This window comes from Oncorhynchus mykiss, chromosome 1, assembly GCF_013265735.2.
Source record: "Oncorhynchus mykiss isolate Arlee chromosome 1, USDA_OmykA_1.1, whole genome shotgun sequence".
Taxonomy (NCBI): Eukaryota; Metazoa; Chordata; class Actinopteri; order Salmoniformes; family Salmonidae; genus Oncorhynchus; species Oncorhynchus mykiss.
Genome location: NC_048565.1, coordinates 52,691,932 through 52,836,110, shown reverse-complemented (window position 1 = coordinate 52,836,110; position 144,179 = coordinate 52,691,932). Strand labels below are relative to the sequence as shown.

The 144,179-nt window shown below is 42.5% G+C and overlaps 5 protein-coding genes and 1 long non-coding RNA gene across 19 annotated transcripts; 4 read left to right on the top strand and 2 right to left on the bottom strand.

Moving 5' to 3' along the window:
* The first annotated feature begins 17,168 nt into the window (after positions 1-17,168).
* Positions 17,169-19,950, top strand: LOC110521107 (parathyroid hormone-related protein). The gene is made up of 2 exons (XM_021598564.2): positions 17,169-17,284; positions 18,381-19,950. The coding sequence occupies exons 1-2, from the start codon at positions 17,178-17,180 to the stop codon at positions 18,859-18,861; spliced, it is 588 nt and encodes a 195-aa protein (XP_021454239.2). The 5' UTR covers positions 17,169-17,177; the 3' UTR covers positions 18,862-19,950.
* An 875-nt stretch (positions 19,951-20,825) lies between these two features.
* Positions 20,826-25,262, top strand: LOC110532414 (galanin receptor 2b). Its single transcript, XM_036989674.1, has 5 exons — positions 20,826-20,894; positions 22,803-23,011; positions 23,803-24,097; positions 24,369-24,556; positions 24,677-25,262. Exons 1-5 carry the CDS (start codon positions 20,826-20,828, stop codon positions 24,903-24,905), a joined length of 990 nt encoding a protein of 329 aa, XP_036845569.1. The 3' UTR covers positions 24,906-25,262.
* Positions 25,263-66,946: 41,684 nt separating this feature from the next.
* On the top strand, positions 66,947-69,629 carry LOC110524843 (shaker-related potassium channel tsha2-like). Of its 11 annotated transcripts, none has more exons than XM_036979879.1 (4): positions 66,947-68,759; positions 69,106-69,168; positions 69,354-69,407; positions 69,543-69,629. In XM_036979879.1, exon 1 carries the CDS (start codon positions 67,265-67,267, stop codon positions 68,714-68,716), a length of 1,452 nt encoding a protein of 483 aa, XP_036835774.1. In that variant the 5' UTR covers positions 66,947-67,264; the 3' UTR covers positions 68,717-68,759; positions 69,106-69,168; positions 69,354-69,407; positions 69,543-69,629. The 11 variants fall into 11 exon arrangements, with proteins under 11 accessions (XP_036835774.1, XP_036835781.1, XP_036835779.1 ...); XM_036979886.1 differs by having other exon boundaries at positions 69,106-69,221; XM_036979884.1 differs by having other exon boundaries at positions 69,097-69,168.
* Positions 69,630-82,805: 13,176 nt separating this feature from the next.
* Positions 82,806-91,794, top strand: LOC110524838 (potassium voltage-gated channel subfamily A member 1). The gene is made up of 2 exons (XM_021604761.2): positions 82,806-83,367; positions 83,804-91,794. Exon 2 carries the CDS (start codon positions 84,038-84,040, stop codon positions 85,514-85,516), a length of 1,479 nt encoding a protein of 492 aa, XP_021460436.1. The 5' UTR covers positions 82,806-83,367; positions 83,804-84,037; the 3' UTR covers positions 85,517-91,794.
* Positions 91,795-113,272: 21,478 nt separating this feature from the next.
* LOC110524813 (CCR4-NOT transcription complex subunit 4) lies at positions 113,273-128,561 on the bottom strand. 3 transcript variants are annotated; one of them, XM_021604727.2, is made up of 14 exons: positions 128,321-128,561; positions 127,222-127,273; positions 126,866-127,084; positions 123,432-123,629; positions 122,102-122,188; positions 120,830-120,931; positions 120,424-120,549; positions 119,851-119,978; positions 119,222-119,446; positions 118,611-118,668; positions 117,620-117,881; positions 116,844-117,401; positions 116,245-116,490; positions 115,604-116,047 (listed from the first exon to the last, which is right to left on the bottom strand). In XM_021604727.2, the coding sequence occupies exons 3-14, from the start codon at positions 127,037-127,039 to the stop codon at positions 115,665-115,667; spliced, it is 2,547 nt and encodes an 848-aa protein (XP_021460402.2). In that variant the 5' UTR covers positions 127,040-127,084; positions 127,222-127,273; positions 128,321-128,561; the 3' UTR covers positions 115,604-115,664. The 3 variants fall into 3 exon arrangements, with proteins under 3 accessions (XP_021460409.2, XP_021460402.2, XP_021460418.2); XM_021604734.2 differs by lacking the exon at positions 127,222-127,273 and having other exon boundaries at positions 113,273-116,047; XM_021604743.2 differs by lacking the exon at positions 127,222-127,273 and having other exon boundaries at positions 115,665-116,047; positions 116,248-116,490.
* Positions 128,562-133,463: 4,902 nt separating this feature from the next.
* Positions 133,464-137,431, bottom strand: LOC110524804. Of its 2 annotated transcripts, XR_005052056.1 has the most exons (5): positions 137,322-137,431; positions 136,486-136,905; positions 135,901-135,995; positions 135,593-135,721; positions 133,464-133,801 (listed from the first exon to the last, which is right to left on the bottom strand). It is a non-coding gene; the product is annotated as an uncharacterized LOC110524804 (long non-coding RNA). The 2 variants fall into 2 exon arrangements; XR_005052055.1 differs by having other exon boundaries at positions 135,901-136,905.
* Positions 137,432-144,179: the final 6,748 nt, after the last annotated feature.

Below are 144,179 nucleotides of genomic sequence, written 5' to 3'. Positions count from 1 at the left end.
GAGCAGTTGAAACACCTTCTCTGGAGTGATGAATATTGCTTCATCACCTGGTAGTCTGACGGACAAATATGGGTTTTGCGGATGCCAGGAGAACGCTACCTGGCTGAAATCATAGTGCCAACTTTAAAGTGTGGTGGAGGAGTTATAATGGCACTGTTGCGCCTTTTTCACGTCACTGTCTGTGTGAAGGTACCATTTGAGGTCGTCAAAGATGTGCACGCAGAGGTGCTTGAAGCTTTTGACTCTTACCACTGCAGGGTGAGAGTCCTGTCTATGTGGATGGGGGCGTGCTGTCTCTGCTTTCTCCTGTAGGCCATGTCAAGTCCTTAATTTTGTCGACGTTGAGGGAGAGGCATGGAGACCTACGTGGCCATAGAGTCATGGGTGAACAGTACGGGGGGGGGGGGGGGGGGGGGCCGTGTTGAGGATCAGCATGGCAGAGGCGTTGTTGCCTACCTTCACCACTTGTGGTCGGCCCGTCAGGAATTCCAGGACCCAGTTGCACATGGAAGGGTTCAGATCCGGGGTCCTGAGCTTAGTAGTCAATGGCTGAGCTTTAGTCGATGAACAGCATTCTTACATAGATATTTATATTGTTCAGATAGGATAGGGTAGTGTACAATGTAATGGTGATTGCATTATCCCATGGATCTGTTGGTGCGATATGCGTATTGAAGTGGGTTTAGGTTGTTGGGTAAGGTGGAGGTGATATGGTCCTTAACTAGCCTCTCGAAGCACTTCATGATGCTATGGGGCGATATTCTTTTAGTTCAGTTACCTTCACTTTCTTGGGTACAGGAACAATGGTGGACATCTTGAAGCAAGTGGGGATGACAGACTGAAATTTGGAGCGATTGAATATGTCCGTAAACACGCCTTGCAAGGGGGAACATGCTTAAATTGCTAACTCACGTCTGCGACAGGGGATGAGAGCACACTGCCCTCGTTATTTTCAGAGGCGACCCGGAACATTTCCCAGTCAGTGTGATCAAAACAATGTTGAAGCATAGATTACAATTGGTCAGACCAACATTGAACAGTCCTTACCATGGGTGCTTCTAGTTTAAGTTTCTATCTAAGTGGAGCAGAATGGAGGTGTGATCAGATTTGCTGAAGGGAGGGTGGGAGAGGGCCTTGTAGCCATCCCATAAGGGAGAGTAGCAATGATCAAGAGTGTGTGTCGCACAGGACATGTGTTGATATAATTTCAGTAGTGTTTTCTTCAGATTTCCTTTATTCAAGTCCCCAGTTACAATACCTGTAAATGTGGCTTCAGGAAATGAGGTTTCCAGTTTGCACATAGTCCAATGTAGTTCCTTGAGAGCTGTTGCAGTGTTGGCTTGCGGGGGAATGTACACGGCAATGACAGAAGAACATTATTTCGGGAGGTTATGTGGTCGGTATTTGATGGTTAAGTGTTCTAGATCAGAAGAAAAAATGGACTTGAGTTCCTGTACGTTACCACAATCACACTATGAGTTGTTAATGATGAAACATAACCCTCCGCCTTTCTTTTTCCTGGAGAGTTCTTTCTTCCTGTCTGGGTGCTAGGCGGAGAACCCCGCTGGCTGAATCGACAGGAAGAATATATTCGGAGAGAGACATAATTCCATAAAACAGAGTATGTTACAGTCCTTGATGTCTCTTTGGAAGGAGATCCTCAACCTGAGCTCATCTACTTTATTGTCCAGGGACTGAACGTTAGAGAGTAATATACACGGAAGCGATGGATGGTATGCAGTGCCCCACTTCTTCTTCCTCTTCTCCGGCATCAGCGTTTTGGTGCAGCCCCGGAAAGTTCAGAGCTGCCTCGGAATAGAGCTAGAATAGAGCTGCCTCGGAAAGTTCAGACCAAAGGACCCAGGTCAGGGAAGTCAAATTTCTGCTTGAATTTCTGGCGAGTGACCGTCGATCTAATGTTCAAAGATGGCTAAGAGTTAGAAACATGGTGGTCATGTCTGTCGGTGCCATCTTGTATTCAACATTATCTGACTTTTGTCTGTGTAAGAGTTGTTTGTGGCTAGGCGGGCCTATGCACTGATTTGGTTTTTCACTGATTCATGTTTCATACTGAAGAAAACCTAATGGAGTAAAACATAAAGCAAGTTTTGTAAATAGCCAATAAATTGCTAGTCTGCTTGTGTAGAGAGTAGGGGTTTCCCAAGTCAGCACAGAGCGAGGTCGTGTTTCATTCCGACTGAGCTCAGAGATGTAGAGATACAGTACACTGACGCAGCTGCTTTGAATGCAAGAAGGTAGAGATGGGGGAGAAGAGGTGGCAGGGAGAAAAGGTGGGAGGAAAGGAGGATGGATAAGGAAAGCCAGAGTAACATACTGTAGGGAGAAAGGGTGGTTGTCCAGTCTTCACATCTATTTTCAGACACCTTCACAGCTTTAAATACTGTACCAGTTCCCAAGCACCCCTTTTCCTGTAACAGCACACCTTGGATTACACCCTCTTACAGTAATGAACCACAGCGAGTCCCTGCCTGCTGCTGTTTGGATCTGAATTTATGTGTGTGTGTATGAGAGAGAGTGTGTGTGCGTGAACATTTGTGTGCGTGTGTGTGTATGTGTGTGTGTGTGTGTGTGTGTGGGGGGGCAGGCATGCCTGAGGTAGCTGAGACTCTGCCTTCTGTCTCAGCATTAATAAGAACTTCCTTCCTACCAGACAGAGTCAAACACCTGATCACTTACTGGACTGAGGTGGACATGCCCACGCATCCCTCACAGTGGAGCTCAGACCTGGCAGGCTCACACAGTGTCTAATAAGGACATTGTGACCTCTAACAGTGAGCAGTGTTAATGGGGCAATCTGTGAATGGTACATCCATATTTGTACTTTTCAATTAATTATATACTGTATGTCCATTGTCCAACGGTCGTACCCCATCAGAACTCAAAATAGATAACTTTGTTTTACTCCAATGTTTGTAAACAATGTAAATGTAAACAAACACTGTATAGCCTCAACATGGTTAAAATTATAATGTTGATATCATGAATGGTCATGGATGGTTATATTTCTCCAGCCCCATCCCTCAGCTTTTTACCAACACAGTGCCGTTAGTGTCGTTATTGTTCGAACTGCATATTACCCCTTAAAAGATATCACATTCATGAACATGGTATTAGTATGTTTGATATCTGGGTGTTAGTGTCAGTGTCAGTTTAGACATTGTGGGTGTCCATGCTGAATCTAAAGAGGGGAGCAACATGAGAAGCAGTACACCAATACCTTCTACATAAAGGGCATTTTAGAAATCGTAACTATTTATCCAATAGCAATAACTTCTGGCCTCTTGTTTAAAACGTCCGGCCAAAATACACCAGTGGAAATGTACATTTTTATGATGTGCATAATCTCCTTATTTTTCCTTATTAAATATCAGGTTTTGAAATGTTTTTTCCATAATTGAATTAAAGTGGTTAGTCACAACTGCCTCGAAAATACATCCACAGAGACTTTCCAGCCCAAATGCTGCCAAGCAGAGAGTTGGTTGAGAGTTATTAGGGCTGGCCAGGACATGACAGGGCAGAGAGTTGGTTGAGAGTTGTTAGGGCTGGCCAGGACATGACAGGGCAGAGAGTTGGTTGGCCAGGCCAGAACAGGACAGGGCAGAGAGTTGGTTGGGCACTGTTACTGTGCAGGCAGATGGACAAGTTCATGGTTGTTCAAGAAGATTGCCCCATTCACTGACCAAGAACCTTGTGGGATCATAAAGCTGTGAAATACTAGGAGAAATAACTGGAGTAATCACCTTCTGTATAAGATCAGGGGATACGATATCTTTCCTGTCCAGGCTGAGGGGCCTGTTTCTGCAGCCTATAAGATGTGTTGTCTATATATATTTTTTAAGTACAGCAGGGAAGCATGAACTGAATATTATCTTTACACTCACTGGAAAAGGAAGTGTTTAAGGGGCCAATTTGCAGTTCAAGTTATATTCTTCATTGGATATATATTAAATGGATGTAGCAATCACAGATTGCCTCTGTAAGGGTTGGCACTAGAAGCTACCTGGGATGGTTGCAGTAAGGGAGGGTGTGATTGATATGAACAGTAATGTGGGTCTGGTCAGAGGACAAAAGTCTCCCAACGCAGGACCTAGGCAGTTAGCCAAGGAGTTTGTCCTTAGATCGCTGGTTCAAATACATCTCGAAATGACGATGAAAAAGAGCGCTTTTTCACATAGAAGGTCATTCAACCCACAGTGGCTCCAGTATAGCTTTACAGACCAGCCGGAAATTGCTGTAGATACAGAATCATCTGAGTTAATATCAAGATCAGTGGACAAAGTTCTTTCATAAGTAGTGACTGACTGGTCTAATGCAATAAGATTTTGTCATTCTATCAGCGCTACACAAAAGAGCACTACAAATTAATTACACAATGTGACATCACATGGGAAATGATATAGCCTACTGGTGGTTTACATTTACAGGAATGGCTAAGGCTGGAATTCAGTCAAACCCACAGTGTAGGAAACCTTCACTGTGCCACATAAAGTCAATTTTAAATAATATGATTACTCAAACAATGTTTACTGGATGAGACAAGACAAGACAAGCTTTGATTTGAATGAATGGGTGTTTGTTTTGCAGTGCAGGAGCTCGTATAGGGTAGGGCAGTATCCAGATTTCCTTACCTTCATACCATGTCTGTGCCATTACCGTCATTGGCAGTGCGCACACAAGGGGCATTTATTTTTCAAATGTAAAAAAGCCAAAAAAGTCAGTTACCAGAATGCTAAAAGAATGCTAACAAGTATTAAGGAATTCCCATAGTGGAATCTAGGTAAATGCTAATGAGCGAGCTAAGACAGACAACCCAGTTCAATTTATGCAAGTATCTCAAAACACAAAACAAATATTAGACAGCAAGGATCTTAATCCAGGAGGGAATTGCCTCCGCTTCTTTCAGCTAGAAGATCTTTTGCATGCTAACGTTAGCCACTTAGCTAACGTTAGCAAGTTAGCGAAACCCAGCTGACGAGAATTTATTTGGCACATCTTAGATAGTTACCTTAATAGTCATATGATATATAGCTGGCAAACATTAGTAGTGAATTTCATACAAGTGTAACTCTCCTCAGGGATGTGTTTTGTCCCAACTCCTGTACACTAATAGTTGTTGTACTAGTTCCCATCCTGACAGACACCTCGTTACTGACTCTGTTTTACAAATCTTTCATTGCGAGTATGTCAACTTTTTGTATTGTTTGTTGGTTTGGCAATGTCACTGTCAGCAAGAGAAATATGATGAGAAGGATTATCACCGCAAGCAAGGTACTTGGAGTCAAACAGACAGGCCTGGATGAAATCTTTAAGGTTGGAGCCCTCTGCAAGGCTCACAAAATAATTTTAGACCCAAGCCATCCCCTGTACCCGGACTTTGAACTACTCCCCTCTAGGCGCAAGTATAGGGCACACCTCTGGAGGAAAAACAGAACTAGACAATAATTTGTGCAAGGTGTGATATCCCTCCTAAATAGCTCGGGCTAATGTTCCTATCGACCCAGGAAGGCCAGCTGGCTAGCCTCTTTTTATTGGTATGTAATTGTTATGAAAGTTTTGTATTTAAATGCCATTTTAAACGTGTACATGACACTGCAACAAAAACTCTGCATGGGGACAATAAAGTCAGTAAAGGAAAGTAAGTTGCGCTGCAGGAGTGACTTACCTCACGAAGCTCCCGTTTAGCTCAATTGTGCTTCTTTGTAAACAAACACCTGTGACTGGCTCAAACAGCTGTTTTGGGAAACTAGTACCGGTAAACTTCATTATAAAAAATAATCTAACAGGCGAAATTATGATTGGGATCTGCTTTATCTATTACCTTGTGCACAAGTTGACTGCAGGTATTTATTAACAAGCACAAATATAAAAATGTATTTCAAAAATTATACTGACGGTAATATAAAATCATATCCAGGGTATTTCAAACAGTGGAGGCTGCTGAGGGGAAGAATGGCGCTGGATGGGATGGCTGCCGTTTAACGGGCTCCTAACCAGCTGTGCTATTTTGTATGTTTTTTCACATTGTTTGTAACTTATTTTGTACATAATGTTGCTGCTACCATCTCTTATGACCGAAAAGATCTTCTGGATATCAGAACAGCTGTTATTCACCTTGAACGCGAAGGATATACTGCTTCTCTGTGACCAGGCCCAGATCCCCGTAATTCGCGTGAAGAAAAGACAGAAATACAGGGGGTGGAGATCAGGGTGCCTTGTGAGAATTCATTGGTGAGTGGGTAACCCGCCTCTACCATCCGTTCTATTGGCCAACGTGCAATCACTGTAGAATAAACTGGAGGATCTCCGTTCGAGACTATCCTACCAACGGGACATTAAATACTGTAATATCTTATGTTTCACCGAGTCGTGGCTGAACAACGACATGAATATTATCCAGCTGGCTGGGTTTTCCGTGCATCGACAGGACAGAACAGCTATGTCTGGTAAGACAATAACAGCTGGTGCTCGATGTCTAATATTAAGGAAGTCTCGAGATATTGCTCGCCTAAGGTAGAGTACCTCATGATAAGTTGTAAACCACACTATCTACCAAGAGAGTTTCATCTATATTTTTTGTAGCCGTCTTATTTACCACCACAAACCGAATCTGGCACTAAGACCACACTCAACGAGCTGTAGAAGGCCATAAGCAAACCAAAAAAAATGCTCATCCAGAAGTGGCGCTCCTAGTGGCCGTGGAGTTTATTGCAGGCAGAATTACATTTGTTTTACCTCATTTCTACCAGCATGTCACATGTGCAATCAGAGGGGGAAAAAAATCTAGACCACCTTTACTCCACACACAGAGACTCATACAAAGCTCTCCCTCGCCCTCTATTTGGAAAATCTGACCATATTTCTATCCTCTTGATTTCTGCTTACAAGCAAAAACTAAAGCAGGAAGAACCAGTGACTCGCTCAATATAGAAGTAGTCAGATGATGCGGATGCTACGCTACAGGACTGTTTTGCTAGCACATGTGTTCCGGGATTCGTCCAATGGCATTGAGGAGTATATCACTTCAGTTGCTAGCTTCATCAATAAGTGCATCGACGATGATGTCCCCACAGTGACCGTATGTACATATCCCAACCAGAAGCAATGGATTACAAGTACCATCCGCACTGAGCTAAAGGCTAGAGCTGCCGCGTTCAAGGAGCGGGACACTAATCAGGACCCTTATAAGAAATCACGCTATGCCCTCAGACAAACCATCAAACAGGCAATGCATCAATACATTACTAAGATTGAATCCTACTACACCGGCTCTGATGCTCGTCGGTTGTGGCAGGGCTTGCAAACTATTACGGACTAAGAAAGGTAAACTCAGCCGGGAGCTGCACAGAGCCTACCAGACGAGCTAAATGCCTTTTATGCTTGCTTCGAGGCAAGCAAAATTGAAGCATGCATGAGAGCATCAGCTGTTCTGGACAACTGTGTAATCACGCTCTCCATAGCTGATGTGATCAAGACCTTTAAACAGGTCAGCATTCACAAGGTGGCGGGGCCAGACGGATTACAAGGACGTGTACTCAGAGCATGCACGGACCAACTGGAAAGTGTCTTCACTGACATTTTCAACCTCTCCCTGTCCGGGTCTGTAATACCTACATGTTTCAAGCAGACCACCATAGTCCCTGTGCCCAAGAAAGCTAAGGTAACCTGACTAAATGACTACCGCCCCGTCCTGAAGTGATTTGAAAGGCTGGTCATGACTCACATCAACAACATAATCCTGGAAACCCTAGACCCACTCCAATTTGCATACCGCCGCAACAGATCCATCCATAGATGACGCAATCTCAATCACACTCCACACGGCCCTTTGCCACCTGGACAAAAGGAACACCTATGTGAGACTACTGTTCATTGACTACAGCTCAGCATTCAACACCATAGTGACCTCAAAGCTCATCACTAAGCTAAGGACCCTGGGACTAAACACTAAACACCCTCTGTAACTGGATCCTGGACTTCCCGATGGGCCGCCCCCGGGGAGTAAAGGTAAGCAACAACACATCTGCCACGCTGATCCTCAACACGGGGGCCCCTCTGGGAGGGTGCTTAGTCCCCTACTGTACTCCCTGTTCACACACCACTACGTGGCCAAGCATGACTCCAACGTCATCATTAAGTTTGCTGATGACACAACAGTGGTAGGCCTGATCACCGACAACGATGAGACAGTCTATAGGGAGGTGGCCAGTACATCACTGGGGCCAAGCTTCCTGCCATCCAGGACCTATATACAAGGTGTTGTCAGAGGAAGGCCAAAAAAAATTGTCAAAGACTCTAGTCACCCAAGTCATAGACTGTTTTCTCTGCTACCGCATGCTAAGCGGTACCAGAGTGCCGAGTCTAGGTCCAAAAGGCTCCTTAAGGTGCCACCAAACTCATGTGATTTCAAAATACCCAGGGATGCGGTATACTTCCCAACCCTGTGGAATAAAATGCTCTGAATTTGTGAATTGCAGGTTTGCTTAACTCTGGCCCTAAAGTTTCATACAGCTATTCTATCAGGTTCTCCCACCCTGTTTGATTAGGGCCTAACACACAGGAGGTCCTGCAACCACACTGTTTTCTTTCCCTGGGCCCATAACTCTTAAAAACACACAAACACTTGGGTTGTAAATGACCTGTTCATCAGGCAGTGACAGGGGAGGTGATTCTGGACTCTAGGTGGGCCAGGTGTGCAGATCAGGACGGGCGAGTGGCTTGCCAAAGCCCTGTTGGCATGGCGACGCAGTACCATGGAAAGTTCTGGAATCTGTCACTGCTGGCAGGGCGCTCACATAGTGGGACTGGTGTTGGCTTTGCCTCCAGCTGTTTCTTTACAGACAAGCTGAATGCCAAGCAACAGCCAGGGGCCAAGATCAGCCTAGAGAGGGCTGCTGAGTCCAGCCAACCGGCCACACACAGGCCACTTATACACACATATACACCCACTCTGTCTCTCACACAACACGCACTCTCTGACTCTAAATCTCACAGGCACACATACAATTTGCTGTATAAAATTGTAGCCCACAATCAATTGGTCACAAAAAGTCACAATCATCCCCATCTCTGTGTAAAACCCATTTCACCAGCACCACATCACCCATGGTGCTATTGATTGCGTTGAGCTTTACATTTTGCAGATTGGTAAAAGGGAAATCAAAAAATTATTCTGCAAACTGCAGATTTCTTAAGAAAATAATCTTATAATTTATTTTCTGTAATCAATGCTTGATTGAAGCAGACTTGACGGTGGTGTCAGTGAATAACCCCAATTAAAGGCCCAATGCAGCCTTTTTTATATCAATATCAAATCATTTCTGGGTAAAAAATGAAGTACCTTACTGTAAAGGCACTGACAGACAGACTGACAGTGCATGGTGGACGGGGTTGACCATTCATCTTCAACGAAGCCTAGGCGGGGTGTGAAATTCTATCCAAGCGGTGAGGTCAGCAAAGCCGCTCAGCCGAGGTGGAGAAAATAGGATTCTGCTCTATTTTGAAGCGAGCAAACGATCAGGAAACAACACTGACCAAGTTGTTTCACACTTTTACAGTTTAGTTTCATCAGCCGTTGTACAATATGATTCACAACACAGGAAACACAGAATTTTGACTGCACTTGTCCTTTAAGAAAATGGATAAACCACACAAAAATAAACTAGGCCCCTTTGTTTTCCTTGTGTGGTTGATGGTATTTCATTGAAGAAAGAAAAACTGAAGAGAATTCCCATTTTCTTTTTGAGGCTTTTGTTTGCTAATTCATTACCATTATGGAATATGGGGGACAGTAGCTGTGGAAATAAAAATGTATTGAAATCTTTTTCAGTGGTAAAGTTGTCTTTGTCTCTTGGAGCCCAGTGCCGTTTTTCTAAAACCTTTACAGTGTGTTTTGATAAAGAAGAGGTTGAGCTCCTTTTGTGGCTTGACTCTGAGGTAAGAGTGTTTAGGGAGTGTTTAGGTTTGTGGCCTGTGGAGCCCTGCGGCTGGAATAATTGGTGGACTTGGGGATGGAGGACCAAGAATAGCGCAGGGCAGGAAAGCATAGTACATTATAACAATGCAATACCGTACAACATTCTACGGTAGAATGAATGAAAGACCAGCTGGAAGAGTGTACTGGAAGAATGGATGGATCGTGGATTGGCAATTGGGTTAGGGTTACATCTATACAGTGAGTGAGCGAATTGCTATAAAATAAATATACTATGCCCATGTATTTCACTTCAGCTGAGAGAGAGAGATTGGATTGAGAAGGAAAGAGAATGGCCAGAAGAAACACCAGTCATTTTACTGTGCTCCATAAAAGCAGCAGGAAGGGTTTCAGCTCCTGTGCTGTCCATCCTCCAGTGGCAAAAGCCTGATAGCCTGCTGAGATGAGCTATAGAACCTGACTGACTCACTGCAAGACGTCTTTCCTCTCTCTGCCCTGTCCCAGTCCACTTACTGGGTGGAGGCTACATTCAACAGCAGTCAAAACAGAGAATATTTCATCTGAGCTTGGTCTGATGACAAGCTTGGACGCATTAAATAGCAGACATCATTTTCCAATCCAAGCCATGTTGTTGGTGCTTTTACCAACTACAAAGAGGTTTCTTTGCAAAAATGCATGGGTGGATCAGTGCTTTTTGAAGACATGATAGGGTGAACAATACAATTTTAGCCTACAATCTCAGTCTATTGATACTACTTAATTTAAGGTGAAACCAAAAATATTTTAAGCCTATGAATCATAGGAGAAGAGAGAAAAAGTATTCCAGGCAGGAATAATTGTATCTTAACTACAGTAAATAGCCTACTCTTTCTTAACCAAACATTTTACAGGTGAAATGTCCCATGGCAGATATGGATATAATGTACCTGTCTGTGCTGCCTGGGCTCTACACCGGTCTGATTCTGAACAACATGCTTTTGTCCCACTAAGACCTCCTCGGCTTACTGTCTCCAATAGCCTGACATTTACGACAGCGTGAAAACAAATTCACATAGAAGCTAGAAATGAGAAATCGGCCTCAGAGTATTGCCTTACATACAACTGATAATGTATACATCAAATAGCAAAGACATAAAGGAGAAACCACAAAACCCATGCCCAGCTACTGCAGATCAGTAGAATGAGTTATAGAGGAGTGTATGGCTGCAAACCAAATGGCACCCTATTCCCTAACAGTGCATTTGTAAAGTATTCAGACCCCTTCCCTTTTTCCACATTTTGTTATGTTACAGCTTTATTATGAAATTGATTACATGATTTTTTTCCCCGCATCAATCTACACACAATACCCCATAAGGACAAAGCGAAAATACGTTTTTACAAATGTTTGCTAGTTTATAAAAAAAAACAAAAAAAAACAGATGCCTTATTTCTATTAAGTATTCAGACCGTTTGCTATGAGATTCGAAATTGAGTTCAGGTGCATCCTGTGTCCTCCATCATTCTTAAATGGAAGAAGTTTGTAACCACCAAGACTCTTCCAAGAGCTAGCCGCCTGGCCAAACTGAGCAATCAGGGGAGAAGGGCCTTGGTCAGGGAGGTGACCAAGAGCCCCGATGGTCACTCTGACAGAGCTCCAGAGTTCCTCTGTGGAGATGGAAAAACATTCCAGAAGGACAACCATTTCTCAGCACTTGACCAATCAGGCCTTTATGATGGAGTGGGCAGATGGAAGCCACTCCTCAGTAAAAGGCACATGACAGCCTGCTTGGAGTTTGCCAAAGGCACCTCAAGACTCTCAGACCATGAGAAACAAGATTCTCTGGTCTGATGAAACCAAGATTGAACTCGTTGGCCTGAATGCCAAACGTCACGTCTGGAGGAAACCTGGCACCATCCCTACGGTGAAGCATGGTGGTGGCAGCATCATGCTGTGAGAATGCTTTTCAGTGGTAGGGACTGTGAGACTAGTCAGGATCAAGGGAAAGATGAACGAAGCAAAGTACAGAGAGATCTTTGATGAGAACCTGCTCCAGAGTGCTCGGGACCTCAGACTGGGGTGAAGGTTCACATTCCAACAGGACAACAACCCTTCGCACACAACCAAGACAACGCAGGAGTGGCTTCGGGACAAGTCTCTGAATGTCCTTGAGTGGCCCAGACAGAGCCCGGACTTGAACCTGATCTCTGGAGAGACCTGAAAGTAGCTGTGCAGCGATGCTCCCCATCCAACCTAATAGAGCCTGAGAGGATCTGCAGAGAAGAATGGAAGAAACTCCCCAAACACAGGTGTGCCAAGTAATCGCTGCTAAAGGTGCTTCAACAAAGTACTGAGTAAAGGGTCTGAATACTTATGTAAATGTGATATTTCCATTTTTTATTCGTAATAAATTTGTACAAATGTCTAAAAACCTATTTTTGCTTTGTCATTATGGGGTATTGTGTGTAGATTGATGAGGGGGGAAAACTATTTAATCCATTTTAGAATAAGGCTTTAACGTAACAAAATGTGGAAAAAGTCAAAGAGTCTGAATACTTTTGAATGCACCGTATATGTGTAGTCCAGACATGTACAGTGCATGTATAGAACATTATAAAGTATAGGGAACATGGTGCCATTTGGGACGTAGCTCATGTTATGGTAACCCTGAACAGGCATTACGTAATGTTCAGGATGTAAGGCTTTCAGAGCTTCAGAGTGAGACTAGAAGAGTGACCTGCTTTTGACATCCTGGACTGCCAAGCCAGCCCATTGTGTATTGTAACCTGTTGTAATTTTAGGTAAAACACACCGAAATGAATGACATTCTGTGAATGTTATATCGATCGTACCAAAAGTAATTAATTAAGAGTGTGTGTGTGTGTGTGTGTGTGTGTGTGTGTGTGTGTGTGTGTGTGTGTGTGTGTGTGTGTGTGTGTGTGTGTGTGTGTGTGTGTGTGAGAGATCGAGAAAGAATTGTCAAAGTGCTACAGTATCTTGGAATATGTTCAAATATTCTTTCCCTAAAAGGTAAACTCTTGTCATGTAATAGCGAAAGTATGGACAGAATAAGTTGTTCCTATTACAGTACATAAAGTTCATTGTCTGCTAGATTATTTTGAGTTGGTTTTGTCAGAAGAGGAAGAGAAAGAACATAAAGAAAGACATTGCTGTCCCCACTGAAATGCTGTCAGGGAACATTGAAACATGTCAAAGTACCATTTTTATGGTAGAGTTAAATCCATGCGTTAGAAAGTACACTATAGATTAGGTACCACAATGCCACTGTCTCAGGATAAACATGTTGGAGATATAATTACAAAGTTGTTGAAGGGTTGGAATAGAGGGCAGTTGCAAGAGGCCAAGGGGGAACACAGTACAGACATTTCTTTTAGATAAAAAAAAAGAAATTTTGCCAGTTGAAAGCTAAGAGTGATGGGTGTGAATGATTTGTAGAGCAGGAGCAGCAAAACGTTATTCTTACTGCCATAGTGAGACATTGTACAGTACAGCAGCTTACCTCAAATGAACTAAGTTATAGTTGCCTATAATTTATTTCTGAGAGACCACTGAGAGGGAAAGTAAAGTAAAAGTCCTCTGCAAAACCCATTTTTCACATTAAGCTTTTCCAAACTAACAAACCAGGAGTTAATATGCATATAAATGGCAAGCCATTGAAGCACAGACGAAACCATAAATGAACCTTAATCAAACACACCATAACCTCTATGTACACAGTGGTTATATTAAACATGAATTAAACATTGCGAATGAGTGTAATCGTTGGCTTTTTTTAAAAGACAAACTGACATGCAAACCAACTGTATATGTGAAGAAGAAGAAGAAGAAGAAGAAGAACCGCTTGGTACTTCAGTCAGTCAGACGAGGAGACACAATAAAAAGATATGGAGCTCGCAAATGTATCTTTTTAAAGTTCAACAGCAGAAGGTGGACTATAGAACGCATACAATGAGCAAAGCTAGGATTTAGGATACCAATGTGTGCTCCAGATATAGGACAGTGCAGAGAAAGTATACAAGTATACAAATATATTCCAGATTAGAGCAGGTCCCAAAATAAAAATGACGACTGGATTAAGTGCTGAATAAAATGAGGGTGTTACTTTGGCTTCAACATGGGGTATGAGCTGTTTTGGAAAAGCACAGAAGTAAAATGAATATCATTATTTTGAATAGGGTGAGAGAAGTGTGTTTGTGTGTGTGTTCCCGTCTGAACTGTACGTGGGTGAGTGTAAAAATGGGAAGGAAAAGTGTTGTTCAAGAACTGTAGGATGAAGAACGTACAGCTACCTAATGATGTTCTGTGTTGAGCGAGCAATTTAGCCTGAATCAAAAGCAGCTTTCCTGGCTCGGATTTTGCATGCTGGTCTGAGTCTGCCAGGAAATGGCAAGATTTTTTTCATATTTTTTGCAGGTAAAAGTTGGACTTTACAGAATGGAATCAAATGAGGTATTTTTTCCTACCGAATGTGAAAGTGTTATTAGTTAGGGTTGGGGAGGCAGACCAGTTGGAAACTATAGCAAGTTGATTTTTGGGGAGGATGGGAGTGGAGTCCTACTTTAACATAATTCTGTTCTGTCCCCAATTTAACTTACTTTATAGTAGGACCCCTTGCTGAATTGGTTGCTTGTAAAATGTATTAAGTAATCCACCACCCACCGGGTACATAGCCTCGTGTGTTTCTTTTTACTAATGTTCACTTAGCTAAAGCACTTACAAAATTCAGGTTTATGAGTTTTATACATGAAGAGATGCATGTTATAAAATCCAGATTTTGGGCAATATCAGGCTGCATGTTGACATATTTGATGCTATGTTTTATATGTGCGACTAGCAATATATTTGGAACTTGCTGAGCTCGAATGTATACCCTTCTATTTTCATCTGGTAAAATATTCTACACCGATTTATACCGCCTCTATATTTTATCTATATAATATTTTTATATACTTGTGTTCATGCCGTAATAAAACTGATTGAATGATTGCAATATTTGGATGCTGAGGTCACTGAGCCTTTACAAGTTTCTGATCAATGCTGCCTTTGTAGCAGACCTGACATCTAGCAAAAACCTGTAATAGATTTCAACAAATTTCTGACTGAGAAATACCTGGATTTTTACAGTTAAGGTTTATTCTGTTTTTCTCATAAGAGAACCTTTTGACTAACCGCTTTTGGTTCCAGGTAGAACCTTTTTGGTTCCAGGTAGAACACTTTTGGGTTCCATGTAAAACCCTTTCCACGGAGGGTCTAGAGTTCTACCTAGAACCAAAAATGGTTATTCTATGGGGATAGCCACAGAACCCATTTGGAACCCTTTTTTCTAAGAGTGTAGTCCTAGGATCTTGAGTCTTGGTTTGGGGTCAATTCCAGTTCAACTCAGTCGATTCAGGACACAAAATGAAACTCTCTGAATTGAAATGGAATTGACCCCAACCTTGTGGTCTACTCTACGGAATAAAGACAAGATACCTCCCTGGCCACTGTGACCATTATGTGGCAGTCTGGTTTACTGACATGAAGGCCTGTAGTCAGATGTAGCGTGTGGTTGGGTTTCTCTGAGGTTACGGTCATGTTCCCAGGGGACGGTGGTGAGGGCCCGAGGCCTGTTTGTTTACCTCGGAAGCAAAGGGGGGCTCCCGCATGGGGGCTTCTGTTGTTGCACCTGATACCTTGCTTTTTTAACCACATCATGAGATGACATGTCACTATGAACAAATGCAGCAGTGTCATCATAATCCATTATATTACATACTGGTTACCAACTATTTAGCCAACAATTTAGATATTAAGGGACAGAGATGACAAGAGTTTTGAAGTCCACCTTTTTAAAATGCCATAAGGCTGTCATATAGCACAATTACACCAATGAACTCTTCTGCTGTTAATATCTTCTATTCTTTGTTACGAGTGTTGCATGATCGCCACCTTCTTGTCAAGGTGTGTGTGTGTGTGTGTGTGTGTGTGTGTGTGTGTGTGTGTGTGTGTGTGTAGTGTGTGTGTGTGTGTGTGTGTGTGTGTGGTAGAGTGTGCGTATGTGAGTGAGAGTGAGTGTGTGTCTGTGTACGGGGGTGTCAGGAGGTCTGGACCGAGGTGGGCAGGGGCAAGGGCAGCGTTTGCAGCTTTACACACTGAGGAGCACTCTCCCCTCACTCACATACACACGCTCACACACACGGTCACTTGGAGTGGTCAGGCAATGCAGCAGCATGCTTCACACTTTCTCACCTCCCCTGCTCCTGCTCGAGCCATACAGACATGATGCTGCAGGAGAGCACTTCACAAGATTGTTACAGGAGCTATCAGCCTGAGAGAAGCTGATGTGCTGCAGTCTGTGCCTCACATTTAGCTTCATATTCCCTCTCCTTTTTCATTGGGATTTGAGAGAAATAAATGACTAAATATACATGCGGTATCGGGAGATCTCTGGCTGGACCTGTCTCAAGGGGGTTTCCCCATGTTATTCTCCTGTCTCTCGCTAACGGACAGACAGATTTCTTTTTAAGTCTGACTCTGAACCAAATAGCATTTGGCAGAATAAATGTGAGTTTGTTCTTTTTTATATTGTAGAGATCTCATTTTGGGATCTTGGAAAGATTGAAAGATATCTCTTTTGGGGAATTTGTGGACTTAAACCAAAACTTTTGGTGGATAACTTGTTTTGGGAATATACTCCATGTAAGTATTTTTGTATTGTGTATTTGATGTGTATTTGGAAGTACCAGAAAAGCCCATCTCTGTGCTTCGATGGATTCTTTACTTGCATGATATTTCTGTTGTTGATATTTCAGTATTTTTCTTGGTATTTCAGTATTACCAGGTGGTCTTGTTCAGTAGATACACATTATGTCAGGCGAAGGAATCAAGGGGGGGCTCAGAAAGTAGTCGAGTTTGTCAGCAACTGTATCTATGCTGCCAAGTAAAACCACTAGATAAGTAGCAGTAAGGTAAGCTGCAACTCTCTGAGGACCTACTGTACCACCTACAGTACCTCATTTAACCTTGTTCTGCAATGTGTGTATCTTCAATGTATTAGATCTCAATGAAATAGGCATTGCATCTTCCATTTCAATGTTTTTGTTGTTGTTTTCAACGTACGTTTGCAGGTGGTCATTTTCAAGTAAATCATCATTAATGTACTATGTACATATGGTTCCTGGCGAATGGCGATACAATGAATGACAGAACGTTGTCTGTTGGGTGTTCCAGAGTTACTGTTCCAGAATGCTGTGTCCCAGAGGCATGTTCCAGCAGTTGAGTCTAGTTGTGTTCCTGCTGTGTTCCCCAGTGCCACTCTATGGGAGACCCATCGATGCTCTCACTAACAGAATGTAAGTCTATGTTCTGGAAGAAAATGGTTTTACGCACCAACTAAGAAACCCTTTGGGTTAGCATCATGGTTTTCCATTGTTGAATGTTGCATAGCACCGGAAAAGGCTGGTAATAATGGCAGTGTATCAATCAATGGTCACGTGTAAACCATGATCACTTGAATCACATCTAAGGTTGATGTACTGCTGTTTGATGATTTGGGAAAAGAGGTCTCGATATTCTGAAAAGTATACCGTGGTATCGATGTAGAAACAGATGCCAATGGTATAAATAATGAAAAAACTAAAAAAAAAACTAAAAAAAGTAACCACAGATAAAACGACATACAGTACTACGTTTTGTAGTTCTGTTACATTTAGTTTTATGCTGAAATTATATAGAATAAACCAAGCAGAAATGGGTCAATTGTACATATTTTTGACCAGCATGGTAAAACATTGTTAGCCTTTAATAAAGAACATAGATTTGCATTACACCTACAAAACATCTGTCAAACTCAGCCCTGTGCATGGCAAGGTTTTGATTGACTTTTGTGGCCCAGGTGACATGCTTTGTGGTTGAATATGTGGCTTGTTAGCTTATGTTTCTCTTGTACATTTTGTGGTGGTCAGATGGCTTCACACAGCATTCATGCAGTAACATGGATAGCCTTGAGCTCTCCCAGGCACTACATGGCTTTGTTTATGCTGCCACCTATTGAGATCTACTGGAACATGACCTTGGCTGTCATTCAATTATCAACACCTCACAAGTAGGTTTAGTCAGTCACTATACTGTCAGGTTTATACTGTACTAGACTATACTGTAGGTGCCACAAAATAATAGCTATAAGAGAAAATGATAGGTTGTTTAGAGATAGATCAGGAGAGGGTAGTGGGAAAGGTGGATTACTCTCTTAAAGAGTAGTTAAAAGTAGTTTTTTTTATTTTATGAAAAGAGCCTGTGTTACCGCTTGGCCACAGGCTCTGCACCACTATGGAGCTTCTGATGTGGTGTGGCACAAAGATACTATTTTTCTTTACCATCTACTCTTACAAAGAGAGTGAGTCCAGTTTAAACGCTCATTGACAATCTCCTTCTCCTCTCCCCCTTCAGGAGGAGGTCAGTGAGTCACGCCCAGTTGATGCACGACAAGGGCCGGTCTCTGGAGGAGTTCAAGAGACGGCTCTGGCTCCAAGGGCTACTAGATAAAGTCCACACAGCCGACAGCGAGCGAGCCCCGCCTCCCCAGAGTAGGAACAACGCCAACGGGGGCCACATCACCTTCAGCGGGAGCGCCCTACGCCCCCCCAAACCCCCCGGAGGGACCAAGAACCTCCCTCTGAGTTTCCAGCAGGGAGGGGAGGTGGGCAACCTCCCCCAGGAGACCAACAAGTCTGTGGCCTACAAGGACCAGCCGCTGAAGGTGTCCACCAAGAGGAAAAAGAAGGTGAAGGGAGAGAGAGGGAGACGGAGGGAGAGCGAGAAGAGGAGGCGGCGGGCTCGCGACACAACCCTTGTCATGACATGGGAGACACATAGGGAGTCACAGAGGACGCTAGACAGACCACATCATGTAGCCTTTGGGTGGCGCTGAACTAATAACTCTGACAGGCAGAGAAGTTCCAGCATGACTGATTGAGATCTCAACGACTCTCAAGCAAATAACTGAAACAGTCTCCCCATACCATAGTGGACATTGTTCTTTGCCTTTCTTGTTTTAATCAGCTGCTTTTTCTAATTTTTTTTTGCCTTGATATAAAGTACTTTTATATATCCAGAGATCAGAGGTGTTTTCATACTTTATAACAACACATATTACTTTTGTATTCGTATTTATTAGGTGAATAATATGCAGATCTTGAGATATGTCAAATGACAAACTATGCTTTACTCCTTCTCCTTTATAATTTGTGAGAAAACGATGTACGACAGGTGCCTTCCAGGGGCTGATCACACACTCATCCAACCAGATGCCCATATGTAAAGTAGAGCATAGGCTACGCGGTAAACGTTACGCATAAAATATTTGTTAACTATACATACTTAAATTCACAAAATTAGGGAGGACTATTCTTTTTAATGCTTGGTGGCTCTTGTGAATATTTTTTTTTAAATCTGTAGTTAGCATCCATAACAAATATTTCTCCCATAATTTATTTCCTTTGAACTGTGTATTTATTTTGTGAATGTATTACGGTGCTGCTGACTTTCGGTCATTTTATCATAACAATATAATGCACTTTAGATATAATGATGATATCCTTATGTTTTTGTTAAGTTACACAAGTGTTCTCCTTTGTGGTTGATTTTTTTTGTTTTTTGAAAAATGTTCCTTCCTTCCTGTTGATAAATGCTTCATTTTTATTTGTATTTATTTTTGTTTTCTTCCATGTATAGTACTGCCCATTATCATCTCATTGACTTGTATGTTATTGGATTGTTCCATCAAACTCCCTCTCTCCAGTTTTAGAAACTATTTTTTGATCAAAGAAGACAGAGTTTAAACTGCTGGTATAATCACAGACTTATTTCAAGTTTAAGCACTTGCACTGAGAGCACCATCATTTCAACAACAACAACAAAAATCAAACAATTAAAGCTTCATGAATACATTGTGTTCTCTCTACAGACAATGTAGTCTAATCAAATACTGTACCATACCATTTTATTTTATAAATTCAATTATTGCGCCAATGAGTTACATTGAGTTACCGTAGCCTATCACCAATGAGAAAGTCATCAATATAGCCTATTTGTTGACTATTCAGCATGAACAAGGGACCTTATACGGTTGTTAATGTCACACTAGAGAACCATGTGGTGTGTTTTAACCCGTCTCTGACTGAATGGACACGCCCCAAATGGCACCCTATTCCCTATATAGTGCACTACTTTTGACCAGCGCGAGCCCGTCAACATTAGTGCACTATGTAGGGAATAGGGTGCCATTTGGGTCACACGCTCTATGGACCTGCTGGGAGGGGAGAGAGTAAATGCACCAGGCAGCAGCGTTAGTACTGCAGCTACATCCTGTCCTAAGAGCCGGTACTGAGGCCATTAGCCAGAGCCAGAGTCATAAACACAGTGGAATGGTCTGATAAAGACCCCATCAGAAGACTGGCGTTCCACACTACTGTGCTGAAGAAATCAATGTAACAATGGAAAAGGCATTAATAACTCACTGAGAGAAGAGAGGGGAGGGAGAGGGTGGGAGACAATCAACAGGAAAACAATACACGGAAAGGAAAGTGGAACGTTTTCTTTTGCGAGTAGGGTCTGTTTGCATGGGGGTTAAATATGCTGAACATAACACATACTGTATGGAAACCCCCACAGAACACACATCAATTAAATATAGATTATCTCTCTCTAATGTCTACGTTTTACTCATGTAAAAGGTCAGAAAAGGTCTGTGACAGGTTTTTCACTTCTTGTGATAAACCCACGCACTTCCATTCAGAAGCTACTGTGTGTACATTACATAATAATAATAATCATTGGAATTGCCAAAAACATATTCTCTGGAAAACTATAAGATACAACAACAACACAGACAACATGAATGAACATAGACATACACCCCAGTCCTTCAAAAACGGTAACTGTGCTAAATTCAGAGAGTCAGATGTGAGTACTCTCCCTTTAAACTCATCCAACCAGAATCAATTTGACCTGAGTGAGTGATGTTTGCCATTCTCCATAGTCAGCAAACAAAAACTAAGAGTCATAGACTTCACATGCAAGCCACTTTTAACAGTTTTCATTATGGGGATACTCTAAAATTCAAAGAATGGCTAACGGATTTACCCATGACGGAGAATACTGCTGTTTATCTTGGTACACATGAGGATACTTCACTCAATAACCCAAGAGTATGGTAAGTAACACACAGGGCTAAACAGGGTCATCCAAATAATTATTTCAGGTACAGAGCAAGTCAGTTGTAGTCCAGTAGTAGGTAAACTTTTTAAATACAATAATAACACTAATTATAATTTTGTTAGCTATTTGTAGTTATAAAATCTAGATCAAGCTTGATGTATATGTATGTAATGTATATAAAACTCAGTGGCGGTAATGCCGTTTAAGATTGGGGGGGGGGGGGGGGGGGGGGAGTATGGCCTTATTTCTATTACTGTCAATCATATTCCATTCACCCAGCTCAATTTAACATCAACCTAGCCTACAAATGAAAGTTTATAATGCACAGGCCGAAGACAAATTGAAGTAATCAACGTGATTCAATACCGCCTTGCACACTCTTGCCTGCATCTAGCTGATCTGGGGTGTAGTAATTTGTCCAAAAAGAAAAACAAGAGTTTCTATTGGACAAATTTAGGTAATTCCCTCCGCGTTTCATTCTGTTTGCTTCTGTTAAAGAAACGTTTTGCAACAGAATCGGCTAAATATATACAACCCTGACCACCCGCACACACAGTTCACTTTCATAAACAGCATCATCACTTTGCTCGTAGTATAATTCCTTTCTCGCATCTACGCGCTGTCCACCTCTCACCTTTTCCCTTCGCTTGTAGGCTTCAGAGCAAAACACAACAGCAGTCTGTGACCAGGCGCAAAAAAACTCTAAGCCAAACCTTCATATCATAACCTCTAACCACTACACAGCCTACTTCATTGTCACCGTATTAACGTTATAGTCAACAAACTAGAACTAATGAGTTAGTAAACCCACAATCCAATCCATGTGTACAATCACAGAGTACAGTGTACAGCAAGCAGTTTAACAGTTGGAAGAGTTGCAGTGTTGGATAGCCTTAGCCAGTTAGCTAACTAGCTAACATAAATAGCATTCCTCTCTGAGTCAGGTTGTTGAGTAGGCTAATTTAGCTGCATTAGCTAAGTGAAAGGTAAACTAAGACAATAATTAGCTCTTTCTCTCTCGCTCTCTCTGCTGGTTCTCCTTCATTTTTCAAGAAATTAATTTGTTCAAAAGGGTTCAACTATTGTCTTTCTCTCTCTTTGAGTCAGCTACTCACCACACATCATGCACTGCAGTGCTAGCTAGCTGTGGCTTATGCTTTCAGTACAAGATTCAGTCTCTGATTCTTTTATTGGATGTGCTCAGTTCATATTGCAAGAGTTTTGAGGACGTTCTCCGGAGGTCACCATAAATACTGTGCAAGTCTATGGAAGGGGTGAAAACCATGAGCCTCCTAGGTTTTGTATCGAAGTCAATGTACCCAGAGGAGGATGGAAAATAGCTGTCCTCCGGCTACACCATGGTGCTACCCTAGAGGGTGTTGTTGAGGCTACTGTAGACCTTCATTGCAAAACAGTGTGTTTTAATCAGTTATTTGGTGACATTTGAATATATTTTATGTTTCACTATTTGTATTTTTATGAAATTCCCTGAGTAGGACGGTCCTCCCCTTCCTCCCCTAAAAAGCCTCCACTGATAAAAAGTGGATTGGCAATTTTGATATAAATTAAACTATATTGAAACGTTTCCAAGAACTGAGATTATCTAACCGTTTTGAGATTGAGATTATATCTAAATCTTTGATCACACAACAGGCTGTCCCCAACATGTTTTCCCTGATCTTTGCCTGTACCTGCGGGGTGATCCTGGGCATCGGTTTCTGTGCCAACCTACTGGTGTTCTCTCTGTTCGCCAAGTACAACACCCTGAGGAAGAACTGTCTGGACATCCTGCTGCTCAGCATGGCTCTGGCAGACTTCCTCACCCTGCTGCTCATCCCCTTCACCCTGCACTCCGCCATCAGGTAGGTTAGAGGTTAGAGATCAGATATCCTGGCTCTGGCAGACTTCCTCACCCTGCTGCTCATCCCCTTCACTCTGCACTCTGCCGTCAGGTAGGTTAGAGGTTAGAGATCAGAGATCCTGGCTCTGGCAGACTTCCTCACCCTGCTGCTCATCCCCTTCACCCTGCACTCCGCCATCAGGTAGGTTAGAGGTTAGAAATTAGAGATCATGGCCCTGGCAGACTTCCTCACCCTGCTGCTCATCCCCTTCACTCTGCTGTCAGTTAGGTTAGAGGTTAGAGATCAGAGATCCTGGCTCTGGCAGACTTCCTCATCCTGCTGGTCATCCCCTTCACCTTGCACTCTGCTGTCAGGTAGGTTAGAGGTTAGAGCCATGGCCCTGGAAGACTTCCTCACCCTGTTGCTGATACCATTCACCTTGCACTCCATTGTCAGGTAGCAAACCTCTTCTCGGGGACCCCTATCTGTGCCATGTATTTTATCTAAGTTATTAAAGACCTAGCACATCTGATTCACCTTGTAGGCGAATGATCACGCCCTTGACTAGTTGATTCAGTTGTGCTAGTTTACTCAACTGTCAGGTAGCCTAGCCAATAGCCATAGAGGTTAGAGGGGCCACTGGACCTGGAGGGTTGCCAGCAGATCAAACCCCATGTTTGGCAAACAGAAGAATCTTGTGGGATATGAGCGCTGTGTTTGTCTCTGAGTATTTAGTATAAAAGCAGAAGTAGGATTACCATCTCTCTGTGACAATCTTATAATCTTTCATCATCTCCTATCGTCTTCTTCAGCTACTCGTGGCCGCTGGGGGACACCTCCTGCAAGGTGTACCAGTTCTTTCTGGCCTTCTCCCTGGCAGCCAGCACCTACAGCCTGTGTGCCGTGTCCATGACACGCGCCATGATCATCACCAACCCCTACCACCCTCCTACCATGGACCTGGTGGTCCTGATGTTCGTCTTGGTCTGGGCATCAGCCTTCTTCATCAGCTTGCCTCTGAGGATCTTCGCCACCAAGGAGAGCCTGAGCCCCGGCTTGGGTAATTTTTCATTCTGCCTGCCCACCATACAGGAACACCACTATCAGGTAACAATGGCTTGGTCTGAAATTGTACTCTGTTTGCTATATAGTGCACATCTTTTGACCTGGTGTACTAGAGGGAATAGGGTGCCATTTGAGATGCACACAATGTGTAACAAAAGCTATTATGTTTAGTTAAAATAATGTCACTGGAAGTAACCAGGTCTGTAAAAAAATAAAATAAAAGACAGTTACTTTCATTCGCTGAAAGAAAATGGTGTCCAATTGATGTGAGAAAACACAACATTTTGAATCCATTCATCCATCCCTCCATCAGGTGGTCCTCAGCCAGTTCATGCTCTACTACTTCGTCCCTATGCTGGTGATCGCCTTCAACTACGTCCGGTTGGCCTGCTTCCTCCACAAGAGCCCAGTCATGTCTGTGGCCAGTGCCCGCAACACACGCCGAGCCTCCTTTATGGTGTTCCTGGCGGCCGGGACCTTCTCCATCTGCTGGCTTCCCGGGTATGATGACGATGATGAAGAGGATGAGGAAGATGATGACGACTTTATTGTATACGTTAGGGGAAATTATAACACTTGTTCTTGTTTATACCTCTTCTCCTGACTCGTCTTCATTATTAGGTACATCCTGGAGCTGTGTGTGTACCTTGGGCTCTACCGCCACGGCCAGTCCTGGGAGATGTTCTACTTCATCTGCACCGTGCTCCAGTACCTCCATCCCTGTGTTAACCCCGTGCTCTATGTGCTGCTGTCCAAGAGGTACCGCCACCGCAGGAGTGCCTGGTTGTTTAACTGCAACAGGAATAGGGTGCAGCCGCAGGTTGTCAGCATCACTACAGAGACTATGTAGACACACTGGTCACGAGGGGAGCTGGCTTTGCTTTGAGATGGTGGAAAGCCTAATCTCGCCACCCAGGACGAAATATGGTGTGCGTATTATTGGGTGATGTTGATACAGTCTGAATATGAATACAGCACATTACATTGCAGTGCAGTACATTAGCTCACACTCATCGGTGAGGTTCCTGATGCAGTCTTTTTGTGTTGGTGTTTAACCGATCTGTTTATTTTAGTTTGTACAGTTACTTTCCACTTCTTCTTTTTGTGTTTCATTCTTGCAGGAACAGATTGACATGTACTGTATGAAGGATAAAAAGCGAGTAAAATGTTATTGTTTTAATGTTAAAATTGTTTTATTGTCTGTTGTCTGATATTCTGTACTTTGTCATTTAGGACATAAAAAAATAGAATTGAAATTCCATTGAGTTCAAACAATCAGGGATTAAAAAAAAAACATTATTTCAATTAATGAATTAAAACTTTTCCCCCAAAAAAACATTTCAATGATTTATGATTGATTTTCAGATGTTTTTTATGAACACAACGAGATCTGGGACTATTGAATTCCCCAGCTAGTGTAAGTGTAATTACATTGTTAAATTCCTGCATAAAAATGGGTATTATGCCACCTCCTGGTAGAATAGTGTGTTTACATTGTCTAACACACTGTGATAAAGGTATGGGATTCTGGGTGATCCATAGCAGATTTATGGAGAATTGCTGTGGGTAAATTGAAAATTGAATGGTCCCGGGATAGAAATGTAAAAAGTTGGCATTACATCATAAAATCCACATTTTACACCGTACATTAGCAATTTATGTTATTAGTAGCAACTGTTGTTGGTTTGGCGTCTAATAAGCCACTCTTTAAACGTTATTTGCCGAATCTCAGTTTTCCATGTGGATTTTATGCTAGCTAAATAAAGTTCCCTCTGAAGTTGGTAGCTAACTCAAAAATGCTTGTTCTTTAGGAGTGCTATTTATACCCCGTCGATGAATGAGCATTCATCTATACTGTGTGTGTCCCATCATTGCAGGTCATTTATGACATGTAAAGAATATGTTTTATAAACTCATAAGCACCAGCCAGCGTATTAGCCTGGTTTTGTTAGTTTAGGAAAATATGTGGTACATTCCAGGTGTATTATATTTCTTCGCCACGAGAGTGTGACATTGAGTAATTGCGGGATATTTTGATATATTTTGAATAATAAAATAGATTATAGTTTATTCTGATGTTATAAATATCAGATTGCACATGGAAACAATGTATTTATTTGTATTAAATTAAGAATGATTGGAAATTGTTATCCACTATACAATCACAATGACTTTGATAGACATTGATAGTTTTTTTTATTGTTGTTAGTATGTCAGACAGCAGATTTATGGAGATTTGCTGTGGGAGTGCTATTTATATCCTGTCGAGTAATGACTGCAGCTTTGGGAATAAATGTACTATTCATCCATTGCTCCTTCCTGTGTTGACTCACTGACTTGAGGGACGGGACCAGGAAGGTCACATTAGCATATAACATTCTGAGAACCATTAGTTTCTTAGAGCTTGGTGAGAGCGTGGTTGACCTATGGTTATTTTGCATACAACCTTCCCACAACTTTCTGGGAATGGTGCAAAACAGTTGCTTGGCGTTGGAACATTCTCAGCAAATTTAAGGAACTTAAAAAACTATATTTTGTTGGTATTTCATTACTTTAACAGAACGTTTCCTTATAGTTCAAACATGGTTACATTTAATTCTAGGAATGTTCTCCAACTGGTTTGACATTGGGAATGCTCTGAAATTGTTCCAAGAACGTTAAGATACAACAATCTTCTCTAGGAAGGAATTTCAGTACTTCAAGATAACATATCCTACAGGTTTACTCATGGTCCTATTTAAAGTCACATTCTCAAATTGTTCCAAGAACGTTAAAACTTTCCATAAAAACCAAAAGAGAACGTTTTAAGAATGTTATTTAAAAATGTATACATTCCATTCTCAGCATCAACAAAGGTCTCTCTATTAGGGATGCATGATATATCGGTGAACATTTCGGAATCGGCTGATATTAGCTAAAAATGCCAACATCGGTATCGGCGCGATGTCTAGTTTAACGGCGATGCTAAAAACCGATGTCAAAGCTGACGTGCATACCAATCTAACGTAGGTACATGATGTAATGACGCCACGTAAAATGTAGCGCTACACGTGCAACACAGCATCCCTAACCTAGCCCACAATGTCTGCTGTGTGGATCAAGCAGTCAACAAGTTGAGCAGTCAACAAGTTGAGCAGTCATTTGAAAGAGTAAGAAGAATTCAGTGAGACAACTCAAAAGGGGAAATCCATTAAGTGTGTTCAGGTGTGTTGGCCACACCCACTAATTGGCCGCACCTAAACTTAATGAGTGCTTGTTTACTTTGAAATGGGGTCTATTTGAATAGACAAAAATGTACAGCTTTGCATGTATGAAAAATCATGGAACGCTAGCTCCTTCCTGGTGGCGAAGTGGACTAATTTCATGGATAAACAACAGAAAATTATAGGTTGGAATCTCACTGAGGCCATGTCACAATAAAAAACGAATAGGTTTGCATGATTAATGCCTAAGGAAATTAATTTACATTTATCCTATTTGTGGTTCGAGTTCAAAAAAGTTAACCCTAAATAAACTAAGTGTTATTATTTCTTATTAAAGAAAAAGTTATTTAAAAACCTTGACCCTAACCGGTCTCGCTTTAAATTACATAAATACATTTCATAAAGCCTTCATAGTGCCTTTTATAAGCACTACATAAATGTTACTAAGCATCTATAGCCATATGTTATGCTTTACAAAGGGTTCATGAATGTTACATAACTGTGACATAATGACCAATGTAGAATGTGACATAACCCACTAGGTCGAAGTATGATCGGGGGAGTCCACTAGATAGCTCAGCCACAAAGTCAAATTGGCTAAATCGTAAAAATTAATTAAAACTAAAATGTGCTTTTTCGATCAAAATTTAAGGTTAGAGTTCCGGGTTAGGTTTAAAATCAAATTTTAAGAAGATAAATTGTGTAAATGGGAGGTGTTTAGCCATAATTATTACTTTGTGGCTGGGTTAATTAGTGACAATTACATGTGCTGTGTGCACAATAGCCTGGGGATGACGTTGCACCATAAACATTTATCTTGATGAAAGACAAGGAAATTGAAACATTTATCTTGCCCACTACATAAGGAAATTGAAAGTGGCTTACATGTTCCTCAGTAAACGAACACGCACACAACAATGTAACGAGCCATACCGTGCGGTGCTATGCCTGTCATGCCAAATAGTGTCCCCCCCTCTACGTAACAATGGGATTTGATGAGTTCTAGCTTCTGTTGCTAGGGCTGTTGCTAGAACCTGCAACATTCTGAACGGATTACGTAATGAACCAAAGCGTCCGTTGCTATGCTGGTTGCTTGGCTCTATTTTACTTCATAGTGGTCGCGAATGAAGGAGGAGGCGGACAGTTCTAGTTCTATTTCACAGTGTTTTTGAGGGTGAAACCGGCTGACTACCTGCTGCTTCAGATAACTGAAAAGACTGGAAAGAGAACACTTTCTTTACCATGTATTTGCCTTAAGTACATATATTATTTATTCCTATTTAACAATAAGATATTTTTAAAGATTGACGTTGCTAGCTACTGTAACGTTACTTCCATACCTCAGCATGCCTAGTCAGCTAGCCAGACAGTTTTATTTAGCTAATGTTAGCTAGCTAACATAAACTCACTCACTTTTGTACATCGCCTTGGTTCGTACAATTTACCTTATTTTAGCGCCCCAAAAACGTAATACTTCCAGATCAACTGTAATGTCAATACCATTGTAAAGCACAATTTCTCACCTTTCCAACAGAATCAATTACATGACCCCCACGCTGCCCGTTTCTGCATGATTCAAGAAGGCAATGAGCACCGTCGGCCTGGCCATAGAGAGGCTTTTATTCTCTATTGCCTACCCTGGTTAGGCCAGGGTGTGACTAGGGTGGGCATTCTAGTTTCTTTATTTCTATGTTTTCTATTTCTTTGTTTTTTGCCGAGTGTGGTTCCCAATCAGAGGCAGCTGTTTATCGTTGTCTCTGATTGGGGATCACATATAAGTTGTCATTCTTCTTTTGGTGTTTGTGGAATCTTGTTTTTTGTTAGCTCTGTGAAGCCTGCAGAACGTGACGTTCGTTATTCTTTTGTTGTTTTTGTTTGGTGTTCTGAGTAATTAAAGAATCATGAACACTTACCACCCTGCACCTTGGTCTCCTTCCGGCGACAAACGTTACAGTCGGGTCTTTTTTTTAAATGGCGGGTGGGGAAGCAAAACTAATGCGTGATAGTGAGAAGGAGAGATGTTGTGTGGGAAAATTGCTCGATCTGTCCAACTTATCACCTCTAAAATGTAAATAAAACACTATAAAGAATTTATATAATGTGTCATTACATACCTATTTGAAGGTTAGTGTCGAATTTGAATCGGGTTTTTAGGGCGGTGCTAAAGTGATCTTAGAAGTAAACAGCAGCTTTGAGAATGATGATCGCATGCAATGAATGACGCAAAAAATGACTAGGTATCCCCCTCTTACCCCGTCACTGTCCATTTCTTGTTTTTAAAGGATGAGAGAAGTGCTACACCTGGTGGAGAGAGATTGTAAAACAGAAATAGTTGCTTTATGCGTGCTGTACGTTACGACTTGACACGTCACGATGTAACGGAGGGTCAGTTTTTTCAACTTTTCTCCAATACTATAGATCCGTTACCATGTCGATCACTGCTTGAATATAAACGTAGTTCACGAAGTCAACACAGTCGCTACAGTCCCATTAGTTTTCTTTGTAGCCTCGTTTGAATGTTGCGGTTATGCACATTTGTACGGAATTGGGTGAGTTTACGTTAGCTAACAAGCAAGCTACTGTAACTGTTATTGCACATTTCTGTTTGTATGTAGCTTGCACTTCAAAGGCATACCTAAATGAGATTTTCTTTTATCTTTCCATCCAGGCGAAGTACTATGAAGAGATCACTAATCTCGACAAGAGGCGCAACATTCAGAGAAATTCACAATTCAGGGTAATGTTAAGCAGTTAGCTTCAATTAGATAACTGGACAGATTTAGCTACATAACCATTTTTTCAACAACTATTCTCATCTAACGTTAGCTAGTTGCTAGCTATACATATAGTTTAGTGGAGGCTGCTGAGGGGAGGACAGCATTATTATAGTGTGTGTGTGTGTATAGTATCTTTACAAATAAAAACATCTGCATAAGGTATGGTAAATACGAGTAAGTATGAAGTAATCCTCTCTCAAACACTTTAAATGTTAGGTGTGGACCCCATCGGACCCTTCACAAAATCCAGGAATCGCAACAGCTTGTATTTGACGGTGACAGATTTTACCAAGTCGGTAGAGGCAATACCCATTAACATTTACATGGTCGGTGTCCCGAAACCGGGACAGTTGTAGCTAACATGCGCTAATGTGACTAGAATGACGTAACAGCAAACTTTCCAGGACATAGACATGTCTTATATGGGCAGAAAGCTTAAATTATTGTTAATCTAACTGCACTGTCCATTTTTTTTTTTTATTTATTTATTTTTTTATTTCACCTTTATTTAACCAGGTAGGCTAGTTGAGAACAAGTTCTCATTTGCAACTGCGACCTGGCCAAGATAAGGCATAGCAGTGTGAACAGACAACACAGAGTTACACATGGAGTAAACAATTAACAAGTCAATAACACAGTAGAAAAAAAGGTCTATATATACATTGTGTGCAAAAGGCATGAGGTAGGCAAATAATTACAATTATGCAGATTAACACTGGAGTGATAAATGATCAGATGGTTATGTACAGGTAGAGATATTGGTGTGCAAAAGAGCAGAAAAATAAAAATAAATAAATAAAAACAGTATGGGGATGAGGTAGGTGAAAATGGGTGGGCTATTTACCAATAGACTATGTACAGCTGCAGCGATCGGTTAGCTGCTCAGATAGCAGATGTTTGAAGTTGGTGAGGGAGATAAAAGTCTCCAACTTCAGCGATTTTTGCAATTCGTTCCAGTCACAGGCAGCAGAGAACTGGAACGAAAGGCGGCCAAATGAGGTGTTGGCTTTAGGGATGATCAGTGAGATACACCTGCTGGAGCGCGTGCTACGGATGGGTGTTGCCATCGTAACCAGTGAACTGAGATAAGGCGGAGCTTTACCTAGCATGGACTTGTAGATGACCTGGAGCCAGTGGGTCTGGCGACGAATATGTAGCGAGGGCCAGCCGACTAGAGCATACAAGTCGCAGTGGTGGGTGGTATAAGGTGCTTTAGTGACAAAACGGATGGCACTGTGATAAACTGCATCCAGTTTGCTGAGTAGAGTGTTGGAAGCAATTTTGTAGATGACGTCGCCGAAGTCGAGGATCGGTAGGATAGTCAGTTTTACTAGGGTAAGTTTGGCGGCGTGAGTGAAGGAGGCTTTGTTGCGGAATAGAAAGCCGACTCTTGATTTGATTTTCGATTGGAGATGTTTGATATGGGTCTGGAAGGAGAGTTTAGAGTCTAGCCAGACACCTAGGTACTTATAGATGTCCACATATTCAAGGTCGGAACCATCCAGGGTGGTGATGCTGGTCAGGCGTGCGGGTGCAGGCAGCGAACGGTTGAAAAGCATGCATTTGGTTTTACTAGCGTTTAAGAGCAGTTGGAGGCCACGGAAGGAGTGCTGTATGGCATTGAAGCTCGTTTGGAGGTTAGATAGCACAGTGTCCAAGGACGGGCCGGAAGTATATAGAATGGTGTCGTCTGCGTAGAGGTGGATCAGGGAATCGCCCGCAGCATGAGAAACATCATTGATATATACAGAGAAAAGAAGGGTACGATCCTTAAGACATTTTACAGTAGCTATTACAGTGAAAAAATACCATGCTATTGTTTGAGGAGACAAAACGCTTTTATCATGGCAACTGGTTTGATACATTAACCTCTGATGGTAAATAATATACTTACATTCAGTAATCTTGCTCTGATTTGTCATCTTGACGGTCCCAGAGATGGTTAGTGTCTTTTCTGTAGGGAAGGTAATTGTCCATCATGTATGACATTCCTGGGAGTGTGTAAACTTAAATTGTTATTACCATAGCATGTGTGTATGTTCTCTATAGTTATGTACTTGAAAATGTATCAATTGACCAATTTGGCTCATTTGGAAAAACTCCTGGTGGACTTGATACAAAATATAGTGTTGTAATGGAGTGCTTCACTGCCATCTGGTGGCCAACATCTAAATGCACCTGAACTCCTATCTGATTATTTGACCTTTCTCTTGCGTTTAAAAAAAATTGAAAACACAAAAAAATGTGTTTGTATTATCTTTTTCCAGATCTAATGTGTTATATTTTCCTACATTCATTTTACATATCCACAAACTTCAAAGTGTTTCCTTTCAAATGTTATCAAGAATATTAATATCCTTGCTTCAGGTCCTGAGCAATTTGATTTGGGTCATTTTAGGCGGAAGTTGAAAAAAAAGGGTACGATCCTTAAGACATTTTTAAGGCCAGTAAAAGAAGAGAATGTGCTTAACTCTAAATTCCCTCCTGTAACCCATTAAAAAGGGTGCTTGGACCCAAACATTTATTTTAGTTTTATATGCTACCCATCAAGGACATGACTGGCAAGGCCAACTCCAAGCTGATGGACATCTTCAACACATGGTTCTCCTGAGGTCATCTTGAGTGACCAAGGTTGTGAACTCCGGAACAAGGTACGGATGTTGTAGGTTATTTTCTGTCACTAATATTTAGTTTTTCCATGCTACATATTTCAATATCTTACATTGTCAATAGATATCCCTTTCCTACCCCCTATTCCAGGTTTGGATGAATGGACCAACCAGACCCTCAAGACTGCCATGGGCAAGTCCCTGGACGGGTACCAGGAACGGTGGGAGGACAACCTGAAGGTAATTATTTTTGCACACAACAGCAGCGTCCAGGCCTCCACTGAGTACTCACCCTATCGCCTGCTGTACGGACGGGAGCCACAGCTGTTGACTGCGATAAACAATGTAATTGTACATAATGTATTATTGCATATACTGTAGTCTTTCAAATTTGTGATTTACTTAGTGTTGTTGTTTGTCTATTGGTATTTCTGTATAAGGTATTTTCAGATCACTGAAACCACCTGATGGGCTGGAAGTTGTCAAACCAGACCAGAAAACCTTTGAGTACCACCTTCAGCCATGGGCTGAGAAGCATGTGGAGGTTTTTGACCAGGTCAAAATTATTGTCCTCTGTTTATTTATTTTCTGGCCCTCCAATAAATATACAGTGCAATCGGAAAGTATTCAGACCCCTTGACTTTTTCCACATTTTGTTACGTTACAGCCTTATTATAAAATAGATTAAATTAAACAAATTCCTCATCAATCTACACACAATACCTCACAATGACAAATTGACAACAGGTTTTTAAACATTTTTGTAAACCCTTTGCTATGAGACTCGAAATCGAGCTCAGATGCATCCTGTTTCCATTGATCATCCTTGAGATGTTTCTACAACTTGATTGGAGTCCACCTATGGTAAATTCAATTGATTGGACATGATTTGAAAAAGGCACACACCCGTCAATATTTTTTTATTTAGATTTAACTGGTCAAGCCAGTTAAGAACAAATTATTTTTTACAATGATGGCCTACCCTGGCAAAACCTGCACGACGCTGGGCCAATTGTGTGCCGCCCTATGGGACTCCCAATCACGGCCGGTTGTGATACAGCCTGGAATCGAACTAGGGTCTGTAGTGATGCCTATAGCAACTGAGATGCAGTGCCTTAGACCGCTGCTCCACTCGGGAGCCCAAGGTCCCACACTTGGGGTCCAACAGTTGACAGTGCATGCCAGAGCAGAAACCAAGCCATGAGGTTGAAGGAATTATCTGTAGAGCTCCGAAACAGGATTGTGACGAGGCACAGATCTGGGGAAGGGTACCAAAACATTTCTGCAGCATTAAAGGTCCCCAATAACACATTGTGCTTCATCATTCTTAAGTGGCAGAAGTTTGGAACCACCTAGACTCTTCCTAGAGCTGGCCACCCGGCCAAACTGAGCAATCGGGGGAGAAGGGCTTTAGTCAGGGAGGTTACCAAGAACCCGATGGTCACTCTGACAGAGCTCCAGAGTTCTTCTTTGGAGATGGGAGAACCTTCCAGAAGGACAACCATCTCTGCAGCACTCCATCAATCAGGCCTTTATGGTAGAGTGGCTAGACTGAAGCCACTCCTCAGTAAAAGGCACATGACAGCTGGATTGGAGTTTGCCAAAAGGCAAACTTATGAAACCAAGATTGAACTCTTTGGCCTGAATGCCAAGAGTCACATCTGGAGGAAACCTGGCACCATCCCTACGGTGAAGCATGGTGGTGGCAGCATCATGCTGTGGGGATCTTTTTCAGTGGCAGGGACTGGGAGACTAATCAGGATCGAGGGAAAGATGAACAGAGCAAAGTACAGAGATATTCTTGATAAAAACCTACTCCAGAGACCTCAGGACCTTAGACTGGGGTGAATGTTCACCTTTCCAAAAGGACAAGGACCCTAAACACACAGTCAAGACAACGCAGGAGTGGCTTTTGGACAAGTCTCTGAATGTCCTTGAGTGGCCCAGTCTCTGGAGAGACCTGAAAATAGCTGCGCAGTGACGCTCCACATCCAACCTGACAGAACTTGAGAGGATCTGCAGAGAAGAATGGGAGAAAATCCCCAAGTGTGCCAAGCTTGTAGCGTCATACCAAAGAAGACTTGAAGCTGTAATCTCTGCTAAAGGTGCTTCAACAAAGTACTGACTAAATTGTAAGGAATCCCTTGATTGTATTTAGTTTCCTAGGACCTACAATAGAGAGCCTAGATTATATTCAACCACATGGGTGTACTAATGAGCTATGCGAGACAGACACTTAAAAAAAATCATAATAGAGGAAGACTGAAGTAATATTATTTCAGTGTAGATAAGGGAAGAGCAGTTAAAAAATAAAAACATGCCAACCGGACAAGCCAGTGTATGAATCGACCGTATTTGCAAATGAATTGAGTGGAAATTAGCTGACTTTGTGATCTGCAAGGTAAGTAGCAATGTGCCAAGCAGAGGTTTTCTTTGTCATTTCTGAAACGTAGCAACATTCAAGACATTGATTTCATGTTGTAGAAATTATCATTTAATATTTCAATATTTTTAGCAAAACAAAACTTGTTCAAACAGCAAAATGATCTCTGGAAATCAGCTTTGTTTGTATAGCTGGGATGAAAATAACGTAATTTAGGCTGTAATGATTTCCAAAATTCTACACATTAGGTCATCACACCGTTGAGATAGCTGATGGACGCTAATAGTTTACAGAATCACATTGTGACGCTGGGGGGTGGGGGCACTTTTTGTCAAGGGGACACTATTTGGCATGACAAGCATTTGATTTGCGATCTCCATCACGTGCACTTACTTCGCTACAGAAACACCGCTAACCGAAAAACAGTGCAGGTGCTCTGAATTAAAGGGTAACTGCACAAAAAAAATCTAAGCATCACCTGATGCAGTTTAAAACTAACGTTGTTTTTCTATTAAAAAAGTGTGAGAAACCTGGAAAAACTAATCAGAGAAAATTTTATTTGGAGGGAAAAAAACTAAAATACGCAAAAAATACAAACAAATTTTAAAAGGTCTGTTATGTTCTGTTAATTACTGATGTCCCCTTTAAGGATGGAGCACCCTTGGTCATGCACAGTGTTGTTCTACGTTATTCTGGCACTAACTCATTTGAGTAAATGTGAAGCTCCAGTTCAATTGCTTGTATTCAGAGTCTTTCTTATTATATAAATAAGTACTAAGTGTTAAGACATTACAAGGTCCTAACGTTTTTTTTCCTCTGCATGACTGCACTTTAGAGTGCGTGTCATCCTGCAGCACAGTATTTTTGGGAAAGTTGAAGTCAGGTCCAATGTTGGCTATGCACCTAAGAGGGAAAGATGTTGGGCATCCTAGAAATGTTTTAGAGTAATGTAATATAATACACTGAGTGTACAAAACATTAGAAACCCCTTCCTAATATTGAGTCGGAACCCCTTTTGCCCTCAGAACAGCCTAAATTTGACAGGGCATGTCCATGTTCTTGACAAACCGGTGCGCCTACTACCATACTCCGTTCTTGACAAATCTTGCACCTACTACCATACTCTGTTCAATGGCACTTACATTTTTTGTCTTGCCCATTCACCCTCTGAATGGCACACACACACAATCCATGTTTCAATTGTCTCAAGGCTTAAAAATCCTTCTTTAACTGGTCACTTCCCCTTCATCTACACTGATTTAAGTGGATTTAACAAGTGACATCAATAAGGGATCATAGCTTTCACCTGGATTCACCTGATCAGTCTATGTCATGGAAAAAGCAGGCATTCTTAATGTTTTGTATACTGAGCTGTGCTGCACTTCCCCTGACTACACACACACACACACAGTATGGACTCACACATACACACACACACATACGCAAACACACACATCTGTGACACTAAATTGATTTAGTCAGTGTGTGATTTCAACGGATCTATAATGTCTACCATATTGTATGTTTAGGTACACCATCTGTCTGTTTGTACATCTATCCATATCTACAGCATAATGATCAATATCTAGTCAGTAGCTAGGTTTCCATCCAATTGGCGACAGATTTTCATGCAAATATTCTAAAATCGGCAAAGAATAATACACACATTTTCCCACCAGAGATGGTTCCATCAAATTAACTTGTTGGGGATAAAATGCTGTGCGTGATGACGTAGTGCACATAAAAACACCTTTTGCGGTTAAATTCCCATTTACCGGAATTGTTTCTCTCCATGGCATTTAAAACTCTACTGGTGGTTTTCTCATAAAGAATGTTGCATTATATAGCGAGTGTGCCCACTCTGGTATTGGCACGTGCGATAATTATGGACAAATGAGTAAGATGATCAAGTCACCAGAATAAGACTCTCGACTTTCACCACCCTGTTAAATTCATCATAATGTATTTAATCTGTAGCCTAATAAACTGTATGCTGTAACAACGAGTGTTTGTGGGAGGACCACCACACAGTATGTCATCGCGTGACACCAAGTTTACTTTGTTATGATGGTTATTATATCAATATTTGCGCTTAAACGCGTTTCCATGGACATTTCTCTAATAATACATTTTACCGACACCTTGTCTAGTATGTTTAGTTTTGTCCAAATTTGGAAAGTTTCCACACACATTTTCTGTTTCCCTCAGGCCTGTCATTTATTTTTTTTATCCGACATTGTACTTTACTCCAATAAAAAGGTTGTATGGAAACCTAGTTTATGTTGTGTTTTTCTCACCGGTTGGATCTGAGTTGCATACTGGCAGGGGCAGTATAGGAATGCGGCCCTCTCCCTGTTCAGAAGAAGAACATGTTTTTAGCAGACACTCTTAACCAGTGAGACTCACAATAAGTGCATTCAACTAAAGTAGCTAATCCAACATCATATTACGATAATTGCAAGTAAAAGCCTTCAAAATAGCTGCTATCTGCAACATCTTAGACATAATTAGTTAAGGCCAGCCAGTTTCAGACCAGTACTAGTAACTGTACCAGTAACCAAGTCCATGCTCAGTGTTCTGCTTACACTGGACTGGGGAGAGCCTTCCGGTAGTCCTGTCTCCTGCAGCCAGGCCGGGCTGTCGCTGAGGATGACTGGGAAGGCGCTCCCTGTCCCTGCTGTCCCTGGGCAGCTGTGAAGTGGTCACGGTGGGATGCATGAAGAAGGGCACATGGTAGGGGGGGGGGGGGGGGGGGGGGGGGTAGGCGGGCAGCCCGGGCCAGTCATAGCCTAGGTTACAACATGTACAGGAAGAGAGTGAACTGAGACATAGAATGAACAAGTTCCACAGACATGTGACTAACAGACATGGAATAATGTGTCCCTGAACAAAGGGGGGGTCAAAATCAACAGTAACAGTCAGTATCTGGTGTGGCCACGAGCTGCATTAAGTACTGCAGTGCATTTCCTCCTCATGGACTGCACCAGATTTGCCCGTTCTTGCTGTGAGATGTTACCCTACTCTTACACCAAGGCACCTGCAAGTTCCCAGACATTTCTGGGGGGAATGGCCCTTGCCCTCACCCTCTGATCCAACAGGTCCCAGAACACTGACATTCCTGTCCTGCAGGAAATCACGCACAGAATGAGCAGTACCACATGACGGAGGAGGATGTCTTCCCTGTAACGCACAGCATTGAGATTGCCTGCAATGATGCTGTGACACACCGCTCCAGACCATGACGGACACCCCACCTCCAAATCGATCCCGCTCCAGAGTACAGGCCTCGGTGTAACGCTCATTCCTTCGTCGATTAACGCGAATCCGTCCATCACCCCTGGTGAGACAAAACCGTGACTCGTCAGTGAAGAGCACTTTTTTGCCAGTCCTGTCTTGTCCATCGACGTTGTTGCCGGTGATGTCTGGTGAGGACCTGCTTTACAACAGGCCTACAAGCCCTCAGTCCAGCCTCTCTCAGCCTATTGCGGACAGTCTGAGCACTGATGGAGGGATTGTGCGTTGCTGGTGTAACTCAGGCAGTTGGTGTTGCTATCCTGTACCTGTCCCACAGGTGTGATGTTCGGATGTACCGATCCTGTGCAGGTGTTGTTACACATGGTCTGTCATTGCGAGGACGATCAGCTGTCCATCCTGTCTCCCTGTAGCGCTGTCTCAGGTGTCTCACAGTACGGAGATTGCAATTTATTGCCCTGGCCACATCTGCAGTCCTCATGCCTCCTTGCAGCATGCCTACGTCACGTTCACACAGATGAGCAGGGACCCTGGGCATCTTTCTTTTGGTGTTTTTCAGAGTCAGTAGAAAGGCCTCTTCAGTGTCCTAGGTTTTCATAACTGTGACCTTAATTGCCTACCGTCTGTGAATTGTGTCTTGACGACCGTTCCACAGGTGCATGTTCATTAATTGTTTATGGTTCTTTGAACAAGCATGGGAAACGGTTTTAAACCCTTTACAATGAAGATCTGTGAAGTTATTTGGATTTTTACAAATTATCTTTGAAAGACAGGGTCCTGAAAAGGGGACGTTTCTGTTTCTGCTTAGTTTAGAACATTTTATGCATTAAAGAGAAGAGAGGAGAGAAGAGAAGAGAGGACAAGCAGACCTTGAGGGCTATAAGCTACGGAAATGATGTCTACTAAAGTTAATTACTCTACTCTACCCCTCATCACTGTCAAACGCTCCCTAAAACACTTCTGTGAGCAGGCCTTTCTAATCGACCTGGCCCGGGTATCCTGGAAGGACATTGACCTCATCCCGTCGGTTGAGGATGCCTGGTCATTCTTTAAAAGTAACTTCCTCACCATTTTAGATAAGCATGCTCCGTTCAAAAAATGCAGAACTAAGAACAGATACAGCCCTTGGTTCACCCCAGACCTGACTGCCCTCGACCAGCACAAAAACATCCTGTGGCGGACTGCAATAGCATTGAATAGTCCCCGTGATATGCAACTGTTCAGGGAAGTCCGGAACCAATACACGCAGTCAGTCAGGAAAGCTAAGGCCAGCTTCTTCAGGCAGAAGTTTGCATCCTGTAGCTCCAACTCCAAAAAGTTCTGGGACACTGTGAAGTCAATGGAGAGCAAGAGCACCTCCTCCCAGCTGCCCACTGCACTGAGGCTAGGTAACACGGTCACCACCGATAAATCCATGATTATCGAAAACTTCAATAAGCATTTCTCAACGGCTGGCCATGCCTTCCGCCTGGCTACTTCAACCTCGGCCAACAGCCCCGCCCCCCCCGCTGCTCCTCGCCCAAGCCTCTCCAGGTTCTCCTTTACCCAAATCCAGATAGCAGATGTTCTGAAAGAGCTGCAAAACCTGGACCCGTACAAATCAGCTGGGCTTGACAATCTGGACCCTCTATTTCTGAAACTATCCGCCACCATTGTCGCAACCCCTATTACCAGCCTGTTCAACCTCTCTTTCATATCGTCTGAGATCCCCAAGGATTGGAAAGCTGCCGCAGTCATCCCCCTCTTCAAAGGGGGAGACACCCTGGACCCAAACTGTTACAGACCTATATCCATCCTGCCCTGCCTATCTAAGGTCTTCGAAAGCCAAGTCAACAAACAGGTCACTGACCATCTCGAATCCCACTGTACCTTCTCCGCTGTGCAATCTGGTTTCCGAGCCGGTCACGGGTGCACCTCAGCCACACTCAAGGTACTAAACGATATCATAACCGCCATCGATAAAAGACAGTACTGTGCAGCCGTCTTCATCGACCTTGCCAAGGCTTTCGACTCTGTCAATCACCATATTCTTATCGGCAGACTCAGTAGCCTCGGTTTTTCGGATGACTGCCTTGCCTGTTTCACCAATTACTTTGCAGACAGAGTTCAGTGTGTCAAATCGGAGGGCATGCTGTCCGGTCCTCTGGCAGTCTCTATGGGGGTGCCACAGGGTTCAATTCTCGGGCCGACTCTTTTCTCTGTATACATCAATGATGTTGCTCTTGCTGCGGGCGATTCCCTGATCCACCTCTACGCAGACGACACCATTCTATATACTTTCGGCCCGTCATTGGACACTGTGCTATCTAACCTCCAAACAAGCTTCAATGCCATACAACACTCCTTCCGTGGCCTCCGACTGCTCTTAAACACTAGTAAAACCAAATGCATGCTTTTCAACCGATCGCTGCCTGCACCCGCATGCCCGCCTAGCATCACCACCCTGGATGGTTCCGACCTAGAATATGTGGACATCTATAAGTACCTAGGTGTCTGGCTAGACTGCAAACTCTCCTTCCAGGCTCATATCAAACATCTCCAATCGAAAATCAAATCAAGAGTCGGCTTTCTATTCCGCAACAAAGCCTCCTTCACTCACGCCGCCAAGCTTACCCTAGTAAACTGACTATCCTACCGATCCTCGACTTCGGCGATGTCATCTACAAAATGGCTTCCAACACTCTACTCAGCAAACTGGATGCAGTCTATCACAGTGCCATCCGTTTTGTCACTAAAGCACCTTATACCACCCACCACTGCGACTTGTATGCTCTAGTCGGCTGGCCCTCGCTACATATTCGTCGCCAGACCCACTGGCTCCAGGTCATCTACAAGTCCATGCTAGGTAAAGCTCCGCCTTATCTCAGCTCACTGGTCACGATGGCAACACCCATCCGTAGCACGCGCTCCAGCAGGTGTATCTCACTGATCATCCCTAAAGCCAACACCTCATTTGGCCGCCTTTCGTTCCAGTACTCTGCTGCCTGTGACTGGAACGAATTGCAAAAATCGCTGAAGTTGGAGACTTTTATCTCCCTCACCAACTTCAAACATCAGCTATCTGAGCAGCTAACCGATCGCTGCAGCTGTACATAGTCTATTGGTAAATAGCCCACCCATTTTCACCTACCTCATCCCCATACTGTTTTTATTTATTTACTTTTCTGCTCTTTTGCACACCAATATCTCTACCTGTACATGACCATCTGAACTTGTTCTCAACTAGCCTACCTGGTTAAATAAAGGTGAAATAAAAAAATAAAAAAATAAAATACCATTGAGGGTCGGGCCGAGGGTCAAGTGCTTCCTGCTGCTCACGTACTCTGCCATCAGATGCTGCAGTTACTCTGACTGCAAACAAGACAAACAAATAATCAGTCATCCCAACCCGGGTTTCAAACTCAGAACCCTTTTCACAATAATACCATTTATTTAGTAGCGATGCTACACTGTAAAACATACTTGTTTTTGGCTTTGTCTTGTGAATAAGAGTGTGAGATAGAGGAAATTGTGTAGTAATAACTACACGGAGGAGGTTATTCGATGGAGGATATACCTTCGATTTCATGGCCCCTCTCTGTGTCGAAGAACAGGTATAGGACAGACACCTGGAGAAAACAGCGATACAGGCCCTGAACATGCTGAATGCTTCAAGGAATGTTCAGAGATTCATGCAGGGATTTAATTCATTCAGGGATTTAAATGAACATGGTGTCATATTGTGGGCATGTGAAGATGCAGTATTCTCCCACACCACTTGAGGGAGGTAAGAGAATTATGAAATGTAGCCTTGCTAAGACTCCCTCTTTAGACTACCACAACAGACTACCTTATCTGGAAATCTGGGCTCTGGGGGGACTAGTATCTCCCTCCATTTGGGAAGCTCCCTCCTGGGTGCTGCTGGAGGAGCCATCAGCTGGAACACAAACAGGTTCTACAACTGTACAATGCATTTGACACAATGCTTGATAACACATTTTTTTGCAGAGTTTGCACAAAAAATGTTAACAGAACTGTAGTGGAGACAAAACACAATGTTTATGCAAAACAACGTCTGCAAAGTGTGTATGGGGCTAGAGAGAGAGAGGGAGTGAAAGTGACACCACTCGTTTCGATCTCTCCCTGGTCGGAGAGCAGTGCAAGCGTGTTTGTCCGCTAGCTCCTGATTCACCTGACATGCTTTCCTTTTCATCAGACTAGATACAGTACTTTTTGTTGATGATACAATAACACTACTGTTAGTTCTTACTACCACTGTTACTACCTTGTTGAAGGCCTGGAGGTGAAGAGGAGGTCCATCTGACTCTAAACTGTTGGATCCACTGGTGCTGAAACACAACTATACTCGTCAATCCAAATTGTACGTAATTAACTCCGCCCTAAAGGAAGTTCTGTGGTGAATGGGGTAGCCTGTGGCTGGCCTCATGGTCAGTCAATGAGGTATCAGTTGGTTCTGTGTCTATGGGCAGACCTGCCTCCGATGTCATAATCTCCTGCAGCTCTCTCACACACGTACTCTCTCACACATGTACAGGAAAAGCATTACAGACGGGTGAGACTGGTGCCTCTGTCTGTTTTTACAGTATAGTACAGTCTGCATAAAACCTACAGTAAATACTATAGTATACTACAATCTGCAAAATACAAGATATACAGTTGAAGTTGGAAGTTTACATACACTTAGGTTGGAGTCATTAAAACTAGTTTTTCAACCACTCCACAAATTTCTTGTTCACAACGTAGAGTTTTGGCAAGTCAGTTAGAACATCTACTTTGTGCATGACAAGTAATTTTTCCAACAATTGTTTACAGATTATTTAACTTATAATTCACTGTATCACAATTGCAGTGGGTCAGAAGTTTACATACACTAAGTCGACTGTACCATTAAACAGCTTGGAAAATTCCAGAAAATTATGTCATGGCTTTAGAAGCTTCTGATAGGCTAATTGACATCATTTGAGTCAATTGGAGATGTACCTGTGGATGTATTTCAAGGCCTACCTTCAAACTCAGTGCCTCTTTGCTTGACAACAGCAAAGGACCTTGTGAAGATGCTGGAGGAAACAGGTACAAAAGTATGTATATCCACAGTAAAAACGAGTGCTATATCGACATAACCTGAAAGGCTGCTCAGCAAGGAAGAAGCAACTGCTCCAAAACCGCCATAAAAAAGGCAGACTATGGTTTGCAACTGCACATGGGAACAAAGATCATACTTTTTGGAGACATGTCCTCTGGTCTGATGAAACAAAAATAGAATTGTTTGGCCATAATGACCATTGTTATGCTTGGAGGAAAAAGGGGGTGGCTTGCAAGCCGAAGAACACCATCCCTACTGTGAAGCACGGGGGTGGCAGCATCATGTTGTGGGGGTGCTTTGCTGCAGGAGGGACTGGTACACTTCACAAAATAGATGGCATCATGAGGTAGGAAAATGTATGTGAATATATTGAAGCAACATCTCAAGACATCAGTCAGGAAGTTAAAGCTTGGCCCCAAGCATACTTCCAAAATGGCAAAATGGCATAAGGACAACAAAGTCAAAGTATTGGAGTGGCCATCACAAAGCCCTGACCTCAATCCTATAGAACATTTGTAGGCAGAACTGAAAAAGCATGTGCGAGCAAGGAGGCCAACAAACCTGACTCAGTTACACCAGCTCTGTCAGGAGGAATGGGCTAAAACTCACCCAACTTGTTGTGGGAAGCTTGTGGAAGGCTACCTGAAACATTTGACCCAAGTTAAACATTTTAAAGGGAATGCTACCAAATACTAATTGAGTATATGTGTAACAGTGTAATTTTAGACCGTCCCCTCGCCCATACCCGGGCGCGAACCAGAGACCCTTTGCACACCATCAACAACAGTCAACCACGAAGCATCGTTACCCACCACCGCTGACTAGCTAGCCATTTCACATCCGTTACATATGTCAACTTCTGACCTTCTGGGAATGTGATGAAAGAAATAAAAGCTGAAATAAATGATTCTCTCTACTATTCTGACATTTCACATTCTTAAAGTAAAGTGGTGATCCTAACTGACCTAAAGACAGGGATTTTTTTACTAGGATTAAATGTCAGGAATTGGGAAAAACTGAGTTTAAATGTATTTGGCTAACGTGTATGTAAACTTCTGACTTCAACTGTACACTACAGTTTTCTTTTACTATAGTTAACTGTAAATACTACAGTATAATTACAGTAAAGTCTGCAAAAACACTACAGTCAGTACTATAGTATTTATACTATAGTATGCTATAATATTTGTTATTGTGGGGAGGACATACAAATATCGGATGTTTGAGAGGCCAGTTATTTGCTAAGATTAGTTGAATCCTGGAAACCCTGGCAGCCAATATGAGAAAAAGCTAGGCAGTTCAAATCAAGGAAAAATGTATTCTCAACGACCAAACCCGGATCCGGGATTCTATTTATAGACCTAAGCTCATTACCATAACGCAACGTTAACTATTCATGAAAATCGCAAATGAAATGAAATAAATATGCTATCTCTCAAGCTTAGCCTTTTGTTAACAACACTGTCATCTCAGATTTTCAAAATATGCTTTTCAACCATAGGAAAACAATCATTTGTGTAACAGTAGCTAGCTAGCGTAGCATTTAGCATTAGCATTAGCGTTAGCATTTAGCAGGCAACTATCACAAAAACAAGTAAAGCCTTCAAATAAAATAACTTACCTTTGAAGAACTTCTGATGTTTTCAATGAGGAGACTCTCAGTTAGATAGCAGATGCTCAGTTTTTCCAAAAAGATTCTTTGTGTATTAGAAATAGCTCCGTTTTGTACATCACATTTGGCTACCAAAAAAAAAAAACGAAAATTCAGCCCTCAAAACACGAACTTTTTTCCAAATTAACTCCATAATATCGACTGAAACATGGCAAACGTGGTTTAGAATCAATCCTCAAGGTGTTTTTCCACATATCTCTTCGATGATATATCCTTCGTGGAAGCCTGGTTTCTCCTTGCTCTCAAATGGAAAAATAATTGCACCTGGCTTTACGCTCCAATTTCGACGCAGGGACACCAGGCGGACACTTGGAAAATGTAGTCTCTTATGGTCAATCTTCCAATGATATGCCTACAAATACGTCACAATGCTGCAAACGCCTTGGGGAAACGACAGAACGTGTAGGCTCATTCCTTGCGCAATCACAGCCATATAAGGAGACAATGGAAAACTTCAGAGCAAAGAGCTTCAGAGATTCTGCTCATTTCCTGGTTGACGTATCATCTTGGTTTCGCCTGTAGAATGAGTTCTAGGGCACTTACAGACAATATCTTTGCAGATTCTGAAACTTCAGAGTGTTTTCTTTCCAAAACGGTCAATAATATGCATAGTCGAGCATCTTTTCGTGACAAAATATTGCGCTTAAAACGGGAACGTTTTTTATCCAAAAATGAAATAGCGCCCCTAGAGATCCAAGAGGTTAACGGTCTGATATTCTGTTGGTTGTTTCATCTCAACTGGGCTGGCATTTACAAAGCATCTCAGAGTAGAAGTGCTGATCTAGGATCAGTTTTGCCTTTTAGATCCTAATGTATACGATTACATGGACCGGGACGACCGTATCCTAGATCAGCATGCCTACTCTGAGATGCTTTGTTGATATGGGCTTTGACTTGAGGGGGATAAAACACAGAGACAATATGGAGGAGTATGGAGATAAAAGTACAGCAGCAATTTACGCTCCTCACACAACCTAGGGTGGACCCACAGGTTGGTGTAGGGCTAGCAGTGGGAAAGGTATCAGGCATCCTGGTTGTAAGGGGAAAATGTATACACATTTTTGTGTATTAAAGACATGTCTTCTAAGACATGTTGCTTGAATAAGATAAAGACAAATCATTTAAAGGTCCAATGCAGCTGTTCTGTCTCAATATCATATCATTTCTGGGTAACAATTAAGTACCTTACCGTGTTTAGAAGAAAAAAAAATATGTAAAAAAGAAACCAAAATAGCTTCTTAGCAAAAGAGCACAGTAAAACACAGTAAAATCTCATTTTTGACTGCACTGGGCCTTTAGACAAAGCTTTAATTGCAATTTACAATCAAGGGAGTGCTTGCCTTTTGGTGCTCGAGTGCTGGAGCACGTTCTCTCATGTTCTTTACCTGGCAGTAAGGGAAGCAGGAGATCCAGGAGAGAGTGTAGCTGGGCTGGTTGTTGTGCTGGCGCCCGTTACATTGGTAGGAGGCCTGTTGACCCACAAGATGCCAGCCCACCCCCTGGACCTGGGCCTTCTCCTCAGGGGGAGGGAAAAGAGTCACAGTAAAAATGGTAATAACAACCTACCTTCAGCAGTTTGGCGATGTTGAAGCGGTAACGCACCTACACACGGGTGTTCCTCACCTGCAAGTAGAACCACTGAGTGTGCTTCTCTGTGTACAGGTTGGTGCGCAGAGAGAGCTCGTAATTAAATGTACCACTGAAATTCAATTAAATAAGATTAGACAGAATGTAAATGGCTGTGGGCATTCATTCACTCATGACTAGGATGAGTGACAATATTAGAAGATTGAAATTAAATCTCACAACACAGAATAAAAATTGTAAATCACTCAGAACTTTGAATGACAGTGTGAGAGGTTTGACAATACTTATGGATGTTATGTACTCACACTCTTGTTGCTTTCAGCAAGTTGCCACACTCGAAGCGTCCCTCGAACAGCAGAGTGGTGTCATCAGCCCCAGAGAAAGACACAGCAGCAGGGGTCAGGGAAGAAATATATAATTGGTGGAGTACTGTGGATACCAATATTCCTGTGAGCCTGCCCAGGGATAAGAACCTAAATTGGAGATTAATCATATTATATTGTATTATACCCTCTAAATTTATTTCAAGTATCTCTTGGCCAAAACTTGTTTAATCTGTTATTAGTAAAATTAATTTTAAAAAATCTGATGTAATTTGTTTTTACAAATAATAATGTATTTTGACATCTGGCCCCAGAGGTCCACGTACCCCATTTTGAGAACCCCTGCCATAGTAGAAACAGAGTAAGCCTCGTCCTGGACTTAAATCCTGCTCGCTGGAGAATCTCAATTGAAAGTGTATCTTAGTCCAGGACTAGATTTAATCTGGGTTCGTAAAAGCAGTCCTTCATATTAAAACATACTGTATGCTATATCTGTGCCAGGCAAGAACCGCTCAGTGATTGACACTTTCTAGTACCTCTCTGTGTATCATAGACAACGAGATCCTCAGACTCTGGTCCAAGCTGCTCGTTGGTATTCATCTGAGGGCACAGGGGCTCTGGGGAGGGAGGAGCCCATCCCGGGAGCACAGGAAAGACGAGAGAGAATAGGGAAAATTGAAAATGTTTATGTAAAAAGGTGCTCTTTGGATCCAAAATGGCTTTTTCCAGGCATTAAATGCTCTCTGGTATAAAGTCTAGCTTTCATTAAGTCTACTCCTGAACTAAAAAGCTTGTGATGAGAACATGAAACAGGAAACCGGCTCACCAATATGCTGTATTTCCCCGGGATGACCTCACACTCGTCACCTGTGGACTCCCACAGGTGAGGCACAGCTGGATCTCAAATACCACCTGGGTGCTTCTGGGTAATGGAGAAACACCTCACACATTGGTGTGGAAGACGTTTGGGTTTAAGCCAACATGGTCGGCAGTTTCGGAAGTAGCTACAAGTTGAACTTCATTTTTTTTATTGGTTTGTTGGAAGTTAGTTTAACTAATTTCCAAACCATGTAGCTAATTCAGTGGTTTAATTGTTCTCTGAAACTTCAATGATACAATACACACCAAAAAATGTCAATCTATCCTGCTCTGACAATCAAAACTAACAAGCAAGCTATGGTTGGTGCTGTGTTCATCTGTACTTGGATTATATCTGACTTCTAGTCTTGTGTGAATACTACTCAACATCAAACTGCCGGTGTCTTCATCTGTTCTTCATCCACCTTCTCCTCCTCTTCATCTTTAAAAGATGCGTTGTTGAAAGAGCAGTGGTGTGTTCCCCCATGAATGTCGTCCCTCATCTCATTGTCATCCCCAGCACATCCCCTGGAATGACAGGATACTTACTATATCTCAATTTGAATGTACATGGTAATGTACAGATTGCTAGCTTTCATAAATTCCATGGCAAAATCTCTCTATTAAGATAATACTCTAACCCTCATATTGCCTGTTGCAGAGAGGATACGTCCTTTCATCGCAGATGCATGTCCTTCAGAACTGTTTCTACATATAGAACTGTCAGAAATGAATCCCACCTATTTCATTGTCAACAATTACGTTTTGTTCATATTCTGGATGAAGAATGTTACGCTCACTGGTTTGACACCACAAAATCAACTAAATCCGCTAAATAGCACTGCTAATAACTCCATATTGAAAATATTGTGAAGGTTGAAAAATAGTTCTGAGGCTAAATTATTTAAAAAATGTATAGGTTTATTATCATTTCTACACACTTTCTACCTGGTTTTAGTCATGTAAATTCAGACTGGAGTATTTTTTATTTTTTTTAATCAAAACATTTAAAAAAATATATATGGTTCAATCAGACACTCACAACCCATTCAAAATTTCCAAAACACTTCTATGTACAGTGAGGTTCAACATCAAGTCTTGGATCACCTCTCTCTAAGCCAGCCTCTACCCCCAAGCCACAAGACTGATCCAACAGCTCAACCCTGGGCTGACTATTGCACCCTACTACACACTTACCATTTATAAATAGAGACACTTAAATCCCTTTAGTGCAATAGTTATGTCACCTAACTGCACTATGTAGATATACTTTAATTCTAATTCTATCCTGCTAATACACTGCGGTTATTTTGCACATTGGTAAACTATTTCCATACTATATGCCTTTAGGCTATTTTTGTTTCATCTTATTTCTTTGATCTGCATGTTTCTTTTGTACTTGATTTAGTTTAGTGTTATTTTTTAGTATATTTTCAATGTCACTTATTTGATTCCTTTACAATGTCACTTTGATTCAATTTGATTTGACTGGATTTATTTCTGGTCACCTGTTGATCTGGGGAACCAGGACTGGCCCTCATAATCGGATATGTTTCACACACACAATAATTTATAGTACTTGTAAATACTTATAGGAAATCACAAACCGTTTTTCAAATGGACATGGCATTCAATGTATGTTAAATGATAAAAAAAATTGCGAGGTGCACGACCACTCTGGAGGGACACCGGCCTCCCGATTGCTCATTGCTAACTGGGACTCAGTATGCTGCTGCCAGCCTGACTGTAATTCCACCTGACTACACAGAAATGCACCCCGTCAGTTAAAACCTGCTGGCCTGATCTCACTTTGGAGCACTGACATTCAAAAAGACCAGCCACACTTTCCAGATAGAGGCTAAACAGACAATCGTTTTCCTGTGATTTCATGTAGCTACTTATGAAATGAGCTAAATAAGCTTTTTTCTAACAAAAACATACATTTAAATGCATTAATATTGTGATAGCTAGGTTTCATTGGTTAAAGCAACCATTCAAGAAGGCAACAATGTCAATTTTGCTAAAAATGTCATTCATACAGGATTTTGTAAACATCAGCTGTCACCTGTCAAACAACACAACACACATTCAGTGGCAAGTCAGCTAACTTTAGCTCAAATATATATTATTTATAACTCATTACTCTATCTGTGGTTAGCCGCTAAATTGCTAGCTACCTAGCTATCTTCTTTGTTGCTGTTTGGTTAGCCTGAAACTACTTAGCTGTCTATCTAGCTGTCAATATATGTTCCTATGCATTCACTATCTACGGCATAATATAAATAAATCATTGTTCATGCCTCTCAGTTTGTCGTCTGCAACAGCATCATGGGCAGAGTGTTGTGTTTAAGAGCGTTGGACCAGGCACTTCACCCTAATTTCTCTTAAAAGTCACTTTGGATAAGAGCGGCTGCTAAATTACTAAAATGCTAAAAAAATATGAAGTGGAAAGAGTCGGCATCTTTGGGACGCACCTACCCCCCAAGTGGAAAGTGAACCGTTTACACGGCCACAGTGAAAACCAACATGGCGCGAAATCCCCCACAATCTTCTGATGTCACATCGAAAGACGCCATGTTGCCGCTAGTTCTAAGCACACAAGTATCAATCAAGATGTTAATGCATAAGAACAACAAGACTATGAAGTTACAAGTATCACATTGTTGTTTATGTATAGAAATGCATGATAGCTTCATGAAAAATGTATCAAACCCAGCACAGGCCTATCCTCCTGGTTGAGAACATGCACAGCACATTAACAAGACAAATAAGAATGAATAGAATGGACTTGGAAGCTCTAACCCGGGCAATCAACTGGTAAACTCACGGTACACTGGCAATGGCTGCCTGCTATTGTGATGCAATAATTGCCATGGTATTTTGGAATATTCTGTCAGCTGATGCTGGATTGCCATGGTAATGCAGAATGTTAATTCAAATGATGCTAACTGATGTGGCTCATGCAATGGAAGGCAGTTTTTGTCATGTCAGTTCAAATCACAGCACAAATTGAAGGGTACATTTCCTGATTTTACTTCCTGGGATGGGTACACTCAAAATGGCTGCCAGTCCACCCATTATGCCACCACTGACTTGAACGGAGACATCTTTCTAGTCATTTGTTATTTCTATGACATTATAGCCAGACTCAATAAATCTCATTATGTCATTTGTGATTAGGAAATATTAAACTGTCAGGGCGACAAAACAAAACCAGAAACGACAATGTAAACAAACCCAAGCAAGACGTCATAACGTGCTCTATCTGAAAGTTCTCAAGCAGCTGCTGGACCAGCCACCCTTCCATCTGTCAGTATCAGAAAACTGGTTCTCGTTTGCTTGTAGCCTACAACAAGCATGTAGGTTACTCTACTGTATAAAAATGTACCAGTAGACAGAGCTGGCTTTCGTGATTATAATCCATAGTGTCCAACATGCTGCTGGCACTAGCGTGCTGACAAGCCTGAAATATGGTCCAACAAGCAAGTGTTGCACTAGGAAAATATGCTCACATCCCTTCCTGAATGAAAAACACCCACAATTCCAGTTCATTCAGAAGCTCAACCTAGGAACCTCAAAGCAACTTTGTGCCGTGTTTTTTCAAATCTGCGCTCCTGTGCAGCGTCAGACAGACTGACAGCCAGGAGCCAATATTATTAACCGTTACAACATGCAATATTACACGTGTATTCTGTATCACTCAACTCTCATTTATGACTCTCTTTCATATTGAGAGGGATATAGCTAAATATGTATTGTTGACGGGGCGCAACTTCAGTTTTAGAAGTCGGGGGGAAATAAATCAATAAATATTCAGTCGGATAAACACTCCAAACAGCTTACTCGACCGCTTGGTCCTAAAGCACACCATTACCTCATTTTGTATCACATTCCAATGATAAAACTGGTAACTGATAAAAGTTTCTCTTTTCCAACACATATTTTCATTGAGGTATTTGGGTTGTTTGCTGGAACTTTGTGGTCAATTCTCAACCACACCACAAGACCTACTGGCTGGCTCTGCTTCCTATTTGAAATGGTCAGAGAACCAAGTGCATAATGTCAAGTGTCAAGGAGGGTAAAGAGATAGAGTCATTTGCTACAGACAAAAAAAAGGGTAACGTTAGAACACTCTTACCGTCATCACCTTCATTCATCTCTTACCTTCATTATCTCTTGTGGCGTGAGGCACTCCTGTTCCTCATGCACTGCTGCTTTCACGTTAGATATCATATACATTGTTCATTTTGAAATGGTCTGTAATGACCTGCCAGGTGGCAGGGATTTTTTTTTAACAGGGGTCTTGAGCCAAGGGGAGAAAAGGTCATAAGGAGGGAATTGAAGACAACTGCATTGGACACATGTTCACACACCCATATTGTATGTAACTTGCACCATTATAAAATTATTGATGTTGATGTTATTAATGTTATTTGTAACAAGATCTACCTCTTCTCAGAACACTTATCCAAGGGTTGGAAAATATATGACCAGGTATTTAGCCTATGGCACCTAGTAAAATGGTAATTACGCAGTAATAGCCTATGAATTAACCTACTTGGCATTTGTTTGATTTACAGTGAACCATTAACATTCTAGCATGGAACCAAACTAAATTGCTTCATGATTAAATGAAACGGAACAATTCGGTTAGGATCAGACTATGTAGATGCACCCCCACAGGATCAGAAGACGCCTGTTGCCATGAGCTCATGAGCGCATATAGGCCACTAAGACCAGCGTTGGCGCAACGGAACGTTGGAGGAGTATGCATCTGTGTTTATTTATAGGTGCCTCTAAGGTTCCCTAGCAGATATTTGCTCTCTGAGCTGGATTGAGTTACACCTACTGCTCTGGTGGACGCCAAAAACACAGCGACATCTTCGCAGTGTACACACGCACCCGTGCACGCACGAACACATGTAGGGAACACCCAGTCATTGATCTACAAGACCTTTTGCATGCCTAACAACCCCAGGAGAAATCAGTGGTCTACTGCAGTCAAACTGTGCACTGTGCCCAGCTTCGCACGCTGGCCACCGGGAGGTAGGCGGCCTGTTCTTGCACATCTGTGCAGCACCTTCATCCTTCAAATGCTAAAATGGCTTTTGTGTTATTAGGCTTTATTAGTTGAGTGAAAACAATAATAACCTAGGAAATTACATAAGTTATCTAAGGGCTGTTGAAAATTGTGTTTTACTGGAATAAAAGTAGAAACAACTAATCTGGCAATACCTGGTGAACATGGTTTACAATGGATTTGATTTTGATTCTTCAGGTTCACCATCAGCAATATTTTGGTAGTTTTGCTTAAAAAAATCTATGTACAGTATATGGTCATTTTTTAGATATACAGGGTAAAGTTGATCCTTCCATGACAATGACAGCAATCCACTTTTGCAATGTGCATGGTCTAAGCGGGAGAAGAAAATAAACTCACTCCATAAAAATGGCCAACTGGTTTAAACCATTCCATTAGGCCTGTGGAATGGGGGTGAAATCCAAAATCGTGTTATATAGTCATTGGCTATGTCATAGCTAATTTGTAAATGATAGATATTGATATATTAATAGCTCAAACACTTAATCTGCAACAATGACAAGTTAATTAGTAGGTGATGGTGACTTCAGAACCAAAGTGGGGGGGACAAAAACAATATACTACATTGCCCCCCCCTCCCCAATCTGATAGAGGTAGTGTAAATGCAGTACAGTTGAAGTCAGAAGTTTACATACACTTAGGTTGGAGGACATGTACTTTGTGCATGACACAAGTATTTTTTCCAACAATTGTTTACAGACAGATTATTTCACTTATAATTCACTGTATCACAATTCCAGTGTGTCAGAAGTCCACATACACTAAATTGACTGTACCTATAAACAGCCTGGAATATTCCAGAAAATGATGTGATGGCTTTAGAAGCTTCTGATAGGCTAATTGACATAATTTGAGTCAATTGAAGGTGCACCTCTGGATGTATCTCAAGGCCCACCTTCAAACTCAGTGTCTCTTTGCTTGACATCATGGGAAAATCAAAAGAAATCAGCCAAGACCTCAGAAAAATATTGCAGACATCTTCATCCTTGGGAGCAATTTCCAAACGCCTGAATGTAACACGTTCATTTAGCAGGACAGGATATATCCTCCAATGGATTTTGAATGAATAATGCTTCCCTAATTTGTATTCGGACTCTTGGCCCCTGACGTGGCATATGTGTTATAGGGGAGACAACTAGTTCTATGAATAAAAAAATACATAAATAATTTTGGAAATTGACCATGAAAGCTGATTATGGTTCAGAAATTGAACTTTGCATATTTTTATTTTATTTATTTTTTACCTTTATTTAACTAGGCAAGTCAGTTAAGAACTAATTCTTATTTTCAATGACGGCCTAGGAACAGTGGGTTAACTGCCTGTTCAAGCATTTTAAAAAAAATCTATTTTACATACCAGCTCTAAAGTCTGCTGGCACCACAATGTTTTCACGGTTCGATAGAAGCTCCTGATACGGTGGGACTGGCGGTGTGTCTGGAAGCAAAGCTTTTAACATACCAACTCTACTGTCCACTATCACCTCAATGTTTTCACATCACATTTGTGCCATTTCCTAATTGTCTAGACCAGTGAATAACAAGGTAGAGGAATGAATCATTCTGCAAAACACGGACTGTCACATCAGACAAGTTAATTACGCTAACAGTTCAAATGAGAGCACATCAGAGACATAAATTAGGCAAAACTACCTGCTCCCTTCATAAACTTAAAGCAACTTTTTGTTCAGGTGCTGTCTGGTGGAGTACACTAGATGGCTAAATTGAGGCTGAGTGGTGGCCAATAACAGATGTCGTCTTTGATACATACTTGTAGAGCTACAGCATATGGCTCGTTCCTTTCATCCAGGAACTGAATTACAGCAAACTTCTTGATCTAAAGACAGGAGAGAATGAGAGAGAACTAAGCATAGAGACTGCTTACAATCAAAAATAATAATTTACACTCCAATCACACAATACCCAGTGAAAACCTAAGATATTTACCTTGTGAGAGGCGAACAGAAACAAACAGGGCTATGCCATGTCTACAAGTGGCTCAATGGAAAGCCAGCTTATCCGTTCTGGCAAGGAAGAAGAATTCTTCAGCACATTTGTAGCGTTGGTGAAGAGGAGAATATCTGATAATCCAGAGAGGTGAAAAATGCCTATCTTGGAAGACGGCAAAGGGGTAGGTGAAGAAATCAACCATGTTCCTGAACCTCTTGTAGACTACGAAAGTGTTGCCCATTTCATTGACGACCACATTCTGTACAACAGCAATGTCCTGGTTTTGTAACAGGACACAGTTGTCTCCCTCTGTCCTTTTCACAGTAAATTCTCCAAAGTAAAACTCATACTGATTTTTCACTGCCAGCCCATTAAGGAATGGTCCGTGCTTTTGAGGTGATCATTCTTCTGTGTTATTTCTTATCTGACAGTCGACAAACAACCTGCTCCAGTGGGTGGGCGAAGCAGCTTTTTAATATGGGGAAAAGAGGGTGGCAAATAAAGGGAGTTGCAAACATGAGATCTGTGCTCCAGTATTCTGTCAGGGAGTTCTTCTTTACTATTCCCATGAGAAGGACTGTCACCAGGAAGGTACACATTTCACTAATGGTGGTTGTCACCCATTTAGCGAGTTTCCCCCTCACTCCTGGCTCTCTCTTCTCCTGTAGCTAAAATGCATAGTGATTAATCTCCTCTACTATGTCTCCCACCAGCTCCTCTGTCAGAAACAGCTTGAAGCACTCTGCCTCAGAGGAAAATGGCAAGGGGATTTGCACTCCAGACTGGGACTCATCAAAGCAAACAGCAGGGCCAGGAGGGGTGAAATGGCTGGCGTCCTTCCAGCTACCACAGAACTCCACTGTACTGCATCCACTGTTGGTCTGCCTCCATCACCACCAGCATCTTCAAATGGACCTGGGACTTCGTCAAGTGGACAAGGGGGCCTCCGATTCAGAGTTCTAAATGGCTACAAGGTTGGGGGGCAGCTCCTCACGGTCACTGTCAGAATTGAATTTTGGACTTTCATACTCAGACTCATCGTCAGAATTTATAAAAATGTCCAGAATTTCCGCATTTATGAGTTGTCTCCTTTTGAAGACATTGCTAATGCTACAGCTTAGCTCGCTAGCTACATACATAAACAACAACACTGAATGGCTCAGAGTGGGAGTGAGAGGTTACATGATTGACTGCCGGCACACACCACTTGTATCAATAAATCACCATCAGAAAGTGTTTTGTGTGGTAATTATTTATTTATTTACTGTTTTATTTACATGTTTTCAAGTGCTGGTGACAAATCATGCATTCCGATTCTTGCATAGATTGTAATGGTTACATATTATGTGTGTAAAATACTTTTTTGAGGGTTGTACTGATTATGATGAGCTAAGCTAATTCTAGCTATGTGTGGAGCCATGTTTGTTGACATACAATGCATTCTGGGTTTCAAGTAAACGTCTGTCAGACCAAAGATGTTATAACAAAATGAGGTGAGGAAGGGTTCACTCATTTTTCGAGTAAACTTCCAAAAGTGAATGATGTGATGTGAACAATGGTACACGACACATCCCCTTCAACATGCATACTATAGACCAAACTCATCTGGTCTCCTCTTATTATCTTTGGTTGATGCGAAAAAACAGACATGGCGGCGTGCACAAACTACATATCGTCAGATTACTTCCGATTTCTAGAAAGCGTTTTACTCAAATATTTGTTGATCAATGGTGAGCTCAGCTGTGATGTGATTAATTATAAATAGTATTTGCTATTAGCTAATTCATAGTGTAGTTTTTGTCAGCTGAGAGTTTGACCTAAAAATATGACCGCTTGTGTTACGTTAATCTTTCCTCAGTTAGCGCTAGGACAAAGGTTGTTTACATTTTCCAGTTTGGATGATTGTGTTATGCTGTACCTACTTCTGTGAATGTCTGAACATTGATTCCAAAAATAAACTGGTCACATTCTGGACATAACTTTGTAAGGACAGTGTTTGTGCAAAATACTTCTGTGAAAAAACAGTGTGACTAGCTCAAATGCTGATTGTTGTGTCAAGCGAAACTGGACGTTGTAAATAAGCATTCTAATCAAGCGTTCTAATCACACCGGTTTGAGCGTATGCTACAGGCACCACACCCGTTTGTTGGTACGTGTGAAAAGGTTAATAGTACTATTCCCTAACATACGCAGTAATTTCCCTTATTATCCCATGTGCATCTTGCTATGCACCATATGCTATGCACCATATGTATCTCCTGTACATATATAATAACACCAAGTGTTATTGTTAGTGGCTGCAGACCACGTAGACACTTCTTATAAATGCCTACAGACAGCTGTCAGTGGGGCTTTCCATGATACCGTTACACCCTTGCTCTAGTCTTCTCATATAGCCTCCTCTCTATAAGACTATGGGTATCTTTTTATGCGTTAATCGCCTTAATTTGAATGGTTTTATCATAAAAAAAATCATTTAAATTGACTTACTGAAATCAGTTTCCGTCCCTCAATTGTTTTCGGGTGATGTGTCTCCTCCTGGTCAGCTCACAGTAAGGGTCTGGTCTGGGCGGGTCTCGTCGTCTTTTGGTTAGACTGGAATTTCCCTCACATTTCATAAAAGGCGCCACCGGTTTTCCTCGCAGACCACCACTGGAAAGCTCCGCAGGAAGAATCAATCATGATGTTCACGGCGCCAAATTGTCATGGATATTCTACACAAAGACACTCGAAGTCAATCTTAAATGAATCATTGTTAATTATCAGCAAGCTGGAGAGGTTCCAACAAACTCAAGTACACATGTTGATCAGGAGCTCTACACGGGGAAGTCCTGTTAGTTATTTTATATACAGATAAGTTATATTTGCATGATTCAGCTTATTCATCATTCATAATTAATTAATCATTAACATTTGCTTCATTCATGTGACAAACAATATTAGGTAATGCAATACTGGGTCATGCATGACCAATACCCCACGAGGCTTGAAACTGATTTATACCAATACTATTAGTGAGGATTCGTTCAATCAGTCACTTGCATGAACACAGAAATTGGTTATTAGAAGAACACAGAAATTGGTTATTAGAAAAGCGCAAACATAAACATTACCATCACGCAGCCTTATACTAATTTTTTTTTTAAAGTCATTACCATCACAATAAACTAAAACGGGAGGCAACAGTCATGAAGTATAATTGACTTAACAGCCAAGGTGTATTATTTTTAACATATTATTAAAATATACCAAACAAAATTATAAACACAACATGAGTTACAGTTCATATAAGATCATTGTGTTGTGTGAAGAACTGCACATTTTAGTGACTTTTTATTGTCCCCAGCACAATGTGCACCTGTGTAATGATCATGCTGTTTAATCAGCTTCTTAAAGTGCCACACCTGTCAGGTGGATAGATTATCTTGGTAAATTATCACTAACAGGGATGTAAAGAAATTTGTGCACGACATTTTCGAGAAATAAGCTTTTTGTGTGTATGGACCAACACTTTACAGGTTGTGTCAATATTTTTGTTCAGTATAGTACTCACTTATAGGAATGGGTAATTGTTTTTAAGTTGTTCTGAAGAAGGCCATTGAAGGCCGAAACATCAATCTTTTAAACTTGTCAAATAAAACAATGTATTTTTTTATGGTGAGCGAGCGTGAGACTTTGAACTTTTGAAGTACATTTAAAACATGCGGGCAATTAACCCACTGTTTGCAAGTGGAGAAAACTAGACATACTGTCTATAAATACTTGAACCAACATGGTTGTGGGAGAAACAAGCAGAGTGTTACTGAAACTGGGGCAATTTTACAAAAGTTAAATCATGACCTGGATGTGGACAGAGAGGTTTTGGATTGTATCTTCTCCACACCTTTTGTTGTTTAGAAATAGGGAATGTACAGTAGAGCACAAAGTCAATTTCAGTGCTGTACAAGGACAATAGTGTCTATTCAATATAAGTTATTCTAGTGGCTTACTAACGATACATTTACTCTGAGACATAAACGGAACAAGTTTAGATCCCAGACCATGACGGACCCTCCACCTCCAAATCGATCCCGTTCCAGAGTACAGGCCTCGGTGTAACGCTCATTCCTTTGACGATAAACGCGAATCCAACCATCACCCCTGGTGAGACAAAACCGCGACTCGTCAGTGAAGAGCAATTTTTGCCAGTCCTGTCTGGTCCAGCTTTCATGGGTTTGTGCCCATATGTGACGTCGTTGCCTGTGATGTCTGGTGAGGACCTGCCTCGCAACAGGCCTACAAGCCCTCAGTCCAGCCTCTTGAGGAGAGTCTGAGCACTGATGGAGGGATTGTGCGTTCCTGGTGTAACTCAGGTAGTTGGTGTTGCCATCCTGTACCTGTCCCGCAGGTGTGATGTTCGGATGTACCGATCCTGTGCAGGTGTTGTTACATGTGGTCTGTCACTGCGAGGACGATCAGCTGTCCATCCTGTCTCCCTGTAGCGCTGTCTCAGGCGTCTCACAGTACGGACATTGCAATTTATTGCCCTGGCCACATCTGCAGTCCTCATGCCTCCTTGCAAGATCACGCAGATGAGCAGTGACCCTGAGCATCTTTCTTTTGGTGTTTTTCAGAGTCAGTAGAACGGCCTCTTTAGTGTTCTATGTTTTCATAACTGTGACCTTAATTGCCTACCTTCTGTAAGCTGTTAGTGTCTGAACGACCGTTCCACAGGTGCATGTTCATTAATTGCTTATGGTTCATTGAACAAGCATGGGAAACAGTGTTTAAACCCTTTACAATGAAGATCTGTTGTTATTTGGATTTTTACGAATTATCTTTGAAAGACAGGGTCCTGAAAAAGGGATGTTTATTTTTTTTGCTGAGTTTAGATACTTGGCTACACATGAGTTATTACTCAAATAAAAAAGAACATTCTCGAAGACCTTTGATGTCCCCCCCTGATTAACAACTGTGAAGAGGACAGCGTCTCAGTCCTGGAACTGATCCACTTACAGATGCCAGGCAGGGCTTGGATTCAGATCTGTGTTTAAATAATATTTGATATCTTTTGAATACTTTGAGCATTTGCTTTAACCTGCCTGTAGAGTGAGATGAGTTGGATTTGCAGTTTTGGAAATATTATTTTGCTCCATTAAAGCCAGACAAGCTCAGTCAAGCATAGATAATGTTTTTGAAAATATTTTAAATAGTATTTGAACCCAGGTTTGCTTGTATTGGAAGTTTCCGACTGCCAATGCTGTCTACTAAAAAAGGGCTTGATATGATCAAGCAGTGAAATCATGCTCTGAGGAGGAGGAGATAGAATGTAGAATGCAGGGGAGGATATTTCGAGGAGGAACCCACAGTGTCGGGTTTCAGCCTCCTCTTGCTCCATGCCCGGTTGGTTAGTTACTTATCAGTGAAACCATGGCCATCAACGTTAGATAACAGCCTTCTAAAATGGGTGCGCGGCCATCAAACCCTCCCCAGGAACTGGCATAGAGCTTGGCTTGGGGACCTAGGGTGTCTCCTTAATCCACATAGGAAGCCTAAAGGCTGGGACAGACATATCTGGGTGTCTGAAGATGGTTCAGACCTGGGTTCAAATACTATTTCAAATATTTCAAATACTTTGAACAGTTGCTTTCACCTACCTGGAGTGCCATGTGGGTGGGGGTTTGCACTTTGGGCCTTTTCTATTGGTTCCATTGCAACAGGCATGCTCAATTAAGAGCAGATACATTTGTTTAAATCATTTTTAATAGTCTTTGAATCCAGGTCTGGATGCCTATGCCCTAAGCCTCTGATCACACACATACAGTACACTATATATGCAAAAGCATGTGGACACCCCTTCAAATTAGTGGATTTGGCTATTTCAGCCACACCCATTGGTGACAGGTGTATAAAATCGAGCACACAGCCATGCAATCTCTGTAGACAAACATTGGCAGTAGAATGGCCTTACTTAAGGGCTCAGTTATTCAACGTAGCGCGGTCCTAGGATGCCACCTTTCAAACAAGACAGTTCGTCAAATTTCTGCACTGCTAGAACTGTCCCGGCCATCTGTAGGTGCTATTATAGTTGTGAAGCGGAAATGTCTAGAAGCAACAACGGCTCAGCTGCGAAGCTCACAGATCGGGACTGCCGAGTGCTGAAGTGGGTAGTGTGCAAAAATAATCTGTCCTCAGTTGCAACACTCACTACCGGGTTCCAAACTGCCTCTGGAAGCAACTTCAGCACAATAACTGTTCATCGGGAGCTTCATGAAATAAGTTTCCATGGCCGAGCAGCTGTACACAAGCCTAAGATCTCCTTGTGCAATGCCAAGCGTCAGCTGGAGTGGTGTAAAGCTTGTGATGAGTACCGCTTCACTATCTGGCAGTCTGACGCACAAATCTGGGTTTGGTGGATGCCTGGAGAATGCTACCTGCCCCGATATATAGTGCCCACTGTAAAGTTTGGTGGAAAATGAATAATGGTCTGGGACTGTTGTTCATGGTTTTGTCACATCTGCCCCTGCTATGCCCTCTGGTGTTCATCCGGTGTCTTCTTGACCTGCAGTTACTCCCCCTGTACACTCTCTCTCGGTCTCCCTCTCCCTCTCTGTGTGATTGTGTGGTTGGAGACAGGTGTGCTGGAGTCAGAGCAGATCCTTACCAGCTGCAACTCGTTCCATAATCAAGACCTCTACAAATACTCAGTCCTGCCACTTCCACTTTGCCAGATCGTAATCTCTGCTCAGTCAGTTCATGATTCTAGCCATTTATGATTATTCAAGATCCTGTTACACTGCTGTGCCTGTTTCCCTGCCTGACACCGTTTATCCTCTCATTGCAGTTACCGCTCTGTCTCTGGCTCCAGTCTACATCCAGTTCCACATCTCACCACCCAACTACCTTGCTCTGGATTTTACTCACCACCACTAACTTGGGTTTCCCTCAGGACCTGTTTACCCTGTTCTACTCAGCCAACTCCAACCGCAGTCTCCACATCTCTTTTTTCTGCAACTCATCCAAGCTTCCCCGGATCTGCACTCCATACCTCTCTGTGTAACAATAAATATTTTGGTTCATTCATCCCTATTTCCTCATCTGAGTCTGCTCTTGGGTTCAACTGTGTTGCTCCACCTAACAGGTTTGGGCTAGGCCCTTACGCTCCAGTGAAGGGAAATCTTAACACTACATCATACAATGGCTTTCTAGATAATCCTGTGTTCCAATTTTGTGGCAACAGTTTGGGGAAGACCCTTTCCTGTTTCAGCATGACAATGCCCCCGTGCCCAAAGCGAGGTCCATACAGACATGGTTTGTCGATCAGTGTGGAGAACTTGACTGGCCTGCACAGAGCCCTGACCTCAACCCTATCGAACACCTTTGGGATGAATTGGAATGCCGACTGCAAGCCAGGCTTAATCGCCTAACATCAGAGCCTGACTGCACAAATGCTCTTATGGCTGAATGGAAGCAAGTCCCTGCAGCAAGGTTCCAACATCTAGTGGAGAGCCATCTCCCAGAATAGTGGAGGTTGTTACAGCAGTAAAGGGGGGTACAAATACATATTAATGCTCATGATTTTGGCAGAATTGGAAAAACTTGAGTAAAAGTAAAGATACCTTAATAGAAAACGACTCAAGTGTAAGTCACCTGGTAAAGTACTACTTAAGTAAAAGTCTAAAAGTATTTGGTTCTAAATATAGTTAAGTATCAAAAGTAAATGTAAATGCAAAAATATACTTAAGTATCAAAAGTATAAATCATTTCAAATTGCTTATATTAAACAAACCAAACGACACGTTTGTTTTTAATCTACAGATAGCCGGGGGCACACTCCAACACTGAGACATCATTTACAAATTAAGCATTTGTGTTTAGGGTGTCTGCCAGATCAGAGGGAGTAGAGATTTGTGTCTTGGACCATTGTATGAATTGGACCATTTTCCTGTCCTGCTAAGCATTCAAAATGTAACGAGTACTTTTGGGTGTCAGGGAAAATGTATGGAGTAAAAGGTACCTTGTTTTCTTTAGGAATGTACTGAAGTAAAAGTTGTCAAAAGTATAAATAAAGTAAAGTACAGATACCGCCAAAAAACTACTTAAGTAGTACTTTAAAGTATTTTTTACTTATGTACTTTACACCTCTGCATTTTGTAATGAGATGTTCGACAAGCAGATGTCCACATATTTCTGGTCATTTAGTGTACGTACACAGGGGCTAATCGGGATAGCATTAACAGATCTTAAGGTTGTTTAGACCCAACACTTTCACACTTCTAATGAGATGAGTTGGCTCTCCTGCTTTCTATGTTGGACATATTTATAATACACTAGGAGGAGGAAGCAGTAAATGCCTGTCAAGATATACAGTAGCCTTTTGTAACTCATTTAATTTACTCTCATATCATGACATTTTATTCTTACATTACTTAGAGTAACTTTCATGAATAAAACCAGATATTTTGGCCTTAGTTATAGTGAAACACGTCAATTCTAGTCTTCATTTTGACTGCTTGTTGCAAAAGTGGATCTAGCTCTTTTTGCCTCTAGTGGTTCAACTATACCATTGAAATCGTGTGGAGGGGTTCGGTATGAAATATGCTCCCTTCTGCACGTGCTGGATGGTACCACCTGAAGGCTTACTATAAAAGCAAGCACCTTATTTGTAGTGATGGGCATTATTTTTAGACTTTTTAGTGAGCCGGCTCATTTGGCTCCGTTCTGCTAAAAGGGCCATTCATTTGGCTCCCAAACGGCTCTTCGTTCAGTAGCGCTTAAAAATACCTACAACCATGAAAAAAATTGAATATCTCTCATGTAAAGCCTGCAGTCGCCTGCCATTATGTCAGATCGTGACATGTGAGTTCAAAGACATTTTTTACATTACCAAATGATTACATGACCTGCAAAAAAACTAGGAAAAACATGCACGTTAAGCAATTCCCCCACCCACAATGCTCACCTGAATGCTTTTTATTTTTTATTTTAAGGAGTTGGGCAAAGGCTGAAATTGGGGTTGAGAGTTACCCTTTAACTATGCATAATGAGTTCAACTAAACCCTTAGTTCCCATTGAATGTTGTTCCTGACCATACAAAAATATGCTTGCCAATAAAACAGGCGTTATTATTTTCCTTCAAAAATGATTACAACATCCTCGCAATATTGAGATATTCCCCACATTCTTAGATATCATTTTGTATCTCACCTGCTGGCTGTCTAAATGACAAAACCTTAAAGGAGTCTTGAGACAAAAGTGGATGGTCTTACTGTAAGACGTCTGTGTAAATGGAAACCTACTCGAAACAGAGGCTTCCCAGACTCTGACTCAAGCTCCACATCCACATACTCGTGCCTTCCATTGAAGCCCTGGTACCACTTCCCCTGCAATGCATTTATCAGGTCAAGTCAAAGGCCCACTATTTCATATCCAGCAACATAGTTGGCACAATAATGATGGGATCCAAAGGCCGTCAGCCAAAGCTGTTGACCTCTGAGACTGACCTAACGAAAATACAATATCATACCACACATACGGTCTACAAATGGTATTTCATCTTCATGTACAGTTATTGAATCGTGCGGTTAACGCTGGCAGATGGACGGACGGACGGACACACATGGAAACTGAAAGTCAAGGAAGTCACCCACCGTTCCCCACTGTGATTACCTCACGTCAGTGCTGCTTGGTGAAAGGAAGGAGGAAAGCTCATCTCTGCTATATTTAGATAAAGAGAGGCTGCATGGTGAAATGAGTGCAACTGTGTTCAAAGTCGGTAAACACCACTTCCACCCAGAAGGAACTTGGCGCAGTGTTTCATCATCATGACATTGATATTAATACTTCCATACGGAGGATCACATGGCATCAGGCCTCATCTCCGACGTCAATCCCTAACACCAAGATTATTCCATGATAATGATGTGATAATAATGAATTGATCTGGATACATTGCCAATGCCATGCTTTTCTGTGGCGTGGTCGACAACGAGTGTATACATGCAGTCCTTGTCGCTCAGTCTCTAACGTCCTATAAGAATATCTAACGTCCTATAAGAAGGAAAGACTTGGATTATATACACTATATCCATGCATTTATTTTGACAAGTCAACGTTGGTTGATGAGTTCATGTTGTGCTTCAATGTATGCATGCTTGTGTACTGTGTACATGGGAGCGCTGTGGGACCTGGCATGACCTCTATGTTGCCTTCCGTTAGTGGTGTGAATGACTTGAGGATATCCTGTTGCCATGGAGGGTCTCCTGCAACCATAGGTCAGGACACCCATAATGAGGGGGTCGAATGTGCTTCCTGTCAGCATTTTACACGCCTCAGGCTCCATTGGGAAGGGGGGTGGGGGCTAACTAAATTATATTATTTTTCAGTCAGCTATAATAACCCATGTCCATTACATTAGTTACAGAGTTACTTTTTTCCCCAGATTCACACATGCAATATATTAACTCTGGGAAAGAAGTGAGTCTCTCAGAGGCAAATTAGGTGACTGGTCATCAAGTTAAGGCTGCGTAAGAGCATCTGCGTGTCATAGCTTACATGACCAACGGGGGGGGGGGGGGATGTGAAAAATGACAGAGAAATTCTAGATCCAGATTCTTGACAGTAATGATGAACCTGGCATTCTTAGAACCTTTTTTTATTCTGACACATTCATCAGCCTGAAGTGACTCTGACTGTTTGTTATTTTACTAGGCAAGTCAGTTCTTATTTTCAATGACGGCCTAAGAACAGTGGGTTAACTGCCTTGTTCGGGGCAGAACGACAGATTTTTACCTTGTCTGCTCAGGGATTTGATCTTGCAACCTTTCGGTTACTAGTCCAACACTAACCACTAGGCTACCTGCCACCTTAGCCTGACCTAGATAGCCATTTGGTGACCGCTGTATGCTGCTAACAGGTTATCAGTGAGGGGAACCATGTCGCTGACGCTGACATTTGACGCCAACATCCAACCCTGGGTCTGTATAGATAGAGGGAGCAGTTAAGCTGTGTCCACTATGTTAACTGATGGTCACCCATTCAGAAAATGTTTGATCACCACAAAAGTAAAAGTGGAACTTCATTGGCCATCAATTAGCTTTTATAGCATGGGTTGGGTAGGCTACATAGGCTACTGTATCAAAAACGGGTCATTTGAGGAGTATCTGTAGATGCACAGCCTATCTTGGGTTTGGGGCTTCTGTTTTGACACACAGATTAATCAACCGTATATTCCTAGGAAGGATGGTTGATCTTGTTTCGGTTTATTTCTCACAGTCTTCAAAGCACACCATGTGTGAAGCAACTGAAAGCGGTTGTGTAAGAGAGGATTAAATCACAGTGTGGGCAGAGGGCTTCCTGTAATATCAGGAACATGTAATCCATGTAGAAAATACCAAAAATACGTTTTCATTTTGAGGATTGCAGTCGTTCTTAAGGGGAAAGTTCCCCAAATTTCAAAATTACATTTCATGATTTCCTTACCCTGTAAGCAGTCTATGGCTAAGGTATGACAGCAATCCATGCTTTGGTGTAGTTTCCCTGGCACTGTTTCCACGTGCTAACATTTTAGCCTTTGTGACACAAATCCTATTCAAGTCATGGGACCGATATCAGCATTTTTCAAGCATCAATTTGTTCAAAACATCTATAACCGACTTCGTAGAGCTTCACAATGATTTATTGATACCTTTGGATGATTTAGACATGATGTGCGAAAATTGCTAATATTGTTCCAACGTGAAGCTGCATTAAAGCCCCAGTAGTTAGTCCACATTAGAAACAAACATTTGAAATGCAACATAAAAAAAAAAAAAAACGAACTGGTGAAGTTGACTGAGTTGTGATTGTTGTGTAGGTTAACTAAAGGAAACTCGGTCAGTCCCTTAAAAAATTATGTCAGTGATTTGTTTCTCTGAAATAAGATATTGGAGCACTGGTCAACACTGCAAGTCCTGAGTTGAGAAAACTTTTAAGAAGTGTAATAGGTGTTTACCAGTTGTGTTAGATTCAACAACATGACACAGAGAGAGAAGTAAGTGACCAGTGGACAGTGCAGCGAGTGTCATCACGTCAGTCAATTTGGGGAGGGCTTCTGGCTGTTTAAAATGGTGTGAATATGATAGCCAATACTGTAGACAGCCAACGGTAGCAAGTAGACAGACTGGAGAGTATTTCAGGACCGTCTGCAACTACAAAAAGTTTATTGATTTAAATGGGGGAAACCAACAAGAAAACTTTTACTGGGCAGAAAAAAAACATATGGTGGAGTAATTAATCATACCATTTGGGAGGCTGGAGTGATACAGTGAGGATTTACTTGGATTCATTACCCAAAGAAAGAGAGGGAGAAAAAGAAAGAAAGAAAAACTACCGAGAGAAAGTGACAGTGGGGGCCGTGGAGGTGAGTGAAGCGCTCACCCTTGAGAGGGGCAAAAGATGACTGTTGTATCCCGTGAGAACCAGGACGAGACTGTGGTAGTCCCTCCCTTGTACCAAGATGATTGCGACGTGGAGCGGGGCGACCAGGAGTGCAGCGAGAGGGTCGTCATCAACATCTCCGGGCTGCGCTTCGAAACTCAACTGAAGACCCTCTCGCGCTTTCCCTCTACGCTATTGGGAGACCCACGTAAAAGGATGCGCTTCTTCGATCCGTTGAGAAATGAGTACTTTTTCGACAGGAATAGACCCAGCTTTGATGCCATCCTTTATTATTACCAGTCCGGGGGAAGGCTTAGGAGACCTGTCAACGTTACCATGGACATTTTCATGGAAGAAATCAAATTTTATGAAATCGAAGAGGAGGTCATAGAGATGTTCAAAGAAGATGAAGGTATGATCAGAGAGGTGGAACGTCCGATGCCTGACAACGAGTTTCAGCGCCAGATGTGGTTGTTGTTTGAGTACCCCGACAGCTCGGGGCCTGCCCGGATGATCGCTGTTGTATCAGTCAGTGTGATTTTGATATCCATACTGATCTTCTGTTTGGAGACATTGCCACGGTTCAGGGAAGATCACAGCACAGACATAGAACTCAGTAATCACCTCATCACGAATGGGACTACTCGCCACAAAAAAAAAAATCCGTTGACAGACCCGTTTTTTATGGTTGAGTCACTTTGCATCGTGTGGTTTTCCTTTGAATTTCTCATGAGGTTTTTATCGTGCCCTAGCAAACCGGCTTTCTTCAAAAACGCAATGAACGTCATTGACATATTAGCGATTGCTCCTTATTTCATCACCCTTGGACTTGAACTCGCTGAGCTACAGGGAGCGGGAAGCGAGCAGGCCATGTCGTTAGCCATACTCAGAGTAATCCGTTTGGTTCGAGTCTTCAGGATTTTCAAACTTTCCAGGCACTCCAAGGGTCTCCAAATCTTGGGCCAGACACTCAACGCCAGCATCAGCGAACTAGGTCTTTTGATATTCTTTCTTCTCATAGGGGTTATTCTGTTCTCCAGCGCTGCTTACTTTGCAGAGACAGACGACCCTGAATCGGGATTCACGAGTATCCCCGCAGCATTTTGGTGGGCGGTGGTGTCCATGACTACGGTTGGATACGGAGACATGTGCCCAGTTACTATTGGCGGCAAAATAGTGGGATCGATGTGTGCCATCGCCGGAGTGCTAACCATAGCCCTACCTGTCCCTGTCATCGTTTCCAATTTTAATTACTTCTATCACAGAGAACGCAATGATGAGGACACCGCCGTGTATACTCACGTGACTTGTGGTCAACAGAATACTTCATTTGGCGAATTCAAATCGACCAGCGACAGCAAACAGTCCCTCGCCAAATCAGAGTACATTGAAGATGATTCTCTCGAGACACTCAGATTTACTAACTTTAGCCCATTTGAACATTACACTGGCAAGCTGACAGATGTATGAAAAAACAAGCAACGCCCTAGCTGGGCAGAAAAAAACGATATCGGTGAGTAGCCAGCCTGAGTACATTTACGGGCGCTTTTACGCAAGCAGTTAGTTGGCATGCAATCTCTCAATAACTTGAATTCATTTGTTGAATACCTTCAGTTGGCCTAATGCTTCATAACAGTAATGTCAGGTCAGTGTCCGGCCTATGCGCATGTTTGAATAACTACACGCAGTTTTACCCACCCTATTACGCACGGTGTTTGTTGGCATATAATCTTAAAATAGCTGGAATGAATTTGTTTGAGACCTTCAGTAGGCCTGAAACTGTATTACAGGTCAGTAGCGTACAGTGTTGAGTGGCTACAACAACTTCTAAAACTGGGTTGCTTTTGGAGAGTTTATAGAATTTCTGAACTCGGAGCGCCACTGTGTGGTTGAAACGCAATCGCGCAGCAGACGCTTCTCAGGTAAAACATTCAAGCAGCTGTTTACGTTACGTGTGCAAGACGTTGCTGATGATGTAAGTGTGTGTATAATTTACTTGTGACTGTGTATACATTTTCCATTAAAAAAAGTTTTTTAGGGACATTTTAGACAGAAGTGATGGAATGTCACCACACACAAAAAAACATGATCTTCTTTTTACTTCCAGGGGACAAGATCAAAAACCACTGCCTTTCTACTCCACTTGAAAATAAATGCTGATGTAAGTGTGTGTATTATTTACTTATGACTGTGTATACATTTTCCCTAAAAAGCTTCATAGGGACATTTTAGACAGAAGTGATGGAATGTCACCACAAAAACAAACAAAAAAACATGATCTTCTTTTTACTTCCAGGGGACAAGATCAAAGACCATTGCGTTTCTGCTCCGCTTGAAAGGAAATGCAGGCATGGCTTTTCCAAATCTAGATGTACTTGTAACTGAAAAAGTCAAGAGAGTGAATAAAAAACACACATGACATGTCTCCATGAACAATTGGCCAGCAATGTGAGATGACAGGTGCTGATGCAACATCCAATGGGGAGCTCGCTGAAGGAAATACGGGTTTGGAGCCTCTGCCTTTAGGAAACCGATAACCTTTGAAAATCAATTAACCTTTCAAAGAATTTTGCTGTCCATTCAATGAACTATGAAATGACTACTGTAGATATCCTGTTGTGTATGGTTGTAAATATGCCTATACTGTAAATTCAATCGTTGTGCTCGACTCAGAATCTTAATGCGAACATATCTTGCTTTGTGTGCCTTTACGTGGATGATTTCAAAGGAACTATTTGGGTAGTCCTTTATTTTATTGAACTATTTTATTGTACAGAGTATCCGATTTTGCCATAAACGTTCCTTGGGAAGCTAGTTTTAAAATCACTAGTCGTAAAATAACTTAACCATAGGAATCTGATTAAGTATGCATGTAAGGAGACATCAATTGTGCTCATGAAATGTCATGAAGATTTATTTATATTTTTGTAAGATTGTTAAAATGTATGTGAACTTTTGAAGAATATTTTTTTTTATAAAACAATTCAGAAAATACCTCAATGTGTTTCTTTTGTTCTGGATGGGTGCACCTTTACACACATTAAAGGGATACTTCGGGATTTTGGCAAAGAGGCCCTTTATCTACGCTGAACAAAAATATAAACGCAAAACACAACCATTTCTAAGGTTTTACTGAGTTACAGTTCATATAAGGAAATCAGTCAATTATAATAAATTCAGTCAATTATAATAAATTCATTAGGCCCCAATCTATGGATTTCACATGACTGGTTACAGATACCTTTTAAAAAAGGTAGGGGCGTGGATCAGAAAACCAGTCAGTATCTGGTGTGACCAACATTTTCCTCATGTAGTGCGACACAGCTCCTTCGCATAGAGTTGATCAGACTGTTGATTGTGGCCTGTGGAATGTTGCCCCACTCCTCTTCAATGGCTTTGCAAAGTTGCTGGATATTGGTGGGAACTGGAACACACTGCCGTACACGTCGATCCAGAGCATCCCAAATCTGCTCAATGGGTGACCTTTCTGGTGAGTATGCTGGCCCTGGAAGAACTGGGATATTTTCAGCTTCCAGGAATTGAGTCCAGATCCTTGTGACATGGGGCCATGCATTATCATGCTGAAACATAAGGTGATGACGGCGGATAAATGGCACAACATTGGGCCTCAGGATCTCATCTCTGTGCATTCAAATTGTTGTCAATAAAATGCAATTGTGTTCGTTGTCCGTAGCTTATGCCTGCCCAAACCATAACCCCACCATGGGGCACTCTGTTCACAACCTCACGCCCAAACGACGCCATGCAAATTCATCCGTGAAAAGCACACTTCTCCAGCGTGCCAGTGGCCATTGAAGGTGAGAATTTGCCCACTGAAGTCGGTTACGATGCCAAACTGCAGTCAGGTCAAGACCCTAGTGAGGACGACGAGCATGCAGATTAGCTTCTCTTAGACAGTTTCTGCGGACCCACAGTTTCATCAGCTGTCCAGGTGGCTGGTCCCAGATGACCCCGCAGGTGAAGTAGCTGAATGTGGAGGTCCTGGGCTGGAGTGGTTACACATGGTCTGCGGTTGTGAGGCCGGTTGGACGTAATCACAAATTCCTTAAAATGACATTAGAGGCAGCTTATGGTAGAGAAATGAACATTCAATTTTCTGGCAACAGCACTGGTGGACATTCCTGTGGTCAGCATGGCAATTGCACATTCTTAAAACTTGAGACATCTGTGTTATTGTGTTGTCTGACAAGATTTTAGAGTGGCCTTTATTGTCCGCAGCACAAGGTGCACCTGTGTAATGATCATGCTGATCAGTTTCTTGATATGCCACGCCTGTCTAGGGGATGGGTTATCTTTGCAAAGGAGAAATGCTTACTACCAGGGATGTAAACAAATGTGTGCATACAATTTGAGAGCTTTTTGTGCATATGGAAATTTTTTGGGATCTTTTATTTCAGCTCATGAAACATGGGACTAACACTTTCCATTTTTGTTCAGTGTACTTCCCCAGAGTGAGGTGAATTTGTGGATACCACTTTTATGTCTCTACGTGTAGTTTGAAGGAAGTTGCTAACTAGCGCTAGCGCAAGAGTTAGAGTTTATTTGTACTTTTACAGGGACGCTGCACATGAATCAACGTTTCAGTAAAAGTGCCGGTTTTAGCCAGCCAGCTAATTTTCAACCACAGTCCCTGGGTAGGATATCATAAACAATTACAACAACAATACAGACAAACAATGAGCAGTGAGCACATGCAAAGCAACATAGAACAAGCAACACAGACAGAGCAATAGCACAAAAAGCAACAAAACAAAATACAGTGCCTTCGGAAAGTATTCACACCCCTTGACTTTTTCCACTTTTTGTTATGTTACAGCCTTGTTCTAAAATGGATAACAAAAAAATAATGATCCTCAGCAATCTACACACAATACCCCATAATGACAAGGTGAAAACAGGTTTGTAGAAATGTTTGCAAATGTATTCAACTTAAAAAACAGAAATGCCTTATTTACATAAGTATTCAGACCCTTTCAAATGAGACTCGAAATTGATCTCAGATGCATCCTGGTTCCATTGATCATCCTTGAGATGTTTCTAAAACTTCATTGGAGTCCACCTGTGGTAAATTCAATTGATTGGACATGATTTGGAAAGGCACACACCTGTCTGTATAAGGTCCTACAGTTGACAGTGCATGTCAGAGCAAAAACCAAGCCATGAGGTCGAAGGAATTGTCCGTAGAGCTCAGAGACAGGATTGTGTCGAGGCACAGATCTGGGGAAAGGTACCAAAAAACCTCTGCAGTATTGAAGGTCCCCAAGAACACAGTTGGCTCCATCATTCTTAAATGGAAGAAGTTTGGAACCACCAAGACTCTTCCTAGAGCTGGCTGCCCAGCCAAACTGAACAATCGGGGGAGAAGGACCTTGGTCAGGGAGGTGACCAAGAACCTGATGGTCATTCTGACAGAGCTCTAAAGTTCCTATGTGGAGATGGGAGAACCTTCCAGAAGGACAACCATCTCTGCAGCACTCCACCAATCAGGCCTTTATGGTAGAGTGGCCAGACGGAAGCCACTCCTCAGTAAAAGGCACATAACAGCCCGCTTGGAGTTGGCAAAAAGGCACCTAAAGACTCAGACCCTGAGAAACAAGATTCTCTGGTCTGATGAAACCAAGATTGAACTCTTTGTCCTGAATGCCAAGTGTCACATCTGGAGGAAACCTGCCACGCATCCCTACGGTGAAGCATGGTGGTGGCAGCATCATGCTGTGAGGATGTTTTTCAGCAGCAGGCACTGGGAGACTAGTCAGGATGGAGCCAAAGATGAACAGAGCAAAGTACAGAGAGATCCTGGATGAAAATCTGCCCCAGAGCGCTCAGGACCTCAGACTGGGGTGAAGCTTCACCTTCCAACAGGACAACGACTCTAAGCACACAGCCAAGACAACGCAGGAGTGGCTTTGGGACAAATCTCTGAATGTCCTTGAGTGCCCCAGACAGAACACAGACTTTAACCCGATCGAACATCTCTGGAGAGACCTGAAAATAGCTGTGCAACGCTTCCCATACAACCTGACAGAGCTTGAGAGGATCTGTAGAGAAGAATGGGAGGAACTGCCAAATACAAGCTTGTAGCATCATACCCCAGAAGACTCAAGGCTGTAATCGCTACCGAAGGTGCTTCAACAAAGTGCTGAGTAAAGGGTCTGAACAATGGAAATTGATGTAAAAATGTATCACTAGCACTTTAAACAATGCCACTTAATATAATGTTTACATGCCCTACATTACTCATCTCATATGTATATGTATATACATATGTATATGTATATGTATATACTTAAACTGCTGCATCTAGTGCATCTACTGCATCTTGCCATCTTTATGTAATACATGTATCACTAGCCACTTTAATCTATGCCACATTATGTTTATATACCCTACATTACTCATCTCATATGTGTATACTACCATCTGCTGCATCTTGCCTATGCCGTTCTGTACCATCACTCATTCGTATGTACATATTCTTCATCCCTTTACACTTGTGTCTATAAGGTAGTAGTTTTGGAATTGTTAGGTTAGATTACTCGTTGGTTATTACTGCATTGTCGGAACTAAAAGCACAAGCATTTCGCTACACTCGCATTAACATCTGCTAACCATGTGTATGTGACAAATACAATTTGATACAATACTTATGTAAATGTGTTATTTCATTTTTAGATTTAAAAATAAATACATTTGCAAATATAAAAACCTGTTCTTGCTTTTTCATTATGGGGTATTGTGTGTAGATTGATGAGGAAAAAAACAATTGAATACATTTTAGAATAAGGCTGTAACCTACCGAAATGTGGAAAAAGCCCAGGGGTCTGAATATTTTCCGAAAGTACTGTACATAAAAGTAACAAACTGTTTCCACACCTCACAAACTATAGACAACATGGAAAGTGGCAATACACATCTAGGGATTATGTTCACAAGTCTGATTGGCCTTTGGCCATGGCTTCATGTTTTTTGTGAAGGTGCGATATGTGGTGCAGCTGTGTGTGTCTAATGGCTGTGTGTTGGGAAGCTCTCACAGAGAAAGCAGATTGACTAAAGGTGCTTTTCCTTCAGGGAACTATACAGTCACCTCTCATGGCAGACCTTGTGGATCTGCTGCCATGGGTTTGGGTTTTCTATTTAACAAAGTGGAGGGGGAGCCAGGCCATTTTTTTGAGCATTGATTGGCTCAAAATAAACAGCTCGTTAAGCAGCTTCTGACAGTTGATTTGTAATAGTTGTCAACTTTTAAACATGTTACAATATGGGGTGGCAGGTAGCCTAGTGGTTAGAGCGTTGGGCCAGTATCCGAGATGTTGCTGGCTTGAATCCCTGAGCTGACAAGGTAAAAATCTGTTGTTCTGAACCAGGCAGTTAACCCACTGTTCCCTGGTAGGTCGTCATTGTAAAGAAGAATTTGCTCTCAACTGACTTGCCTAGTTAAATATGATTGGTTACTGGAATCTCACTAGTAACGATAAGTATTCAACATTAGTTGACCTGTGTTACATATACGTTTAAGGTAAAACAAAAACAAAAATATGGTCCACTTTTTATTTGGTTTGCAAATGAGAACAAAACAATCAAGTGACAAAACAGTTCTATTACAAAGTACTGAAATACACATTTGAATATTCCACAGTTGCAATTAATTTCATGTACGGAAAACGGAAAATAGAATCATATTTTATAATATTAACAACATAGATCCTCCCAAGAATAGTAACTCTTCAATAATATTAGTTATTAGGTATTTTATTAGGATCCCCATTAGCTGTTGCAAAAGCAGCAGCTACTCTTCCTGGGGGTCCACACAGAACATGAAATATGACACAGTACAGAACATTAATAGACAAGGACAGAACTACATAAAAATATTTTTTTTTTACAGCACACGTAGCCTACATAACGCATACACACAAACTGTCAAGGTCAAATAGGGGAGAGGCGTTGTGCTGTGAAGTGTTGCTTTATCTGTTTTTTGAAACCAGGTTTGCTGTTTATTTGAGCAATATGAGATGGAATGGAGTTCCATGCAATAATTAGGAAGTGGGATGGGAGTGTCCTTACTTTAAAGTAACTAGTTAATATTGCAAACGACTCCAATAACTTAATTGAAGTGCGACAGTGATATATTAAGTGTATGATATGAATTAATCAATATGGTAGGTCCACTTGTAGCACCAGCTAGCAGCACATCTTAGCAGAATAAACTAAGCAGAGAGAGAGTATGGAGGAAAGACAGAGAGAGACAGAAAGACAGAGAGAGAGAGGGAAAGAGAGAAAGAGAGAGAGAGAGGAAGTCAAGGAGATCCGTTGTGCAGATAGGAAGGGTTGGAAAGACAGCCCATTCTTTATTAATGATACTAGCAGTTAAGAGCTCACTCCACTTGCTGTTTGGCCCCGAAAATGTCTATCAATGGATTGTCAATGGATCATGTCCAAAGATACTTTCCCTGTTGTTGAGTACCCAGTTGACTGTAAAAACCTAAATGGATATTGATTATTAACTTTTTTGGGGGGCACAATAAGTAGCCTAATTGATAAAAAGTGTAGTAAGCCTAAACTCTCATAACACTGTTTGGGTTGTAGCATTAATACTAGACTCATTCCTAATGTTAACCCTGTAGGATATACATCATTTAGGCTACGCATACTTTATTCAATTACAATGTCTGTGGTTATAAACAAACATAACTGTTGTGGGATTTGCCATTGGTGTATTTATTCCTGCTTGTATAGTGTGTACAATCGAACCCCGCTTTGTAAATTGTCATCAGGGGTTCACAGTGAAGACAATATTTTTGGTCAAAAAGAGTGGTACCGATTGGCCTATAGGTGGCGTTGTTATAAGCAGTCCATTGAGAATGATAGAGGCCACCAGTGGCCAAAAGTCCATATTAGCATGGGCAGCCGTATTAGCATGGGCAGCGCCATTGAGGGCTTCCACCATTTTAATGTAGTCAACTGGCTGGGACTTCCAACTGAATTGTCTGATCCCTCCTGGAGACCCTGTTGGAGATATGTCCAATGGGGTCATCAGGATGGATCAGCCAAATGTGAAGAAGAAAATTGACTACTTTAATTAGCAGCAACATAAAAGAGTAAACATACTCCTCATTGCCATCGGAAGAATCCTGTAACATATTCCAGTCTGTTCTAGCAAAACAGTCCTGTAGCTTAGCATCTGCTTCATCTGACCACTTCTTTGTTGACGAGTCACTGGTGCTTCCTGCTTTAGTTTGCTTTTAAGCGGGAATCAGGAGGATAGAATATGGTCAGATTTGCCAAATGGAGGGCGAGGGATTGCTTTGTACACGTCTCTGTGTGTGGATAAAGGTGGTCTAGAGTTTTTTTTCCCTCTGGTTGCACATTTAACATGATGGTAGAAATGAGGTAAAACCCATTTGTTACCCTGCTTTAAAGGTCCTGGCCACTAGGACTGCTGCCTCTGGATGAGTGTTTTCCTGTTTGCTTATGGCGTTATACAGCTCATTGAGTGCGGTCTTAGTGACAGCATCAGTTTGTGGTGGTAAATAGACAGCTATGAAAATTATGGATGAAAACTCACTTGTTAAATAGTGTCGTCTTCAGCTTATCATGAGATACTCTACTTCAGGCGAGCAAAACCTTGAGACTTCCTTAAATATTAGATTTTGTGCACCAGCTGTTGTTTACAAATATACACTGACCGCCACCCCTTGTCTTACCAGAGGCAGCTGTTCTATCTTGCCGATGCAGCATAAACCCCGCCAGCTGTATTTTAACCTTATCGTCCCCACAGCAGAGAGGGGACGAATTTGTATGTAGCATAGAGACTCATCATGGATATAACCAGTTTTAACATGGATATAGAGTAACACAGTATATATATATATATATATTTTTAACCAGGTAGATCAGTTGAGAACAAGTTCTCATTTACAACTGCAACCTGGCCAAGACAAAGCAAAGCAGTGCGACAAAAACAACAATGGGATAAAAAAAAACGTAGAGTCAATAACACAATAGAAAATCTGTATACAGTGTGTGCAAATTAAGTAAGAAGGTAAGGCAATAAATAGGCCAAAAGTGGTGAAGTACTTACAATTTAGCTATTAACACTGGAGTGATAGACGTGCAGATGAGGAGGTGCAAGTAGAAATACTGGTGTGCAAAAGAGCAGAAAAAAACAAAAAACAAAAAACAAATATGGGGATGAGGTAGGTAGTTGGTTGGATGGGCTATTTACAGATGGTCTGTGTACAGCCGTCATAACGCTCAGGAAGGAGACACGTTCTGTCTCCTAGAGATGAACGTACTTTGGTGCGAAAAGTGCAAATCAATCCCAGAACAACAGCAAAGGACCTTGTGAAGATGCTGGAGGAACAAGGTACAAAAGTATACATATCCACAGTAAAACAAGTCCTATATCGATATAATCAGAAAGCCGCTCAGCAAGGAAGAAGCCACTGCTCCAAAACAGCCATAAAAAAGACAGACTACGGTTTGCAACTGCACATGGGGACAAAGATTGTACTTTTTGGACCTATGGTCTGATGAAACAAAAATAGAACTGTTTGGCCATACTGACCATCGTTATGTTTGGAGGAAAAAGGGGGAGGCTTGCAAGCCAAAGATCACCATCCCAACCGTGGAGCACGGGGGTGTCACACCCTGACCATAGTTTGCTTTGTATGTTTCTATGTTTTGTTTGGTCAGGGTGTGATCTGAGTGGGCATTCTATGTTGTGTGTCTAGTTTGTCTATTTCTATGTTTGGCCTGATATGGTTCTCAATCAGAGGCAGGTGTTAGTCATTGTCTCTGATTGGGAACCATATTTAGGTAGCCTGTTTTGTGTTGGGTTTTTGTGGGTGGTTGTTTCCTGTGTTAGTGTTTGTGCCACACGGGACTGTTTTCGGGTTTTCACTTTGTTGTTTTGGTTATGTGTTCATGTTCAGTTTTCTAATTAAAAAAACATGAACAACTACCGCGCTGCATTTTGGTCCTCCTCTCCTTCCCAGGAAGAATCCCATTACAGGGGGTGGCAGAATCATGCTGTGTGGGTGCTTTGCTGCAGGAGAGACTGGTGCACTTCACAAAATAGATGGCATCATGAGGGAGTAAAATGATGTGGATATATTGAAGCAACATCTCAAGACATCATTCAGGAAGTCAAAGCTTGGTCCCAAATGGGTCTTCCAAATGGACAATGACCCCAAGCATACTTCCAAAGTTGTGGCAAAATGGCTTAAGGACAACAAAGTCAAGGTATTGGAGTGGCCATCACAAAGCCCTGACCTCAATTCTATAGAAAATGTGTGGGCAGAACTGAAGAAGCGTGTGCAAGCATGGAGGCCTACAAACCTGACTCAGTTACACCAGCTCTGTCAGGAGGAATGGGCTAAAACTCACCCAACTTATTGTGGGAATCTTGTGGAAGGCTACCCGAAACGTTTGACCCAAGATAAACAATTTAAAGGCAATGCTACCAAATACTAATTGAGTGTGTAAACTTCTGACCCACTGGGAATGTGTTGAAAGAAATAAAAGCTGAAATAAATAATTCTCACAAACTATTCTGACATTTCACATTCTTAAAATAAAGTGGTGGCCCTAACTGAAAAACTGAGTTTAAATGTATTTGGCTAAGGTGTATGGATAATCTGCATTGCTTGATGTTTGGGGTTTTAGGCTGGGTTTCTGTGTAGCACTTTGTGTCATCGGCTGATGTAAAAAGAGCTTTATAAATAAATTTGATTGATTGCAACGATTTGTAGTTTTGCATGATATCTACTTTGATGCTAATAAGTATTTTCGAATCACGCCAGGGTAAGCCAACATGAAACACAGTCCTTATTTTAAGTATAAAATCCTAAAATTCTAAAATCCTCCATGGGAAAAATGAATGGTGGAAAAACAATTGGAACCATTTCCTTGTTTGACAGCTAGGTTTTATGGGTATTATGACACTTCCACTGTGGGGCTCTATTGCAATTGAGGACTTCCACCATTTTAAAGTAGTCAACTGGGTGGGAATTCTTTGGAGTCGGTAGCAATCAGCCAATGAAAAATAAAAAATGGAATAGTATATACGTGTGGAAATGTGAAGTTTCTTTCCAAAACGCTATATATCCATTTTCAGAAATGTTGGTAAATGGTCAAATGTGCTTTAATTGTTTAAAGAACTTATAAAAGAGATTGCTATGTTTTTTATCACTATCGAATCATGGCATGGGCTTGTTTGAAATCTATCACTTGATGCTTTCATTCCAGAGACAAATAATATACACTACAGTTCAAAAGTTTGGGGTCACTTAGGAATGTCCTTGTTTTTGAAAGAAAAGCAATTTTTTTTTTGTCCATTAAAATCAAATTGATCAGAAATACAGTGTAGACATTACTAATGTCGTAAATTATTATTGTAGCTGGAAACAGCAGATTTTTAATGGAATATCTACATAGGGGTACAGATGCCCATCAGCAACCATCACGCCTGTGTTCCAATGGCACGTTGTGTTAGCTAACCCAAGTTTATAATTTTAAAAGGCTAATTGCTCATTAGAAAACCCTTTTGCAATTATGTTAGCTCAGCTGAAAACTGTTCTGATTGAAGAAGCAATACAACTGGCCTCACGAGTCCGCAACTGACAGCTTCAGTTGATTTTTGTAATGATTCTCGTCCTCCTCTTCTGAGGAGGAGTAGTAAGAAGGATCGGAGGACCAATGCACAGCGTGGTAAGTGTCCATATTGTATTTATTATATGAACACAAAACAAAAACAACAAGAACGAAACAGTCCTGAACGGTGGAATACAAAACACAGAACAGAAAAAATTATCACCCACGAAACACTGGTGGAAAAAAGCTACCTAAGTATGATTCTCAATCAGAGACAACTAATGACACCTGCCTCTGATTGAGAACCATACCAGGCCAAATGCAAAATACAACATAGAAAAACAAACATAGACTGCCCACCCCAACTCAAGCCCTGACCATACTAAAACAAAGACAAAACAAAGGAACTAAGGTCAGAACGTGACAATTTTAATGGAAAAAAAGTTTCCTTTCTTTCAAAAACAAGGACATTTCTACGTGACCCCAAATTTTTGAACGGTAGTGTATATTTTTGCAAAACGCTATATATCTGTCTCACTCAGAGAATTAAGTAGTACTGCTAGGTTTTACACAGTCAAATAAATAACTAAATGTTTAATAAAGAACTACAAATTATACATTTGTGACATCAATATAAAAAAAATACACACCCTTGACATTCTCTCAACCAGCTTCACCTGGAATGATTTTCCAATTTTGAAAGAGTTTCCACATATGCGGAGCACGTGTTGCCTGCTTTTCCTTCACTCTGCGGTCCAACTCATCCCAAACCATCTCATTTTGGTTGAGGTCGGGGGATTGTGGAGGCCAGATCATCTGATGCAGCACTCCATCACTCTCCTTCTTGGTAAAATAGCCCTTACACAGCCTGGAGGTGTGTAGCCTGGAGGCCGTGCGATGTTTATTAATAGTGAGCTTAGGCCAGGGTAAAGGGTGGCTATTTTAAGAATCTCAAATATAAAATATATTTTGATTTGTTTAACACTTTTTGGGTTACTAAATGATTACATATGTGTTATTTTATAGTTTTGATGTCTTTACTATTATTCTACAATGTAGAAAATCGTAAAAAATAAGGTTGGCTAGTGATGGCTATTTGAGATAGAATATGTTTTTCAGTTTCTCTGTCCCAGCTTTGATGCACCTGTACTGACCTCGCTTTCAGGAAAAAAAGACATTGGATCATTCTAAATCCAATTTTGATATGTTGAAAATCAAAATATGCATCATGCATTCCATGAACATGTTAGATGGAATAGTTAAGGTCTTTCAGGTCTTGCTTGACATTGATTCTCTGTTCTTTGCGTCATAAAACACACAACTGTCAGTCCCCTTTTGGCCTATGGTGTTACAGACAGTTTTTGTTTTTTTGGACAAGTGACTTGAGCTTTCAGACAAGCAAAAAATCTGTCCTACTTGTCCGAAGCCCTGTAATGTCAAGCCCTGTAAATGATTCCATCATGGGCAACAACTGGCTACTAGAACTGAACTGACGGACATGGGGCAATAAAATTGGGATGTAAACGTGATGTATATGTCCTTAGAAGCTGTGTGAATACAAAGTCACTGCAACCATAGATGGCTGCACCAGACCAGTTGGTGGCACTAAGTGCAATACGTATTGATCAAGTGTCTCGTGCAAATGAATGTTAGATTTCAATTAAGCAGACAAAACCATGTGAAATATTGAGATTAGTTTATCTGTATAACGTTGCCCTATTATGTGGCCTGAACGTAGTGAAAGGTAGGATATTTTAGTCTGTAAAACGAGAAACAGGAGGTCCTGCCTCTGCAAGCATATTGCAGAGTGTATTGAAGTATTTGGGATTGCTAATTTAGAATGTACCAACTGAGATTTAATAAATGAACATGCTAATGCTTTCAGTGATTGCACGTAAATAAAGATAGTTCCTACATGATAGAGGGCTTGCTTTGGTAACCAACTGATCTTGTGTCCTCTCTGTCATCCTGTGAGACCCGTATATACGTTTTTTTTTTATTCACATCCATGAAAAGGCCCACTACTTTCCAAAAGTAATGGAAATATATGTTATTGTTTGTTTAGGCCTATTAGACCATTTTAAAAACACATAGCAAATAGATGGGGCGAAACACGCAGGTTACTAAAGCAGTTATTCCCATTGTGTTCTATAAAACAAGTGAACAGGTATACTGTAGTTTATCCCAAATGATCAGACATCCCCTTGCGATCATGCACGCAGCCCTTCTAAAAAAAAAAGTAATCTCACTTCATTGCCTTTGAAAAGCCCCCTGTCCTTGAATGAACTCAGTGCAGCTTGACGCAAATCAATCTTAAAACAGTAACCTGCGTGTTTCGTCCCATCGATTAGACTGACAGGACAAACAACAGCATAACGTTGCACCATGCACGAGGAAGGGCAGGGGGTGGAACGTCCGGAGGATGATGATCGAGCGGTCTGTTCTGAGACGCGGTGCTCGCGACCGCTGTCCATGGCGCTGAATCAAGCCACTCCTTGTCGTGCTGAAACGGTCTGCACCGCGGCCGCTCTTTCCGGCCATTGGCCACTCACAGAATTGAGCTGAGTTAGAATACGCACAGTGTTGTGTGTAAACTGTATAAAGTAATGACCGTGCCAAGTTAGACTACTTTTTCCAGAATATCAGTTTATAAGTAGCCTATCATTAGGACCATTGTTGGGTTTTGGGGAAATAATGATTAAGATACCTGCTCATCACCCTCCAGCGGAGCAGATATTGCATCAGTGCTGGCACACACAAATACTCTTTGTTTTTTTTGTGGTGTAGAGAGCACTCGTGGCAGCGTGCTTTAGTATAGCCAGTCTGCATTGCGTCGAAACCCGTTCTCTCCCTCCCTCCCTCCCTCCCTCTCTCTCTCTCTCTCTCTCTCTCGCCCCTTCCCTCTATCTCCTCATCCACTCTCCTTGCATGTGGAATACATAAGAACAATATACTGAACATTATTAAGAAATGATTATATCTTCACATAAATCGATACCTCCATCTGTGCCGGCTCGAGGTAAAAACAAATTCTAAAATGCTCGTCATCTTGTCTACTCGTAACAGGACATTTCTGCTGATGCGGTAATGTCTTGAAATGGCAAGGGTCCGCTTATTGCCCCTTAATGTATCTCCCCCCTGAATTGCAGCATAATAATTTCTCCTGCTCTAAGCCATTCACACCGAAGTGCCCCACCGCACAAGTGACTGTAGGCTACAGAAGTTGCTCACGATTCTCCGACTCCAGCGTGATTTTACAACGAATGTTAAGCGACGGGATCAAGATGTAGACAAATAAGACATTTAAGTTTACCGATACGAAGGGCTCAGACAGTGATGTCTTGAGTGTTTCAGTCTATACCAGGGCCTGCACAGAGGAAATCTCCAATGTGTTGCGGTGGGGTGCGTTGTAAAGTGTTCATGTTTTAACACATGACAACAAAGCTACGGCAGTCCTGGCTGTCCTAGCGGTTGGATGACTGTGCTGAGTCGCGGACAAGACGCAGGTAAGCATTGAAACTGGTGCACTCTTGTCTGTCTGTCATAAGAGGGGTCAGGGGGAATAATTTCAAGGCTATTGTTACAATGTTACTAGTATTTAGAGACTGTGACAGTCAATTGGTATTGCTTTCTATATGACTTTTAGTGCATTTAACGCTTAATTATTTGCGTGAGGTAGCGTATATTTATATATATATTTGCTATATAGGCTATATATAGCATTTACCCTGCCAATTATAATATGCATATTCGATTGCTTTATGTCTAGATTATCACCAATAAAACAATATAATTTACCCCTTTGGACGCTGATAAATAGGCAGGACATATAGCCTAGAGGCTAAATAAATAAATAAATGGTAGAAATTGCTGAGCTAGCAAATATCTCCGCTGTTCCTTCGATCCAATCTTTTCTCTTTTTTTTCTCTGACTGGGTAACAGAGGCAGCAGCAGCAGATGCAGCGGAGAGCAGCAATGGTAGAGTCAGCGAGAACCGCAGTGGAGCCGCACTGAGGCAAAGCAAGCTAGCCCCTTATCTGGGGACTAGGACAACACATAGTTGGAGAAAAAGAAGAGGAATTTAGAAGTAAATTGTATCAACCCAAAACCTGAATGCCGCCTGTTCAATCAGATTAACCGGATAACCGGAATTCCAAAACTCCTTGGACCTACAAGATGACCGTTGTGGCAGGAGATAACATGGATGAGACCGCAGCCGTACCGGGGCACCCGCAGGACGCGTACCCCCCCGACCATGAAGACCACGACTGCTGCGAAAGAGTTGTCATCAACATTGCGGGGATGCGGTTCGAGACCCAGCTCAAAACTCTCTCCCAGTTCCCCGAGACATTGTTAGGCAACCCCAAGAAGAGGATGCGCTACTTTGACCACCTGAGAAACGAGTATTTCTTTGACAGAAACCGTCCCAGTTTCGATGCCATCCTCTACTATTACCAGTCCGGGGGTAGGCTGAGAAGGCCCGTCAACGTTCCGTTGGATATGTTCTCTGAAGAGATAAAGTTTTATGAGTTGGGAGTGGATGCCATGGAGAAATTCCGTGAGGATGAGGGCTTCGTCAGGGAGGAAGAACGTCCTTTACCTGAGAAGGAATTCCAGCGTCAGATCTGGCTGCTTTTTGAGCACCCAGAGAGCTCGGGTCCGGCCAGAGGGATTGCTATAGTATCTGTAATGGTAATTCTGATTTCCATAGTCATATTTTGTTTAGAGACTTTACCCGACTTGAAAGAGGACCCTAGGGGTCGTTTTAAGACTGTAGGGAATCATACCTTTTACTACAAACCAAACATCCTAACCGACCCTTTCTTCATTATTGAAACTCTTTGCATTATCTGGTTCTCGTTTGAGTTGTTAGTACGGTTTTTCGCGTGCCCAAGCAAGGCAGTCTTCTCCAAAAACATGATGAACATTATCGATATAGTGGCCATCATCCCTTACTTCATCACACTTGGCACGGAGCTGGCTGAGGACCCCGAAGACCAGGACGAGGGCATGGGGGAGCAGGCGACATCTCTGGCCATCCTCAGGGTAATCAGACTGGTCAGAGTGTTTAGAATCTTTAAGCTGTCACGACACTCCAAAGGATTGCAGATCCTGGGACAGACCCTCAAGGCCAGTATGCGCGAACTCGGATTGCTGATATTCTTCCTCTTCATCGGAGTCATCCTCTTCTCCAGCGCGGTGTACTTCGCAGAGGCCGAGGAGAAAGGGTCGTACTTCGGCAGCATACCGGAAGCTTTCTGGTGGGCCGTGGTGTCTATGACAACTGTGGGCTATGGGGATATGGTGCCTGTCACTATAGGGGGCAAGATAGTGGGTTCCCTTTGCGCCATTGCTGGTGTGTTGACGATTGCGCTCCCAGTGCCTGTCATTGTGTCCAACTTTAACTACTTCTACCATAGGGAGACCGAGGGAGAGGAGCAGGCCCAACTCTTAAACGTTAGTGAACCAAACATTAGTGAAAGCAACTCTAGTCGCCGCAGCTCGTCCACTGTCAGCAAATCAGAATACATGGAAATTGATGGAGATATTAATAATAGCATCGACAATTTTAGAGAGGCAAACCTCAGAACTGGCAATTGCACTCTAGCAAACCAAAACTGTGTAAATAAAAGCAAGCTGCTCACAGATGTGTAGAATCGAATGAGAAAACATGGGACTTACATGATGCCGTCACACGTTGAGTACGCCATCCTTTTTGAATGCTTCATTCGCCTCCTATAAGCGCTCTATGGCATTATGACAACAACCATGCTCACCAATTTGAAAGGAATTATTTGAAAGGGGGAAAAATATGAAAATGAAGCTGTTATTAGAGAACACGACAGCTAGAGTAATTCATTATTTAAAAAATGATTATTCAAATACGTATTAAAAAAATATAAAAAAGAAACATCAACTTATATTTAACACGCACACGCATAATCGCGCGCCCTTGGAGGACGACCAACCAACACCACTTAGACGACATATCTGTTTTTATCAGACAAAGCCAGGCGTGATAATTAAAACGTTATGCATCGGTACAGATAACATTTCAGCAAGTGCACACTGCATCAAGGATAAAATGCATCATAAATACCATCTGCTGCGAAGAGAGAGACACGCAAGTCAGGATCTGCAGCACCCAGTCAGTGGTCAGGCCGACCGACACCTGGCCTGAAGTCCGAGGCGACTCCTCTACCCCTCTGTCATCAAAGGATCTACTATCCAGCAAAGCACCTTATAGGAAAAATACTGATAACGGAGGATCACTGATCTCCTGGTTTGGATGTTAAAAGGAGGCTGATGATCTACTTGCCTCAGTCTGAAAGACCTACGGACATCCGCAAAGCTGCTATTTTCCAGCAGTAAAATGCTGTAATTATGATATCAGCAAGTGGTACAATGGAATTTTTGCCCGTTAGATGCAAGACAGCACAATGATATAACAGAAGAGCTTCACATGAGCATGTTTAGAAGAGACTCCCCATACATTTTGATATTGGCATGCGTGACGATGAGACATAACCTTATAATAATGCTACAAATATATTTATTTAGAATTTTCCATCCCCCTATGCCTTCATTCGATTCCCCTTTATTATTCGTTTTCACTTAGAGTGCAGAACTGGTTTGAAATAGTTTTTGATTTGAAAATTCCTAATTATTTAGCGAGTGAATGTTAAAAAAAATCTTAAGGGAAACAGTAACTAAACGAAGATCATAGCATGAGAAAAAGTCAACTGCATTATGGCCTATCGACTAAGGTACTCTGTATCCTAGTATATCTAAATGCATGACGTCAGTATTCAGCTTGTTGCAATTACAGACACTCTGAAAAGTGTATCATACTGTCATGGAAACGAAACGTGGAAACGTAAAAAAAAATCTCTGAACCGTTTCTGAAAGGTGACAAAATATATCCAAAACCCAACTCGGGGATGCTGACTTTCTCATTTAAAACGTAGGAGATCAAAGAAGCAGAATAAATACTTATTATCCAAATGCATATACTCATAAAGCACCAATTTACAGTATTACTTCAATTGTGCAGTGCATGGACCTTTGAACATAGAAAAAGTAAACCTATTATGAGTCAGGCCTTCCATTTCACCACTAAATTTAGGGATAGGTTTGTTTGTTTTCACAAACAAAACAACAGAAACAACTCTCATTTTACTGAAATTAGCTTTTGTTTAATAGATATTGCCAATAATCATTTTGTACATTAGTTGCTAGTGCCTTTACCCCGCTCACCATGCAACAGGCTCAGTGAAAGTGCCTCTGTGTATATAGCCTACAATGGAAATCTATGACAAGTTGAACAGATCAGATGCAAAAGATCTTGCTTGCTTCAGCACTATGATGCTGTTATTATTGTTGTTGATGATGAGGATGATGAGGATTGATTATTCGGATCATTATTAATACAGTCAGAGAATGTTTGGTGAAAACAACCATGGAAGTGCACTACCAACATGATCCATAGTTGAGTTGACCCAAGACTAGAACAATATTCCAACACCCCCCCCCCTAGTACTTTATACTTCTCCACCCAAGCACCACTTCAAATCAAAAGTGAATATCCATTGCTTTGCTTTGCTTGTGTTGCGGTTGCAATTGATTTATGTGCCATAAAGTCTTTTAAATGTGTCTACCTCAGTGAGGTCACTGCAGAACTCACTGCAGAGCTGCAAGCCAGGCTATTCTTCGATGCATAAACATGCAACATGGCCTCTAAGTGGAGTAGACTGTGGTCATCAGGGCCTGTGTTTATAAATGGTCTCAGAGTGCTTGAGTGCTGATCTAGGATTAGGTCCCCCACTGTCCATGTAATCTTATTCATTATGACCTAAAAGACTCATCTGATCCTAGATCTGTACTCCTACTCTGAGATGCTTTATGAATACAGACACTGATGTTAAACTCTTAGATTGGCCCCTAAAAGTAGCCTTAGAGAAGCACTTAGGTCTTAGGACAGACATACTGCACCAACCACCCGTACCCCTATCCCATTTTCGTTCCAAGCTACGCACAATCAAAAAATAAAATAAACACATCACGATAGTAGTAGAGTTGACTAGAGCATAGTGATGTAGACTGACTGATTCTCGAAAAACCTGTTGATACAAATGGTTTGGTTTGGATTCTTTAGTATTACAGTTGTTGAGAAGTAAGGCAGGTTTGCTACTGTTAAATCATAGAAATACCCTGGGCAATTTTATCTGCGAATGTCTGAAAGTGTGCCACACTTCATTGATATGTGTATTAATAGAAATAGAATTACTCACATTCATCACAGAACATTGACTTGAATGGGAATGTACATTCTAGCAATTCCATTTCTAAGTGTGTACCTGTCACAGAATGACAATGGAGCAGCCAGGGGCTCTTACACTGATTTTTTTAGCATATTGGAATTTCACTCTGGGCAATATAAGTGCATTATTAGATGCTACACCGTTTTTGCAGGTTCCATTTGCTCAATAGCTACATGTATTGCATAATTGAGTCTTCCAGCTCTCCACAAAGCTTACTGATGCCGTGTGAATCTTGTTTCGTTATTGCAGCAAAATTTGTCCTGTAAGTGTGTGAAATGACCAGATGATTTAGGGTCAAGATATATGTTGCTATGGTAGCGACACAATGTCTGTGACACTGAAGTTGAGGGGTTATACACAAGACAGAAGTTATGAGACCACACGTAAACATGGCTAAAGATTCAAAGGCCCTCATGATGGTATGTCATTTGGTGAAAAGTACTGTACCTTGTTTCCTTTCTCTTTTTCCATTGGCCTTTACTGTATGTATACACCCCTCAACTAAAATGTCTCAGCTAGTGAAGCATTTGCTTTCATCAGTTTGTGCAAAGGCTATACCTTTTGTGGACTAGCAGAAAGCCTCTATGTGCAGATTGGTTATGGACGAGGCCTTTTTTTTGATTCTGTGAATCGAGTTGCTGGTCGTTTTGTGCTATATGTTATCGGCTATGTTCTCTTTATTTGCTCATGGTCGTTCTAGTGTATTGCTGGGGAACTTGGAATGTGTCTGTCTACAACAGGTTTGGTGTCCGTCTATGCGAGAGCCTTCCTAGACGTCAGTTCATTTGACATTATGAGGTGAATATGTCAGTGGAGTTGACATATAAGTGCAAAAAAAAATGTTACTTCTGTGTCAGGGATTTTTAAGGTTTCTAACCAAGAGAATGCCATCAGGTCTTAAGAACAGACATATAGAATATCCCAAAATACAACAAATAAAAAGTGATTATCCACATCAACCTTATCTATACCATGTACTAGCTGACCATCAGGTAAATGATATAGTTTTACCATATGTGGTTTCTCTTATGGCCCAGAAGTGTGGTTGGACAAAACAGGTTCTATTCCACCAAATACCCATGATGCAACAGTTCAGAGTGAGGTTGAGGGAACACATGCAAAACCCCTCATGTCACGATACCAGTGCATCCATTGCTCTTGCTGTGAGGGCAATCTATGTATGGTGCTATGCATTCAATTATTCTACAAAAAAAAACAAAAAAAATGCATTCTTATAGTAATGGAATTGCAGTTACCTGTTTCTTAGAAACCTTTGTAAAATAGGAGTTGAACGAATCTATTTTAAAAAAGATGTTGAGGAAAAAGACGATCTCTTGACAAGACATTTACAACAGCGACCATCCTTTTGAACGGTAGTATAGTGTTATTTTTACAGCGACCATCCAATCCCCATCAAACTCAAAGGTTGATCTGGAGTCGTTTTCTAGTTAGGACCCTATGTTGATAAATGGGGCAAAGTAGTCAGTAGCACCCTCCCGGACGGAATTAATAGCCTGAAATGCAATGCACTTACAGCCAGCTGCTGGATTGAATGGCTGTGTGTTTAGTGTGAACTTAGTGTGAAGGAGAGTCAGAGAAGGTGCCTATATTGTTATTTTTTAATAATTTTTTTGCATTCATTTGAAACGCTTTCAGAGATGTATGTTCTTCAGAAGAAAGACGTGTGTGAGAAGGTCTTTTAAAAAATGTAATTCAGAGAAATGACAACACAAAAACCAAAATATAAGTAAACCATACCTATCTAAAAAAGTAGTAAGAAATCATTTAGCTATAGTAAAATAGAGTATAGCAAGAAAATATATATTGCAAAAGGCCAAAACCAATGATGACTATCTTTTCATTGTGTGTCTTATTTTTTGACTTCTGTGGCAGTGTACTACGATTGCCGGATTGTTTTTAGGAAGAACATGCCATAATATACTGAAATATCAAATACTCTATAATAATGTGTTCCTCTGGCAAGCCATGATAATTAAACTGAAGTAGCCTACTATTATCAATTTATTGTAGGCCTACATTTGAATGATATGGACTACAATCCACTATATTAGCACTATATTAGCATCTGGATATATGGATCGTCTTCTCATTTCATTTCAAGAAATACTGGAAAATTCATCCTAACCAACCACACCATTTAAGAGCGTTTCCAAATGCCCATTACTAAAAACCAACAGATAATGTATAGATAATGTAGACATATCTCAACGGCAACCTACTGATCACAAAAACTGCATGGTCAACGGAAGACTGCATGAGCTTTTCAAAACTGTGGATCAGCTATAATAACAGTTGCATCACTTCAAAGAAAACCCTTGCGTTCATCTACACCAAAGCCTTTTTCAAAAAATATGAAATACCCTCCTTTATTATACATTTCTGGTTTTCTTTTTATTGAAAAACATGATCGTTTGCTTAAGATATTGACAAACACTTTGATCTCGGATCAGGCGTACCTTCTGGTTTTCATCTTGGATCAGGCGTACCTTCTGGTTTTCATCTTGGATCAGGCGTACCTTCTGGTTTTCATCTTGGATCAGGCGTACCTTCTGGTTTTCATCTTGGATCAGGCGTACCTTCTGGTTTTTATCTTGAATCAGGCGTACCTTCTGGTTTTCATCTTGGATCAGGCATACGTTCTGACTATTGACATCCCACCATGTTCAAACTAGCCTGGTCTCAGGTCTGTTTGCGCCGTCTTGCCAACTATTTGGTCGTTGTCAGGCCAAACATGTTTGGCAATTACCAATGACAACAATCATAGGAGTTGGCTGTACAGCACAAACAGATCTTTGACCAGGCCATATGTTCAAACCTCACTTTAGTTAGAATGGTGATGAGAGGTGACTAGTTTTTGTTTGATGACAAGGAGTGATATGATGGTAGACGTGTGATTACTACGAGTTTGTCGTCCTGTCCATCCATCAGACACGCTTCGCATCCGAAATGACACCCTATTACTTATATAGTGCATTACTTTTGACAAGAGTAGTGCATTAAAAAAGTAGTGCACTAAAAAGGCAACAGGGTGTGATTTTGGATTCAACCATTGTGCATCTACATGTATATAGGAATGACATCCTATAGAAAACCTATAAGAACCTATGGAAATGTGACCAAGTGCATTGTATTTAGGGAAGCTGGCTTGCTTTGGAGCGAGCAGCTCAGCGGCACGAGGGACTGTTGACTCCTGGGGTCTGTTCAGGAGGGTGCAACGTTACAAGACATTCAGATAGAAATGTATTGTGCAGATGAGATATGACCATCTGTCATGTAGAACAGTGAGTCATGTCAGCTATACCCATTACATGTCTAACTGCAACATTCTCAATGTTTCACGTCGCTGAATAAACCCATGCTCTTTTTTATTATAAGTAGTCCATTTGCCGACTGAACATTGCAAATGTGTTCTTTTATGTTTGATCGTCATTATTCATGTTTTGTTTTACGAGGATTATGCTACGATACGCTCAGTTTGTCAGACGTCTGACAAAGGCATCGTCTGTGATCTATGCAAGGGTATTTCTTTTCTTACTTATGTCACACCTCATGATTTCATCGTACATCAAATACAATAAATTTTTAAGGATCTCATTGTGTATTTTCATTTGTTACTTGGTAAAAGGAGGTTTGGCTGTCTAGTCAAGTCTATAGGTGCTGACTGTGTACTTGTGAGCCATTAAGGGTTCAAGTATCCCATTCGGCTTCTATCCAAACCCCATTGGTGACCTTCCCAATGACACAGTCAGTGGACCAGTTTGCACCGGTACTCTCACATTACATTCAGGGGAGTCTTGATCAATTACAAACATCTTAGTACTTCAATATTGATAAACACCTGTATTAATGAATGTGGATTGAAAACTACCCACCCTGCATTCAGGCACTACCTCAAGTATCTGGCTACAGTCCATGTCACCTCTTGCCTACCTGTTGCTCACACTGTGGTTGTTATGAAGCACAAAGCACACGACATCTGAGAACAGCATTACTGTATGTGACATGGGAGAATGGAACTGTGAGTTCACAGGGCTGCAGGAATTGAGCCCTCTTACTCTATAGCTCAGCTATCTATGTAGCTACCATTGTGCTACACACTTCAAATCCATATGTTATTTTTTTCCCAATGGGAATGTTACAGAGAGGGGAGCCAATTTAAAGGTTTTCCTTTACACTAATCCCCATATTCAGGAGATGACCTCTCTCAATTTCATCATACTTCACATGTCATTACTCCATTCCGGGTTCTGAAGAGTGCAAATCTCACTTCTCCCACCACTGGGAAAACTGCCAATACAAAACCACTAGTAAATTACCACCCCAAAAAGCCCAACAGCCTTATTACAATCCAGATATAGCAATGACAAATAGCATTGCAAATAGTTGACAAGGAATGTTGTGTTCTGTTCAAATCAAAGTAAACAACACTCATGGTGCATTTCTCAGCATATTTAATCATTCTAGAGTCCCAAAGCACCCAGCCTGTGTGAGAGTGAGATGCGTTGTGTCTGTGCGAATTTAGGGGAATCAAAATGATTCATCCCCACTCTGACTGTTCCCTGCTGCTGTGCCTGTGCTGCAGAGCTTTGTTACTGCTAGTAGGCTTGGTGCTGCAGAGTCATCATAGTAAATGCTATCTCTCTCTCTCTCTCTCTCTCTCTCTCTCTCTCTCTCTCTCTCTCTCTCTCTCTCTCTCTCTCTCTCTCTCTCTCTCTCTCTCTCTCTCTCTCTCTCTCTCTCTCTCTCTCTCTCTCTCTCTCTCTCTCTCTCTCTCTCTCTCTCTCTCTCTCTCTCTCTCTCTCTCTCTCTCTCTCTCTCTCTCTCTCTCTCTCTCTTCCCCCCCCTCTCTCTCTCTCTCTTCCCCCCCCCCCCCCCCTCTCTCTCTCTCTCTCTCGCTGGTGTTTGGGATATTGCGACCCTGTGTAGTTCCCTTTCTCTTGTCCTCTGCATTGCCCTCAGGAAATGCAGCACTTCTCTCTCTCTCTGCCGGCAGCAGTATAGCAGCTGGGGTGGGGTACGCTGGCTCCTGTCCCATTGCAAACGCTTTGACCGACACCAAAGCTCTGCTGTACTATAGTACAGAGCACAGTATAAAGACAGCGGCTCTATGCTACACTGCTACAGCACCAGCCAGCAATGGTGGAAAAAGTACCTAATTGTCATACTTGAGTAAATGTAAAGAAACCTTAACATAAAATGACTCAAGTAAAAGTGAAAGCCACCCAGTGAAATATTACTTGAGTAAAAGTCTAAACAGTATTTGGTTTGAAATATACTTAAGTATCAAATGCAAATGGAATTGCTCAAATATACTTAAGTATCAAAAGTAAAAGTATAAATCATTTCAAAATTACTTATATCAAGCAAACCAGAAGGCACAATTCTTTATTTTTTTATTTATCGATAGCCAGGGGAACACTCAAACACTCAAGACATAATTTACAAACCAAGCATTTGTGTTTGGTGAATCTGCCAGGTCAGAGGCAGTAGGGATGACCATGGTTGTTCTCTTCTTCTCTTGGCCATTTTCCTGTCCAGCTAAGCATTCAAAATGTAACGAGTACTTTTGGGTGCCAGGGAAAATGTATGGAGTAAAAAGTACGCTATTTTCTATCAGGATGTCGTGAAGTTAAAGTAGGCAAAAATATACAGTACCAGTCAAAAGTTTGGACACACCTTTTTCTTTATTTTGAATATTTCTTTATAATGAAATAACACATATGGAATCATGGCGTAACCAAAAAACTGTTAAACAAATCAAAATGTATTTCATATTTGTGATTCTTCAAAGTAGCCACCCTGTGCCTTGATGACAGCTTTGCACCTTCTTGGAATTCTCTCAACCAGCTTCACCTGGAATGCTTTTCAAACAGTCTTGAAGGAGATCCCACACATGAGGAGCACTTGTTGGCTGCTTTTCCTTCACTCTGCGGTCCAACTCATCCCAAACCATGTCAATTGGGTTGAGGTCGGGCGATTTTGGAGGCCAGGTCATCTGATGCAGCACTCCATCACTCTCCTTCTTAGCCAAATAGCCTTACACAGCCTGGAGGTGTGTTGGGTCATTGTCCTGTTGAAAAACAAATGATAGTCCCACTAAGTGCAAACCAGATGGGATGGGGTATCGGTACAGGGTCTCAGCAGCAAAGCACCCCTACACCATCCACCTCCATGCTTCACGGTGGGAACCACACATGCAGAGCTCATCCATTCACCTACTCTGCGTCTCACAAAGACATGGCGGTTGGAACCAAAAATCTCAAATTTGGACTCATCAGACCAAAGGACAGATTTCCACTGGTCTAATGTCCATTGGTCATGTTTCTTGGCCCAAGCAAGTCTCTTCTTCATATTGGTGTACTTTAGTAGTGGTTTCTTTGCAGCAATTCGACCATGAAGACCTGATTCACCCAGTCTCCTCTGAACAGTTGATGTTGAGATGTGTCTGTTACTTGAACTCTGTGATGCACTTATTTGGGCTGCAATTTCTGAGGCTGGCAACTCTAATGAACCTCTGCAGCAGAGGTAACTCTGGGTCTTCCTTTCCTGTGGCGGTCCTCATGAGAGCCAGTTTCATCATAGCGCTTGATGGTTTTTGCAACTGCACTTGAAGAAACGTAAAAAAATCTTGCAAAGTTCCGCATTGACTGACCTTCATGTCTTACAGTAGTGATGGACTTTTCTTATTTGAGCTGTTCTTGCCATAATATGGATTTGGTCTTTTACCAAATAGGGAAATAGGGCTATCTTCTGTATACCACCCCTAACTTGTCACAACACCACTGATTGGCTCAAAATCATTAAGAAGGAAAGAAATTCCACATATTGACTTATATCAAGGCACACCTGTTAACTGAAATGCCTTCCAGGTGTGCAAAGCTGTCATCAAGGCAAAGGGTGGCTACTTTGAAGAATCTCAAATGTAAAATTTGTTTAGATTTGTTTAACACTTTTTGCTTACTACATGATTCCATATGTGTTTTGATGTCTTCACTATTATTCTACAATGTAGAAAAAAAGTCAAAATAAAGAAAAACCCTTGAATGAGTAGGTGCGTCCAAATTTTTGACTGGAACAGTAAATAGTCAAGTCAAGTCAAGTCAAGTACAGATACCACAAAAAAGTACTACTGTACTTTTCACCACAGCCAGCCACACATACACAAAACAACTGTCTCACACCATGTAGCTGTGTGAGAGAGGGCTGTGTCATCCCTGTGTTGTGTTTGTGTGTGTGTGTGTTTTGTGTACAGTTTGTCCAAACCCGGAGGTTGTAAAGAGACAATAATTCCATGGAGATACTGTACCTGGTATTTGGGATCACTTATCCGCAGTATCCACGCGAGCCTGCGAGGGGAAATTTTAATTGAAACTGTGGTGGAAATCACTGTCTTGTCTCCCTCTCCGTCTGTCTGCTGCAGCAATTGAGGAACTATCGGTCAAGTCAGTGGTACAACAATCAAACCTCCCCCAGTGTCCATCTCATCCCTCCCTGATGTTAATTTCTTTTAATGGTATGATATGAACAGTTGTCTGAAAACTGACTGTTGGTCATACACTAAATGGGAAATTAGTCCTGGCTTGCAGTCGGTGTTCCAATTCCTCCCAAAGGGGTAGATGGGGTTGAGGTCAGGGCTCTGTGCAGGCCAGTCAAGTTCTTTCACACCGATCTCCACAAACCATTTCTGTATGGACCTCGCTTTGTGCATGGGGCATTGTCTGCTGAAACAGGAAAGGGCCTTCCCCAAACTGTTGCCACAAACTGTTGCTGGCGGAAAAGAGGCACTCAGAGCTGACTTTTAGTCCGACTCAGGAGGCGCGCACACCACCCACCGCTTCCGAGTATATTACTCACTAATGTACAGTTTCTGGACAATAAAGTTGACGAGTTCAGGGCAAGGATTTCCTTCCAGAGAGACACCAGGGATTGTAACATTTCACAGAAACATAGCTCTCTCTGGATATACTGTCTGAGTTCTTTCAGCCAGTTGGGTTCTCAGTTCATCGTGCAGACAGGAATAAATATCTCTCTGGGAAGAAGGCTGGGGATGTATGTTTCATGACAAACTACTCATGGTGTGATTGTGATAACATACAGGAACTCAAGTCCTTTTGTTCACCCGACCTAAAATACCTCACAATCAAATGCAGTCTGTATTACCTCCCTCTCTTCGGTTACAGTCACAGCCGTGTATATTCCCCCTCAAGCCGATTCCACAACGCCCCTCAAAGAACTTCACTGGACTTTATGCAAACAGGAAACCACCATATCCATATTTATTGTAGCTAGGCATTTTAACAAAGCAAATTTGAGGGAAACGTTACCAAAGTTTTATTAACACATTGACTGTAGTACTCAAGGTGCTAAAACACTAGACTACCACTACTCCAACTTCCGGGATGCCAACAAGGCCCTCCCCCGCCCTCCCTTCAGAAAATCTGATCACGACACGATTTTGCTCCTATAGTCAGAAACTCAAAGAGGAAGTATCCGTGCTAAGGACTATTGAAGCTGGTCTGACCAATCGGAATCTGAGCTTCAAGATCGTTTTGATCACGCGGACAGGGATATGTTCCGGGTAGCCTCCGAGTTTATCAGGAAGTGCATAGGAGATGTTGTTAAATGACTATTAAAACCTACCCTAACCAGAAACCGTTGATAGATGACAGCATTCGCGCAAAACTGAAAGTGTGAACCATCGCATTTAACCCTGGCAAGTGACTGGGAATATGACCAAATACAAATAGTGTAGTTATTCCCTCCATAAGGCAATCAAACAGGCAAAACCTCAGTATAGAGACAAAGTGGAGTTGCAATTCAACGGCTCAGACAAGAGACGTATGTGGCAGGGTCTACAGACAATCAAGGTGTCATGTATTGTCATGTTGTGTCTTGTTTCTGTCCTTTCCCTTCACCCTGTCTCCCTCTGCTGGTCGTTATTAGGTTACCTTTTCTCCCCCTCTTTCCCCCAGCTGTTCCTTGTCTCCTCCTAACTACCTCGTCACCCCTTTTCCCACCTGTTCCCTTTTTTCCCTCTGATTAGTCCTCTATATCTCTCTCTGTTTTTGCTCCTGTCTTTGTCGGATTCTTGTTTGTGTTATTCATGCCTGAACCAGACTATCGTCATGTTTGCTGCAACCTTGTCCTGTCCTGTCGGAATCTGCCGGTCCATCTGAGCCTACCTATGTTTTGTCATTAAAGAAGCTCTGTTTACGTTAATTCGCTTTTGGGTCCTCATTCACGCACCGTAACAGAAGAATCCGACCAAGAATGGACCCAGCGACTTCGGATCCTCTCCACTCAGCCGTCGAGATCCAGGGAGCGATGCTAGGCAGACACGAGCAGGAATTGTCTGCTGCTCGACATGCCGTTGAGACCCTGGCCACCCAAGTCTCCAACCTCACAGAACAGGTTCACCATCTCCGCCTCGATCCACCGGCCACTTCCAGGGCTTTCGAATCTCCGGAGCCCAGAATCAATAACCCGCCGTGTTACTCTGGGGAGCCCACTGAATGCCGCTCGTTCCTCACCCAGTGTGATATTGTGTTTTCTCTCCAGCCCAACACTTACTCCAGGAGCACTGCTCGTGTCGCCTACGTCATATCTCTCCTTACTGGACGGGCTCGTGAGTGGGGCACGGCAATCTGGGAGGCAAGGGCTGAGTGTACTAACCAGTATCAGGACTTTAAGGAGGAGATGATACGGGTTTTTGATCGATCTGTTTTTGGGGAGGAGGCTTCCAGGGCCCTGTCTTCCCTATGTCAAGGTAATCGATCCATAACAGACTACTCTATTGAGTTTTGCACTCTTGCTGCCTCCAGTGGCTGGAACGAGCCGGCTTTGCTCGCTCGTTTTCTGGAGGGTCTCCGCGCAGAGGTAAAGGATGAGATTCTCTCCCGGGAGGTTCCTTCCTGCGTGGATTCCTTGATTGAACTCGCTATTCGCATTGAGCGACGGGTTGATCTTCGTCACCGAGCTCGTGGAAAGGAGCTCGCGTTCTCCGTTGCCCCCCTCTCCGCATCACTACCATCTTCCTCTGCCGGCTCGGGTGCTGAGCCTATGCAGCTGGGAGGTATCCGCATCTCGACTAAGGAGAGGGAACGGAGAATCACCAACCGCCTCTGTCTCTATTGCGGTTCTGCTGGTCATTTTGTCACTTCATGTCCAGTAAAAGCCAGAGCTCATCAGTAAGCGGAGGGCTACTGGTGAGCGCTACTACTCCTGTCTCTCCTTCAAGATCCTGCACTACCTTGTCGGTCCATCTACGCTGGACCGGTTCGTCAGCTTCCTGCAGTGCCTTAATAGACTCTGGGGCGGAGGGCTGTTTTATGGACGAGACCTGGGCTCGGGAACATGACATTCCTCTCAGACAGTTAAGGGAGTCCACGGCCTTGTTCGCCCTGGATGGTAGTCCTCTCCCCAGGATTCAGCGTGAGACGCTACCTTTAACCCTCACTGTTTCTGGTAATCATAGCGAAACCATTTCTTTTTTAATTTTTCGTTCACCTTTTACACCTGTTGTTTTGGGCCATCCCTGGCTAGTTTGTCATAATCCTTCCATTAATTGGTCTAGTAATTCTATCCTCTCCTGGAACGTCTCTTGTCATGTGAAATGTTTAATGTCTGCTATCCCTCCTGTTTCCTCTGTCTCTTCTTCACAGGAGGAGCCTGGTGATTTGACAGGGGTGCCGGAGGAATATCACGATCTGCGCACGGTGTTCAGTCGGTCCAGGGCCACCTCTCTTCCTCCACACCGGTCGTATGATTGTAGTATTGATCTCCTTCCGGGAACCACTCCCCCCCGGGGTAGACTATACTCTCTGTCGGCTCCCGAACGTAAGGCTCTCGAAGATTATTTGTCTGTAGCTCTTGCCGCCGGTACCATAGTCCCCTCCTCCTCTCCCGCCGGAGCGGGGTTTTTTTTTGTTAAGAAGAAGGACGGGTCCCTGCGCCCCTGCATAGATTATCGAGGGCTGAATGACATAACAGTGAAGAATCGTTATCCGCTTCCTCTTATGTCTTCAGCCTTCGAGATCCTGCAGGGAGCCAGGTTTTTCACTAAGTTGGACCTTCGTAACGCTTACCATCTCGTGCGCATCAGGGAGGGGGACGAGTGGAAGACGGCGTTTAACACTCCGTTAGGGCACTTTGAATACCGGGTTCTTCCTTTCGGCCTCGCTAACGCTCCAGCTGTCTTTCAGGCATTAGTCAATGATGTCCTGAGAGACATGCTGAACATCTTTGTTTTCGTTTACCTTGACGATATCCTGATTTTTTCACCGTCACTCCAGATTCATGTTCAGCACGTTCGACGTGTCCTCCAGCGCCTTTTAGAGAATTGTCTTTTTGTGAAGGCTGAGAAGTGCTCTTTTCATGCCTCCTCCGTCACATTTCTCGGTTCTGTTATTTCCGCTGAAGGCATTAAGATGGATCCCGCTAAGGTCCAAGCTGTCATTGATTGGCCCGTCCCTAAGTCACGCGTCGAGCTGCAGCGCTTTCTCGGCTTCGCGAACTTCTATTGTCGTTTCATCCGTAATTTCGGTCAGGTGGCAGCTCCTCTCACAGCCCTTACTTCTGTCAAGACGTGCTTTAAGTGGTCCGTTTCCGCCCAGGGAGCTTTTGATCTCCTCAAGAATCGTTTTACATCCGCACCTATCCTTGTTACACCTGACGTCACTAGACAGTTCGTTGTCGAGGTTGACGCGTCAGAGGTGGGCGTGGGAGCCATTCTTTCTCAGCGCTCCCTCTCTGACGACAAGGTCCACCCTTGCGCGTATTTTTCTCATCGCCTGTCGCCGTCGGAACGTAACTATGATGTGGGAAACCGCGAACTGCTCGCCATCCGCTTAGCCCTAGGCGAATGGCGACAGTGGTTGGAGGGGGCGACCGTTCCTTTTGTCGTTTGGACTGACCATAGGAACCTTGAGTACATCCGTTCTGCCAAACGACTTAATGCGCGTCAGGCGCGCTGGGCGCTGTTTTTCGCTCGTTTCGAGTTCGTGATTTCTTATCGTCCGGGCTCTAAGAACACCAAGCCTGATGCTTTATCTCGTCTCTTCAGTTCTTCAGTAGCCTCCACTGACCCCGAGGGGATTCTCCCTGAGGGGCGTGTTGTCGGGTTGACTGTCTGGGGAATTGAGAGGCAGGTAAAGCAAGCACTCACTCAAACTCCGTCGCCGCGCGCTTGTCCTAGGAACCTTCTTTTCGTTCCCGTTCCTACTCGTCTGGCCGTTCTTCAGTGGGATCACTCTGCCAAGTTAGCCGGCCACCCTGGCGTTCGGGGTACGCTTGCTTCCATTCGCCAGCGTTTTTGGTGGCCCACCCGGGAGCATGACACGCGTCGCTTCGTGGCTGCTTGTTCGGTCTGCGCGCAGACTAAGTCCGGTAACTCCCCTCCTGCCGGCCGTCTCAGGCCGCTTCCCATTCCCTCTCGACCGTGGTCTCACATCGCCTTAGATTTTGTCACCGGACTGCCTTCGTCAGCGGGGAAGACTGTTATTCTTACGGTTGTCGACAGGTTCTCTAAGGCGGCTCATTTTATTCCCCTTGCTAAGCTTCCTTCTGCTAAAGAGACGGCACAAGTCATCATCGAGAATGTTTTCAGAATTCATGGCCTTCCGTCAGACGTCGTTTCGGACAGAGGTCCGCAATTCACGTCTCAATTTTGGAGGGAGTTTTGCCGTTTGATTGGGGCTTCCGTCAGTCTCTCTTCCGGCTTTCACCCCCAGTCTAACGGTCAAGCAGAACGGGCCAATCAGACTATTGGTCGCATCTTACGCAGTCTTTCTTTTCGTAACCCTGCGTCTTGGTCAGAACAGCTCCCCTGGGCAGAATACGCCCACAACTCGCTTCCTTCGTCTGCGACCGGGCTATCTCCTTTTCAGAGTAGCCTCGGGTACCAGCCTCCGCTGTTCTCATCTCAGTTTGCCGAGTCCAGCGTCCCCTCCGCTCAGGCTTTTGTCCAACGTTGCGAGCGCACCTGGAAGAGGGTCAGGTCTGCACTTTGCCGTTATAGGGCGCAGACTGTGAGAGCTGCTAATAAGCGTAGAACTAAGAGTCCTAGATATTGTCGCGGTCAGAGAGTTTGGCTCTCCACTCAGAACCTTCCCCTTAAGACCGCTTCTCGCAAGTTGACCCCGCGGTTCATTGGTCCGTTCCGCATTTCTCAGATCATTAATCCTGTCGCAGTTCGACTTCTTCTTCCGCGATATCTTCGTCGCGTCCACCCGGTCTTCCATGTCCCGTGTATCAAGCCCGTTCTTCGCGCCCCCGCTCGTCTTCCCCCCCCCCCCCCATCCTTGTCGAGGGCGCACCCATCTACAGGGTCCGTAGGATTTTGGACATGCGTCCTCGGGGCCGTGGTCATCAGTACCTAGTAGATTGGGAGGGGTACGGTCCTGAGGAGAGGAGTTGGGTTCCCTCTCGGGACGTGCTGGACCGTGCGCTGATCGAGGATTTCCTCCGTTGCCGCCAGGTTTCCTCCTCGAGTGCGCCAGGAGGCGCTCGGTGAGTGGGGGGGTACTGTCATGTATTGTCATGTTGTGTCTTGTTTCTGTCCTTTCCCTTCACCCTGTCTCCCTCTGCTGGTCGTTATTAGGTTACCTTTTCTCCCCCTCTTTCCCCCAGCTGTTCCTTGTCTCCTCCTAACTACCTCGTCACCCCTTTTCCCACCTGTTCCCTTTTTTCCCTCTGATTAGTCCTCTATATCTCTCTCTGTTTTTGCTCCTGTCTTTGTCGGATTCTTGTTTGTGTTATTCATGCCTGAACCAGACTATCGTCATGTTTGCTGCAACCTTGTCCTGTCCTGTCGGAATCTGCCGGTCCATCTGAGCCTACCTATGTTTTGTCATTAAAGAAGCTCTGTTTACGTTAATTCGCTTTTGGGTCCTCATTCACGCACCGTAACACAAGGACTACAAAGAGAAAACCAGCCATGTCGCAGACAGCGATGGCTTGCTTCCGGACAAGCCGATGCGGCCTGCTACAAAGGACTGTGGGCTCTGCTTCTCTGTGGCCAACGTGAGTAAGACATTTAAGCGTGTTAATCCTCGCAAGGCTGCCGGCCCAGACGGCATCCCTAGCTGCGTCCTCACAGCATGCACAGTCCAGCAGGCTGGAGTGTTTACGGACATATTCAATCTCTCCCTATCCCAGTCTGTTGTCCCCACATGCTTCAAGATGTCCACCATTGTTCCTGTACCCTCAGGAGGCTGAAGACATTTGGCTTGGCATGTAAAACCCTCACAGATGCACAATTGAGAGCATCCTGTCGGGCTGTATCACTGCCTGGTACGGCAAATGCACCACCCGCAAACTCATCACCCGCAACTGCAGGGCTCTCTAGAGGGTCTAGCCAACGCACAACCACTATCATCCAGAAGGCGAGGTCAGTACAGGTGCATGAAAACTGGGACCGAGAAACTGAAAAACAGCTTCTATCTCAAGGCCATCAGACTGTTAAAGAGGCATAACTAGCACATTAGAGGCTGCTGCCCTATACATAGACATTAATAACTGGAACACCAGTCAATTTAATAATGTTTACATATTTTGCATTACTCAACTCAAATGTATATACTGTATTCAGTCCTATTCTACTGTATCTTAGTCTATGCTGCTCTGACATTGCTTGTCCAAATATTTATACATTTTTAATTCCATTCCTTTACTTTAGATTGTGTGTGTTGTTAGATATTACGTGTTAGATATTACTGCACTGTTGGAGCTAGAAACACAAGCATTTCGCTACACCTGCAATAACATCTGCTAAACACGTGTATGTGACAAATAACATTTGATTTGATTTGAAGTTGGAAGCACAGAATCATCTAGAATGTCATTGATGCTGAAGAGTTAATATTTCCCTTCACTGGAACTTTCCACTGCTCCAGAATCCAATGGCGGCGAGCTTTACACCATTCGACACTTGGCATTGCGCATGGTGATCTTAGGCTTGTGTGCGGCTGCTCGGCCATGGAAACCCATTTCCAGAAGCTCCCGACAAACAGTTCTTGTGCTGACGTTGCTTACAGAGCCAGTTTGGAACTCGGTAGTGAGTGTTGCAACTGAGGATAGACAATTTTACTCGATACGCTCTTCAGCAATCAGCAGTCCCGTTCTGTGAACTTGTGTGGTCTCCCACTTTGTGGCTGAGCTGTTTTTGCTCCTCGATGTTTCCCCTTCACAATAACAGCACTTACAGTTGACCGGGGCAGCTCTAGCAGGGCACAAATTTGACAGACTGACTTGTTGGAAAGGTGGCATCACTGAGCTCTTCAGTACAGGCCAGTCTACTGCCAATGTTTGTCTATGGAGATTGCATGGCTGTGAGCTTGATTTTGTACACCTGTCAGCAACGGGTGTGGCTGAAATAGCCAAATCCACTAATTTGAAGGGGTGTCCACATACTTTTAGCCATGTACTAGTGTATCTGTTTTTAACAGACACATACACACGCAGACACACACACACACGCACACACAGGCCTGCTGTTTTTCCTGAGTCAGGCTTCTGGTTTACTTGCTATTCCAGATCAAGTTCAGTAAAGACAGGCACTCACCCCATGTTATTTCCACATGTAATTTGTTTTCTGCATTCAAAAATGTTTATATTATATATAATTAGTGCACGTAACCCCTCTTGCATATCTCAGTCCAAAACAGTCCAAATCAAGTGTTTACATGTACAAAATCTGCTTTGACAGCGATACTGTAGTACCTCCACTTCCTGTAGAATAGTGTATAGCCCTAATCCCACCCCGCTCACTCTTAGGCCTTTACCCCACCCAACACCGAAGGAAGGATGGAAGGAAGGATGTGTGTGTCTGTTTGTGTGAGTGTTTTTGTGTGTATGTGTGTGTGTGTGTGTGTGTCTGTGTGTGTGTGTGTGTGTGTGTGTGTGCATGTGTACATACCTTTGTGTATGTGTATGTAACACCCCCACCCCTCCCCACACATTCATTTCTACTGTGGCCCACTTCCTCGCTGCATTACCTCCATCAAAGAGAGAGGAGAGGCAGGCTGCAGCTGCTGTGCTGCTGCCACACTTGCTTAATTATTAAGGACATATTTCCCCTACTTTGTCCTTGTGGAAATCCACGGGCCTGTCCCAAATGGCACCCTATTCCCTATATAGTGCACCACTTTGTGGAGCTGTCAGGCTGGCACGTTTGGGCCAATGAACCGTGGTCAAAAGGAGTGCACTATATAATGAATAGGGTGGCATTTGAGACGCAGCAGTCCAAAATGTTTTTTTTTGTTGGAAGTCAGGCAGGGCGGTTAAATGTGCCTGCTCTTTACCTCACGCCACTGACAGCTCTACACCCCGGCAGTAATACAGCAAAGAAATAAATGAGAAATAGATGAGAGATTCAGGACAGACCAGGGAGAAAAGGAAAGCAAGATGAGGGATAGATTACTAGGCGTGGAGTGGCCTAGAACCACATCTTCATTGATTCATCCATTCATTCGTTCATCCATATAAAAGGTTCACCCACGTAAAAGGTAAAACGCTGCTAAAGTAAACAAACCCTCTGTAACAGCGGCCATCTACGATTCAGCACCACGAAAGCAGACGGTGAATGAATCATAACTCTAAGGTTCAGCACGACATGACAGTGGACAGCGGCCATCTAAGGTGTAAATCTTCCACTCACCTACAGCAAAAGTCCTTCCGTTCCTCTGCGTTATCTTGCCGGTTCTTAAAGCTAGATCCAGTCCAGACTAGTCCAGTCTGTTCTTGTTGGGTTAGCAAACCAGTCTAGAATGTGTTCTTGTCGATACCAACCCAGGAAGAAGATCTCATCTTACAGTCCCTCTATACATCATGCAGTGTCAGCAGGCCTGTCTGGGGGAGAAAAGCTGAAAGTTAGCATCATCCAATCCAGGCATTAATATGAATTTACCGATTGGATTACAGCATCGCTGCACATAACACACTGCACCACAGCAGCACATAAGGGGTTAGCCAATAGAAACCACAGAGGAAAAGACAGTTTGAGTGCACGAATGAATGCTGACGTAGGCTGTACAATGTGTGCAGCCATACCATAGATGTACAGTACAGTAGAAAGCTTTGCAAACCCATTACAATCCCTCTAATTGGTCAAGGCACATCTAGACAAGGCCCACAGTTCTTGACTCTATGGCTAAGTCTAGTGCTTTGGATAAATCACTGGAGAAAAGGCTCATTATCCACAAGACCTACTCACTCCCCTCCTTACCCCATCTCCATCTCTGCCCCTCCACCCTCTGCTCCTCCTCCCACCACTCATCCCCTCACCCTCCTCACCCATAGATCACATAGCAGGCAGTCCCATCAGCGCGGCTTGCTCTCTATCTGTCTGGACCACAGTGTGAAAGTCATTCATCTAAGGTCTCCTCTCCCTCTCTATTGATTTTGTATCGCTTCACATACTTCTGTGGAAAACCTCCGCATTGGGCGACTTTTTGCCAGAGTACTTGGTCTTGACCTCTGAGAGGGATAGCCACAGAATGAAAAAGAACACATTCTCTTGTGTCTCTATGGGAGTATCTTTGTTGTTACACTACAACTCGGGTGTTATGGGAGATAAATAGGGATGAATATTAGTTGTAATCGGCCGAACGTGATGTGAGGGTCGGATATTGTGACGTCCAAGATTGGCAATGCAGTATGACTCACCTTACACAGGGAAACCCAGGAGAAAATAGCAAATTCAGGGAAACCAGATATGATTCCCTCTCTGTTACCAGGAACTGTAGGACAGGGCACTGAGTAAAGTGCAGTTAAACATAAACAACTTCCCTTCGTGAGTCACGAACAGACCTATAGACTCATTATTACACAATGGGGCTGTGGGCCAACGGGAGCTGCATGACTGCAACGCACATTTACAGTAAACCCCTTCCACAGGATTATGAGTTGTGAGTTTGCAGCAACAGAGGACTAATCTCTCTCTTTCTCTGCTTTAGAGAGCCTGGGCCTGGTCAAAAGTCATGCACTAAGTGAATAGGGTGCTATTTGGGATAGCTGAAAATTGGGAAGAGTGCTTTTTGCTGAGATGCTGAGAGAGAGAGAGCTGTCTGTCCCAACAGGTTTTACCACCTAGCACCCTGCACCAGGTAATTATAATCTGTCCGTCATCATATGATCCTGAGATGGATTGTGTGTTAGTGACGCCCGGGTCAGCTGTTTGTTCACCTGCACCAGCAATTTATATTCTCCCCAGTCCCTAAACGTCTTTGCTGCACGAGAAAAACGGAGATGAAAGAGGAAAGAGATTACAAACTTTACCGATGTCAACTAGATTGAACCATTCTTTCAATATATGCATTCTATCAATTTATGCCATCAATTTATGCTTATTCTGGTAAGCAATGATTTATTTAGTCTAACTATAGACAAGCTGACTAACAAATAGCATAACAAAATGTCATAAATTATAAGCAGAAACATAGGCCTTTGGGAAAAACAGTACAGCCCACATTCTATATTTGGTGCAGGCCTCAGATTTTCACTTTATCACATACAGTCAGGCGGTTGCAGATGGGTTATTTCAATTAACAAGTTCAAACAGGTGCCATTAATACAGGTAACGAGTGGAGGACAGAGGAGCCTCTTAAAGAAGAAGTTACAGGTCTGTGAGAGCCAGAAATCTTGCTTGTTTGTAGGTGACCAAATACACATTTTCCACCATAATTTGCAAATAAATTCATAAAAAATCCTACAATGTGATTTTCTGGATTTTTTTTCCTCATTTTGTCTGTCATAGTTGAAGTGTACCTATGATGAAAATTACAGGCCTCTCTCATCTTTTTAAGTGGGAGAACTTGCACAATTGGTGGCAGACTAAATACTTTTTTGCCCCACTGTATGTATATAGAGTAATGTATGGTAGTTTGTAGGCCAAAACATTCGAACGCTACAGACGATTTTGTGAGAAGACCGATTTTCGGAATGTCTCATGGTCTGACAAACAGTGCTCTAGCTCTGTCACCTTTCCCCGCAGATGCGGAAGTGTGACATCGGCGGATGCGGCGGATTGAGGCGCATCCATTGCAGATATCTCTAACTTAAATTGACAGATTTTTATGGGGATTTTTGTATTATGCTAATTAGATTTCCGGAAGGGGCGGACATCGACTCTAGCGGTTAACCTGTGTGTGTGGGATTCTGAGATGGATTGTGTATATGTACTGTATGCGTGTGTGTGTTTGCAACGTTCTTAGTGTGTGCTCCTGAGATGGATTATGGTACCCTCCCCCAGGTACAGAGGATCATTCAAGGACAGCACAGACATAAGGCACAGCAGCTATAGAGAATACCCTACACATTTTGCAGCAAGCAGGCCCTCTAGGAGGCAGGAAAACCTGGATGTCAGACCTTTAAGTGACGTGTGTGTGTGTGTGTGTGTGTGTGTGTGTGTGTGTGTGTGTGTGTGTGTGTGTGTGTGTTACTCAATTCCCAGAGCAGAAGCTGCAGCAAAAACAGTAACAATGAGCGCATTATTACAGAGTATGATTCATCACCATGCCCATTACTGTCTCCCTGTTCTCACATAGCAAGAAGCACTACAATAACTAGCATGAATACACCATTGCAGCAAAATAAGGCAATCAATAAGTTAATCAATCATTTTTTTTATTTGTTTGAGATTTCTTTCCTGGCCCTGCCAAAGACAAAGCTAACCAGAGGAATCTGACTGGCCAACCCAGCCCGCTCACGCACACAAGCTATTAAAAAACAGTATTGGATTTCCTACAGTGACTTTCCCAGTCATGCAGCCCACAGACTACATGTTCTCTTTTCCATTACAGATTCCAACCTTCAGGTAATACTTGATTCTTACAAAGAATGTCTTACAAACAATTATATATGTAAAACTATTTATAATTCCAAAATACATATCAGGCCTCAATTGTGCAAAATCACTTCAGCTGTGAATGTGCGAGGTGCTTGTTGTGTGAAAGCACTCTGCTCTCCTGTGTGGGTGTGTGATTGCCCGACCAGGAACACTGAGCAGAGAGAGAAAGAGAGAGCAGTGCCTCCCCCTCTACTGCCTCTGTGTTGCTGACTCATTGTCACTGCCCCAGAATCTGCTGGCTGTCTGCATTATTCACATCCTCTGTTAGCTGTTAGTGCCTCCTCAGCACCTGGACGGCCATGGGGCTGCTTGGCCATGGGGGCTGTGTTGGCCCAGGGGGACTGGGGCCTAGGCTGGGATGAACTCAAAAGGCAATGCTGGGGCAACCGGACTCAGAGGGCTGGGTCACGTCTCTGATAAAATGTCAGATTATGTTTAAATCATGGATCTACAATAAACATAACTTTTATAATGAAGAGTGTCCCGCCTCATCTTCTAATGCTGGGCCGGCTGTAGGGCAGTGGGGGCAAGTCTCAGAGGGCAGCTTCAGCCTCCAGTCACCCCAACCTTTTTGGAGGACAATGGTTCTTTGTAGGGCAAATTCGACCTAAAAACCCTTTTCATCATCAGAAGAGTTTTTGGAAGAAAGTGTTCTTTGGTGACTCTATGGAAGGCAAGAAGGATTCTTTGGAAGGCAAGGTAAAGCCTAGCCTTCTTTGCTAGGTAAAGCTCCAACTTATCTCAGCTCACTGGTCACCATAGCACGAGCTCCAGCAGGTATATTTCACTGGTAACCCCCAAAGCCTATTCCCACTTTGGACGCCTTTCCTTCCAGTTCTCTGATGCCAATGACTGGAACAAATTGCAAAAATCGCTGAAGCTGGAGACTCATATCTCCCTCACTAACTTTAAACATCAGCTGTCAGAGCAGCTCACAGATTATTGCACATGTACATAGCCCATCTGTAAGTAGCCCATCCAACTCCCTCTTCCCCATATTATTTTTTTCTCCTTTGCACCCCAGTATCTCTACTTGCACATTCATCTTCTGCACATCTATCACTCCAGTGTTTAATTGCTACATTGTAATTACTTCGCCACTACGGCCTATTTATTGCCTTACCTCCCTCATCTTACCTCATTTGCACACACTGTATATAGATTTTTTCCTATTGTGTTATTGACTGTACGTTTGTTTTTCCATGTGTAACTCTATGTTGTTGTTTATGTGGCACTGCTTAGCTTTATCTTGGTCAGGTCGCAGTTGTAAATGAGAACTTGTCCTCAACTGAACTACCTGGTTAAATAAAGGTGAAATAAAATGTAAAAGAAGAACGGTTCTATACAGAACCCTTCTAAATCTGAATAAACTTTATATTTTTCCCCTTTCCTTTAAATAGTGCTTTGAGCATGAGTGTTCACCTCAGTGTTTAAACTTGAACCCTCTAGAGTTTAAAAAGAAAGGTGTAAGAATGTTTTAAACTGTAGCCAATATGAGAATATGTCTGCCCAGCAAATTGGCCAGTGATACCAAGTGTTGGTTTTTCAGTGTAACAAAGAGGTAAATTAACACTCAGTGGTGTAAAAAAAACGGTGTTGGTGAACTAGGGGTGACTGTGCCATTTTCACTCTGTGTAAGGTAAAACACTCAAAACCACACACATTATCACATTTCCCAGCATGCTCTATAGCAGGTTGATTTTTTAGAATTGTTTATAATACATTTCCCAAACAAATCTAATCTGTTCGTAGTTGGACTTATTGCACTCGTTACTGAGATGGCTAATCCAGTTTACATGGTTATTTTATTTTACCTTTATTTTACCAGGTAGGCCAGTTGAGAACAAGTTCTCATTCACAACTGCGACCTGGCCAAGATAAAGCAAAGCAGTGCGACAAAAACAACAAGAGTTACACAAACAAACGTACGGCCAATAACACGATAGAAAGATCTACAGTCATCTCGATTATAAATCTTTCCTACCATGGCAGTCATTTTGAATGCAGGTTGTAGGTGAGTAAAATTTCAAATTGTTAATCTTCTGGCTGGATTTGCAATAGGAATTAAGCATCACTTTGCACACCAGTCTAATGTGGCATGTAAGCCAGGTGTTTCTTAGGGTATGACTATGCCCTCAAAAAAGGCCTTAGGATATACACTGAGTCTACAAAACATGTTTTTTCAATGACATATACTATGAAATCAAACTTTATTTGTCACGTGAAGAATACAACAAGTGTAGACTTTACTGTGAAATGCTTACTTACTACAAGCCCTTAACTAACAGAGCACTTCAAGAAGAGTTAGCAAGTCCAGTTGATAACTATGATCCTTATTGATGTCACATGTTAAAATCCACTTCACATACACAATTCAGTGTAGATCAAGGGGAGGAGACAGACATGGATTGTGTATGTGTGCCATTCAGAGGATGAACGGGCAAGACAAAATATCTAAGTCCCTTTCGAACGGGGTATGGAGGCAGGTACCAGGCGCACCGGTTTGAGTGTGTCAAGAACCGCAACACTGCTGGGGTTTTCACTCAATAATTTCCCATGTATCAAGAATAATCCACCACCCAAAGGACATCCAGCCAATTTGACACAACTTTGGGAAGTATTGGAGTCAACACAGGCCAGCATCCCTGTGGAATGCCTTCGACGCCTTGTACTCCATGCCCCAACGAATTGAGGCTGTTCTGAGGGCAAAAGGGGGTGCGACTCAATATTAGGAAGGTATTCCTTACGTTTTGTACACTCAGTATACGTAATGTATTGTCAAAAGAGTTGAATTTGAATAACTAATTAAAGGCTGGTGGAACCGCTCAGAGGATTCTAGGAAGAACCTTTAGATGATAAAAGGGTCCTTTGTAGGAACCATTTATAGAGGGTTCTAGATAGAACCATTTAGACTAGAGGGTTCTATGACAAACCCTAATTAGAAGGTTCTAGGTAGAACCCTCAGAAAAGTGTTCTACCTAGCAACCAAAAAGCATTCCCCTATGGGGACAAACCAAATAACTCTACATGGATCTACTTAGCACATTTATTTCTAAGAGTGTAACAGTCACACTGACCAGGCAGACCAGAGGTAAACAGAAGAGAACGATGAGCGCTTGGGCTCAGTGAAAATGATAAATATTAGGTGACAGCTCAACTCTGGCAGGCGGGGTGTCGAAGTCCCAGTGGGAAGACCAGAGGTAACATTATGGACGACGTTGGATTCATAGCATAACCTTGTCTCAGGATGAAACCTCGTATTTAAATAGGACATTCATTTACCGCTCTAGGGAAGAGGGTAAACATTCAGACAACATGGTGTGAGGCAAGTAAGTCACAGACTGGGAAGAACAAAGGTAACATATGAACATGGTTGAGTTCTCATACGGTCATGATGCAATATAATGACCTTGCTTTAGATTGAACTAATTCCGTCAAATAGAAAGACATTCATTCAACACCTATACAGGCAAGAAGATAAACAGAACATCCTAGCTGCGCGGGATGTGTAAGTCACACAGGGAACACCAGCGGTAACATTATGGAAGAGGACGGGTGGATTCATAACGTCATGATGCATTAGCATAACCTTTTTTCAGATGTAATAGGAAGACAGCCATTAACAGTAAGATTAACATTACTCTCCCAGGGTGAGGTGTTGAAATCACAATGGGATTCTGTCACCACATTACAAGACTGACAATAGTGATGTCACAGAATTAGTGTCCCCATTGTTACCTTTAATCTCTCAGAGCTCCTAGAGGACACAGAGCCCACTACTATTCTGCTGCAGGTAGCTACAGAGCCCACTGCTATTATTCTGCAGGTAGCTACAGAGCCCACTGCTATTATTCTGCAGGTAGCTACAGAGTCCACTGCTATTCTTCTGCAGGTAGCTACAGAGCCCACTGCTATTATTCTGCAGGTAGCTACAGAGCCCACTGCTATTCTTCTGCATGTAGCTACAGAGTCCACTACTATTCTGCTGCAGGTATCTACAGAGCCCACTACTATTCTGCTGCAGGTAGCTACAGAGCCCACTGCTATTCTTCTGCAGGTAGCTACAGAGCCCACTGCTATTCTACTGCAGGTAGCTACAGAGCACACTACTATTCTTCTGCAGGTAGCTACAGAGTCCACTACTATTCTGCTGCAGGTAGCTACAGAGCCCACTGCTATTCTGCTGCAGGTAGCTACAGTATAGAACATAGGCTGTCTGGCTGCACAGCACAGGGGGAGGTTGAGGACTGCATATGGAATAACTAATATAAACTTCATCCCCTGCTCACCTACACACACATATATAACACATATACAACACATATATAACACATATACAACACATATATAACACATATACAACACATATACAACACATATATAACACATATACAACACATATATAACACATATACAACACATATATAACACATACACACAAACAAAAATGGCAGATATCTTCTTAGCTACATACTCCTGCCATCTTTCTCAAAGTCAATAAATCAATTTAGGACAATGTCAATATTATCAGTTGGGACAGAATTAAACAATTCGTTTTACAGGGGAGAATCAATGAAGACAATGTACCCAGAGACAACCTTCAGCATCAACATTTCACCAAGCTCTCTGTAACCTTGTCTGGGGAGACAGAGGCATCATCCCAAATGGTATCCTATCCTATTCCCCATTTAGTGTACTACCTTTGTCCAGGGCCCTAGTAAAAACGAAGTGCAGTAAATAGGGAATAGGATGCCATTTGGGACATCCAGTGTTTGGACTGCAGAGCCGGAGCACTGAGTAAAGACAGACTGGCCCCTAGTGGAGAGAAAGCCTGAAGAAATTATTTATTGACTTAGTTTGTGGTGTCAACATTTGTTAAGGTCATTCAAATGTTCTCCTGGTCTTAAAATGCTGGTCTTCATGCTGTGGAGATCAAGCACACGTTACGTCAGAAACAGGACTCGGTTTCCCGGGGGCAGATCAAGTCTAATCCTGGACTAGAAAGATTGCTCAATGGAAATTCTCCAGTGACATACATTTTTAGTCCAAGACTAGGCTTAATCTAGAGTCCAGGAAACTAACAGACCCTGAGAGTTGTTGATATAGCCAGTGTTACAAGTTATGATAGATTAGAACAGCCTGTGTAATACTTGAACTTGAAGAAAAACAACATTGAAACGTGATAGTGTGAATCTCTGAAACAACAAAAAGAGCCAACTCGAGCACTGGGTTTTTCATTTTATTTAAGGTTTGTTTTTCCAGACGGGCAGTGGACAGTTCAATTCCTTTAAGCTCCTCATTGTGTTTTATATCTCCGCATCACGTTAAAAACCACAGTAAGTATGACTGATTGTTGGTTTCACCTGGATCAGTTCATGTTTCTAGTGAATAATGTTTTAATAGGGGATATAGCAGGAGAGAGAAAGAGAGAGATAAAGATGTAGATATTATGGAGTTAAGACTTAAAAATAAAAGGTTGTGAAGGGAGGTTATTCATTCGCAAGGCCCAGTCAGAGGCAGAGCGCTCCTTGGATTAAATTGCTAGCCGTCATTTGTCATCGTCTTCTAGCACCTTCCTTTCACACAATCTCCGATATCGCATGACATTATTTAAATTCTCACTCTTTTCTACAGGTGCATATCAGGACATCGTGACATCTAGGAAGCCTTTTCATCAACCCTGTCATCATTTATCTGTTGGGTCTTCTTGTGACTTTCCTGATAAGGGTTTAGCTACTGTAGTTGCCACACAGTGGCACTGTGCGTATCAGACCAAACCCTACACCTTAGGATGTCCCATCTTCCCTCCAACAGTCTTTAAAGTAAAATTCCACCCCAAAACATTCAGTCCACTGCTGTTATAATCCCAAACTTTCAAAAAAACTGAAGAAAAAAAAAACAGCTGGTATGATGCATTTTGCTTCATATGATGCAAAACGCAGCATGTTATGAAAAAAAGAGCTTAACAGCAGTAAATCTGAATTTTGAATGTTAAACATCTTAACTTGATTGCTGCCATGCAAAAAAATTGGGACTTCAACAATCAACTAATGAAATGATATCAAAATATCATTTTGGGGTGTTTTCCTTTAAATATTGTTCTTCAATTTATGCCTCCACTACAGCCATTCTTAGTTTCCCCAGAACTAGCATGTAACGTGCTGAGGTCTGGTATCCTGACACTAGGCCTATTCTTCTTCCAATCTGAGAATAGTCGTGAGACTAATTATTATTCTTCGAACCCCGGCGGTCAGTCCCCCAGTTAGGCAGTGCTCCATCCTCTGATACAGAGGTCGAACTGAATCTTGCCTCTACTACAGGATGGGGCACCATGACCCCAAAGGGAATGTGGGTTTTAATGACCTGTACAAGACAGGCCATTGGGGCGCATTCCAGGCAGACTACATTGCAGTTGCCTGCCAGATCTCACAATGCCTGTATCAGCTAACTAGTTAATCAGGTATAGCTAATCAGTTATATCAGTTAACCGCATATGATATAGCAGACTGACACCAGTCAGCAAAGTCGATGACCATTGGTTGCTGCGTGAGTGCAGCGTGACTGCAATATTGTCAGCCTGGAACGTGACCATTGTGACCCTGCCTAACAGGGAAGCAGATTGGCTTGGCTGTGCCCTCAACTCCCACATCCTAACATTATATCCATCTGTTACCATCTCTGTCTGCATCATTTTCTGTCATCTGAACCAATTAAAACAAGCCTGAAGTAATTTTTACCCCTGTTTTTCTCGAAAGATTTTCAATCCTACCTCCTCTTAATCAGTTAAAAGGCATTTGGTATCATTTTTGCCTTAAAGTTATAGTTCGCCTTAAAGCTTCTCTGCACTGAGTGAGTGTTAACCGTTTCATTCAGTCTCCTGTTTTATTCAAAGTGGGGAGGATGAGGGCCCTTGGGGCAAAGTTTTAAGAGCAGATTCACTATTCAGTTTGTTGCTTCATTCTCAAAGAGTAATCATGACTTCACTTTTTTTCAGGACGATTTTCCTACAGGTTTCATATTTAATCATAAATTTACTTCTTAAAAATTACTCATGTTAGTTAATCTGGACTCCTGTACATTTGGAGTTATCGTCTTGGGTGTCACAAAATGTATCACTGCTCCTATTCTCTGTGCTCGTCTAGATCATACGGACAGACTCCACGTGAAGCTCAGAGTAGTCAGCACCGCTCTGATCCCAAACAATTCATATGGGTCGTGTTCATTATGCACCAAACAAAAGAAATCCATGAGGGACTTACATGGACTTATCAGCCCAATAAGAAACGCTCCTTTTCATTTTTCCGTTGGAAAACGTTTGACTACGGTGCATCCTACTGAAGGCGACCCTGACTACTGGAGCTCAGTGGGGCCGGTCAGTAGCAGACATAAAGGGTTAACAGGTCATTCATGTCATGTGCCACAAAAACCAAAACAAACAAATAGGCCTTTAGAATAGAAAAAAAGGAGGAAGGAGAAAGAAAAAGAAAGCCTTGTTATTTTGTTAATAATTTTCATAATCTGATAATCTGCAGATTAGTGTGTGTACTGTATCTGTATTGCATTGGGGATCGGGATTACGACGTGGGTCGGGGGTAGTCGGCTGTAATCTGTCTTTAGTTTAGTGGCGGTCCCCGGCGGAGGCGCTCTGTAGCAACTCTGTGGCGCTTTGGCCTGGGGGTCTGAAGGCTGTCTGGAAGCCTGGGGGAGGGCTGTGGAATTGGCTGGGGTTGGGGTGTGTGGGCTGGGTCAGGCCGGGCAGGTAGGGGGCCCAACCAGAGCCTGCTCTGTGGTGGAGGTGTGGGTGTGAGGAGGCCTGGTCTAGGAGGCCATGGTGGTGGCTGTGGTGGAGGGACTGGTGTTGCTGGTTCTGGGGCTGCTGGGGGAGTGATGGCAGTGCAGGGCCGTCCATCTCTGTCAGGGCCTGTAGGGATTTGAGCCAGTGGGGAGGGTTCTGGTCCTCCTGGAGACAGTCTAAACTGCTGCCTGCTGAGGCTGGGATGCCTGAGGTGAGGAGAGAAAGAAAGAGGTGAATGAAGATGTAGATTCTGGTTGGAAGTGACAATTTGAATCAGCTGTGTAGTGATACGGCAGAAAACTACACATGCACCCCTTGGGATTCCTAGGACAGAGTTTGGGGAAACGGTGCAATACAACAAAGATACATTTGTTTAAAATAAACAAAATGTAAAGTTACTCACTACCTGTGATGATAGCTGGGTCCATCCAGCTGGCCGTACCATCCCAGCTGAGACTGTGTGAGAGTCCCCCTGGCCCATTTAGCCCCCCGGGACCCCCCATGTGGTTCATACTGGAGGAAGAGGAGGAAGAGGAAGAGGAGGAGGAGTTGGGGAGACCCCCGAAGTTGATGTTGATGTTGGGGAGGAGAGCTCTCAAACCGTCCTGCCATTCTTTCACATTGAGGCCGTCTATAGAACTGCTGTTTTCTGCAGAGAGAGAGAAAAATACATTTCATCAGGGATAAGTGAGAACATAAGGAGTGCTGCTTTGCTTCTGTAAAAAAAGATATCAACGGTAGAGAAGACATTTAATATAGATTTGTAAGTCTTCACAGGGCAAAACACAGAAATGCATCTGCATGTAATATGTTTCTCGCAAGGTCAATATGACATGATCAAAACAGGCAAAACGATTACATACGTTTTGAAGTTCAATGCTTGTACGTTCATACTGAACAGATTGCGCTAAACCCGACTCAACCAGGGTTAGGGTCAATTCCATTTGACACGGGACATAACTGACCCCAACACTCCCAGAAAACAGACCCAGGGTATCCTACCTGACATGGGGATCCCTCCCAGCCCTGTATTGTGACTGTGGTGCTGAGGAGGCATGCTCAAGTCCAGGAAGTTGCTATGTCCTCCTCCAGCATTGGCCGAGTGGTTCAAGTGTGAGAGGAGGTGGTTATTGCTGCGTGCCGAGGGAGGCATGCCCATCCAGGTATGCCGAGCTGCAGCGGCCTGGGCAGCCTGACTTCCACCATGATGACTGCTCTGACTCTGGGAACCAGGGAAACTAAAGGAGCTAGAAATGTGCCTGTGGTGGAGCTGAGAGAGCCGGGGTGGAGGTCCAATGCTGCTGGGGAAATGGTTGGGGTTGGAGAGGGGCATGTGGAGGCCGTGGTGGGACCCGGGGTGGTGGAGGCCAAAGGGGCTGGGGGACCCCAGGGGACTGGGCTGGTCCTGGACTGACAGCTCCTTCTCAATGAGGTCAGCCAGGGCCTTCCGTGTCACGTCAAAGGGGTCGAAGCCCAAGTCGTCATCCTGCTGCTGTTTAGTAGAGGAGCCGAAGCCGAAGGCTGCCTGCCAGTCTGTGGAGGAGGAGACCGGTATTGTGTCTGAGGAGAGCAAGGGTGGAAGAGTTAGCAAGTGGTTAGCAACGTTAGTCAAATGAATCCACAGCAAGGAGAGACAAGTGTGTAACTTTTGTCTTCATTGGCACAAGGTTCAAACAGTGGAGCAGAAACTGCCTTTGTTAACGGAAGCATTGTTTCTTAAACGTGACGGAGTGCGTGTGCGCTCGTGCATCTGCGTGATTCTGCCCCACACAACCCACCTGATGCGAAGAGGCTCTGTGGTTCGGGGGTCATGGGCCAGTCGGATCCCCCTCTAGGCGAGCTGGCGAAGGGGGGCAGGCCGGACGGGATGGGGTTGGGGTGTCTGAAGTTACTGTTGTCGGAGAACAGGGACTGGGACTCTGCAGCAGCCCCCTCGAAGGGCGAGCGGGCGGTGAGGTCTGCTACAGTGATGGGAACCACCAGACTGCTGGGGGGCTTAGTCAGCCCCGGGGGAGGGGAAGGGGACTCGCGGTTAGGCATCTGGAAGGGGGAAAGGAATAAGGGGACTAAATTAGTGGGGGGATACCGTTAATACCGTCTAACATGTGTAAACAATAATAATTCATAATGAAAACAAATCTTTTAAAGGTCCAACCAATGCAGCCGTTTTCATGTCAATATCAAATAATTTCTTGGTAACAATTAAGTACCTTACTGTGATTGTTTTCAATTAAAATGGTCCAAAATACATTTTAAAAATGCTTCTTAGCAAAGAGCAATTTCCCAATCAATAATTTTGCTAGGACTGTCTGGGAGTGGTCTGATTAATTGAGGAGCTATTATTGGCAGAGGGGTTTGGAACTCTTATTGGTCTATAACTAATTTACCGCCTGGTGATGTCACCAGGCAGGCCAAAACTACATCCCACCAACACATGCTGAAATTTCAGCCGGTGTTTTCAAACAGCTCTTACACTAAAATGGCATTATCATAATTTTCACTGTATTATTCCAACCTCAGTGTGGAAATATATATAGAAAAAGCAGGAAAGTCCCATTTTGGACGACACTGGGCCTTTAAAAATGGCTCAGGGAAGAAACAGTCTAGTCTGGATAGATATGACAATAATTTCTCTAATACCATCCCTATGTACTACATGTAAATAAAGTAATTATCTATACATTTATAAGAATCTTGAAAAGACATTCAAATGATTAAAATACTTTACTTCTACACGTTAAATTATCTAAAGGTAGCATGTCTTCTTACCTGTTGTAAAGTCTCTCCATTCACCATACCCATTGATTCCGGAGGTTTGTCGCTGGGACTAGAGGGAAAGAGAAACAGACCAGCATCAGACTACGCAGCTGTGTAGTTCATGGCCTAACAAAAGGGACCAAAAAAAGGTGGCCAGTTTGGCCTGTGAGTTATTCTATTGTTCACATTTCCCCTTTCAGCAACTATAGTGAATGTGTAACCTTGTCTTCTCGGTACAGCTTGGTTTAGCTCGACTCCAGCCGGCCTGTATGTCTGTCCCGGTAATAACGGGATCACTGTCACAATTGGAGTAGAAGGGGGACAGAGCCCATCCCTGTGTCCAGCCCCAGCCTCACTAATATAAGACTAATAGCCTGGCGGGTAGGAGCGATGGGCCAGTAACCGAAAGGCTGCTAGATCCAATCCCCGAGCTGACAAGGTAAACATCTGTAGTTCTGCCCCTGAACAAGGCAGTTAACCCAATGAAGACGTTGATTAAGGCAGCCCTCCGCACCTCTCTGATTCAGAGGGGTTGGGTTAAATGAGGAAGACATTTTCAGTTGTACAACTGACTAGGTATACCCATTTCCCCACAAATGTACTACTATATTACTATAGATTACCCGTTGCTGTCACAATTAGAAGAGAATGGGGACAGGGCAGCCCCCTGGACAGACCCCATCCCTGTGTCCGGCCCCAGGCCAAGTCCTAACCCGTCTGAGGTCATGACTTCTGGGTCCAGACAGCAGTCTAGCAGCGGAGGAGATTTCCTGTCCTCTGACAGCCCATTGGCCAGTTTGCCACCATACACCGATAGTGTTGGCCACCCGTCCTTGCCGTTGCTGGGTCTGTGTTGAGAAATGGACAAAAACAAGAGGTCAGCATGGAAGAGAGAGATGTTGTGTGGAAGACTTGGAGAGAGAACTGCGGCCTGCGGTGTTCTAGTTGTTAGTGCCACGGCCTTCAGTGCAAATATTTGCTTTTTGGGTTTGCGGCGAGAGGTTTCACATATCAAGTTTATTTGCCATTCAAATAATGTATTCATTACATGTATCAATGGATCTTACTCACCCAAGGTCTCACAATAAAAGCACACAATAGAAACTGCAAGAAAGAAATATGCAAATACATTGTGTTGACCAGGGTTCCCCAACCTCAGTCCTGCCCCCCCCAAATAAGGTCAATGTCATCAAATCAAGGGATGCTGCGTGGAAGAAAAAGATAGAGGGGAGAACCAAAATACCAAATGTACCTTTGTGTAGAATTTGAAGATTTGCTTTTGGACTTTTCCCCTGAACACGTTGGTGTTTGTAGAAAGCTGGGGTTCATTTTGTAGAGGTCCTGGAGTAGTTTTTGCTCATATTCTTGGTGTTTCCCGGCCTAAGGACACAAACATTACATTAAGTCATTTTAGCAGTGAATAATAACAATGCTCCCACTGTGCACCTAACTCAATTCAACTGTGTGGCAGCGACTATAGGAGTTGGCTATACAACAAACAGATCTGGGACCAGGCTAGATTCAAGAAACACTAATGCGGAGGTCTGAAGTAATTTGAAGTAAGAATACGATACAAAATTGTGGCAGACACCAAACAAATTCTCTAAAGGGAAGAATATATAAAACACAGCCAGGCCTAACCCTTACATCTGAATGAATTAACTCTATTGATCCAAGAGAAGAAACTGGATTGGTCACCATCATCGGACACATATGCCCTGGCCTACTGACACCCAGGCAAGTTCAATACATGACGTCAAGTTATCTGCCATCTCTAGTCACCCACCAACCCAAACACAGACAGGAAGAATAACAGTTTGTTGACCTGCATCTCCTCTTTCGTAAAGCTAGCCGCCTCGTCCCCCAGCTCGTGTAGATACATACAGTCTGGTTTGGGACACTGCATGCTTTTGAGGAAGTAACTGCAGTATTTTGTTGTGCCTAAAGAAGCCTGCAATACAAAAACAGACAGAAAGCTCAGTGAAAATGTACTTGTGATGACATTCTGTTGAATGTTCTCTTCAGCTGAGGTCAGAAGTCATATAGTATTTGATAGCATTCCTTACAAAAAGTCACCAAATACTTCTACGACCAGTTTCCCAGACACAGATTTAGCCTAGTCCTGGACTAAAATTAACCCTCAATGGAATTTCTTTTATCCAGGATTTGGTTTAATCTGTGTCTGGGGAAACCGGCCCTGAATGTCTGTTCCTGTGTGTTAAGTCTCACACCTTGAGTGTTCTACCGTCCACCACCACATTGTTCACACATTGTATTGCTCTGAGGGCGTCTTCAGAGCGGATGTAAGTGACATAGGCACTAGCACTGGGACCCTGTGGATCAGAAAACAGTCAACATTTTAAATAGGTAGTTCATGTCCCCCATTCTCCATATTTACATTTGAGAGGAAATCACCTGCTGTTGAATTCAATCCCACATATATTAGCCAAAGTCACAGGGTGGCATTTGAACCAGACAGATCTTTCGAGCTCAATATCATTTAAAATGAGGTGGATTTTTTTCAGAGACAACCATGTGTGCATTAACGAACCAATTACACAATCAATTTGACTTTGGTAAAAACAAAACTACAGAACTTCATGCTAATCATTTATTTGAATGGTAAATCTCTATAGATAAAGTGGGTAAATAAAAATAGGCCAATGCCTATTCACAACACAGGTGAATACATATTCAATAGGAGTGTGTGTTGCATTGAGTTATTGAGCATGTTTTGGATGATATCATGGGGCGAACAATTCCCTTCCATTTGGGAATTATTTTATTGTACTGATCCACATTTGCGTAGAAGAAACGATCTCTTCTATAAAAGTGCACACTAAGACCTAATGACGTCATTCACACAGTGAGAGAGACTGGAAAGACGTGATGCTGAGGAAAGTTTTTTTTGGCAATGACTAATGGTTTTAGGTGAGAATTAGCTTGGAAATCAGCCTATTTTCGCATTATGTTCATATAATATCGCAAACAAAGTACTAGGGTAGTGAACTGATGTTAACTTCCGCTGTAAGCTAGCAAGGAAAGCTCGCCTACAAAGTTGAAAGCGACCGGTATCTTATTGTATCGTAAAGTGTTCTAGCCTGTAAATGGACCATGTTTTGTGCAGTTATTTGCAATTGCAACATTTCTACATGCCATGTTGCATTATTCAAATGTGTTAACTTCTGTGCAGCATGAGTGGGGCGCGAGCATGTTGCGGCCCAGCATCGTGTTAGCTCCCCTCTCCCAATCAGTAGACGACGTGAGACAGAAATATCAGAAGAAACAAATTCTAACACCGAACCGTTTTTCATGTTCTGGTATCAAAAAGAGTACCAACGTTTCAATAATCTCACATCTTATGATGTGCCACTTAGCAGGCACTTTTATCCAAAGTGATTTACAGTACAGTCCGTGTAAATATTTTCTGTATGGGATCTCTGCGGGAATTGAACCCACGACCGTGCCTTTCACCAACTGAGCCACATAGAACCCGCTCTTACCTGTGAACCTGCATATGATGTGCTGTTGTTGATGACCACCTTGTGTATTTTCCCAAACTTCCCAAAATACTCTGGCCTCTTTAGAACCTGTGGAGAAACAGAGACAAATAGAGGGATGATTGTACTATGCTCTAGCATTATGGGGAAATTGTTCACAAACAGAATTGTATAAATACAGTTGGAGGGAAAACAAATATAGCTAGGTCAGTAGACCAGAAATATGATCAAGTAAGAGAATAGTGAGATTAAATGCTATATCGCTCACACTAACTAGGTTATGGCTGAAGCACAGTGGAGGGCTGGGGACTTAGATTTAGCATGTGTGTGTGTGTGTTAGAACAATGTTCTAAATTATTTTGCTCTTCACCCACATCTGTGGACATCAAGTAATCTACGATAAAACTATGTACTCTATGTGCAACAGCTCATTTAAGCAGCAAAAAACATTGCCCAGGCAAACAAGCATGCATGGGTTAACTGTAAAGGAAATGGGATAGTAGATCACATGGAATGTATTTCATATAGAACAAGAAACCTATGGCATTTTAGCTTAAAACGGATGTGGGAAAATAACACCCAAGTAACACCCAGGTTTTCCAGAAATCCTAGTTGGAAGATTCCCAATTTCTGGAAAACCTGAGAATTTTGAAAAATGTTTGTGGAATTTTGCCACCTTAACTATAAAAAAAAAAAATATATAAAATAATACATGCCATTTGAGAGACGCTTTTATACAAAGAGACTTAAAGTCATGCAATGCATTCACTTCACGTACAGGTGGTCCCGGGAATCTAAACCACTATCCTGGCGTTACAAGTGCCATGCTCTACCAAATGAGCTACAGAGGACCACATATTTACCCCTAGGCAAAGAGCCGTGTTTCTCATATCCAGCCGTGGGATAGCCACAGTCAGCCCATAGCATAGACATAAAATGCATGCCTTTGTAAGTGGCAGCAGTCTTGACATTTTAGGTAGGAAATTCACTAAATATCTTCATTTTCGGTATGCCAGCGTTTCCTTTGGGCGTGAGGGGGCATCAAGATTTGCATAAAAGAAAAACTAGAAACCGGTTAGTCATTTTATAAAAGAGAAGGTTAAAAAACAATCCCCGATTCACTCACACACACGTCTATATTTATGTAGTAGGCTTATATTGTGGAATCGAACACCAGGTTTCTCTGCACCACCCTGACCCTATGTGTGTGTGCGCACGTGTCCCGGCTCACCTCTGGGTCTGCGAGCCTTTGAGAGAGCCCGACAAACACCAGGTTTCTCTGCACCACCCTGACCCCATGTGTGTGTGTGTGTGTACACGCGTCCTGTCTCACCTCTGGGTCTGCAAGCCTTTGAGAGAGCCCGACAACAAAAACCAGGTTTCTCTGCACCACCCTGACACTGGCCAGGTGTTTCCGATTCTCTGTCACCTTCTGTTTCTTCTCGTTCTGCTTCTGCTTCTTCTCATTCTTTATCCTCTGAATCTCCTCCTGTGACAGGGGCTTGTACACCGCAGGGTCCTCCGGGTACGGCTGGATGGTAGGGGGCAGAGATAAAAAGACAGGTAAGCTCACCTGTACGTAGGTACAGCGTATTTGTAAAGTATTCCGACCCATTACATTTTTTCCCACATTATGTTGTTACAGCCGTATTCTAAAATGTATTCAATTGCCCCCCCCCCTCCCATCAATCTACACACAACACCCCATAATGACAAAGCAAAAACATGTTTAACATTTTTTACAAATGTATTAAATAAGTAAGTAGTATTCAGACCCTTCACTCAGTACTTTGTTGAAGCATCTTTGGAAGCGATTACAGCCTAGAGTCTCCTTGGGTATAACACGACAAGCTTGTCACACCTGTATTTTGGGAGTTTCTCCCATTCTTCTCTGCAGAACCTCTCAAGCTCTGTCAGGGTGGATGGGGAGAGTCGCTACACAGCCATTTTCAGGTCTCTCCAGAGATGTTAAATCAGGTTCAAGTCCGAGCTCTGGCTGAGCCACTCAAGGACATTCAGAGACTTTTGCTGAAACCACTCCTGCGTTGTCTTGGCTGTGTGCTTAGGGTCGTTGTCCTGTTGGAAGTTGAACGGTCGCCCCAGTCTGTGGTCCTGAACACTCTGGAGCAGGTTTTCATCAAGGATCTCTCTATACTTTGCTCTGTTCATCTTTCCCTCGATCCTGACTTGTTTCCCAGTCCCTGCCACGGAAAAACATCCCCACCACATGATGCTGCCACCACCATGCTTCACCATAGGGATGGCGCCAGCATTCCTCCAGACGTGACACTTGGCATTCAGGTCAAATAGTTCAATCTTGGTTTCATCAGACCAGAAAATCTTGTTTCTCATGGTCTGAGAGTCCTTTAGGTGCCTTTTGGCAAACTCCAAGCGAGATGTCATGTGCCATTTATGGAGGAGTGGTTTCTGGAGGAGTGGCTTCCATCTGTTCACTCTACCGTAAAGGCCTGATTGGTGGAGGTCTAGGACAATTCCTTTGACTTCATGGCCTGTTTTTTTTCTCTGACATGCACTGTCAACTGTGGAACCTTACATAGACAGGTGTGTGCCTTTTCAAATCATGTCCAATCAATTGAATTTACCACAGATGGACTCCAATCAAGTTGTAGAAACATCTCAAGGATGACCAATGGAAACAGGATGCACCTGAGCTCAATTTTGAGTCTCATAGCAAAGGGTCTGAATTAGAGGTCGACCGATTATGATTTTTCAACGCCGATACTGATTATTGGAGGATCACAATAAAGACGATACCGATTAATCGGCCAATTTTTGGTTGTAATAATGACAATTACAACAATACTGAATGAACCATTTTATTTTAACTTAATATAATACATCAATAAAATCAATTTAGCCTCAAATAAATAATGAAACATGTTCAATTTGGTTTAAATAATGCAAAAACAAAAGTGTTGGAGAAGAAAGTATAAGTGCAATATTTGCCATGTAAAAAAAACGAACGTTTAAGTTCCTTGCTCAGAACATGAGAACATATGAAAGCTGGCCGTTTCTTTGAACATGAGTCTACAATGTTCCCAGGTAAGAAGTTTTAGGTTGTTGTTATGATAGGACTATTTCTCTCTATACCATTTGTATTCATATAGCTTTGACTATTGGATGTTCTTATAGGCACTTTAGTATTGCCAGTGTAACATAGCTTCCGTCCCTCTCCTCGCCCCTACCTGGGCTCAAACCAGGAACACATCGACAACAGCCACCCTCGAAGCATAGTTACCCATCACTCCACAAAAGCCACGGCCCTTGCAGAGCAAGGGAAACAACTAAACAACTAAACTAAGTATGTCATTAATATGGTCAAATCCGGAAACTATAATTTCAAAAACAAAATGTTTATTCTTTCAGTGAAATACGGAACTGTTCCGTATTTTATCTAACGGGTGGCATCCCTAAGTCTAAATATTCCTGATACATTGCACAACCTTCAATGTTATGTCATAATTACTTAAAATTCGGGCAAATTAGTTTGCAACGAGCCAGGCGGCCCAAACTGTTGCATATACCCTGACTCTGCATGCAATTAATGCAAGAGAAGTGAAACAATTTCCCTAGTTAAATATTGCCTGCTAACCTGGATTTCTTTTAGCTAAATATGCAGGTTTAAAAAATATACCTCTGTGTATTGATTTTAAGAAAGGCATTGAAGTTTATGGTTAGGTACATTCGTGCAACAATTGTGCTTTTTTCGCAAATGCACTTTTGATAAGTCATCCCCCGTTTGGCGAAGTTGGTCTTCACACAGTTCGCAACGAGCCAGGCGGCCCAACCTGCTGCATATAGCCTGACTGTTGCACAGAACGCAAGAGAAGTGACACAATTTCCCTAGTTAAAAGAAATGCATGTTAGCAGGCAATATTAACTAAATATGCAGGTTTAAAAATATATACTTGTGTATTGATTTTAAGAAAGGCGTTGATGTAAATGGTTAGGTACACATTGGTGCAACGACAGTGCTTTTTTTGCGAATGCGCTTGTTAAATAACCGTATGGCGAAGTAGGCTATGATTCAATGATTAATTAACAGGCACTGCATCGATTGTATGCAACGCAGGACAAGCTAGATAAACTAGTAATATCATCAACCATGTGTAGTTAACTGGTGATTATGTTAAGATTGATTGTTTTTATAAGATACGTTTAATGCTAGCTAGCACCTTACCTTGGCTCCTTGCTGCACTCACATAACAGGTAGTCAAGCCTGCCACGCAGTCTCCTCGTGGAGTGCATTATGATCGGTGTCCAAAAATGCCGATTACCAATTGTTATGAAAACTTGAAGTCGGACCTAATTAATCGGCCATTCCGATTAATCGGTCATCCTCTAGTCTGAATACTTATGTAAATAAGGTATCCGGTTTTAATACATTTGTAAAAATAAAAAAACAGTTTTGCTTTTTCACAATGGGGTATTTTGTGTGTAGATTGATGAGGGGAAAAACATATTTGATCAATTTTAGAATAAGGCTGGAACATAACAAAATTTGGAAAAAGTCCAGGGGTCTGAATACTTTCCAAATGCACTGTATATCCTTCTGAGGAGAGTTGGGAGCAGAATAATATTCTACGAGATTGTATGGCACATTTGCATAACACCTATGTTTATTGACAGCACCACCCGCCAGCCAGCCTCACTTTTCTGCAGGATGGGCAAAGGCTGTTCTTGTCTGTGTGGACGCAGTGCCAGCGGAAGGGTAAGGTAAGGGCCAGGGTAAAATAGGTTATGTACCTTTCTGCAGGCAGGGCAGAGGCCGTTCTCATCTGTGCGGATGCGGTGCCAACAGAAGCGGCAGATCTGGTAGCCGCAGGTGCAGGGAAAGAAGTTTACGTCGTCAATCTCCAGCGGCTCCATGCACAGAGGGCACTCCATGGAGTCGTCCTTTATCTCGGGGCTGTGGGACATCCTATGGCACGGCGAGGTGGAGCAGATGTCACGGCTGGTCACGGGCTGGGAGGGAGAAGCGTAGTAAGGGATGAGAGGATAGAAAGTTGAGATGGACACAATTGTTACTCAAACTCTATTTGGAGCATTTCTGAAGAATATAAATTGTGAAATGGAGAACATGAAGAGTACACACTACCTACCGCCAATGCAAAATTTAGGCCTAAACTGGACCTGCTCACTTAGTTAGTTGTACTGGTAAAGAGGGATGTCCTATTATCATGTAGCCTAAGCTAAATGGTATGAGGCTCATCAATATCTTCTGTGTTAGCAGTTGTTACAAAGTAGTGGCTTGTGGAAGGCACAAACGAATGAGGTGGTGTTTTGACAGTAGGAGGGCGTTCTATCTTGTAGCTGTCAACTACATCACAGGTTGATCAAATAAACAGGCCTATCGAATCTTGGGGTTTGTTGAGGATGAGTTTGCGCTTGTCCGGGATGTAAATTGCAAATAGGATGTTACTGAAACAGAGCTAGTTATTGATTGTAAGTAGGCTAAATATATCGTCAAAAACTAGCTAGCTACATGCCAGCTAACGTTAGCTACAAGGGTAACACTAGTTGGTTGAATTGCAATTCAAAATCCATTGTTAAACTACAGCCTAAATACGAAGGGCTTCGCGCTCCTATCCTCTTTCTGGTGCAGCTGTACAAGCAAGCAGCAAACGTCAGCTGACTGATAGTTACTAGCTATTCCAACCAGCTTGATAGCTAACTAACGTTAGCATGTTGCTAATGGTTTGCAATGATTCTCTAATGTTAGTTCACGGCATGACATTATGTATCAGCTAGCCGTTCAGGTGCTAAAACAAAATTTAAAATACTCAAGTCGACGAGTAAAAGTACATGCACTTAATGTTGGGTTGAATAAATAGTTAACCAAAGTTCACAAGACATGGAGTCTTGTGAATACAAAGTGACAGCTTGCTAACCAACGAAGGTGCTAATAGGCTAACATTAGCCTACAAGCTAACTTCAGAGTCTAGGCTGGCATTCGCAGTTAGCTAACTTGGCTAGCTAGCGGCTGCGGCCTACTAACGTTAGTTTCCTAGCTAACAGACGCCGACACAGTAAACCATTGACAGTTCATTAAATCCAAAAATAGACAACGATGCAAAGGATGGCATTGACACAGAAAATGTATCAATCCGTTTATGCAACCATGGAGCTAATGCTATTTTGCCACGAAATCAGTAGCAGACAGTTACAATAATAGTTTGGGCTAGCTTGCTAGCCACTTACCCTGTCCGTATTACAGGGATTCCACTCCAAATGGACAGTCACACCAAATTGGGCGGGGATTGCTAATGTCTCTGAACTGTCCAGATTTGTATAGATAGACACTTTAGATTATGTTAGGCTTATTATTTCGCTATAATTCAAAAGGCTTGATAGATGTTTTGCCCTTTTCTTTCTTATCTGTAGAGACACTTTACGCTCTAACCACCATCTTAACTAGCGTTAAAATAGGGAGGAGGGAATGGGGCAAGCGCTCAGTACGTACTGAGGCTGCGTGGGAGGCTATCAACAATGCATTGTGTGAAATGTAGTTAATTATGCTTTCAGTCTGGATACTTATGACGGGCAAATTTCCAATTTGGTGGTTGGTAAACAAAATCCCGGCTCTTCTGGGAATGTGCCTGGTAGTGTGTTTAAAGTAGAGGGAGTACTTTATTTATTATTTTATTTAACCCTTGTTTTACCAGGTAATTTGACTGAGAACACTCATTTACAGCAACAACCTGGCAAATAGTTACATGGGAGAGGAAGGGGGATGAATGAGGCAATTGTAATCTGGGGATGTTTAGGTGGCCATGATGGTATGAGGGCCAGATTGGGAATTTAGCCAGGACATGGGGGTTAACACCCCTACTTCTTGTGACCCGTCTGCAAGACAGGGCTTAGCATGTCTCTCTCGATTGGAGGGAAAGAGAGAGGAGGTTGAAAAAACGGAGGGAGGCAGAGGATGGGTTTGACTCTGTTGAAGAGGGTATGTCGAGGAAGATTGGTGTCAAGTTGCATTGATGGACATGGTTATGATAAAGATACATTCGGTCCAGTGGGAGTGAGATTTTTGAAGAGTGTGGAACCAGGCCTTTTGCTGATCCCATGGATGGTTTCAGGTTGGGTGGAAAAGATGGTGGGTGCTGTTGAGTCGAGGAACGTAACCCGAAGTGGACTTTCTTCAAATTAGAGGGAGCAGGCACTTGGGTGAAGATCAGTTTCTTGCTTTGCTCTTAGGAATAGGGCACCATTGAAAGGAGTGCTTTCTGGGGTAGCGTTAAGTGTGATGGGGAGCAATTGAAGTTGAGGATTCACAGTGTTTGTGACGCCCACCGTTTAGTGCAACGCAGACCCGGTAGTGAGCGTGGTCATGTTAGGATATATCAGTTATCCTGTTAGAGCGTGTAGGGATTCCAAGATGTGGGAAGTGTGCAGGAGGGCATTTGGTAGAGGATTGTGTAGTTTCGGTGGATAAAGTTTTGTGTGTCAACTGTAGGGGTGCCCATGTTGGTGGGGATCGGAAGTGTTGGGTGTGAGAGAGGCAGGTTGAGGTGGCTAGAGTCAAAGTAGTGCAGAAGGTATGCTGAGGCAGTGAAGAAAGTAGAGGAGGATTGGTCGAGGGATAGGCCAATGAGTGATTTATGCTTCAGTAAGGTTGGTTTCTTAGAGTTCATAGCAATGGTTATCAACTGTCCCGCAGAAATTGAATGTAAATCACGGAAAATAGATGCTGTGGTGAAAGCAGCAGAGAAGTGCATTGGGGTACGTGATTTGACTTCAGTAGAGTCACAGGGTATGTTGAGTTGTGTCCTGTCTTCTCAGGTCATTGGCCTAGGGTAGGATCCGATAGGGTCAAAGTAGTGGATTAAGGTGATGGGATTTAATGAGTATAGGGTTAGTTCGTAGGGTAATTATTATTATATTAACACATTTTATGAAACAAAAAATATACTGTATATATACAGTTGAAGTCAGAAGTTTACATTCACCTTAGCCAAATACATTTAAACTCAGTTTTTCACAATTCCTGACATTTAATCCTAGTAAACATTCCCTGTTTTAGGTCAGTTAAGATCACCACTTTATTTTAAGAATGTGAAATGTCCGAATAATATTAGAGAGAATGATTTATTTCAGATTTTATTTCTTTCATCACATTCCCAGTGGGTCAGAAGTTTGCATACACTCAATTAGTATTTGGTAGCTTTGCCTTTAAATTGTTTAACCTGGGTCAATCATTTTGGGTAGCCTTCCACAAGCTTCCCACAATACGTTGGGTGAATTTTGGCCCATTCCTCCTGACAGAGCTGGTGAAACTGAGTCAGGTTTGTAGGCCTCCTTGCTCGCACACCCTTTTTCAGTTTTAACCACACATTTTCTAAGAGATTGAGGTCAGGGCTTTGTGATGGCCACTCCAATACCTTGACTTTGTTGTCCTTAAGCCATTTTGCCACAACTTTGGAAGCATGCTTGGGGTCATTGTCCATTTGGAAGACCCATTTGCGACCAAGTTTTAACTTCCTGACTGATGTCTAGAGATGTTGTTTCAATATATACACATACTTTTCCTACCTCATGAAGCTATCTATTTTGTGAAGTGCAGCAGTCCCTCCTGCAGCAAAGCACCCCGTCACAATTGGGATGGTGTTCTTCGGCTTGCAAGCCTCCCCCTTTTTCCTCCAAACATAACGATGGTCATTATGGCCAAACAGTTCTATTTTTTTTCATCAGACCCGAGGGCATTTCTCCAAAAAAGTACGATCTTTGTCTCCATGTGCAGTTGCAAACCGTAGTCTGGCTTTTTTATGGCAGTTTTGGAGCAGTGGCTTCTTCCTTGCTGAGTGGCCTTTCAGGTTATGTCGATATAGGACTCGTTTTTACTGTGGATGCAGATACTTTTGAACCTGTTTCCTCCAGCATCTTCACAAGGTCCTTTGCTGTTGTTCTGAAATTGATTAGCACTTTTCGCACCTAATTACGTTCATCTCTAGGAGACAGAACGCGTCTCCTTCCTGAGCGGTATGGCAGCTGCTTTGGTCCATGGTGTTTATACTTGCATACTATTGTTTGTACAGATGAACGTGGTACCTTCAGGCATTTGGAAATGGCTCCCAAGGATAAACTAGACTTGTGGAGGTCTACAATTTTTTTCCGAGGTCTTGGCTGATTTCTTTTGATTTTCCCATGATGTCAAGCAAAGAGGCACTGAGTTTCAAGGTAGGCCTTGAAATACATCTACAGGTACACCTCCAACTTACTCAAATGATGTTAATAAGCCTATCAGAAGTTTCTAAAGTCATGGCATCATTTTCTGGAATTTTCCAAGCTGTTTAAAGGCACAGTCAATTTAGTGTATGTAAACTTCTGACCACTGGAATTGTGATACAGTGAATTATAAGTGAAATAATGTGTCTGTAAACAATTGATGGAAAACTTACTTGTGTCATGCAGAAAGTAGATGTCCTAACCGACTTGCCAAAACTATAGTTTGTTAGTAAGTCATTTGTGAAGTGGTTGAAAAACAAGTTTTAATGACTCCAACCTCAGTGTATGTAAACTTCCGACTTCGAACTGTATATACAGTACAAGTCAAAAGTTTGGACACACTTACTTTTCTACATTGTAGAATAATAGTGAAGGCATCAAAACTATGAAATTACACATATGGAATCATTTAGTAACCAAAAAAGTGTTAAACAAATTTTAGATTCTTCAAAGTAGCCACCATTTGCCTTGATGACAGCTTTGCACACACTTGACATTTTCTCAACCAGCTTCACCTGGAATGCTTTTCCAAAAGTCTTGAAATAGTTCCCACATATGCTGGGCACTTGTTGGCTACTTTTCCTGCACTCTGCGGTCCAACTCATCCCAAAACATCTCAATTGGGTTGAGGTCGGGTGATTGTGGAGGCCAGGAAATTGCTATTTTATTAGGATCCCATTAGCTGTTGCAAAAGCAGCAGCAGGTCATCTGATGCAACACTCCATTACTCTCCTTCTTGGTCAAATAGCCCTTACACAGCCTGGAGGTGTGTTGGGTCATTGTCTTGTTGAAAAACAAATGATAGTCCCAATAAGTGCAAATCAGATGGGATGGCATATTGCTGCAGAATGCTGTGGTAGCCATGCTGGTTAAGTGTGCCTTGAATTCTAAATTAATCACTGACAATGCCACCAGCAAAGCATCCCCACACCATCATACCTCCTTCTCCATGCTTCACGGTGGGAATCACACATGTGGAGATCATCCGTTCACCTACTCTGCGTCTCACAAAGACATGGTGGTAGGAACCAAAAATCTCACATTTGGACTCACCAGACCAAAATACATATTTCCACCGGTCTAATGTCCATTGCTCGTGTTTCTTGGCCCAAGCAAGTCTCTTCTTATTATTGGTGTCCTTTAGTAGTGGTTTCTTTGCAGCAATTCGACCATGAAGGCCTGATTCACGTAGTCTCATCTGAACAGTTGATGTTGAGATGTGTCTGTTACTTGAACTCTGTGAAGCATTTATTTGGGCTGCACTTTCTGAGGCTGGGTAACTCTAATGAACTTACCCTCTGCAGTAGAGGTAACTCTGGGTCTTCCTTTCCTGTGGTGGTCCTCATGAGAGCCAGTTTCAGCATAGCGCTTGATGGTTTTTGCGACTGCACTTGAAGAAACATTCAAAGTTCTAGACATTTTCCAGATTGACTGACCTTCATGTCCTAAAGTAATGATGGACTGTCGTTTCTCTTTTCTTATTTGAGCTGTTCTTGCTATAATATGGACATGGTCTTTTACCAAATAGGGCTATCTTCTGTATACCACCCCTACCGTGTCACAACACAACTGATTGGCTCAAAATCATTAAGGAAAGACATTCCACAAATTAACTTTTAACAAGGCACACCTGTTAATTAAAATGCATTCCAGGTGATTACCTCATGAAGCTGGTTGAGAGAATGCCAAGAGTATGTCATCAAGGTGGTCCCAAATATTTGAAGAATCCCAAATATATATTTTGATTTGTTTAACACATTTTTTGGTTACTACATGATTCCATATGTGTTATTTCATCGTTTTGATGTCTTCACTATTATTCTACAATGTAGAATATAATAAAAATTAAGAAAAACCCTGGAATGAGTAGGTGTGTCCAAACTTTTGACTGGTACTGTATATAATTGTTTTTCGGTTCTCCTTTCCCATTTTGTATCACAAAGTGTAATGGACCTGTACAATAGTTCAGTTGGTGGTACTAATATAACATATTGGATGCCAGCCACCATTAAACCTCACCGAAGAAGAAGAACACTTATGGCAGGTCAAGGCTATGGCTAGGCAACTGTAAACATGCATGTTATATTTGCCTAGGCATTTGACATAATGTAGTAAATAGAAGAATTTAAAAGTATTTTATTTAAAATGTATGCAAATGATCACCATTCTGTCACTGTGGTAGACAGTTTTTTAAACTAATCATTGAAAAGTTATTTTGATGGTCAAACAACATAATAAAAGATAGTTGTTCCTCATTCCTCCATCCACATAAGGGTGGGTTAAGGCCAGGGTTTGGGTGGTTGGACATTGTTTGGTTCAATATAGTCTGTGGTCAGAGTTGGGCAGGTGGGGTGTGGGGAGGGCAGTGACAGGCATGTTGCCAGGAGCCCCATCTTAACACAGCTTTGAGTGTCTCTGCCCGGGAACATCCCAGCCGTTATCCCACCTGCAAGACTAAGGAGAGGGGAAAGAGGGGTGAGTGGGAAACCTAAATTTCACCTATGAAGTCAATTAAGTATTTTTTCATTTCATGTGTTTATTCCCTGCCCCTACATATCTTCATACCAATCTCCTACTCCTGAGACATTCACTGTTTCCTCTGTGGTCTGAGCCAAAGCAGGGTAGTGGATGGCGCATAGCTGACCCTTCTGACAAACAAAAACCATCATCATCATGGTATTCCCATCATGGTATGCTATAGGTATTCCCAAAGCTTACCCTTGTTCCTCTCCTAGGCAGCAGGTCTCTCCACACAGTAGCAATCCCATGGCCCCCAGGGTTACCACCACACAGCAGCACTGACATGGCCCCCAGGGTTACCACCACACAGCAGCACTGACATGGCCCCCAGGGTCACCACCACACAGTAGCACTCCCATGGCTACCACCACACAGCAGCACTGACATGGCCCCCAGGGTCACCACCACACAGCAGCACTGCCATTGCCCCCAGGGTTACCACCACACAGCAGCACTGCCATGGCCCCCAGGGTCACCACCACACAGTGCAGGTTGTCCAATAGGGGGCATGTGAGAACCATGGCACAGCTCAGAACCTCCTCCACAAAGCTAGTCAGCACTGCCGCCATAAGACAAGACCACATTCTCATTCGTAATATGCTTATCATATACACACACACTCTTAAATAATCTGTATATCTCAACCCAATCCATGGGGACCCCCAGCCTTTCCACATCTTTGTTAAATTCCAACACTAGAAGACCTGATTCAAACAATCAAGGGCTTGATGATTAGTTGACTGGTTAATAAATCAGATAGTGTTGGAATAGTTCAAATATGTGAAGTGGTTGGTGGTCCCCGAGGATGGTGATGAAAAACATACACGCATTAGAAATGATCCAAGTACAGCATTTGCTGAAGTATTGCAGCTTATTCATGGTACACAGCTCAGCCAGGTTGGGGGAGGTGGAGGCCAGGGCCTTCCAGCTGTCAGACAGGAGATGATTGTATGCCTTGTCAGAATTAGCTGGCTCATACCACACTGCAACACAAGTTTATCAGATCAGGGTCCGTATGTATAAAGCGTCTCAGAGATGGAGTGCTGTTGATATCGGATCAGTTTTGCCTTTTAAATCATGGTGAATAAGATAATATGGAGAGGGGGGACCTGATCCTAGATCAGCACTTCTACTCAGATTCTTTGTGAATGGACCCTGATCAAACAGACATGCACCGATTATCACGTCTCAGGCTAAGACCCAGATGCACACAGGAGGCAGATAGTACGAGTCTCAGAGTGTATTATAGTTCAACGGGCAGGCAAAGGGTTGTAATCCAAATCAGAGTCGGACAGGTACAGGACAGCGGGCAGGATCAGGACAGGCAGAAAGGTCAGAACTGTGAAGACTAAGACAACCAAAAACTAGAGCACAGGGAACACGCTGGTAGGACTTGACGGGACAAGCCAAAGTAGCAACAGACAAACAGAGTACGCAGGTATTAATACACAGGGGATAATGAGGGGACACCTGGTGGGGGAGACCAGCACAAAGACAGGTGAAACAGTGACACGGATGGTGAAAAAATGGTGATTGATCACTATTGACGACTGTCGATTGTGGTTGCCATACAGACACACGAGAGAAAACCCCTGAAAGGTTCCCTCTAATTTAGTCCTGGGCAAAGTTGTTATTATTTCAGTGCTCTTCTCAACAACAACAACTATATCAACAACTTGATATATGTAGACTTTGATGTCTCGTACCTGCTTCAGAAATACTCACATACTGTTCTGTGATTTGCTGGCTGTTATGCCTGTCGCCCAATCCGAGACTCAGGTCACCGTTCTCAGTCATCCCGGCACAATAAGTTGCGGTCCTCTGCTCTTGAAGCCTGGCGACGCCTCTGGTGCACTTAGATAAAACAACAAGAAGAAGCAGCAATTTAATGTCATGCCGGAATACTATGGGAGAGGGATTCATTCTGCTTTGCATTTGGTCATAACAAACAGTTGTTACCACTCGCTAAGGGCCTGATTTAGAGTTGAAATAAGAGCACACAACACCGCTCCTAAACTTCTTTGCATATGTACCATGTGCTGAGAGTAGTTCAGTACAGCATCACTGTGAGAGTCAGTTCCAATGGCTGAGATGAACAGAGGTCTTTGTCCAATTCTGTTCAGAGAGTCTGTTGGGAAAAACATCCCAAAAGAACTTAACTCAATGTAATATTTGTACACCATATCCTCATAACCAGTTGAAGTTTTGCAGATCAGGAAATTAAAACGAACCAGCAAGGTTCCTTCCTACTCCACCAGGGCCAACAAGGCCAACAATTCCAGTATTCGTCTGTCCAAATGTGAAATATAAAAGTAGTTATGTCTCAATCAAATAAACCCATTATATTAACATAATCTGAATGTTATAGACATAAGCCTACAGTATACAGTACAGTGTGTTTGATGTAAGCCTATGTACCACAAGCTACTCTGTGTTCCCCATTGCAATAAAATCCACGTTCACACCACCTACGATTTTTTTTAAACAAGCCACAGTGGTATTGTACAGCAAGCATGTCACCCACTGTCCATCATGCTAAAACTAAAGTGGTGCACTCTATAAGACAAGATAAGAGGGGTTCACCTGCATTTGATGAGGAACATATGACTAGTACTCACAATTTTTGATAGTCAGAATCTTTCTCTTCCTCTTTTACGTGAAGACCAGGAATAGTCCTCTTCTTCTGCATTTGTTCAGACAGTGCACAGGCTATCTGCCTGCCCAACCTGACACTATTATGCATGTTGAGCGATATCTTTGGGAATATGAGGTTAAGGGACCTCATATAAAGTTATATGGAGAAATATATATAATATATATATATTTTTTAAGAACAACAATATGTCAGCTCATTACCTTTTTTTCCCACAATTTCTAACCTTACACTGAGATTGATTCTCTCCCTCTACCATAGTTTCTTGTGTCACGGTATTGATCTGAGAAGGTAACTAGCTAGGACGGACTTTCCTCTGGGCAAATTCGTTGACCTTTTGAAGGATGAAGGGGGCGTCACATCTCTTCTTCTAATGCCTTTAGCACTAGAGGGGAAATTAGAAGGAAACAGAGACATAATCGTGTCACTAAGGTGAAACACTGAAACTTCAATTTTTTTCTCATGTTAGTGCAACCACAAAGAGACTCTGTGATAAAGGAGACTTCCTGTGATGTCAGCCATGCAAGCAGCTATCTAGAGTTCAGGAAATAACCGTTCAGAAAAACAACATGAGCACAGACAGACCATGAGAACCAAAAGACTAAGTGCTCAGTGAATGGGGCTCTGTAGCGATACTGACAAAACACAATATCACTATCAAATACCTAAGTAAGCAAAATACATATCCAAAAGAACATGGGGATTCAGCTACAGGTCGCAATTGTAAATGAGGCAACATGAAAAATCATATTATGTTCCATTTTGAGTGGAACATCCCTTTAAGCCTAATGCATTCCTTACTTGGCCTCTGCCAGTGCAGCCTGTATAGCGTCCTCAATCGGTTGGCCGGCTGCTGCATGCTCCTCAGGGATGGGCACAGCTAATAGCAGGTCGCTCTGTAGACCCAAGGAGCGCGACTGACCCCTTGACCTTTTTCAAATTTTGTTACGTTACAGCCTTATTCTAAAATGTACTAAATACATGTTTTTCCTCATCAATCTATACAAAATACCCCATAATGATCAAGCGAAAACAGGTTATGGTAGAGTGGCCAGTAAAAGGCACATGACAGCCCGCTTTGAGTTTGCCAAAAGGCACCTAGAGGACTCTCAGACCATGAGAAACAAGATTTTTTGGCCTGAATGCCAAGCGTCACATCTGGAAGAAACTTGGCACCATCCCTACGATGAAGCATGTTTGTAGCAGCATCATGCTGTGGGGATGTTTTTCAAAGTCAGGGACTGGGAGACTAGTCAGGATTGAGGGAAAGATGAATGGAGCAAAGTACAGAGAAATGCTTGTTGAAAATCTGCCGCTCCAGAGTTCTCAGGACTTCAGACTGAGGCAAAGGTTCACTTTTCAACACGACAACAACCCTAAGCACACAGCCAAGACAACGCAGGAGTGGCTTCGGGACAAGTCTCTGAATGTCCTTCAGTGGCCCAGCCAGACCCCGGACTTGAACCCGATCTAACATCTCTGGAGAGACCTGAAAATAGCTCTGCAGTGACGCTCCCCATCCAACCTGACAGAGCTTGAGAGGATCTGCAGAGAAGAATGGGATAAACTCCCCAAATAAAGGTGTGCCAAGCTTGAAGCGTCATACCCAAGAAGAATCAAGGCTGTAATCGCTGCCAAAGCTGCTTCAACAAACCACAGAGTAAAGGGTCTGAATATTTATGTAAGTACAGTCGTGGCCAAAAGTTTTGAGAATGACACAAATATATTTTTGTCAGATGTTACTATGGAATATTGAAGCATAATTACATGCATTTCATAAGTGTCAAAGGCTTTTATTGACAATTACATGAAGTTGATGCAAAGAGTCAATATTTGCAGTGTTGACCCTTCTTTTTCAAGACCTCTGCAATCCGCCTTGGCATGCTGTCAATTCACTTCTGGGCCACATCCTGACTGATGGCAGCCCATTCTTGCATAATCAATGCTTGGAGTTTGTCAGAATTTGTGGGGTTTTGTTTGTCCACCTGCCTCTTGAGGATTGACCACAAGTTCTCAATGGGATTAAGGTCTCGGGAGTTTCCTGGCCTTGGACCCAAAATATCCCTGAGCCACTTAGTTATCACTTTTGCCTTGTGGAAAGGTGCTCCATCATGCTGGAAAAGGCATTATTTGTCACCAAACTGTTCCTGGATGGTTGGGAGAAGTTGCTCTCGGAGGATGTGTTGGTACCATTCTTTATTCATGGCTGTGCTCTTAGGCAAAATTGTGAGTAAGCCCACTCCCTTGGCTGAGAAGCAATCCCACACATGAATGGTCTCAGGATGCTTTACTGTTGGCATGACACAGGACTGATGGTAGGACTCATATAGTCTTCTCTGAACAAGCTTTTTACCCAAACAATCGGAAAGGGGATTCATCAGAGAAAATGACTTTACCCCAGTCCAAACCCTGTACCTTGCTTGCTTGTAACTTGCTTGCTTACCTCACTTGCTGGACATTCTTGCGCACCCTGAAGTCATCTTCACAACAATTTAACCGCTCTCCTTGAAGTTCTTGATGATCCGATAAATGGTTGATTTAGGTGCAATCTTACTGGCAGCAATATCCTTTCCTGTGAAGCCCTTTTTGTGCAAAGCAATGATGACGGCACGTGTTTCCTTGCAGATAACCATGGTTGACAGAGGAAGAACAATGATTCCAAGCACCGCCCTCCTTTTGAAGCTTCCAGTCTGTTATTCAAACTCAATTAGCATGACAGAATGATCTACAGCCTTGTCCTCGTCAACACTCACACCTGTGTTAACGAGAGAATCCCTAACATGATTTCAGCTGGTCCATTTGTAGTAGGGATGAAATGCAATGGAAATGTTTGTTTGGGATTCAGTTAATTTGCATGGCAAAGAGGGACTTTGCAATTAATTGCAATTCATCTGATTACTCTACATAACATTCTGGAGTATATGCAAACTGAGGCAGCAGACTGTTAAAATTAATATTTGTGTCATTCTCAATTTTTTGGGCCATGACTGTACAGGCATACTTGTAGAGTACATGAAGTTGCAGAAAACAGATTTCTCAGTCTTGGATTTCCAGCATCAAAAGCAGCAGTGAGTAGCCTACCCCGACACTGCAAGGCAAACATCCAGTTCAACCATTCAGGACATTTTCCATGCTCCAGTTAGTTGGAACAAATTAACTCCCACCTATTGGGGCACACTCAGCAAGCAACCTACACCCCAATATCAGTGCTGTTTGCAACATTGTGAAATTTGTGGAGTGGTCCATGTTCCTATTGATTTCTTATCCCACTCTATACAATAACTTATTCTCAATAAGCTATATGTAAAGTAAATTATTGAATTGTTCATACTTATCAATATAAAGTCATAATGGTGGAGCAAAACACAGTCAACAGTGTAACTTAATGGAACAACTCCTTGAAAAGAAGTGAGGAATGGGCTCTGTCAAAGATATGGTCACATTCTGTATAAAGTTCGCACAAAAAAGGCCTTAGACATTAACAATAACAACGGCAATGATTCAATACCAAGTAACTCACAATCACAACATGCTGCTATGTAACAGACATGAGAATGTCTTTCAGGATCTGAGTCAATAGTTGACATTACAATTCCTTAAGATTTAAGGCATACTCGTACATTCATCACTAACTTATTATAAAAATGACACCAGGCATCCCATTTCCCATAATTCACATCAGCTCATTATGAAATAAACTTTGTCTCCAACAATGCTGAACAAATCCTTACCTTCCCCAGCATGTGAGAAATTAGAAACTGAGGAATGACAGCCATTTTGCCCAGAAGAGTGAGTGAACTTTGACCCAGCCATGCTTTTTGTTGACACAGCTTGCCTGATAACCATGGTTGACAGAGGAAGAACAATGATTCCAAGCACCGCCCTCCTTTTGAAGCTTCCAGTCTGTTATTCAAACTCAATTAGCATGACAGAATGATCTACAGCCTTGTCCTCGTCAACACTCACACCTGTGTTAACGAGAGAATCCCTAACATGATTTCAGCTGGTCCATTTGTAGTAGGGATGAAATGCAATGGAAATGTTTGTTTGGGATTCAGTTAATTTGCATGGCAAAGAGGGACATAGAACATAGAACTCTCTGGCCTTGATCTTTGATGGATTCACCCAGTCTCACTGAGTTTGCGCAATTGGGAATTAACATTTTCATATAAGAATAAGACCAGAAAACTATACTGTATGTAGAAATATAGATCCATAGTTATCAATGCAAAGAGTGCAAAAATGACGTTTTCGTCTTTTGAGCTTCTAGTCATGAAATCTATGCAGCCTACTCAATCACTTTTTATAGCTACTGTTTACAGGCCTCCTGGGCCATATACAGCGTTCCTCACTGAGTTCCCTGAATTCCTATCGGACCTTGTAGTCATAGCGGATAATATTCTAATCTTTGGTGACTTTAATATTCACATGGAAAAGTCCACAGACCCACTCCAAAAGGCTTTCGGAGCCATCATCGACTCAGTGGGTTTTGTCCAACATGTCTCTGGACCCACTCACTGTCACAGTCATACGCTGGACCTAGTTTTGTCCCATGGAATAAATGTTGTGGATCTTAATGTTTTTCCTCATAATCCTGGACTATCGGACCACCATTTTATTACGTTTGCAATTGCAACAAATAATCTGCTCAGACCCCAACCAAGGATCATCAAAAGTCGTGCTATAAATTCACAGACAACACAAAGATTCCTTGATGTCCTTCCAGACTCCTTCTGCCTACCCAAGGACGCCAGAGGACAAAAATCAGTTAACCACCTAACTGAGGAACTCAACTTAACCTTGCGCAATACCCTAGATGCAGTTGCACCCCTAAAAACTAAAAACATTTCTCATAAGAAACTAGCTCCCTGGTACACAGAAAATACCCGAGCTCTGAAGCAAGCTTCCAGAAAATTGGAACGGAAATGGCGCCACACCAAACTGGAAGTCTTCCGACTAGCTTGGAAAGACAGTACTGTGCAGTACCGAAGAGCCCTTACTGCTGCTCGATCATCCTATTTTTCTAACTTAATTGAGGAAAATAAGAACAATCCGAAATTCCTTTTTGATACTGTCGCAAAGCTAACTAAAAAGCAGCATTCCCCAAGAGAGGATGACTTTCACTTTAGCAGTGATAAATTCATGAGGACCTGAGCCCTAGGACCATGCCCCAGGACTACCTGACATGATGACTCCTTGCTGTCCCCAGTCCACCTGGCTGTGCTGCTGCTCCAGTTTCAACTGTTCTGCCTTATTATTATTCGACCATGCTGATCATTTATGAACATTTGAACATCTTGGCCATGTTCTGTTATAATCTCCACCCGGCACAGCCAGAAGAGGACTGGCCATCCCACATATGCTCTCTCTAATTCTCTCTTTCTTTCTCTCTCTCGGAGGACCTGAGCCCTAGGACCATGCCCCAGGAATACCTGACATGATGACTCCTTGCTGTCCCCAGTCCACCTGACTGTGCTGCTGCTCCAGTTTCAACTATTCTGCCTTATTATTATTCGACCATGCTGGTCATTTATGAACATTTGAACATCTTGACCATGTTTTGTTATAATCTCCACCCGGCACAGCCAGAAGAGGACTGGCCACCCCACATAGCCTGGTTCCTCTCTAGGTTTCTTCCTAGGTTTTGGCCTTTCTAGGGAGTTTTTCCTAGCCACCGTGCTTCTTCACCTGCATTGCTTGCTGTTTGGGGTTTTAGGCTGGGTTTCTGTACAGCACTTTGAGATATCAGCTGATGTACGAAGGGCTATATAAAATAAATTTGATTGAAATTTGATTGATTGTACAATTCAACTAAGGGAGAACTTTTCATACCATAAAATTCAATATATGATGACATGGACAGATGAGTAATGACATTTAAAAAAACAGGAAAAAAGGGTAATGTAATCAAAGTTGAATATGTCTTACATACAGTATAGTTTAGTTCAGGGGTCACCAACCTTTTCTGAGTCAAGTCAAAAAGCAAGCCGAGATCTGCCGCTCAGATTCTTTTTAAACATTAACCTAAAAAAAAAGCTATGTAAGATTGAGCTTTGTGCAGTAGGCCAAATACATGATCACAGCATATTGGTTATATGCCTGGCCTGCCAATATTGTTCTTCTCTGACAATATTATATTTCAAAACTTGAGCTTTGATTACAAAATAGAACAGTTGGTGTAGCACTTTCAAGGCACAACTGAGCATAAATGAAACTTTATATAACTAGACAAGTCAGTTAAGAACAAATTCTTAGTTACAATGACGGCCTACTCGAAACTCGAGTAGCACCGCATCTGACTCATGCACAAATTCATGTTGTTCCTATGACCAGAGAAAGTGAAATATTCCTCGATATTATAAAATAGACACGAAGAACTGCTAATAATAATACAAAAACGCAAGGATGTCAATACACTTGGCTACTCATTCATTGCAGCTGCAGTGCGAGTGGAAGTAGTAAAGAAGCACTTTTTATGTTTTGTAACAGTGCTGAATATTTTTTCATAAAAACAGCAGCTCTTTGCGGTATAATTTGACTCTCTCTCTGTGGCCATGGTTTTAAAAGTTATTCAATGATACGTAGGCTAGTATCAAACGTTGATGTGGGCGGGGGTCGTTGAAGGTCTGTAAGTACGGGGATTTTAACCACAGATCCCCGTGTCCGCCTGATAGACGGATTTGGTATTTTCTCACAAATTAAATGGTTCAAAATGGGAACACTTTGCTTACCTAGTGCACAGGGCATCTCAAACAAGTGCACGTACGGCCAATAGTGCAGCACGAAAACAAAAAAAAGTTTGCAGATCCAACACCACCTGAAAGAGTCAATTAATTAACTTTATTTGACAAATTGAAAATGCATTTTCTCCAGTTCACTCCAGTTCACTCCAGTTCACATTTGGGAGTGGGTGAGAGGTTGTGTGGTGGCTCTAGGAGTTTTTATGCAAAGCGTCTGCTAAATGCATACATTTTATGTATGGGTGGTCCCGGGAATCGAACCCACTAGAGGAAGGCCCTAAAAATTGTCCAAGACTCTAGCCATCATAGTAATAGACTGTTTTCTCTGCTACCGCATGGCAAGCGGTACCGGAGCGCCAAGTCTAGGTCCAAGAGGCTTCTAAACAGCTTCTACCCCCAAGCCATAAGAGTCCTGAACACCTAATCAAATGGCTCCTCAGAATTTTTGCATTTTTTTTATTTATTTTTTTATTTTTTTTTTATTTTACCTTTATTTAACTAGGCAAGTCAGTTAAGAACAAATTCTTATTTTCAATGACGGCCTGGGAACAGTGGGTTAACTGCCTGTTCAGGGGCAGAACGACAGATTTGTACCTTGTCAGCTCGGGGGTTTGAACTCACAACCTTCCGGTTACTAGTCCTAAGCTCTAACCACTAGGCTACCCTGCCCCCCCCCCCCCCCCAACTTTACGGCTTTTACTTTTTAATTACTGTTTTATATTTGTATTTTTTCCCTCACGCTACTTTTTTCATTAAACTTTTTCACCCTGGAAGCTTTATCTGGACGTGGTTCGTCAGGACCTCCACCAGCCGAAGATAAGTAGTAATATTAACATGATGCCTTCTAATTGCAGTCGCTATACTCATAATATACAGGAGAACAATTGCCTTAAGGCGAGGATAGCCATGCTACAAGCCC

What these genes read in the sequence shown, in the direction of transcription:
- LOC110524813 (XM_021604734.2), bottom strand. Translation starts at nt 127,039, where the DNA reads ATGTCCCACAGCCCCGAGATAAAGGACGACTCCATGGAGTGCCCTCTG. An exon ending in TTACGAAAGAGGAGATGCAG is followed by an intron (nt 119,979 to 120,423) that starts GTCAACAAACTG and finishes TTGTGTCCTTAG; the next exon opens with GCCGGGAAACACCAAGAATA. An exon ending in ACAGAGCCTCTTCGCATCAG is followed by an intron (nt 117,402 to 117,619) that starts GTGGGTTGTGTG and finishes TGCTCTCCTCAG; the next exon opens with ACACAATACCGGTCTCCTCC.
- LOC110532414 (XM_036989674.1), top strand. Translation starts at nt 20,826, where the DNA reads ATGAATGAACATAGACATACACCCCAGTCCTTCAAAAACGGTAACTGT. An exon ending in CTAAATTCAGAGAGTCAGAT is followed by an intron (nt 20,895 to 22,802) that starts GTGAGTACTCTC and finishes ATCACACAACAG; the next exon opens with GCTGTCCCCAACATGTTTTC. An exon ending in TCCATCTGCTGGCTTCCCGG is followed by an intron (nt 24,557 to 24,676) that starts GTATGATGACGA and finishes CTTCATTATTAG; the next exon opens with GTACATCCTGGAGCTGTGTG.
- LOC110521107 (XM_021598564.2), top strand. Translation starts at nt 17,178, where the DNA reads ATGCTGTGTCCCAGAGGCATGTTCCAGCAGTTGAGTCTAGTTGTGTTC. An exon ending in GATGCTCTCACTAACAGAAT is followed by an intron (nt 17,285 to 18,380) that starts GTAAGTCTATGT and finishes CTCCCCCTTCAG; the next exon opens with GAGGAGGTCAGTGAGTCACG.
- LOC110524838 (XM_021604761.2), top strand. Translation starts at nt 84,038, where the DNA reads ATGACCGTTGTGGCAGGAGATAACATGGATGAGACCGCAGCCGTACCG.
- LOC110524843 (XM_036979878.1), top strand. Translation starts at nt 67,265, where the DNA reads ATGACTGTTGTATCCCGTGAGAACCAGGACGAGACTGTGGTAGTCCCT.